This window comes from Erythrolamprus reginae, chromosome 2, assembly GCF_031021105.1.
Source record: "Erythrolamprus reginae isolate rEryReg1 chromosome 2, rEryReg1.hap1, whole genome shotgun sequence".
Taxonomy (NCBI): Eukaryota; Metazoa; Chordata; class Lepidosauria; order Squamata; family Dipsadidae; genus Erythrolamprus; species Erythrolamprus reginae.
This window is the reverse complement of record NC_091951.1, coordinates 45,283,595-45,401,880: the sequence shown is the minus strand read 5'-3', so window position 1 is coordinate 45,401,880 and position 118,286 is coordinate 45,283,595. Positions and strand designations below refer to the sequence as shown.

At 44.0% G+C, this 118,286-nt stretch overlaps 2 protein-coding genes and 1 long non-coding RNA gene across 9 annotated transcripts in view; 1 reads left to right on the top strand and 2 right to left on the bottom strand.

Annotated features, from left to right (window-relative positions):
* Positions 1-662: 662 nt before the first annotated feature.
* USP19 (ubiquitin specific peptidase 19) lies at positions 663-55,252 on the bottom strand. 5 transcript variants are annotated; one of them, XM_070738064.1, is made up of 26 exons: positions 55,199-55,252; positions 49,220-49,496; positions 40,849-40,977; positions 38,492-38,625; positions 37,883-38,254; positions 34,539-34,794; positions 33,753-33,909; positions 33,552-33,623; positions 31,286-31,401; positions 30,622-30,836; positions 27,916-28,114; positions 27,644-27,777; positions 26,211-26,369; positions 25,994-26,104; positions 25,545-25,655; positions 22,814-22,915; positions 21,017-21,157; positions 19,989-20,107; positions 19,716-19,853; positions 19,130-19,554; positions 17,880-17,990; positions 15,696-15,912; positions 10,797-10,949; positions 10,158-10,321; positions 7,858-8,042; positions 663-1,720 (listed from the first exon to the last, which is right to left on the bottom strand). In XM_070738064.1, exons 2-26 carry the CDS (start codon positions 49,359-49,361, stop codon positions 1,601-1,603), a joined length of 4,182 nt encoding a protein of 1,393 aa, XP_070594165.1. In that variant the 5' UTR covers positions 49,362-49,496; positions 55,199-55,252; the 3' UTR covers positions 663-1,600. The 5 variants fall into 5 exon arrangements, with proteins under 5 accessions (XP_070594165.1, XP_070594164.1, XP_070594166.1 ...); XM_070738063.1 differs by lacking the exon at positions 55,199-55,252 and adding an exon at positions 49,987-50,069; XM_070738065.1 differs by lacking the exon at positions 55,199-55,252 and adding an exon at positions 49,987-50,069 and having other exon boundaries at positions 30,622-30,830.
* A 400-nt stretch (positions 55,253-55,652) lies between these two features.
* On the top strand, positions 55,653-56,973 carry LOC139158405 (uncharacterized). The gene is made up of 2 exons (XR_011557686.1): positions 55,653-55,782; positions 56,011-56,973. It is a non-coding gene; the product is annotated as an uncharacterized lncRNA (long non-coding RNA).
* Positions 56,974-74,554: 17,581 nt separating this feature from the next.
* Positions 74,555-118,286, bottom strand: part of LAMB2 (laminin subunit beta 2) — a 116,722-nt gene continuing 72,990 nt past the window's right edge. For 2 of the 3 annotated variants that reach the window (XM_070738059.1, XM_070738060.1), the window contains 12 exons: positions 117,201-117,418; positions 113,481-113,577; positions 111,453-111,825; positions 105,739-105,923; positions 99,355-99,596; positions 95,426-95,629; positions 95,067-95,211; positions 91,305-91,512; positions 86,986-87,127; positions 80,290-80,466; positions 77,867-78,026; positions 74,555-75,163 (listed from right to left, as the gene is read on the bottom strand). In XM_070738059.1, the coding sequence (XP_070594160.1) occupies positions 75,027-75,163; positions 77,867-78,026; positions 80,290-80,466; positions 86,986-87,127; positions 91,305-91,512; positions 95,067-95,211; positions 95,426-95,629; positions 99,355-99,596; positions 105,739-105,923; positions 111,453-111,825; positions 113,481-113,577; positions 117,201-117,418 (2,288 nt within the window). In that variant the 3' untranslated portion in view covers positions 74,555-75,026. Of the gene's footprint in view, positions 75,164-77,866; positions 78,027-80,289; positions 80,467-86,985; positions 87,128-91,304; positions 91,539-95,066; positions 95,212-95,425; positions 95,630-99,354; positions 99,597-105,738; positions 105,924-111,452; positions 111,826-113,480; positions 113,578-117,200; positions 117,419-118,286 lie in introns of all 3 variants that reach the window. The other variant, XR_011557922.1, reaches the window with a different exon arrangement.

The window sequence follows — 118,286 nt, the reverse complement described above, 5'->3', positions numbered from 1 at the left end:
GATGACCTGCAAGGTCCCTTCCACCTTTGTTAATCCATTAAATTGGGGGTGTCCAACATAGCTGGCTGTAGAATTCTGGGAGTTGAAATCCCCAGGTCTTAAAAGCTGCCAAGATTGGACACCACTGAATTAAATCTTACAGCCTAATACAATGTGTGTTGAGGTTTAAAGCTGGGTTTAGATTCCATGTTATAATACAGAGAAAGGTATACCTTTACTACTGTAAACAGGCAACATATTACTGATTATATTTATGTCCTGGCCATTCAACCAAAAGTAGCAAGCAATAGGAATCTTCTTACAGTAAATTCCTACAGCAACCATTGAGATAGTCTTAGTTGTGTCACAAATGGGTTTTATGGCTGAAGATGATACATTTTAGACTTCAAGCCGCTCCTATACTAGTCCACCCCTTTTAACTACTGCAATTGCTTCCTTTTCAGAGCTGTAAATACAAAAAGAGGAACAAACCGTGTAGCAAAAACACATTCAGTTTGTAACAAGGAAGAACAAGGATATCCTTGATTTATATCAAACTTACCAAAAAGATAGAGCGAAAGTTTTAACTCTGATTGTAATTAATTTTACCCTGGTAACCTGGCTGGTAATCTATGCCAGAGTGGCATGGCAGCAGACATAATGCACACAAAAACAGAAACAAGCAGCATTAAGTAGAATTTAATGACTCAGGACCCAAGACAAACACCAACTTTATACAAACGGAGAGCAAGACAAAGGTTTCCTAGGAAAAGGCCCCGGACAGCCTCATTTGGTTACAGCAATTCTGAGGGTAGGTTTAAAAACAGAAGGGAGCCAAATATTTAAATAGGGATAGTGCTGGCAGTGGCTTTTCAACCCAAGGGGACTGCGAGCGATTAAAAATAATAATAATAATAATAGTTAAGAATGACTGAAGATAGCTGAATAGTCGAAGGGGGGGGGCAACCACACAGCTCCGTAGCCTTTGTGAAGGACGAGAGGGGAATAGCAGGGGCCGGCCACCAGCCTCCTTCTCCCTGACAAGATGACACAATGCTGGTGAAGGGACCGAGAGAAAGAGGGAGCTCTGCTTCTCCTCCCACGAGCCGATTCTGCCGCCAAGACGGTGGCTGCTGAGGAAGGGGAGATCCGGGAGAGCAGAGGAACAGGCAGCAAGGGCGTGGAGGCAGGCACCGTGGTATGGCAAAGTGGGAGAAGGCCTCTTAGGGGCAGAGGCCCATGTGCCCGTTCCCCCCTTGGCTTACAGCAGGGCAGGCTGGGATGAACCTAACCGGAGCTCAGAGGGAAGGGGTAGGGTAGGGGGGAAAAGGACAGGAGCTTCGGGGATTGCACTGGGGGCTCATAAAATTTCCCCCCCTGCATGCTGGCACAGAGCAGCTTCGGGCAGGGGACACAAAAGGGGCCTTTCCACCCGGCAGGAGAGGAGGAGGCATGGGGGTGGAGCAGAAAGTGCTTGTGTGCTCAAGAAAAAGGTCACAGCTGCTCCTCCTCCTCCTCCTTCCCACTGCAGGGGTGCGCCAGGGAGCGGTGTGGGGAGGGGAAGCCACGAAACCAAGCCTTCGTTATGTACACTGCCCTCCTCCGGCACACCATGCTTTTTTTAGTCAATTTCCTCCATGTTGCTGTAGGATGGTGCGGGGTGCTCTGCTACCCCTTCTGGTGCCAGGGCGGGAGCAACGTCAGTGGTCAGGCTGGGTCCAAAGGAGGGAGAGCTAATGCCCTGCAAATAGAACAAAGGGTTAGACAGAAACGATAAAACTGCCGAGGATCCACAAAAAAGTTATTTATTTCCCATTCTCTCCTCCCCCCCATTCCCACCACCACCTCACTTCCCACAGAGGGATTCAAACAAAAAAAAAACCATTTTGTTCCATTAAAGTATCCAAAGCCCCAAAGTATAGATTTATGTATCGAGCTAAGATAGGCTTTTATGAAAACAAAATGTGGTAGAAATAGTTATAGTCTCGGAAGATGGGCGATGTCCCAGAACAAGGACCGGACTATGACTGTGAAGTTTGTCTTTGAAATATAGTTTAATTTCAGTTTGTATTACATACAGTATTTCCACACACACACAGGCGCACCCACAGCCTTACTAATAAAGTTTCTTCTGTATAACTCCTGCATAATCACTTATTGATCTAGGGTTGTCTCATCTACTGTGTCCAATTTGGAAAACTCTAAGCCAATGATGGCGAACCTTTTTTTCCTCGGGTGCTGAAAGAGCGTGCACACAAACGATCGTGCATGTGCCAGTGCCCACACTCATAATGCGAAAACAGCTTCCCCGCCCCCCAGAGGCCCTCTGGAGGCCAGAAACAGCCTGTTTTCCAACTTCTGGTGGGCCCAGTAGGCTCGTGTTTACCCTCCCAGGCTCCAAAGGCTTCCCTGGAGCCGGGGGAGGATAAAAACGCCCTCCTCTATCCCCCTGGAGGCTCAAACCCAAAATGCCCTCCCAAAATGCCCTCCCAGAGCCAAAAATCAGCTGCCCGGGACACACCTGCATGCTGGAGCTGAGCCAGGACAACAGCTCGGGTGCCAGCAGATATGCCTCTGCATGCCACCTGTGGCACCTGTGCCATAGGTTCGCCATCACTACTCTAAGTCAAAGTAACTTAATTCTACACCCAAAAACAAAAAAAAACCCAAAGTGAGGCAATCTGTATTATTCAAATTACGGAAGCTCTCATGCTGAAGATGTCCCGAGGGTGCTTTTTTCAAGAGGCAACTGGACTTTCTAAACCAGAAAAAAATTGCCTCTTGGAAAAAAGCATCATTGAGACGACCATGACCTGGATGACTGAGAATCTCCATAGATATTATGCTGAAGATATTCTACTAGAAGAGAAGGGCAAATATTGACAATAAAATCCAACAAGCCACTCTGCTTTACATTTTTTCACCCCCTACATTTAAAAGCATTTTTATAGTTCTTAAATCAATAAAGGCCAAACCAAGCCTGGTTGTTTAAGTTAAAACAAGAGAACCAACTTGGGGTCAACAGTCACATTCCATTATGTGGGCAGGGCAACTACTTGAATTTACAAGGGGAGTGTCCACATATTCTGCTCCCCCTTTTCTTCTCTCTCCAATTTCTCTCCCTCTTATTCATCTAGGGCAGGACTGATGGCTCATTCTTGTTAGGCATTCTGCATCCAAATTCCTCCCCATTTGCTTTCTGAGACATCACCTGCATGTAATTAATAAGGTGTGCAATGCTAGTGATTTGAGATACATAGACACACACACATACTTGGGAGGCCTTGGGGGAGCAAATGCAATCCCTACAGAGGGTAATTTTGCAGTTAAATCCGTAGCATTGCAAAACTTACTAACTCCTTAAGGCAGTTGCAATTTTTAAAAAAAAACCATGGGAAAAAGACTCAATTTTTTTGCTTTCAAATCTAAAGCACTATCCAGCCGCTGGGAATTAGTCTGCTACAGACTAACCCTTTTTGTTTTAAATCAACACTGAATTTCATAGTAGCACAAAATAAATTCTGAGCTGCCACCAAACCCTGGAACACAGTTCTCTCCTAGGGCTGACTCTTATTTCTATAGCTTTTGCTTTGCGGCAGCTTATTCTTTTTTTTCGCCAGCACCAATGCAACTTTAGATACCAAAAATATGCACAGGACCAACGGGACTGGAAGAAATCTGTTACTTTTAGGAAAGTGACTGTGGAATGGAAAAGCAGTTGATAGTGAAAGAAAGAGAATCAACAGTGAGTTTAAAATACCTTGATTTTTATTAAATACAATAAATAAATACAGTATTTTTCCTCTGCACAATGCTAACTTTTCGTTCATCAAGCCAGTAGTTTAGGGGGCTTCCCTTCTCCAAAATCGAAAGGCTCCCACCAGATCTATGTACTGGCCAGAGTTAGTGTCTGTTCATTCCTTGGGACACAGCGAGAATAACCGGCCACCAGGAACAGTTAACCTGAAATCTTTCCTCTTTTCCCAAAGAATCTGAAAAGGTTCTCTGAAACTACTACTAGGAAGAATCTATAAATATGTTAAGAATTAGATTGCATATGAATAATAATATTAATATTTATTTATTTATTTGAACTTATATGCCGCCCAACTCCCAAAGGACTCTGGGCGGTTATTAAAAATAATGAAATGGTAAACAAAGAATTTTACTCATTCCACGTTTATGAGCTCTCAACTCTGACTCCTGGCTAAAGCCGAGGCCCTAGATTCACCGGTTCTCAAACTTGGCAACTTTTAAGACTTGTGGATTTCAACTCCCAGAATTCTGGGAATTAAATTCCACAAGTCTTAAAGTTGCCAAGTTTGAAGACCTCTGTCCTAGATCAAGCTATTTGAGCCGGTAGTCTGAAGGCACAAGAGACGTTTTATATCCCAGACTGCACGGCCAGATTAAAATACTACAGGGTCAATCAACAGTAATGCCCTACTTTTATTTCTACTTTATGCATGTACAGAAATAAGCACGCAAGCATCCACAAAAATATGTACAGAAGCAAAATGCAAGATAAGGAAGGAGGAATAAAACAGTGTTCTTTTACACTCATATCTAAATACAGTTGCATAGCTAGATCAGTATCTAATATGCTTTTTTAAAAAAGCAGGGGAGGCTGAACTCTCTGGTTACATCAAGGTAAAGAAATGTAACCCACCAATGTTAAGAAAAGTCAGACAATACATTCTCCCTCCCCCAATAAAGGAAAAGATGGTCATTAAAAATCTTTGACTTCCTTCAAACAAGGGGCCAATGATAAATTGAGGAAATTATCAGTCTTGCAATAACTCTCTCAGGGGATGTTGGTGTCAGCCAAATTAGGGGAATTCTATCAAGACAGATGGCAGTCAGGTCAATCTTACAACCACATCATTATGGACGAAATATCTGTGGATCTGCAGATTCTGTTGAGCTACAGTCATTTGCTAGCCCTTGATTCCTATGAGGTCGTTTTCAAGAGCTATTTAGGAAAGATTTATTCCAGAGAAATGCCACCTATCTAGATGCTGAGATGAGAACTTCCTGTGACTGTAAATCCACGTAACCAATCAATTGGAGACAAAGGGCACTGGGCTTGGCGCCTTCCACACCGGACTGACATTAGGGCTTCATTTTGTGCTACTTGGCATCCTAGCCGCTTTGCTACAAAGATGCGCTAGAGGACAACACTGCGGTCAGCTGGCTGCCATCCTCCAGGCGCCTTGCTACTGCCGCTACCTCCAGCGGGTCTGATAGATGAGCGGGTAGAAGACATTGAGGAAGAGTGCCACAATGGCCGCCATGGTGCCCAGGACAAAGTATCGGACATGGCCTTCATCAGGACACTCTGAGCTGAGTTTTCTGGTCCTTTGGCCGCAAGACCTCCAAGGGCTCCTCATCAGCCTTCTGGCAGCATCCTCTTCGGCCCCCAGTTCCTGCCAGAGCAGAGAAGCCTGCGATGTGGAAACCTGCGTCAGCACTTGAGGAGAACATAATGGCAAACCCCTCAATCACCCACGCTTCGCCCTGCTTCTTTTATCTAATCTATACAGCTGCCCATCTCGCTTTGCACATGCCTATCCCGGAGAGCCTGCCTTTCACGCTGCCAGTTTTCTGAAACAGCCTATGGATTTCCTCTGTGTGATTACAATTCTAGCAAGTAGGCCATGCTGGGAGTACAAGGACCTCCTTGGGACAGAGTGAATAGCACAAGCCACAGGAAGGTGGAGGAAAAACCTATCAGAGTCAGGCATCCATGCTGGCTGGCTTGGTGGAAATCTTCCCAAGTCTGCCGGCTTATTCCATTCAATAAACACACAGGCACCAAGTAATCACTGTTCATGCTTTCTTCTACGGACAAAGGACATTCAGTTGGCCAACCAGTCACACTGAGTGAGAACAGCCAGTCACAGACAAGCTCTTGCTGGTGAGAACACGAGGACCTGAAGATAAACGAGTAACCCCCAAGTGTGTGCGGGTGAGAATTTTTTAAAGGATGAGAAGCCTAATCAACAGTCCAACTCTGGTAAGTGAAAAATCATAAAGACCAGGCTGAGATGATAAGTAACTATAGCAATCTCATTTTCTCTTTAATTGAAACAGATGCACAGGAGAAGTTAGTCACAGGAGGGTAACCAGTCATTGACCGTATTTTCATGTGCAGGACGATCCGCTCAGGGCAGTCAGCCAATCACATCGATTTTCTACTCATATTTAAAGCCAAAGCATCCCTACCATCTTTCCTCATTTAGTCCCCTGGGTTCTGTGGACGGGCGCTGCTTCTTCCCGAGTTCTCAAGTTTTAAAGCTTGTTCTGGGAAGGAAATGCTGGAACTGGTGTAAGGGCCGGCTGCGACTGACCACAGATATAGGGTTTCTAGAAGACTAAGCAGACGCCAAGCTCAAAATACTACAGCAAACTGTAGGAGGTTCGGAAAGGGCCAGGCTAATGCAGGCTGTCTTTCATACCCTGCAATGAAGGCCAGCTTAACCTTCCACCTTGGAAGCCATCCCAGGCTGGATGCCACTAGACACGAGGGCAGCAGAACCCCAGGGCAACATTTGAGAGAAGCCCAGTCCCTCCATGTTAGGAGATGGGAATAAGGGGGAAAGAGAAAGGAGAGGAATCTACCCTGTTTCCCCCAAAATAAGACATTCCCCTGATAATAAGCCCAATCGGGCTTTTGAGTGCATGGCAATAAGGCCAAGCCCTTATTTCTGGGTTCAGACAAATATAAGTCAGGGTCTTATTTTGGGGGAAACACAGTAACTGAAGAACTGTGTAAGAAATTTATTTGTTTATATTCTGCCTTTATTATTATTATAAATAACTCAAGGTGATAAAGGTACAGTACAGTGGTACCTCATCTTACGAACGCCTCTTCTAACGAACTTTTCAAGATACGAACCCGGTGTTTAAGATTTTTTTGCCTCTTCTTCCGAACTATTTTCACCTTACGAACCCAAGCCACTGCTGCTGGGATGAAGGGGTTTCTTCCCCCCCCCCTTTTTTGAAGAAAGAAAAGGGAGGGGCGGCTTGGAGGGGGAAAAGACTCCATTTAAATAACTAGGAGAACAGCGTGTTTGCAGGCACTGAAAGGGTGTCTTTTGAAGAAAGAAAAGGGAGGGGCGCCCCCCTTGCCTTTCTTCCTTCCCACTCACCCTTTAGCCTAGCCTTGCTTCTTCCACCCGCCCCCTTTAGCTGCTCCTCCCTGCCCTCTGTTCGCCTCCCTTCTAAAGTTTGGGATTTTCCTGAAGGATTTGCAGGCATCATTTGCTTTTACATTGATTCCTATGGGAAACATTGTTTCATCTTACGAACTTTTCACCTTACGAACCTCCTCCTGGAACCAATTAAGTTCGTATCATGAGGTACCACTGTATTCCTCTTCTATTTTCCCCACAACAACCCTGTGAGGTAAATTGAGCTGGAAGAGACTGTCTGGCTCAGTCACCAAGCCTGTTTTCATCCCTCAGACTATGCTGGCTGCTTGAATTCTGTTGCACTGCACGGTCCCCCAAAATTTACTATTATCTCTTGAAGTACTTTCCCACAAAGAAAATATCTTTTACCACAATCGCCCTAAACTAAACTCTCCAATTCTGAGTCGGTGTATCCCTTCTGGCTTCTGAGAAGAAAGCATCTCTTCACTCACCCGACCCCATTCCAACAGACACACCCTTGCTCATTTTTGCAGCATTTTTCCTGCCATCTTATACACTTGTTTTTCTCCAGGGTTTCACTGGGATATACCAGAGGACAAAGAGCACCCGCAGCACTTCACTCTCGTGACCACAGCTGCGGGTATCTCCTCAATCGCCAACAATGAGAAAAAAAAATGATTAGTTCAGTCTAGTCTTCCCAAGGTGGACTGACAGAAGTCCTCACCTGACTGGCTGCTGCTTCTGCAGAGGGGGCCAAGTCCGCCCGAGGGTCTGAGGGATGAGGGGGTCCTCGAGGGGGTCTATCTACAGGAGAATTCCGTCGGCGGTAGAAGAGCACGTAAGCGTATCGGGTCACGACTTGGCTTTCATCCACTGTAGTCACGGTGCTGTCATCAAAGAGCCGCCAACCTGAATGAAAGGAGGCGAGGGATAAGCATGGAGTCTTTCAACGCACAAGGCCGCCTCGTGAAAAGGCCTACTACTTCTGTTCCTGCCATCCATCGCACATCTTCAAAAATTATACCTCTCTTTTAGCCTGTAGACTCAAATTTAATCTGCGCCTTAAAAAGTATTTTGATACCGTAGTTCTGTCTTGACATCAGAACCGCATTCACGAGTGCTGCTTTCGAGTCTTTGGTGAGGGGCGGCATACAAATCTAATAAATTATTATTATTATTATTATTATTATTATTATTATTATTATTATGTCAGCGGTGGCATACTGGAGGAAGGCGTGTTGATCAGCAACACTGTTAAAAGGAGATGCTATTCTCACCGATCCTTCTCTTAAAATGTATTCAGTGCAGGAAGAAATATTTAATGATGCTAAATTCTACTCTCTTTTCTGACTGTGATAAATAAACTAAGCATCAGGAGGACAACGTTGCTAATAGGAAAAAAAAAAGGAGAGAGATAGTAGCAACTCAGGGAATGACAATTATAACCTTTCAACTATTCCTCCTTTGATCCACTTTGCCAGCTTCTCCGCTGACCAGAAGATGCTAGAACTCTCTCCTGTTTCTCTAAGAGCAAGGAGGCTAAGTAACCAGATACCAGACTCTGAGCAAATTATACATGAAACAACAATAGTCCTGCTTAGACCTTTTCCATCACATAATCCTCTTTTTGGGGGGAGGGCAGAGGTGGGGGAGAGAAACATCAGTATCAATATCCTACTAAGCACGTGCAATAATTAATCAGCTTTCTACCCTCCAGCTTCCTAATCCCCAAATGTGGAAGGAACTTTTATTGCATGTGACCTGCAGGGGCAGAGGAATTAAAAGCAGCCATTCTGAACTACTGTCCAATTCCTTATTACTTTGGAGCTGGGCTGTTCTTGGATACTTCAAGTTGATCCATCACTGTGCCAAACTTGTTCCAATAAGGACAGAGGGCCGTTTCTTTCTCCTTTAAAGGTGAACAAAGCAGTCAAAACAACACCAGAACGCGGTGTTTCTTTTTTATAATGGTGAAAGGTATCTTTGAATGGACTAAATACCGCAAGTAAGCATTCTTCTCATTTCTGGCCTTGCCTAATTCTGAATAATGAGATATTGGCAGAATCCACTGCATTTGTGACAAGTTATCCATTGTTTTTTATACTCTCTTTGTTCTCTGCCAAGGAATTTTTTTGTTAAGTGAGAACACTCCCAAAGGTTCACAGAGGAAAATTCAATATCCCTCCTCTGGAAAACAGCTATGGGTTGGCAATGGATGCCAGAGAACTTCTTCAACTGGAACTGAGGTCATTCTAAATTAATCTCTAAGGTTGCCTGATCTTAACCTTTCTGTTTGCCTGACAATATGACAACAGAATAGAATTAACAAATATGCCTGGGACTGATTCTTTGGGCAGGCTGAGAGCACCTAATAGTGCCTCAGAGATTAATAGAATAGAATAGAATTTTATTGGCCAAGTGTGATTGGACACACGAGGAATATGTCTTGGTGCATATGCTCTCAGCATACATAAAAGAAAAAGATACATTTGTCAAGAATCATGTGGTACAATACTTAAGCAATGAAGAAACATTCAATATTAATAAAAATCTTAGGATACAAGCAACAAGTTTCAGTCATACAGTCCTAAGTGGGAGGAAAAGGATGATAGGAATGATGAGAAAAACTAGTAGAATAGTAGTGCAGATTTAGTAAAAAAATTACAATCCCAATTACACCACTGACATGTGGTACAACCCTATCTTGTTGAATTCTGCAGATAGGTCCATTAGATTAGGAGGAATGACTGAATTAAAATTTAGACCTGCCCTGTGCCATCTGTGGGGAGTGAGATCTGCTGGGACTTGCATCTATTGTACACAATTCTTGTCGAACAACAACAACAAAAAGATCTGGGAATAGAAAAGGAGGAATTCTCCCTCCTTTAACTGGATGTGTAATCTTAAAAATCATATGAGGTTGATCCTAGGTTTCCACGAAACCTCTAGGAGGAAACGAAAAATCCCTCCTCTAGATGGCTCACCAGTTGAAGATGAGTGGAGCTAAAGCCTTCCCCTACTCACCTACGTCACTGCGTTGGCTGTTCTTGTCACTAGGCAGGCGGGCATAGGCTGTGTAGTGCCCACCAATCATGCCCCCGTAGTGATTGATTACTGCATACAGATCATACATGGGCAACTGCTGCTCATCTTTCTGGCCAATGCAGAACTTGCTCAGGTCCAAGCTCCTAAGGATAGAATGGAGCAAGTTAGACAATTGCATACTTCGCACCTAATTCCATTCCTATCTCCCCCCCTTTGCTTTATGAAAACCTCCCCATTTAATTTCCAGAGATGGAAAAATCAAGTGGCTGGTGATGAAGGGAAAACTAACTCAGCTCATTTGTTTCGAAGTGAGGAGATGAATTCAAAACAGTAGAGAAACTGCTGTTACAAATACATGTATGCATCCTTCAAAATGGTGTTGTAACAGCACCCAACTTCCAATAACAGAAACATCAAAAGTCCAGAACGAAGGGGGAAGAGTTCACCGAAAGATTGACCATCTCTTTATGTGTTAGATTAACTGGTGCTGAATTTATGACAAAGCCCATGTAGTGTAACCTATCCTTTGGTACTCAGAATGGTCCTATCTAAAGAACTGCTTGGGTCTCCACGATGCTAAAGAGATGAATAAAGCGACACACCTTGCCATAACCTCACCTGACTGGGAAATCCACCATGTCGTTGATCTTGTCTCTCCAAATAAAGCTGCGGAAGGAAAAGCGCTTGAGCTGTATGATAAGGATGTTGGGCAGACGCCACAGCATCAGCTGCTTGGATGCCTCACGGTGCTGCTTACACTTAGGGCAGTACCTACAGAAAACGGAGCAGGTAGAAAGAAAAAGAAGGTTCCTCAGTATTCCCTGCTGTTATTGTCAAGCTAAAGAGTTCTGGTATTCTTACTGAAGGAAACCAGTGCAATGGCCCTAGGAATAGGCACCTCAAGAAAAAAATGCCTAGCACTAGAGAGCTTTCTAAAAAAAAATTCTTTGTTTCTTGGTTCTGTTTGTAATGCTTACTATTGGTTTCTGATAACTGTTTTGTTCTTAACTGTTATAGAAACATAGAAGACTGACGGCAGAAAAAGACCTCAAGGTCCATCTAGTCTGCCCTTAAACTGTTTCCTGTATTTTATCTTACAATGGATACATGTTTATCCCAGGCATGTTTAAATTCAGTTACTGTGGATTTACCAACCACGTCTGCTAGAAGTTTGTTCCAAGGATCTACTACTCTTTCAGTGAAATAATATTTTTTCACGTTGCTTTTGATCTTTCCCCCAACTAACTTCAGATTGTGTCCCCTTGTTCTTGTGTTCACTTTCCTATTAAAAACACTTCCCTCCTGAACCTTATTTAACCCTTTGACATATTTAAATGTGTCGATCATGTCCCCCCTTTAAATATGTTAAAGGGTTATAAATAAGGTTATATTTTATTTATTTATTTTTTAAAGTTAGTCAAGCATCTATGAGAAAACTATTATGAGTATGAACATAACATATAAACAGGTAAAGTATATGCATTCTTAGTATGAATAATAGGAAACAGTAGGACAAGGACGGTAGGCACGCTGGTGAGCTTATGCATGTCCCCTTACAGACCTCTTAGGATTATAAATGTAATAAATGTTATAAATGTAAGAATGTGCTATATTGATAGTGAATTCTATATTTTAGAATTTTATATATTTTTATATATATTTTTATATGTCTTCTGGCGGGCCCCAGGGGAAGAGCCTTCTCTGTGGCGGCCCCGGCCCTCTGGAATCAACTCCTCCCGGAGATTAGAACTGCTCCCACCCTGCTCGTCTTCCGTAAACTACTTAAGACCCATCTATACCGCCAGGCATGGGGGATTTGAGACACCTTTCCCCCAAGCTTATTATAATTTATGTTTGGTATGTATGTGCTGTTTGGTTTTTAATTGATAGGGTTTTTTAGTTTTTTCTTAATATTAGATTTGTGCCTGTACAATATTGTTTTATCGCTTGTTGTGAGCCGCCCCGAGTCTTCGGAGAGGGGCGGCATACAAATCTAATAAATTATTATTATTAATTATTATTATTATATCGCAAATATCTTAAGTGATGGTCAAGCAAATGCTAGTACTGCAAAGAGTGCTGGGAGTGAGTATCCTGCAGTCAAATAGGTTGTCTCTTTTGTGCAGCCCAAGGGGTTTAGAAGATGCTTAAGGTTCATCCATTTCATCCCTTAAAATTCAGAACCCAGACCAAAACAGGTCCTGCAATGCAGTCCTTGACACGTCACACTAAGCCTGACGCCTCTCTCAAGCTGGCAGAAGTTGTGCTCTCCCTGTTGCTAAAGCTAATAATAAAATTTCTGAACTCAAAGATGATCACAACAGGCACAATTAAGTATAAGAAGCTAATTTAGTAACCAATGACAAAAACTTAACTTAATTGAAAAAAAACCCCATCCATGTCCCATCATTTAGTGAAGAACATGATGCGCCTAGGTAATTTATCCTTGACAGCTGGGTAGGTCTGAGTGACAATCCCAATAATTACACTATTTAGCAGAGCTTCCCATCTTGTTAATGCTCTCCTGCAATGCCTGGGGGAGACAGATCATAAGCTTGTCAATCCTTTTGGCAAATTGGGTTTGCATCAAGCATAGAAACATAAGAAAGCTAGGCTGGGTATGGAAAGCACAGTGTCTGGTGGCTCTCCTAGATTATTTGCCAGTTAGTGCTGTGGAAAGATGCTAGCTTCACTTCATGGTCTGGGGAATGCCATAGGTTCCCTTTGGTCCTCTATGTTCCTTAATGTCAACATAAATTTCTGGGGAATGTCGTCTGAAGGCTTGGGCTAAGGTGTCCTCAGTATGCAGATGACAGATGGCTCATTAATACTTCAGAACCCTGAAAAATGACTCCTGAGAATATTTTGGCCTGGATGAAGAAAAGCAGAAATTTAATTGTGGCGGCTGAAGGAGAAAAGACCCTCTAGGTGGAGTAAATAGACATTCCAGCTTGGAGTCAGTTCAGGGGAGGAAACATCTGAGGTCCAACCCTTAGATCTGTATTTGCTTGTTTTCAAGGGAAGGTGAGCAGTCTGATGACATTCTTGTAATATAGGCAATCAGCAATAAAGTAAAGTATCTACTTGGTCCTGTTCATGGATTAATTCTCGCTGTTTGCACCTGACGTTAATGCAGACTAAATTGTAATGCAGAAGGAATCTCTGAAACTGAATGGAAGCTTTCTACTGGTTTTGGATGGGTCTCTCCACCAGGCAACGCCTCCTCCCGCCTCCCCATCTTTGGTCTGCAGCAAGCTGCCTGTCCAAGTACAGATGGTGGCAATAGCTTTGAGCGTCTCTCATGACAGACTTTCTTTCAATCAACTCAAAGTGCTGAACTTTTAAAAGCATTATACATGTGGAAACAAATGGACACCCTGCTTCCACAAACAAAGTTTGGCAAGACCTTCTGACCTCCCAGAGTGTCTCTGAGAGTACAGGACGGAGCTTATTTTAAGGGGTGGCTTCCTTCCCAATAGAGAGCTAAGTATAGATCTTATTTATTTCAATCATGAGTTTGAATATCTTTTGTCCAATTTGCTCTTGAGCTGGTTAGACTTAATACTATCTTTTGTGATTAAGCAGATTTTACTGCATTAAGCTATTCTTCCATTGTCAGGGTTTTGTAAAACATAAATATAGTATTAATGTGCCAAGTTTTATATCACCTACCGTAGTTCTTTATCATGTATAAACTGTCTACGGCCCTATGGGAATTTTAAAAAATTATAGAAATATGTTTATAATTTCAAAGTGTTTTGACATCTTTTATAAAGCCTGTCAAACACTTTGAAATACAACAAAAACAATTTGTCCAAATGTCTAATTTATTAAATGAATCTGGTGACCTATAAATACTGTGAAATAAACAAAGTATATCTTGCCTCTCTCTTTATGCAACACTCGAGAAGAATTATAGCAATTACAAATGCAAATTGGAAAACAAAATTAAAAAGTACTCAAAAGTCAAGGCAAAATTAGAACTAATTTTAACATCCAAACAATTCAGCTAATAACCAAATGCTTGACATAAGATATTAGTTTTTGCCATTTTCCTAAAGAATGCTGCTTGCACAGAGGGGGCCTGGGACACCAAGTGGAAAGTGCACCCCACAGACTGGTGGATGTGTAAAAAAGCTATATTTTGTTTTCTATTCAAACACATAAACTGATTCAGAGGATTTTAAATAATATACTATTTAAGGGTCTTTCTTTTGGGATTAATAGACAGTCAGGAAAGTCATGAAACTTTATTTTTGAATGTGATAACTGCACAGTAAGATTATTTGTAGGCCCAAAGATGGAAAGACTTGATATAGAATGGGGCTGGATTAGGAGACCTCCAAGGTCCCTTCCAACTCTTGTTATTCCATTATGCCCAAGGTGACTGTAGCGATCACTAAGTCTAATCGGTATAGGAACTGTTACATCGGTGTTACTAGTAAACTGGGAAACGCATGCTACTCATCAGAGCCATCATACATTGATCCAGGGAGCTGAGAATCAAGAAGGACTTTCAAAGGGCAAACCTGTTCTTTTTGAGAGGAAAACCCCATCTAAAACAAGCTTCACTTCGATCCTAAATCCCACTTTGTCATCTAAGAAACGTTCCGGGATGCAGAGTGCTTCCTTGGAATTAGATGTTAAATCAAGGTTAATTAAAACTGGGACAAACCACAGCACAGGGGGACAGGATACAATCTTAAAGACCAGAATTTAGATTTATTTATTTTGCTACCAATCAATTTCGGAAGTACAGTTTTGAAGCCTAAACCGTAATCCCTGTTGTGGTTAGCTCTGGCCCTGCTCCTGCCCCAAGGATTGTGGATGTGGGGGAGACATCCACATGCTGCAGGCCTGTGGATGCCCCCCGGTGGAATCTGCTGATGAAGGCTCCTCTGACCAAGAAGACATGAGTGACAGGGAGGAGGAGAGTGGGGCAGACAGCTCAGAAAGAGATCAATTATCTAGCTCCTCCTTGGATTCGGAACAAGAGTTAATGATACAGCCACGCATGCGGAGAGCGATGCATAGGCAACAACAACTGAGAGATTATTATCAAAGAAAATGAGGCCACCTGTGGTTGGGTGGGGCTGTGGTAATTAGTGAGGCTGCTATAAATAGCAGCCTGTGGGTTTGGCCATTGTGGAGGATTATCTGATCATTGTGTTTCATGACTGCTTTGCTGACTTAGACCTTTGTGTGCTGATTTTTCTCCACTTTGAAACTAACCCAGAGCAAAGCGTGTTTCACTTTGTGAAAGAAGGACTGTGAATTGCTTCACAGCTGCAAGCTAAGTATCTCAGAACTGATAAGGGACTTGTACAAATTACCAGTTTGTTTGGAGACGAGTGCCCTTTGCTATACAAAAAGAGGGCTTTGTTTATTTGCATTTTCGGTATAAAGAACATTGTTTTGAATTTTCAAACGTGTGTGTGTCTGTAATTGTATCTGTGCCTTTTTGGGAGGATTCTACCAGAGAGCTTGACAGAACAATCCCTCAAATCTCTTCCTTACCAGGCCTCCTCAGGGGCTAACACCTCTGGCTTGGTGAAGAGATTGAGACACTGTTCCAGCGTGAAGTGTCCTGCCCTGGCTGCTTCACTGGCAGAGCCTGGATCCTCGACACATTCCAGCTCCTTAGACTCGACCAATACAAACTCCTTCATCCTTTCATTATTTTTCCACACCAGGGCCAGAGAACAGTCATCGGTCAGGTCCAGGGGGGCATCTCCTACAAAGCAGAAAAGATTAGAGGTGCTGTTGCTCATTCCTCCATGCGCCTAAGAGGGAGTTCCTGGTTTTTTTGCTCACACAAATCAGAGAAAGGCACATTTTGGTTATATTTTTAACACGACTTGCAAGCCTTAATATGCTGATAGGGAAGATGCTGGCTCTCCAGGCTAGTGGATGGGATAGGTATTGTGCCACTAAGGGGAGAGCAAAACAGTTATCTAAAATCCATTGTCTATTTCTGCAACTTTGGAACAACAACAAAAAAAAACCCTTGCAGGCTGAAGAGAAGGGGGAGTAAGGAGAAAGTTGGAAATTCTGACTCTCAGCATTGTGCTTTCCTGCCTAAGACTTGTGCTGTTTTGAGATGTATATACAGTAATACCTCATGATACGAACTTAATTGGTGCAAGGAGGAGGTTCGTAAGACGAAAGGTTCGTAAGACGAAACATTGTTTCCCATAGGAAACAATGTAAAGTCAATTAATCCGTGCAACCAAAAACCCCCCCGCAAAAAAAACGGCTTTCGACGACTGCTGGGAAGCTGCGCGGCTGTTTTAAAAGGTGACAGCCGGCCTGGGGGGCTTCCCAGCACCCCCCGAACCCGGGTTCCGGGTTCGGGAGGGTGCTGGGAAGCCCCCCAGGCCGGCTGCGACCTTTTAAAACAGCCGCGCCGCTTCCCAGCTGTCTCCGAACGCCGAACGCGGAAGTTCGGCTTTGCCGTTCGGCTTCAGGAGACAGATGGGAAGCGGCGCGGCTCTTTTAAAAGGTCGCAGCCGGCCTGGGAGGCTTCCCAGCACCCCCCGAACCCCAAACCCGGGTTCGGGGGGATGATGGCAAGCCCCCCAGGCCGGCTGCGACCTTTTAAAACAGCCGCGCCGCTTCCCAGCTGTCTCCTGAAGCCGAACGGCAAAGCCGAACTTCCGCGTTCGGCTTCGGGAGACAGCTGGGAAGCGGCACGGTCATTTTAAAAGGTCACAGCCGGCCTGGGGGGCTTCCCAGCACCCCCCCGAACCCCGAACTTGTGCCAAACTTCCAGGTTCGGGGTGGTGCTGGGAAGCCCCCCAGGCCGGCTGTGACCTTTTAAAACAAACGCGCCGCTTCCCAGCTGTCTCCCGAAGCCGAACGCCAAAGCCGAACTTCCGCGTTCGGCTTCGGGAGACAGCTGGGAAGCGGCGCGGCTGTTTTAAAAGGTCACAACCGGCCTGGGGGGCTTCCCAGCAACCTCCCGAACCGAACCTGGGGTTCAGAAAAATTTTGCCTCTTCTTACAAACGTTTTTCGAGTTACGAACCGACGTTCGGGAGGCTTCTGGGAAGCCCCGCCGCCCGGCTGTCACCTTTTAAAACAGCCGCGCGGCTTCCCAGCAGTCTCCGAACGCCAGTTCGTAACTCGAAAAAAGTTCGTAAGAAGAGGCAAAAATTTTCTGAACCCCGGGTTCGTATCACGAGTTGTTCGTAAGACGAGGGGTTCGTATCTTGAGGTATCACTGTATTACGTGCCTGATATTGGACAGATATGTCAAAATTCTATCAGTGAGAATATTTAGGATTGCCAGTATTTGCTACATTTATGTGACAGCTGATGAACAGCAATACTGAAGGATGAAGAGTAAGGAGTTACATGAGCAGTATTACCAGCAGTTTTCAGTATTTTATATTGCATTATAACTCACAAGACCAAATTATATATGCTTGCTTGCATTAATTATACATGCCACCTCTTTGCTGTAGAGCTCCATAGCATCAGCATGGGAGCTATAAAGTCCTTGGAGTGAGCATCCATTCACCCATCATCCTCCCTCCCTCATTTACTTTCCAATGTCTCAATGGCACCATCCCTCGGCTCAAGCGACCAGATGCAGCTGTTAACAACCTATCCCTGAATCTGTGAGGTTCTATCTGACATGTCCCAGTCACACATTCATGCTGTCGTTTGTCTTTGGAAACATTTTAATCGGAATTCTCACCTTTATCCTCTAGTTTCTGCTCCTTGCTGGTTGCATCAATCTTATTGATGTAAAACTGAGTAAATTGAGAACTCAGCCCTTCAGCTGGGTGCTGATAACCGGGAATGGCAGCTATAGGGAGAGGGAGGGAGGGAGAGTCAGTGACACAGCATAGCTAGCCAGCTTTTCTTTTTCCTGATCAAAACTCAAATCCCCTTCTTGCAACCTGAGAAGCAGATAGGTAGAAAACAGCCCTGTTCAGCATGCCTCAGCCATGAGGAACCCCACAAAGTGTTCAATGGCCCTGCCTCAGAATCATGATTCCTTGTCATCCATGCCGAGTATTCAGGCCCTCACTCCCACCCCTCACCCGAGGGTATATGGAACAAATTGTTATCCTGATCCTGACTCTACAGGTCATACTTCAAAAGGCGCTCTGAGTCTTCGGGGAGGGGCGGCATACAAATCTAAATAATAATAATAATAATAATAATAATAATAATAATAATAATAATAATAATAATAATAATAATAATTATTATTATTATTATTATTATTATTATTATTATTTTTAAAAAGATGACAAAAGAACCAAAGGAAATGCAACGATACAACTAGATGATGATACCAATTTCACCTTTGGTTCCTAGACAGAGCTAAAAGTACAGGAGTCACACACATGCTGATCTCTTACTACCTCCACAGAGATACATAAAGAAGGAATACAAGGAAAAGCTGGATCAGAATTGCACTGAAGAAACTGTCAGGATTCCCTCGGAATGCAAATTTCAAGCAAAGGAAACCAGGCTTAAATGAGACTCTAGAAAAAGTGCAGAGAAGAGCGACAAAGATGATTAGGGGATTGGAGGCTAAAACATATGAAGAACGGTGGCAGGAACTGGGTATGTCTAGTTTAATGAAGGATCAGGGGAGACATAATAGCAATCTTCCAATATCTCAGAAGTTGCCACAAAGAAGAGGGAATCAGCCTATTCTCCAAAGCACCTGAGGGTAGAACAAGAAGCAATGGGTGGAAACTAAACAAGGAGAGAAGCAACCTAGAACTAAGGAGAAATTTCCTGACAGTCAGAATGGTTGATCAGTGGAACAGCTTGCCTCCAGAAGTTGTGAATGGTCCAACACTGGAAGTTTTTAAGCAGATGTTGGATAACCATCTGTCTGAAGTAGTGTAGGGTTTCCTGCCTAAGCAGGGAGTTGGACTAGAAGACCTCCAAGGTCCCTTCTAACTCTGTTGTTGTTGTTATCATTACCTTCTGGCCTGGCCACTCTTTCATATGGTAGCTCCCGTTCCTGACAGCTCTCAAGCTGTGACTCCGCAGAGGATTCGGAGAAACCTGAATCTAAGCTTAGGCCTGAGCTTCTCCCCGTGGGGACCTTGCTTCTGACTGTGCTGGCATCCCCTAATTCAGGCTGCAGCTCAGGGGCGGGGAGAGACGGCTGGGGCTCCTGCAAGAGGTGTGGGGCCCTTGCTCCGTCCCCAGATTCCATGGCGCTAGTTTCAACAGTCGTGGAGGAGCCGGCAGTAGCAGCAGCAGCAGCAGCAGCAGACCCAACTGTAGCGCAGCTACTACTCCTGACCGGAGGCTCTTGTTTTTCTGAAGACAGAAGAGGCAGGCCTTGCTCGGACGGCATCCTACCCACCTGGAAAGGTGGTTGGAACACACTGACTGAGTACCTGAGAAGGAGCAGGAGAACAGCTGATCAGAATGCAGTCTCACAACACCTCCTCTCTTCTCCTCCTTCCCCACCCCCCAGGAGACTAGCCCAACCCAAGCCTACAAATGAGCAGGACAAGCACCAATGACCAAGAATACTGCCGGCACCCAGATATTTTACCTTGCGTAGCCTTCCAAAAGCTGAGCTAATCGTGCATAGGTGAGGCGGGACTCGGGTATGCTGATAAGAAAGGGGAAGCCGATATTCTCGGGGCGGCACAAGGTTTTGTGGGTGGACCAGTGCGTTCTCTGACACACTCTGAAAACAAAGACACAACAAGTCTTCCATGGAGAAACCCACAACTCTCTTCCCACCCCTACGCCCAGCCCGGCAGTCGAGAAGAAAAAGGGGTCCCTCTTGGGCTTTGAGAGAGGGAGCCAGAGGGTAACTCACACATTGCAGTAGCCGACCCGATAGCACCGAGTGCAGCGCTTCAACTTCTCTTCGTCCGACTGCTGCTTCTTCTGACAGGCGGCACATTTGGTGATGGGAACGCTGGGCACCTGAGGGCGCTAAGAAAAGACGGCCCACGCGGTAAGTCAAAGCGGCAATGATCTCAGAGGGAAACACAGGCAGCCCTCCCGTGATCGTCCAGCACACTTATGATGGCGCTGAATGAAGGGGCTTGTGAACAAAATGCAGGGACTCGGCAACCGGTTTGCGGATGACCAGTTGGGGCATCTCATGGTCACTTGACGCCCTGCCAACGTCCCACAAGCAAAGGCCAACAGGGAAGGCAGCAAGGAAAGTGGCAAATCCCCTGGGAAACTCTCTCCTGCCTTTCTTTGCTCCTTTGCAACACACCCTCCTTGCCTCCGTTGCTCACCTGCATCCCTGCAGCCTCCTTCCCCAGCCCTTCCTGTGCTCACACACACATGCACGAGTGTGCTCTCCTTCCTAGGTTACCCTGTGCTTGCACACAACCACAGCCCCAAGTCCTCTTTTCCCCAACTTCTCCATGTCCTCACGCATCCCACAGCCTCCTTCCGAAGCTTTCTATACTTGAGCACAGACAGGCATCCACCAATGTCCTCTTTCCCTGGCTTTCACACATGCTACAATGCAGCATCTTCTTTTCCCAACACACATGTAGCCTAGGCTGGATTTCCCTAAACCCCGCCCCCCCACGTGCTCCTTATGTAGTCTCCCCCACCTCCCCCACCTGTCATGTCTTGGGTTACCTTGATAACTGGGACTATTGGGCGGCCGAGTGGAGTGCTTTGTGACTGCACTGCTTAGCAATGGCAATCCAGAGCCTCAATTCCAGCCATACCTCAAGGACTACCTGCACAAGCTTTGCAGAAAGGGATCGGCCATGATCTCAACCCTCTTATGTGCTTGAAGAGGCCTTTTCTTCTGCTGGTTGTAAAACGGCAAGCTCCCCTGCCCTTCCTGACTTACATTCTACTTGGGCCACTCACTTGTTGAACCTGCAGCTCCACCACCCGCTCCTTAGCCAGCTCTGGAGAGAGCACCTCAAAGCACAGCAGAAGGTCGGCGGGAGAGACGGAATCCAATGACTGGGAAGGCAGGAACATGCGGTGGAAGTGGTTCTTGATCACCTGATCAAAGAGAAGGGAATTGGAACCATGCCTCTGGGAGCATCCTTCATGCCCCCAAATCCCATTTTCACCAGTTTGCCTGAAAACATGACCACACAAGAGGTGGTGTGGGTAATGCCATAGACAATTGCAACGAAGACTCCTTAAAAGTTGTAAACAACTCAGTCATTCAGACAGTAAGATTATAAATTTGATTAAATAAGTAAGGAAGAAAAGTGGAAGTATAAAAACAGCCACTATAGAAACATAGAAACATAGAAGTCTGACAGCAGAAAAAGACCTCATGGTCCATCTAGTCTGCCCTTATACTATTTTCTGTATTTTATCTTAGGATGGATTATTATCATTAAAAACTGTGATTGCTCTAAACCAGTGTATCCCAACCTTGGCCACTTGAAGATATTTGGACTTCAACTCCCAGAATTCCCCAGCCAGCATTCGCTGGCTGGGGAATTCTGGGAGTTGAAGTCCAGATATCTTCAAGTGGCCAAGGTTGGGAAACACTGCTCTAAACAAATATATGTCTGACCTGCCCAGGAACTGCTTAACTGGCCATTCCCAAGTACAGCTAAATAAACACTTTTGCTAATCTGACTCTCTATCTTATACAGTTGGTGTAGCAACAGGATTCGGCTCAGATTGCTATTTGCCCTCCATCACGGGTATTACTTCCCATCCCCACTCTTGGTCTTCTATTTTTTTTCCTTTTCTGGGCTGGTCTTCGTGCCGTACCTGCTGAGCATGTTAAGTCCTACGTTAGTAGGAGGTTGGCTAGCAATGCAAAGTCTGTGGGTGAATATACAGTCTCATCAGGGTTATATAGATGCCTGCAGGAGTCTTGCTCTTGGTTCCAATAAATGGATGTTCATAGGGAACACTGCTGTGGGGAAGGCTTGGGTTGGCCCAGAATTCCACAGTACCACAAGCACTTTTATTCCCGGAGGATGAGAACATCACCTGATGTGCCTTCCACAATGTATTATCTGCTCTGTTTTTCAGATATTGCCCCTTCTTGTAATTGCCCCTTCTTGTAAGATTTCACAATGTAAGAGGATGAATTTAGCATTAATATGCAATACTGTGCTTGTGACAATGGTTAGGAAGTGAAGAAAAACCAGTAGATATGGTAGGCAGAGTCTGCTTGCTGTTTAGTAAAGGGAAAAGGGAGGCAATTCCTATTCAGATCTTTTCTCAAGAACCGATTCTAGAATATCCATCTACGACATTTTAAAAGTTTGTTTTTCCTATACAGACATCTGCCCCTTCAAATGAGGGGCACACTCCTAGTCCTAGCCTTTAAATATTGCCATCTGAGGGGAGCTAGGAAGCCATATGCTTCTATGGCAGCCCCTGTCCTATGGAACCCTCTGCCCCTTGATATTCAATAGGATTCCATCCTTTCTTTTAGCCTTCCTGAAGGTTTTAAAGAACTGGCACACACACACGCCCCCCAAACGTAAGGAGAAAATTAGATAGCTGCACATTAGAACTTTGACTTGGTGCCAAGCTTCTGTTGTAAACATGTTTTAATTGGCTTGGTGGTACAGTTTTAATATGATTTTAAACATGTTCTAATCTTTGACTGGGAGGTGCCCAGAGTTGGTGGCAAAACAAACAGCTATATACAGGCTTTAAATAAATAAATCTGTAAATCACCTCAGCCAAGCGCAGGTTTCCAGAATTCACTCGCACACTATGGGATACGGATTCTAGCACTTCCATGGCAGTAGAATTATCCTTGCTGATGCTCACCAAGAACTATTGGGAGAAAGCATATATTAGGCAGATCAGTATATGCAGCCATGCCAGAGATTCCCCCAATTCCACCACCCACACCTTATTTTTCAAAGCAGTAATTTTATTATCACCATGACCCTTAATCTGTTTCTTCACTGCCATTTGATTCACCTCTGACAGCTACCATTCCAAGGAACAAAAAGTCAACTCTGGGTCTTCTGGTAGCAAAGCTGAGTGGCTTTTATAGCACGACACAGCTCATTCTTCCTTTCCATGTTATTAAACTGTCTTATAGGGAATACAGCACAGAAGGAAAGAGACATGATATAGGAAGAACTGGGGCTGCATCTTAGCCTGTGTTAGGATTCTGTCCATAACTGTTGGATTGGCAATATATTGGCTGCAAGTGTTGCAGATTGCCACAAGAGAGAGCCAGAGTTTATAGCTTATTTATCTGAGTTACCTTCTCTGTTTCTCTCTGTCTGGCTACTCACTGTTAGGTTAGCTCTGTAATCTCTCTGTATTGTAGTTATGTATATCAGTTAAAATGTATTTAGGCTTGATATTTTTGTTTGCTAATTATGAGAAAAACAACTGGTAAGAAAGACTATGTACTTGGTAATATTTGGATTGTTATTCTTACTTATGTGTGACTGTAGACTGTTTATAGGAATATGTTATTTCTCAAATAAACTTTAATTCAAGTTAGTATCTGTGAGTGGCTGAGTAGTTATTCACAACTAATCTCAATCTAAATGTTTGTGTACGCATAACCTTGGTAAACAAGGATTACTCTGCTCATACATCAACAGCCTGCCTGCTACACCTACTTTCCTTTTTTATCCCCTAGCAATAACAGTAACAGGTAGATGAGAATTCAGTTTTGCATTGTAGTGTCACTTCATTAGCTCTCTGACTATAATCATGGTGCCAATGGCAGACTTTGGCTGAAGTTTCTCTTCACCAACACATCCTTCACCTAAATTTTTATTTCTTTGCAGCTCATGTTGGTCTCCAGGTAGTTATTGAGGACTCAACTTTCTGCACAACTAATGTTGTGCCTACTTTTGCTGTAGTTGTGTTCATGCAACACACTGTCTGTTTGTTACTTCCTTTAAACTTCTTCCTCAATTGTTTTTATTTTAATTTATTAATTTTACAAAACTTAATCAAAGAGCAAATAAAAAGGGGAGGAAAGAAAAAAATAGAAAGGCTATTCAGAAGCATCATATTTTGGGGCAAAATGTAAAAATGATTATAATACAATTAAATTTAAACTAGTATTAAAGACCAATATAAAAAGTAGGTTAATATACAATAATTAATAACTAGACAATATTACTCTTAGTTATAAACTGAGATCCAAACATAACAATTTCTGCCTAATCTGGAAAATATGGCAAGTTTTAATAAAGTATTCAAATTATGTATTAAAATTTTATTGGGGAAAAACACACTTTGGCTGTCACTTATAAGATTGTAATACAAAAATAGTTTTTACAATTTATTAAATTCTTCATCAGATTTTTTAATATATGAAATGTTATGACATAATTCTCTCATACCATAATTAGTTATTCCTTTCTGGAAGAGTTTGTTCATAATTTCCAATGAGAAACATAAAGAATCCCATTAGTATGCTCAAATCTAGTTTTATTTGTAGGAACATAAGGTTTATTAATATTTTATAAGAAAGTAGCAGGCTGGAACGCAAAAGCCATCTTGAATATGCATTTTTTTCCATTATAAGTTGTTTTTCAATATTTTTGAGCTTCACAATATGAAAAAACCTATCTTATTTGATTATTTAACTACCCAATTTCACAATCAATACCCAGGTAGAACATCCTTGGCAGAACATCTTGCACCAATTTCCTCCAAGCGTAACATTAATCATAAATATGACTTTTTTCTTACCACAGATATTCTTATTTTGCACTTCAATTCTCTAGAGGCAGAGTCATGTCAAAGTTGCCTGTTTTCCTATTGACTTCTGACTTAATTTTTGAGGAGTTAAGCACTTAATTAGGTTTGACAGAAACAGATCTGGGGAAAATATCCCTGTATCAAAGAAACTCTTTTTTATTTACCGTTAATTTCCCTACCACTGCATCCTTGCTTTCTAGGTCACTGGGATATATTTAGTTTAAATGTATAGAACTACCATTACTAAATGTGTGCAATGGCTCAGAGCCTTAGATTCTGAGTTTGTCAGTTGGAAAATTGATAGCCCAGGTTCGAGGCCCGAGTGCTGTGTAAAGGGATGAGCTCCCATTACTTGCCCCAGCTCCTGCCCACCTAGCAGTTTGAAAGCATGCACAAGCGAGTAGATAAATAGGTACACTTTGATGAGAAGGTAATGATGATGAGTCTCAGCATATAGTCATGAGGGTTCACAGATAATACTGGCTCCCTCGGCTAAGAAACAGAGATGAGCACTGCCTCCTAGAGTGGGACATGACTGGACAGAGAAAACCTTTACCATTACTAAATCTAATTCTTTACCACTACTAAATCTAATTGGACTTTGCTATTGAAAAAACTCCCTGGACATTTCAGAAATAAAGGATACCCTGAATATCAACACTAATCCAAAGTTGAAGCATAACACATAAAAAGATATTCATCTTTGTTTTTTTCCCCCTCTCACCTTAACAGGTTTATTGTGAGGTTCCTTTGCAAAGTAGTAGACCGTCAGCACTTTCTGCTTCTGGGGTAGTGGGACTGGCAAATACAGGAAGGGATCAAAAGTGATGGATACCTGCAGCAATAACAAAATAAGCAATAAAAGCCTTTATTGGGCATAAAATAACCTACATAGGAAGCACTAGCTAATCTCACAGGAACAGTTATTCTGGGCTTAAAGGACACTATTGAGAAGAAGGAAACAATTTAGCAAAAGTGATAACAAGAACAAAGCAGCAGAGACCTCGCCTACCAGACAACAGCATGGGAAAGGAAAACAAAGGCCAAGATTATGCAGGATTGCTATAAAATCAGCCCGGTTATTAACTGCATGAGCAGAACCTACCCCTGCTCCTCCCACAGTGACTAGTGGAAAATACATCCAAATAACACTCAGGTAGGCGTGAATCATACCTTAGAGCACACAGGGCACACCAGCTTGGATTTGAACTGGCCTTGGAACAGGTCGACAATGAAAGAGTCATTCCTCATTTTGTGCCGCTGCCAAGCCTCTTCTGCAACAACCTAGCAGTGAATATCATAAAAGCCAGGATGAGAAACTATCTTGCCAGCTCAGAACCTTCTGTGCTCTCTCTAAGCACAACGCAGTAATAACGCAACAGGCATTCACCTCATCTGGCCGTCCATCTGAGTCTACTGTTTCTGTGTAGGGTTTGTTCTGGATCCGATTCAGATCCTCATGGAGTCCATCCAGCAGAAAAGCCATGAATTCCTGGGCATCATGCTGGGCATAGCCTGTAAACTGGCTGGCCTTGCTGGCTACAATTGCCTGCAGGAAGAATAGGATTCAGAAAACAACCAACTCTTTGTATGGGATTTGCCAGCAGGATCATATCATCCTTCTCTTCCCTAAAGTGGCTAAATCAGAAGACCATGGGAGGAACTTAATGAATGGTAACAAAGGTGGAACAATTAGGGTTTCCGGTGGATCAAATGGTAATTGGAAGCCACATTTATTTATTTATTTTATTTATTTATTTATTATTTAGATTTGTATGCCGCCCCTCTCCGCAGACTCGGGGCGGCTCACAACAGAATAAAACAATTCATAACAAATCTAAATTGTAGTTTAAAATATTTAATTTGATTCCTCCAATCACTTTTTTGCAGTTCCTGGAATCCACACCCTCCCAACTTGCCTCAGGACACTAAAATTCATCTGCAGAACACAAACACATGAAAGCCCAAAATGGGTATCTGAATGACATATATGGAAAAGGTGAACACCAAATTTCAACTAGGCTTAATGCATCTATTGGTTAACAACCCATTATTATAAAGGCTACAGCAAGTGGGAAAAAAATAGAAGTACTTTGGGAGTTAAGTCAAGTGAACTCATTACTTGAAGTATCAAGATTTTGCAACTTCTCAGGGGTTCATCCTTGTCATTTCCCCCACCCAAGCACTTTGTATATGGTCAGTGACACTTCTGTCAGGAAAGCTTCATAAATGGATCCACTTGGAAGAGCAGATTTTGGGCAAGTCTTTCCTTCTGAACCCTCCCTTTAAGACAGAGGTCTTCAAACTTGGCAACTTTGAGACTTGTGGGCAGCATGGCTGGCTAGAGAATTTTGGAAGTCCACAAGTCTTAAAGTTGCCAAGTTTGAAGACCTCTGCTTTAAGTGGTCTGCATGTTGCTAACAGATAGGGGAGAACAGAAATTAAAGCAAGGGGGAGTGGATTTAAACTGTTTTTGTTCCCAGATTTTATTTATTTATTAAATTTATTTATTAAACATATTTATAGGCCGCCCAACTCCCAAAGGACTCTGGGCGGCTTCCAGCCAATACAAATAATTTCTAAAATAGTAAAAACAGATTCTAAAACAATAAAAACATTCATTAATAACCCCAATTAAAACACACATACTCAAACTAACATTCCTCACTCAACTGAATAAAGTTTCACTTTAAAAGTCTTGGAATAAAGTTTAACTCAAGGTATCCAGACCTGCCTTAAGCTTCCTGTTACATCCCAGAAGGCAAAATAAATGGAATTAGGGAATACCATACAACCGATGCGTGCTTCCATGGCAGGCCTTACCTTCAGCTTGGAAGGCTGGAAGGCATGGTGGTTGCCTTTCCAGAGTGCCCGCAACAGCACCGCGAAGCCAATGGCCAGGCGCCCCCCTGTTCCCAGCGGGTTACTGTAATTAATTTCAGACTCAAAGGAGCGATCTAGGAGGCACATACAAGAGAAAGGGGTGAGCATCGGGGCACTTTCTCAAGGTCACCATCCTGAAAGATAAAAGATGAAGACTAACCAGAATATATACAGGTACCCCCCCTCCCTCCCTAACTTGAAATGTGTCTTACCATGAAAGTAGTCCCGCAACTCTCGAGTATTGGAGAGAGACTGGATAACACTGTTCATAAAGCAGGTGTTACCCAGGTTCACTAGTCCTGTAAACCCTGGCAGACACACCTTCTTGTCCTCCTCTTCCTCCTCCTCTTCCACACTCTCATTGCTGACAGGGCTGTGGGTCATTGGGGGGACCATACAGGTTGGCTTAGGCTGGTGGGGGGGGAAATGGCTTTTAGCAGTCAAGGAAATAGGGTTCAACTTTTTGCCAAGTTCATTTCTAGTATTCTTGGCTTCTATCAATGCCATGCTTCTTCACCCAAGATGCTCCTTCACCCAAGTATAATGGGCCAAGCCCTCTTAGCCCATGAAAAACTAATTCACAACAGGTAATGTGTAAATGTTGTTGGTCACTGACATACAACAGGAGTGATATTTGCATACAAAGAAAACGGTTGCATCTGTCCAAGCGCTGAAGTTGGGGATAACAAGAAGATGCCTCTCATTATTTTGCTTTTTAAGAGCCCAAATGCAAGGCGAGATGGAACCAGTGTTGTTATTTTGCATATATTCTAGATCAGGGGTCCCCAAACTTTTTACACAGGGGGCCAGTTCACTGTCCCTCAGACTGTTGGAGGGCCGGAGTATAAAAAAAACTATGAACAAATCCCTATGCACACTGCACATACCTTATTTTAATGTAAAAAACAAAATGGGAACGTACTATTTGGGGGGGGAAAGAAGTCTGAGATTCATATATGTTTATGTTTTGTTTTTAATTTTCTTTTGTTAACATCTGATTGGTTATACAAGGTTTTCTTGGTTTATAGAAAAATATAGAAAAATATTTATAGAAAAATATATAAAGAAAGAAGAAAGCACTTTGGCATAATGGTTAAGTTAGAAATATAATTGGTGTTGTACTTTTAGAAGGAACATTAAGGAGGGAATTTAATTAAAAGAAAAGTATGTACCTGGATCACAACATTAGAAAAAAAAACTTTTGCAACTTTTTTGATGATTGATATTAGTTACTGACAAAATACTGCATTTTATTCAGGGAAAATTAGATGGTACATTGTATTGTTTGAATGTATGTTGAGAGAAATTTTTAAAAAAATTTACACCGCCCCCCCAAAAAAGTCCTTCCTTCCTCCACCCCTCAATTCATTTCATTCTTCCTTCCTTCCTTGTTCCCTCCATTTCTTCTTCTTTCCCTCCCTCCCTCCTTCCCACTTCTCTTCCCTCTCCCTTTTTTTCCTTCTGTCTCATTTGTTTTGTTTCCCTCTCCCTCGTTCTTTCCCTCCATCATTTTCTCATTTTTCTCTTTCTCTCTCTCACATTCCCTCCCCCTCTCACTTGTTTTCTCTCCCTCTCTCTCATGCTTTCCTTCTCTCTCTCTCCTTTTCTTCTCTCTTCCTTCCTCTCTTCTTTTTTTTTCTGCCCTGCAACGCGCCGCGAGCCAGTCGGCTGCAAGCAGAAGCTCCAAGACAGTGGCACCAACGTCGGGTCGCAGTACATTGCTGGCGCTGCGCTGGGCATGGGCACGGAGTGGCACTGGCCCACTGGCTGGGCCGGGACAGAGGTGCCAGCCCCATGCCCAGCGCAGCGCCAGCAATGTGCGGCGTCCTGCAACACATCAAGCTGCCGCCGGCGCCAGTGCCTTGCAGCCAACCGCCCCACCGCCACCCCACGCAACTGCTCAGTGCCCTCCCGCTCGACCCACGTTTGGCTGCGCCACCTTCGCGGCTTGCCCTGCTGCCCCGCGCCCGCCAGAGCTGCCCGGTGCAGACTAAGTGCGGGGCAGAGTAGGCGGCGGCGGTGGCTTCAGGCCCGCCCCCAAACTGAGCTTCCTTTGGCTTTCTTCGAGGCAAAACTGCAAAGCTCACCTGCCGCCTCGAAGGAAGCCAAAGGAAGCTCAGCTCAACGAGGACCGGCTGTTGGTCTCTTGAAGCTGCAGCCGCCGCCGCCCACCAAGGAGATCCCTTCGCCCGAACAGAGGCGGCGGCGGCGAGCTCAAGGAACCAAGAACCGGTCTTTCTCCGCGCTGAATTGTTGCAGCTTCTGAGGTCGCATCCGCCTCCAGGCGAAGGGATCTCCTCGGTGGGCAGCCTCGGTCCGAAAAGGACCGGCTGTTGGCCCCTTGGCGGAGGCAGAGGCGGCCTCAGAGGCTGCAACAATTGCCTCTGAGGTCTGCAGCTGAGCGTCTGGAGGAGGAGGAGGCGGAAAGCCAGGGGGCGGGGAGGAAAGCAATTGGCCAATTTCTTTCTCAGAGGAACTGTTGCTGCTCTGCCATAGGGTGCTTTCCTCCCCGCCCTCCTGGCTTTCCTCTTCCTTGCCGCCGCCAGACGCTCGGCAGCAGAGTGGAGATGACATTCGGAACTTAGTATATTATAGATGGTAAAATCTCGTACGCTGCCACGGGCCGGGTAAATGACCTCAGCGGGCCGCATCCGGCCCGCGGGCCGTAGTTTGGGGACCGCTGTTCTAGATCCCTTCATCCAGAATGAAGATCATAAGATGGTATTGTCCCAACCCACTAAAGTAAAGCACTTCTACCAACACCACAATCTTTTGCAATAGTTTCACTCACAATTCCAATTATTTGTTTTTCCTGTTTCTGCAAGATGCTGGCCATATAAACGAATCCCTATATTTTCTCCCATTCTCCCCCAATAATTGTGAACTAAGACAGCCCAGTACTCCTCAGAAGTTCTCACCGAGGGTACGAGTGGCTCCTGTTTCACAGGCAGGTGGTCTGATACGGTCTGAGCTGCTACGCTATCCAGGCCGCTGTCTTCTGCTCGTGGCTTCTCCTTCTCAACTGCTCGGGCTTCTTCTTTAGTGGACAGAGAGTGCTGGTTACTCCCAGGTTGGCTTTTATCTAGAGGGGTAGGGCCGGTTGGCATGGCAACCTTTGCACCACCCACTGCACCTTAAAAAGGGGGAAAAGTGGGCTTGTGGTTAGCAGCAGAAACAATCAAGGGTAATTAAGCTTCAGCAATATGAAGTGCCACTGAACCAATCCTTTTCCACAGTAAAATGCATGCCAAACAGAATGGGGGCAAGAACATGTTCTAAGATTGAACCAAGAAAAATCTCTGCAGACTCTGAAGTATTATTATTATTATTATTATTATTATTATTATTGTTATTATTATTATTATTTATTAAATTTATATGCCGCCCCACTCCGAAACCTGAATTATCCAGGTTTCTTTCTCAGGCCCCATCTATAATCTCACCAAACAATGGAAATAAACCAATATAGTTCTTCTCTGTTACTCCTGGTCTTAATATCCTCAGGCTTAAAGGTATCTCACTCCCCATCGATACATACAAGGAATCCCTACAAGGTGAATTTTTAAAAATCCAGGCACAGACCTCGTGTGGCAGGAGCCTCCAGGCCCCCCCAACGCTGGCTGTGTCGTTTCTTCAAACAAATGTTAATCCGGGCTGTAGTGAAATTATATGTACACTGATCTGGTTCTATAAGGTTCCTGCAAGGCAATTCAACCGGGGAAGCAATAAGAACATCAGACACAATTAAACAGGACAAAGAACTTACATCTGCCCTGGCTGGGCAATAAATCTAATAAATAAATAAATACAGTGATATCTCATCTTACAAACGCCTCGTCATACAAACTTTTCGAGATACAAACCTGGGGTTTAAGATTTTTTTGCCTCTTCTTACAAACTATTTTCACCTTACAAACCCACTGCCGCTGCTGGGATGCCCCGCCTCCGGACTTCCGTTGCCAGCAAAGCACCCGTTTTTGTGCTGCTGGGATTCCCCTGAGGCTCCCCTCCATGGGAAACGCCACCTCTGCACTTCCATGTTTTTGTGATGCTGCAGGGGAATACCAGCAGGGGAATACCAGTAGCGCAAAAACGAGCGCTTCGCTGGCAATGGAAGTCTAGAGGTGGGGTTTCCCAGCAAGGGGAGCCTCAGTGAAATTGCAGCATTGCAAAAACACAGAGGTCCAGAGGTGGGGTTTCGAGGACTTCGGTGTTTTTTCAATGCTGCGATTTCACTGATGCTCCCTTCGCTGGGAAACCCCACCTTCGGATTTCCGTTGCCAGCGAAGTGCTCATTTTTGCGATGCTGGGATTCCCCTGCAGCATCACAAAAACACGGAGGTCCGGAGGTGGGGGTTCCTATGGAGGGGAACCTCAGGGGAATCCCAGCAGCGCAAAAACGGGCGCTTCGGCTGGCAAAAGGGGTGAATTTTGGGCTTGCACGCATTAATCGCTTTTCCATTGATTCCTATGGGAAATTGTTTCATCTTACAAACTTTTTCACCTTAAGAACCTCATCCCAGAACCAATTAAGTTTGTAAGACAAGGTATCACTGTACACTTCTGCATTATGGAAAAAAAGGATCTATGTATTGCTGTAGTTATTTCTTTATATAGATGAGAATCAACATGTTCAACAGGAATAGATGTTAGAGGTCTCTGGGCTGTGTACAATAATACACTTTCAAGCAACTGAGTTTAGATTTTTTAAAATTATCTTTATTAAATTCTAAGACAAAAAGAGAAAAACTACCAAGAACTAATATTGACGAAAAATATTAGCAGACGAAAAGAGGTGTAATAAAATAAACAATAAATAAAAATATTAAAAAATGATAATTACAGTGATACCTCGTCTTACAAACGCCTTGTCATACAAACTTTTCAAGATACAAACCCGGGGTTTAAGATTTTTTTGCCTCTTCTTACAAACTATTTTCACCTTACAAACCCATTGCTGCCTCTGGGATGCCCCGCCTCCAGACTTCCGTTGCCAGCGAAGCACCCATTTTTGTGCTGCTGGGATTCCCCTGAGGCTCCCCTCTATGGGAAACCCCACCTCGAGACTTCCGTGTTTTTGTAATGCTGCAGGGGAATCCCAGCAGCGCAAAAACAGGTGCTTCGGCTGGCAGGTGGCAATGGAAGTCCGGAGGTGGGGTTTCCCATGGAGGGGAGCCTCAGGGGAATCCCAGCAGCGCAAAAACGGGCGCTTCGGCTGGCAAAAGGGGTAAACTTTGGGCTTGCACACATTAATCACTTTTCCATTGATTCCTATGGAAAACATTGTTTCGTCTTACAAACTTTTCATCTTAAGAACCTTGTCCCGGAACCAATTAAGTTTGTAAGACAAGGTATCACTGTACTTCTGACTTGTTTTACAGCAAATGTAAATAAAATTTAGATTGAACTCTTAATTTATGGTTACAACACATCCATTTTAAATAATCTACTAATATTAGTAATAGTCAAAACTATGTATCATTCTTCCACTTTGGGCAAAAAGTCCACAAAGAGCTTCTAGTTAGCATTAAGGTTAATTGCTGCCTTTTCTCTAAGCAAACCTGTCAATTTTGCTATCTCAGATTGTTGATCTGAGTTTAATCTATCACAGTTTAGATTCATAATATTGCTTCCCGAAGAGTCAGAACAATAAAAATCACACTTGGGTGAATCAATAGGTCTTAGCTGGGTTAGTATAATCAAAAGCTGATACTTGTGTCACAGAATGGAGAAGGCAACAATTTATGAAGCAGCATCAGCCAGAATATATTATGATGGTCCCTAGAATATATTTGCAAAAGCAAATACTGTAACAAATAATCAAGCAGAAATAATTTAAATTTGATACCTGAGTTTCACCTGCCACCTGAATACTGAATGAACGCTGCAGCCTTGGTGAAGTCGAAGAAAGTTGGCATCACTGCAAAAAGTAGCATAAATTATGCATTTTGAATCTTTTCCCATTCAGTAACAATTCCAGTTAATCTCTGGCTACAGTAAGGAAAGGGGGGGGGGGGGGGGGGGAGTCTGTCATCAGTAATTGCTATACCTTGTTTGGAACAAGAGTGTAAAATCTTGCTCCCGAAAGTGTACACTGGACATCTCCTTGTGGATCTCCTTTACATAAACGTGCACCACCATAGAGTCGTTTCCTTTCTCATAGGAGTCATTCTTCACAAATGTTAGATTCACAATAGGCTCCGGTTCTAGCAAGAAAAAGATAAAGCAATCATGACAATAGGACTATCTTTAAAGAGAAATTTCCAGAGAAATCATCTTGTGATTCAAATTTACATGTGTGCTTGTCTCTGTGGATAAGTTGTAGAAGAAAGAAGTGGTTAAACTACTGGCCAGGTTTGGAAAACACTGAGCTAGAGTGTCTCAATTGAAAGCTATATTCTACATAAATTATACTAAACATTATAACATAATTCTGGTAGGCATGTCCCCAAGAAGTATGCAAAGCAATGAACCAAACTCTTCCCTACTTCCAGATCAGCCAATTGTTAAGCCTGCAAATTAGCAACATAGTGCCTGCAGATGATGACATATCCACTAGACCAGTGTTTCCCAATCTTGGCCACTTGAAGATATTTGGACTTCAACTCCCAGAATTCTAGGAGTTGAAGTCCAAATATCTTCAAGTGGCCAAGGTTGGGAAACACTGCTCTATAATTCCCATTTAACAGCTAACTATTATTCCTGTTTTCCAGAATACGTATTTACTTAGTTATCTGGGCACAGGACTGACATCCATTTAATCCCCTCAGTTTAAATCAAGTTGGGCTCCCATCGTGTACCTACACAAACATTCAGGATCTCACTCTTTACTCACCAATACTAACAGCCTCTAATGCGTCACTGTCCTGGGACCAGTCTCTCTTCTCAGGATCTCTGGGTTGCAGAGAGGAGGGGAGGTCCTCCCTGAAGGCAGAGTCAGGGTCTAGTCCCTGAGAAGCTTCAGGGGAGCTGTCTGGTTGAGGGAGTCTCTTCTCTGGAGAGGGCCCATGCTGACTGGGCAAGGCATCTTGAGGGGCCACAGGATGCTGCATTTCCATGCACACCGATTCCTTCTCCTGACTGTCAATCTGCTAATGTAGGGAGAAAACCACAATCAGAGGTGAAAATAGGATAGAACATTTAAACTGAAATATATCAACAGATTCTGACATCGATTTATATTGACTGGTTCCTAATATGATTTGATTGATTATTTGTACCCGGACTATCATTAATGTTGTACCTTATGATTCCTGACAAACTTATCTTTTCTTTTATGTACACTGAGATTATGTGCACCAAGACGAATGCCTTGTGTGTCTAATCACACTTGGCCAATAAATTCTACTCTACTCTACATACTCTACAATCTACTTATATGGAATTAAAGTCAGGCTACAAGAATGGTGGAAGGTCTTAAGCATAAAACGTATCAGGAAAGACTTAATGAACTCAATCTGTATAGTCTGGAGGACAGAAGGAAAAGGGGGGACATGATCGAAACATTTAAATATGTTAAAGGCTTAAATAAGGTTCAGGAGGGAAGTGTTTTTAATAGGAAAGTGAACACAAGAACAAGGGGACACAATCTGAAGTTAGTTGGGGGAAAGATCAAAAGCAACGTGAGAAAATATTATTTCACTGAAAGAGTAGTAGATCCTTGGAACAAACTTCCAGCAGACGTGGTTGGTAAATCCACAGTAACTGAATTTGAACATGCCTGGGATAAAAATACAGGAAATAGTATAAGGGCAGACTAGATGGACCATGAGGTCTTTTTCTGCCGTCAGTCTTCTATGTTTCTACATATGATTCATTAGAAAATATTGTTAATACCAGTAAGCAGAAAATTGATCTCACTCCTAACTGCCCTCAGCCACTGTTTCTCCAATAAATACCTCAACTTGTATCTTCAAATTTTCTGCTAATTGTCATTATCTTTGACCTTCTTATGAACTACCTTATTTTTAACCATGGTTTCGGGGATTAGTCCTCTTTTACTCATAAGAGTTTGCTCCATTAGGAAAATAATTTCTGACGAGCAAAAAAATGATAGAATCAAAGGAAAGGTTGTGTGTTCTAAAGTAACTTTCTCTGCCTTATATTCAGATTCATGGGCAAATTATTTATCATCAGTTTGCTTTTCTGTGGGGTTTGGGACTGGCTAGGACCATGAGAGCAGTAATTCTGTTAACATGTCTCTCTAGTCAATGACTATATGGCACCATTTCCCTAAAGCAGTGTTGTTAAAACTGTGGCACATGTGCCATAGGTGGCATGCGGAGCATATCTGAGAGCACGACAAGCTTTGTTCTATGTCAGCTACAGCATGGATGCGTGCACTGGCCAGCTGATTTTCGGCCTTCTTTTCAGCTGTTTTCACTCCTCCCAAGCTTCTGGAAAGCCTCATAAAGCCTGGGGACAGCGAAAAAAATGGAATACTTACTAAACCTACAAACCAGCATCTCACAAAGGATTTAGGTTGTTATTATTGCTTAACTTTGAGAGCAGAAATACTATTGGTAACTAGAGAAAACCAGCCTAAGTGGAAGTTCACTTGTGTGCTTCACTCACAGCCTCCTTTTCGCTGTCAGAAGTCTTCAGGAACTTCTTTGGCTTTGGACAGTTGCAGCCAGGTCTCTCAAATCTCGGCCCATTTCTTCTGCAGCCGGCAAGGCTTTCCTGAAGGCCTCTGCAAGCGATAAGAGCTCCCGATCAATCCAAATCTCTGTTATTGGCTGGAGAGGCCTTTAAGAAGGACCTTTAGGAAAGGCCCCTGCAGCTGATAACAGAGCTCCAGATCGATCAGAGCTCTGTTATCAGCTACAGTAAGCCTTCCAGGCTGCAGAAGAAATGGCCTGAGATGTGCGAGGCCCGGTTGCAACTGCCCTCATCACCTCGAGGTTCGACTACTGTAATGCTCTCTACATGGGGCTACCTTTGAAAAGTGTTCGGAAACTTCAGATCGTGCAGAATGCAGCTGCGAGAGCAGTCATGGGCTTACCCAGGTATGCCCATGTTTCACCATCACTCCGCAGTCTGCATTGGCTGCCGATCAGTTTCCAGTCACAATTCAAAGTGTTGCTTATGACCTTTAAAGCCCTTCATGGCATCGGACCAGAATATCTCCGAGACCGCCTTCTGCCGCACGAATCCCAGCGACCGATTAGGTCCCACAGAGTGGGCCTCCTCCGGGTCCCGTCAACTAAACAATGTCGGTTGGCGGGCCCCAGGGGGAGAGCCTTCTCTGTGGCGGCACCGGCTCTCTGGAACCAACTCCTCCCGGAGATCAGAACTGCCCCTACTCTTCCTGCCTTCCGTAAACTCCTCAAAACCCACCTTTGCCGTCAGGCATGGGGAAATTAAACATCTCCCCCTGGGCACGTTTAATTTATACATGGTATGCTTGTGTGTGTGTCTGTTAGTATATGGGGTTTTTTAAATCTTTAAATATTTTAATTAATTGGATTGTTTATTATTTGTTTTCACTTGTTGTGAGCCGCCCCGAGTCTTTGGAGAGGGGCGGCATACAAATCAAAATAATAAAATAATAAAAATAAAATAAATAGTAGGGCAGCTCCACTTCTGTTTCATTTCCGAATTTCCAATTGGCCCGTTGGGAAATTTTTCAACACCCACAGGCTTCAGGAGGCTTTCCTGAACCCTGGGGAGAGCGAAAAACAACCCAACGGGCTTACAGTAAGCTTCAGGGAGTCCTGTGCGCATGCACTGGGGAAGGAGGGAGTGCAGAAGGTTGTGCACATGCGTGTGGGGGCAGCAGGTGTGTGTGTGTGTGCGCGCATGCATGGGGGATAGAAAAGGTGGATAGAGAAATCTGAAATTCTCTTCAAGATCAACTAGAAAATCTGGCCTACAGTCATTTCCAGTCTATGTTCTCTCAATATAAAAAAGAAGTCTCGTTGGCAGAAGGGCTATGAAAGTTACCAATAGTATTTCTGCTCTCAAAGTTAAGCAATAATAACAACCTAAATCCTTTGTGAGATGCTGGTTTGTAGGTTTAGTAAATATTCCATTTTTTTCCTTGTTAGAGGAAACCTCTGTTTCCTCTGACAGCAGGCACTCTCAGAGTCTCTTTTTGATGTATGGGAAAGGTCAAGGATAAACTTTTGATCTTGACCCCGAGTCAAAAATCAGCACAACTCACCCCTTGTTTCTTACCTTTAGGTCCAACTGGGCAGCTTCCTCAGCAACTCGGTCAATCCTTTGATAGTCAGCTATTCCAGATAGCCCAGGGTTCTCCATGCTTCTGCTGTTCCTTTCCTCCTCAGACAAACTGGCTTTGACATATGCTGCCTTGGTACCAGGTCCAGTTGGCAGTCTTGGGTTGATAAGATTCCTTCCTCCCACAGTGTCATTTTTCCCCAAAATTCGTTTTGGGTTAGGAGAGTCTCGTTTGCTTCTGATTAGTTCCACAGTACTATCAAGTTGGGGTTCTTCAGATGTTTCCCCAGCACAAAGGACCTTCTCTTTGCCATTCTCCTTACACGCAATCCTCTTTGGATGTTCTCTTGAACCATCTTTGTGGCGTTTCTTGGGGCAGGGGGAAAACAGAAATATATGGAATAAGCAATATACTTATAAGAGACATATAAACAACAGCTAATCAGAGAACAACTATAAAGACCACTGAACCTGAAAGCAAGTGATAGATCTCCAGAGCAATCCTACAGGGAGAAGATCGCCCAGGGATGACTTGACCCAATCTTGCTAGAGTTCAAGGTCTTCAGGAAAGGATGAAGAAAATATCAGAAATGGAACAAAGCTTACCGAAAGTGAAGTCCAGTTGTGCAATGGGATCTTTTTTGGCAGCACCAACTGTAAGATATTGCCTTTCTTGAACAGGATTTTGGTGCAGGAACTTTCTATCTCCTCATAGAATTCACAGCTCCACTGACGGCCATCTGAAGGAGGAGACAGGGCTTAAGATTCTTCTTTGATGGTTGAATAAGGAACATGTACCACAGCACTGCACCACTGCAGGGCAAGGTAGCACTTGACCTGATAAGATGCTGCATGGAATCTCACTTATTCTGAAATAAATAGGAAGGTGCCTTGCTCTCCTCGTAAAATACAATTCTCCATTGGGTCATTCTCCATTGGGTCATTTTGCATTAGAAAGGAACCTCTGCTATATGCTATTTATAAATTTATAAATATTTATTTGTAAGTAAATACTATTTATTTATATTGCAAGGGAATGAAGAGTTAACTGGAACTTCTGAAGGACAGTAACAATTGAGCCAAATAAATTTTGTTCCTTGAATATTGACAAATTGTTGCTTTCTGTGTGCTGAAGATATGCTAATCACAAAAATATTGAGCACTCTGAAGGCTTGTTTTTGGGCCTCAACATCATACCATTTTAATGTATGAAAATCTAAGCATCACAAGAGCCTGCTAAAGTGCTAGATTACATAAAGAAGCTGTATTTTGTTCTTCAAATCATGTACGATCCTAATTATTTTCTAGACTGCCTGATGATTATTATATATTTTTCCAGAGACTTTAGATGTTTGATCTTTATTTGCTATCATGTATTTAAAAATAATAATAACATAATTTTTTTAAAGGATTCAGCTATGAAACAGCAGCTAAAAAGACTAAAATACTTTGTTATGTCTTCTAATTTTAATTTTAAAGATGCTTAAGAATAACGTGGGATACAACAAAGCCTTAATTTCTTATCACTCCAGTTTTTCTGCACCAACGTTTCTTTTAAAAAAATATTGAGGTTTTCTTCTTTATCAAGCTGAGGGTTGTATTGTCTTTTGAAACATGAGGAAAAATAAAAGGAAATAAAAGGGGCAAGGATAAAAACAGCATTTAAAGTAAATTACAGTTAATATGCTGTGAGCCGCCCTGAGTTCTCGGAGAGGGGCGGCATACAAATCCAATAAAATAAAATAAATAAATAAATATAAACACTATAACATACTTCAAACACATTATACAAAGACCAAGCTTTCTGGAGAAATGTATAATTATGGGAAAGGTGAAAAGACAAATAATAATAATAATAATTTATTAGATTTGTATGCCGCCCCTCTCCGAAGACTCGGGGCGAGGATGACCACAAATATCCACAAATACAGAGATTTAATAATAGTAGTGATGTGTGCATTATTAGGAGGTCTGGGGAATCAGATCCTTCTGGAGGAAATCGATCCATCAGGTTGCTAAAAATCAATAGCGACCTGATGGCATATAATCAATCAACTCATATGAATAATTTCCATTTCCTTCTTCTATCACATTAAAAGTCACAAGTTGGCTGCAACTGCAGGTTTCAGAGAGCAGATGGAGCCCAAGGGCTTCAGGTTATATGCTGCTGTTCTAGTCAGCTATCAATATCCCTGGCACATATACAGTGGTACTTTGGTACTCATCCTTAATTGGTTCCAGGAGGCGATATAAGTACCAAAAATGATGAATACCAAACACATTTTTCCCATGGGGAATAACATGGCGAATCACAGCTTACACCAACAAGTTCTAGCTTGTGTGTTGAGTACCAAACAATGAGTACTGGGACAAAATGTTTATGTCAAAATGTGCTGGGTATCAAATTCGAGGACTTCCCAGACTGATCAAGGTACCACTGCAGTATGCAACAATGATTCTAGGGACTCTCAATCCACTTTACACAGAACTTTGTGTGATAAAGAATATTGTTCAGAAAAGTTGTAAATGCTGTTTCACAACTGCTTATTTTCTGTGACAATATATTTCCTGCTGGCTTTTTCATAACTCATTAGTATCTAAACTTTAGACATACATTGCAGGGAAGAGCTAGGTAATAGCCTCGCTATCTCTGGGAGACTTGGGAGTCCCAAGTACTTTGCATGATCCCCACAAAAAGTGCATTAAGTCTACGGAGAGGGGCGGCATACAAATCCAATAAATAATAATAATAATAATAATAATAATAATAATAATAATAATAATAATAATAAAGCTGCTCTCCCATTTTGCCTTCTTCAGAAAAGACTTATTTATTTATTTAGTTCTGCTTGTAGACAAAAACTGAATTTAAAAAGTTATTTCTTAAAAAAGGAGAAACTCTTTCTTCTTTTCAAGCTAATTAAGAACGCTACGAATAAAAAAGGAAAGTCTGTATTAATTACCAGGTAACTTGATGGCACAATTGGTGTCTGTGAAAGATGAATCCACTTCTTCCACTTTTGGGTTCTTGCTGCCCAAATTCAGTTTCACAATAACTTCATCAGCATTCTGCTTCCATTCCAGCTGCAGGTCTAGGAAACAGACAAAGTCAATCTCTCACCTGAGAGTGATCAAGGTAACAGCTAACTTCCCCAAATAGGAAAAATGGAACATGAAACAGACTCTAGTTAGTTAGTAACATGGTACACAAGGTGCATTTTGATCAATAATTAAATATTGCCACACAAAATGTTACAATGGAAATTACATAAATCATCACAAGAAAAAAGTAAAAGCTTTTTCTATGTTCAATAACAGTACATTAAACCATTTATTGGAATTATTGCAATTAAATGGTCAAGCGACACTTGTGAATCTTTGCAGCCCTCTCACAGAAAAGCTAAAATCTTATCAGATGTCTTTAGAAAATCACTTTCCTAATTTTATCTCATAGTTGATTGGCTACTGGTCATGGGCATGCCTTTAGGTGGCTTTTCGAGGAATCATGGCAATGGCAGCAAGTACTACCTCCTTTGTGCCAGAGCACATGATAGGTTTCTAGTCATGTTGACTCTTCCTTTCCAGTCTCCAATGCCCTCCTAACTGGGAGGGGCTGCTAGAGATCAACACCATAAAGCTGGGATCCCCAACCGCCGGTCCGCAGACCAGTACTAGGGCACGAGGCATGTTACACCAGTCTGCAGAGTTGGCTGCCCAGGAAAACGGCGCGTTTGAAAAGCGCACGTTCAAAATGTGCGCCGCTTTCCCGGGCTACCTGCTTTGCTGGCTGGAGAAGCAAGCGATCCGGGACTGTGTGGTTTTGCGCCGCGACAGCGACAACAACAATGCCGTGGCGGCCTTCAAGCGCGGTCCTTTGTGGCACCCCACCACCCGTTCCTGCAGGTAGAGGTTGGGCGTGCTACCGGGAGGCGGAGGTGGTGCGGGGCCGTGCGCCGTGGACGCCAGGGAGGGCGAAGGGGTGGACGTGGCTGCTGCCTCTTAGCTGGAGAGCCGGACGGGGCTGCTCATCTAGGGGGCCGCGGACCGGCAAGCTGTCCTCCGCGCGCTCTCTCTGTTGCCGGCGTGGTGTACAAGAGAGAGAGAGAAGAAAGGAGGGGGGAGAGAGAAAGAAAGCAAGAGAGTGAGACAGTGTGAGAAAGAAAGCAAGAGAGAGAGAGAGAAAAGGAGAGGAAGAGAGAGAAGAAAAGAGGAGAGGGAGAGAGAAGAAGAGAGAGAAAGCAAGAGAGTGAGAAAGAGTGAGAAAGAGAGAGCAAGAGGGGAGAGAGAGAAAGAAAGAGATAGCAAGAGAGAGAGAAAGAGAGAAAAAGAGTGTGAGAGAAAGAAAACAGAGAGAGAGAGAGAGAGAGAGAGAGAGAAATGAAAGCAAAAATGGAGAAAAAAGAAAAATGAGAAATATTTATTTATTTATATTTTTTTGAATTCTGTGCCGCCCAGTCCCAAAGGGACTGCCGCTCAGACACTATACTTTTCCGCCTACACTGGGCCATAGAAAAAATGTCCTGCTGAAATTGGTCCCTGGTGGAAAAAAGGTTGGGGACCACTGCCATAAAGGACTGTGGGGGGTTATAGAAATCATGTACGTGAAACACTTTGAACACTAAATATTTACATAGCCATTGGCTCAAATCAGGGGAATATGGAATCTGTCAAGAAAGTCTAGCATCCTGATTCAATCACACACCAGCTTTGATACAGAAAAAGACACGAGATCCCCTCAATTATGTCCCATGGGAAATAATGCACCGGTGGATTCATCTGCCCTTGCCTTTAGCTGGTCTTAGAGCATGCTTTCCACAGCTCATGGGAATCAGTAATAGGCACATCCCCACCTTAATCAAGCAGGAACAAAGCCGTATGTTTATGATTACAGATCCCCATTTCTTTTCCATGCATCTTTTAGAGCTTGCCAGGCTGTTAATCTTCCAGAGATTGTTAGAGAGTTAATCCTCATGGCAGGGAAATAAGACATTAAGAAACACATGAAAACAAAGTAGGCGGCTTGAGCTTCATTGAGATGTGCATTCTTCTGACTTACCGTCCACAGATTCCCTGTGCCAATAAGGCTCTACCAGATTCAGGCTAGCAAAAGTCTCTGATGATCAAACAAATACAGAGGTGTGCTGTTTTGCTACCAACCATGTGAACAAACGATTTTTCTAACTTTGAAGCAGGGCATTTGTACATTACAATTTACACTTTAACAAGAATTTCTTATCAGTCCCAGGGATACAGGTAGTCCTTGACTTACGACTGATCAAGCTATCTAGGGTTGGTTTTGAAATTCCGAGAGTCACCTGCCTCATTGTCATGCATTTGCGGCTGATGCAGTGTCCTGCAGTCATGTGACCATGTTTTATAGTAATTTTGCTGAAAATCAGAAGTTATTTCTGGTTTTTGGCAAAACCACAGCACAGCAAACAATGAGTTCACCATCACATTCCTTTAATGACTGCTGCAAAAAAGGTTGCAAAACTTACAACAGTCATGGCACATGGCTGGAATGGCTAGACTCCGTTGCAGTCATATGTCAAGGACTAGCTGTATGGTTAATGGGGAGCAACAATGCCAAGAGTTTTAATCCAACCTTGCGTGGAAGGCCACATCTGCCTTAAGGAATTTTCACGTTTGCTGGTTATCTGATCTATGGCAACAATGTTAGATAGAATAGAATAGAATAGAATTCTTTACTGGCCAAGTGAGATTGGACACACAAGGAATTTGTCTTTGGTGCGTGTGCTCTCAGTGTACATAAAAGAAAAGATACATTTGTACATGTCACATTATAAAATCAACAACTTAGCGAAATAATTTAACCTCGCCTCCCTCTTAATCACTGCCCAGTTATAACACATGCACGAAAAGTGTATGCAACATGATAGAAAGGGACGCTTTGAAACATGTCTCTCTGGGTGGCTGAGGCAAGCATTATGGAGATCATAGGGCAGGCTTCTTTGGCAGGACTGTAGTCTCTACCAGTAACTCCTGCCTCCTCTGCAATTATTCCACCATCCTGCTAAAAGCTGCAGTTTCATAAAGAGCGCAGGCAGTACAGAGTGAATAGAATCACTCACCTGTTTCTTTTATCACATAGCTGTGAAGGAAGGCCACAAAGAGCAAAGAGGATGGCAGTATATTTAGTCTACCTAGCATACTCTTCCATACTTGCAATGTTTCTAAATAATAACATTCTATCCATGAAAGTAAAGCTTTCTTCCTCACAATGGTTGTGCCAATTTAACAGCAATCAAACTTTCATTTTAAAGCATTTATCAAGTCTACAAGTATAAAATTAAGCTTAAAAAGTTACATTTTCCACCACGGTCTGTATTTCTCTGCATCTTTCTCCAAATTCCAGATCCAATTCCTCAGCAACACCCACTATCCATTCTAAACATACCCTTTTTGTCTATTTGGGAATATCAATAACATTTTTGCCAAGGCCACAGTGATGGTTTGTATTTGCTTTACTAAGACTTATTTGTTAATCATTATTACTGAATAAATTACAATTAGCTGGTTTTATAAATTATAGCAGGGCTACCAAACTGCTGGCCCATGGGCTGGATGCGCTGGCCACACCCATGCCTGGTTTAGCAAAGGGGGGAAAGTAATGATGATATGACAATAAGAGTCTGCATTATGGGGAAGAAACAAAAATACACTATGGCTTAAGTGTGTGCCACTCAAGTCTTTCATTTATACAGCTGCAATCACTAAAATATTATTTTTTCTCTCACCAGCTTTCATCTCACTGTTCTTATCATAATTTGTTATCTGCTCTATATTGCCAGGATTAAAATCAATTTCTCCTTTAGCGGCAGAAGGGAAGCAGCGTTTTAAGTTGCAGATTCTAAAGTAAATCTGCAATCTTATCTCATGGACTTTCTCTGCACTGGCTTTACTAGATTAACTAGATAATACTGACACAGAGGAAACATTTCTGAATTCATTTTCCATACTGTAAATGCCTATCTATAACTCTATGCCTCTCCTCACTGACCTCCTTTCCAAACTAAAAATCTCCATCTGCCGTAAAATTTCTTTTATGCAGAAAAAAGTATTGTTAAAATCTACCGAGCTAAAGCAAACTAACCCTTGTGGCTAAATGTCCACCCATTCATTCATAACAAGAACCAAGAGCCTGTGGAGCAGAGGATCCTCTATACTGTATTTGCGGCATGTTTTCTGACTGTTCGTATTCTACCAGGAAGTGAGATCCATTAGATGACACTTATTTTGATGCAAAATTAAACAAAAAACAAAAAAAACCCTGCTTAATATCTGCTAACCGTATCTCTGTTTCTTACCTAAAATTGCTCTAAATTGTGCATGTATGGAGCATCCAATGCCTTTCTTGGCAGACTTCCTGATCACCTGCTTTTGTTTTGAAAAATGAAATTCTTTAATTAAAATGAATTAACTGTGACGCTAACACGCTGTGACGCTAACTCAAGTGAAAAGGTATATTTCCGATAATGTTTTGTGCCCTTTAAAACATTCTTATGAAATGGTGGTATGGTTTATTTGAAAGTGGATCCCTCTCTGACCACTGCCCCAAACAAAATGCAAAAATAAAGCAAGATGAATTGGTTTGTGTTTGTAGGGGGAACAGCCTCACCAGCCTGTTTGTAAATCTTTCTTTCAAATTAACTTTCATAGAAAAGAGGGGACTTGTCGCGGTGGTGGTTGTTGTGACAAATACAGCATCCTCTAGCACCCTCCCTCTGTTTTTACATTTAAACATACAATTTCACACAACATAAGATTAGCTATTCTTTCACACATTTTTTACACTTTTATCCTAACATAGATGCCCTCCAGATACGCAGGCTTTAATTTCCAGAATTCTCAGTACTAATTATAACTAGGTTGGAAAGTCTGTCTTAAGTGGTACTTTTTAACAGTGATTCAGTGTGATTTCCCGTTTGTTCCAGTGTGTGCTGCACATTGACAATGATGTGACCAATGTAGTGATTCTTGATCAATCAATTCACGGTGATGCCATGGTATATATTATCTTCATGTCATACAGCTTCACTTTTTGGAGAAAAGGAAACAACATGCTTGGATTTTCCCTAACAACTGTGGCTGCTTCAGACTCAGTGCTAAGTCAAGATATATATTTTTACCAGTTTGTTAAGAAAACGGTCCGATTTGCACATGTGAAGTCATAATAGATGGCTCATAAACAACCCTAAGATAAAACGCACAAATTCTATTGCAACTTTATTTTATAAATGTGCAAAATTAATAGTGATATCTGAGGAATGAAAGCTATTCTTTCCAGCCCTAATCACTAGGCACTCTTGTATTTTCTGAGCCACTGGATCTATATGATCAATACCAGCAAAGAAGCCCTCCCTCCCGCCCTCCCTTTCTTTTTGGCCACCCATCTCATGCAATATGACTCTGGGCAGCATATAAAACAACCATTTTTTTGGGAAACAGTCAAAAGTACACCAAAAGCCATTATACAAAGTAAAGGCAGAGCATCAGATTATAAATAATAAAGCTATCTAATCAAATTACTATTCCCGTGCAATCCCCAAGACTATCGACACAATCAAGTTTTAAGGGATTTCCGGAAACCTGATAGATGGAACTAATATATCACCTTAGGGGAGATACGGTATTCCACAGGGCTATGCCACGGCAGAAGAGTCTCATCTGCTGGGTCCTGCCAGATGTAACTCCTTCATAGACAAGCCCTACAACACATCTGTTCTGCTGAATCTGATGGGGTGGCCAGGCATAACCAGAAGAAGTGGTTCCTCAAATAACCTGTCCCCATGTCATGAAGGGCTTGTTTACAAGTCAAAACCGGAACCCTGAATTGATCCAGAAGTAAACTAGTGACCCATGCAGCTTGCAAAGCAGAGATGTAACATGTGCTGCATTTTACGGAAATTTCTGAATTCTTTTCAACGGCAACCTCATGTAGGGACTATCATAGTAGTCCATCCAGGACGTGATCAGAGTATGAGTTACCGTAAGTAGAGCTTCCTGATCCATAAATGGGTGCAACTACCACATGCTCTTTGAGGGGAGTCATGAGTGCAGGAGGACCCCCACTCCCCAAGATGCACAACAGGTTTGTCTGGGGCAGTGCAACTCCATCCACTACCAAGACGGCAGAATCCCAGAACCTTAACCCCAAAACACAGAGGCACTTAGTCTTGCCAGGGTTCAGATACATCCTGTTGTTCCTTCACTGCAGGAACGTGGATAAGATATCAACAGCAACCCAAAGATACTTTTTCAAAAGGAAACTGGACTTTTTCTTGAAGACGTTTCACTTCTCATTTTTGGGTGAGAAGCAAAACGCCTTCAAGGAAAAAAACAGTTGCCTTTTGAAAAGTACCTCTGGGACAACCTGGACGACTGAGAATCTCCATAAACATCAACAGCAATGCTTAATTTGCGAAGAGCAGATGTATAACTGGATTTCATCATCATACTGATGATACCTCAGCTCCTAGAGATGCATGAGCTTACCCGGAGGTTTTAAGTAGATTATGAGTAGGAGAGGCGAAAGCATCAAACCCCACCCAGCAGAGTGTCTTCCCCAATCACCACTATCACCAACCCCAGAGAAAGAAGTACCAGCACAATAATAATCTCCATTCCTGGATCCCATTCAGGATATCATGGTTATATATATCAAAGGCGATATAGAAGTCAAAGTCGAGAGTTAAGGTAGTAAGATAGCAAAAGTGTAAATAGTTGACAATATAGATAAAGCAATAATGATGTGTGTACAGTCTGCTTTTCGAACTATTAGAAATGTAAACTTTCTTTCTTTTCTTTCACTTTTTTCTTTCTTTTTTCTTTCTCCCCCTTTCCTTTCTCTTCTCCTTTCCTCTATTTCTTTCCTTTCTTCTCTTTCCTCTACCCTACCCTTTTTTCCCTCTTTACTTGTGTGTTTGCATTTTTCAAAATGTTTTCTGAATTGTACTGTTGTTTTATATGTCAATAAAAAATTAAAAAAAGAGATTACAGATTAACAGATTTGGAAGAGACCCTGTAGGTCTACACACACACTCACACACGCTCAAGCAGGAAACCCTACAGCATTTCTGACAAGTGGCAGTCCAATCTCTTCTTGAAAGTCTCAAGTGATGAAGTTCCCACAATTTCCGAAGGCAACTTATGTCCCATTGTTTCATTGTTCTCAATGTCAGAAAGTTCCTTCTTATTACTAGGTTGAATCTCTCCTTGATCATTTCCCATGCATTATTCCTTGTCTGGTCTTCAGGTGCCTTCGAAAATAGCTTGACCTCCTCCTCTTTGTGGCAGTCCCTCAAATATCAAAACATTGCTATCATGTCTTCCCTGATTCCTCTTTTCGCTAGACTATCCATGCCCACTTCCTGCAACCGCTCTTCATATGTTTTAGTCTACGTTCCCTTGATCATCCTGGTTGCTCTCCCCTGCATTTTTTCCAGAGTCTCAATATCTTCTTTATAGTGTGGGGACCAAAACTGGATGTAATACTCCAGGGGCGGTGTAACTAAAGCTTTATAGAGTGGTATTAGTACCTCACTTGATCTTGATTGTATCCCGCTGTTAATGCAATTTAGGATTACATTGGCTTTTTTGGCTGCCGCTGCAGACTCCTTGTTCATGTTTATCTGGTTGTCCACTAGGACTCCAAGATTCCTCTCACATTCACTGCTATTGAGTCTGGTTTCTTAAAGCAAGGCCTCCTCAAGAGGCAAAGAAACAAGTCTCCTATCCAAGGAATTCACCACCGCTAGAAACCACTCGCATGATATTCTCTGGACAGTTTTAATTAGTCATCCCCCTCTGAAGCCCCTCAGGATCCATCAGTGCTAAGGACAGACTGCCCCCCCCCCAAAGGTGTGTAATGGTGCTGGAGAACTTGAGGGTAATTAAGGTAGATCTGACCATCACAAAGGGAGATAGTAAGAGTTCCCCCAATTCCAAATCATATTGGTCAGGAAGCGAGATCATAGCTGTGATGGGCTCTTGATGACCTGCGAAGCCCATGATTATAATGGCAGTCATGAAGCCTTAAGCTGCCTACGACCACAACACCAAAGAAGGCAAATTAAAGTCCATAGAGGTTTAGAAAACTAGCAACAATCTTAACTGATTCCAAGAGGCCAACTTAATGAACAGGGTCTCCCATCCCGCAACCTGTGGAGCAGTCCTTAAAGTCTTAATAGACTCTAGCCTGAAACTCAGCTGGTCACATTTCAGAAAGGGCCAGTCCCTCCCTTCCAGCCAGGTCTGGGTAATACATGCCATTAAATTTATAAATGCAGTGATACCTATAGCTTAAATCTTTACCTTTCTTTGAGTCACTGCCAGCTGGTTTCTCGCCTTCCTTACTTTCCTGATTGGCCCGATCCTTTTGTCTCTTCTTATTAGTTGCGTCATCTACTCCCCGAGCTGTTCTCCTCTGACCAGGACCACTGGCACTGCTGGACATTTTCAGCCGTTTGGAGGAGACAAACAGCCCACCGGGGTCGGTGACAGACTCTGGGTCAGGGGTGCGACGTTTTCTTCCCGAGCCAGCTATCTTGGCGATTCTTTGTGGTCAATCTTTCTGGCAAGGAACAAATGCCTGGAGACATATGGAAGGATTATTAGATTAGTATGGAAAGTTTAAAAAAGGGGAAAACCCTGAGCTAGTAGAAGCTATACTGAGTTTCTTTTTTTAAAAAAAGACAACATAACCAGTGGATCAAACCCCTGGTCCATCTAATCCAGCAGTGGCCGGGTAAAAGCCACCCATTTCCTAGAAAACGGCCTTCAGAGGCAGTTCCTCTGCCATCAAAACTAGTAGCCACTGATCTCCATGAATTTGTGAAACCTTTTTTTAAAAAAAAAAAATCACCCAAGCTGGCCATCAGCAGCACATCTCATGGTAAGAAAATTCCAAAATATGCTAGGTGCTGTCTTAGAAAAAAATTCCTTTTGGCTCCTCTAATTATTCCAGATAAACTTTCATTGGAGACCTCTGGTTCTAATGTTTAGGGCAGAGGAGAAATAGCTGATCCTTGTTGGTTTTATTCACACCGTGCACAATCTCAGCTACGTCCTTTCTTATTCACCTTATTCTAGTCTAAAAATCCTCAAATGCCGTGACCTTTCTTCACAGGTAAGCTGTACCTGTCCCTTGATCATCTTAGTTGCCCTGCAAAAGAATAGTACTTTATGATGAGAATTTTATTTGACAGAGTAGGAGTACAGCCCCCACAAAAGCAGTCAACACAGAAAATCATCTTAAGAGAGAATGCAACAGAACAAATGGGTGCCTCAGCCGTCATCTGATCTCTTTCCATTATAGTATTAAACTCAGAGCAGCTGAATGCAAACTAGTTGGACACTGCTGCTATGAATGGGAGCAGAAGTTCACTAAAATATACATATATACACACACACATCACAAAAAGTCCTTGATGTCTATTTACAGCAATCCCCTACTATTTTATACACACACACACTGTAATAGAATGTATTTAATATGTCAGCTGCACCTTAAATATATACATTAGTTTGGGATTGAACCACATCAGAAATATCTCTGTAACGGTACCCACAGAATCTCAGCTTGCTAAAGCAGGCAATGCAGGCATTTTGCTGAGCTCCAAGCAGACACTTGTCTAGCCCCATTTCTTGTCAGCATAGTGCAGGTATTCCTTTAGATCAGTGGGTCTCAACCTTCCTAATGCCGCAACGCTTTAATACAGTTCCTCATGTTGTGGTAACCCCAACCATAAAATAAAAAAAATTATTAGGAAACTCAGGGGTGGGTTCTAATTTATCTCGCTGCTGGTTTGCTGCCTCCTGCACTGTGTGGCCACGCCTCATGGGCACACATGTGCTTTGTGCAGGTACACATGCGCAGTGCCATTTTTTTAAAAAAAAAAATGCCAAAAAGAAGCCAAAAACAAGATGGTGAGACATTTGCAGTATCGGAAATTCAGCTTCTGCGCATGCTCAGAAGTTCCCATGGTACAGATTTTTTTTTTTTGCAGTAGTCTATTTTCATGTGGGTGGACCCGCCTGTAGATGGATAGAGGAGCAATGTCTCAGTTCCTAAGATCATTGAAAATATATGGTGGTCTTTGGCGACACCTGTGAAAGGGTCGTTTGACCCCCAAAGGGGTTGCGACTCACAGGTTGAGAATCGCTACTTTAGACCATGGGTCCCCAACCTCTTGGATTTCAGGGACCACTAAATTCATAATTTTAAATGCCGCAGGTCACTCATATGATCTGCCTAAGCACTGGTTGGGTGGGCGTGGCTAGATGGTCATGTGACTGGGTGGTCATGGCCAACTTGATGTCACTCACATGGAGAGGCACCTCGCCGACCTCCCAACCACTGCTCGCCTGCCTGCCCAGGCTCCTTAGGGCCCGAATATGAAGCAGATGGAACTAAGCAGCCATCACAAGAAAGAGCTGGCAAAATAGCAGCTGAGTTAAAATTGGATCTGACCGAAAAGGAGGCAGAGCAGAAGCACCTCACTGAGGACTATGAACATAGGCTTTCCAAGCAGAATGAAGACTTGCAGGCAGGAATGCAAGGCCAATGTGTTAGCAGGCTGAGATGCTCAGCCAGTTCCAGGCTATGATGCCACTGAAGCAAGGTCCTTTGGCTCTTTGGCACCAGTTCCACTTCCCTCTAGGCCTTTGCCCAAAGTCCTGCACCAGGAAGCTGAAGCAGACCCCAAGTTAGAATTTCTGCCCCCCTTCTGACCCACACAAAAAGACCCCAAAGGAGGAGACTCTATGCAGCAACACAAATGTTCATTTCACATATCCAGCCCAGGGGCTGCAGTTTGAGGACCTCTCATTTAGTGCAATATAAAAAATGCAAATAATTTTTCTGTGGACCACCAAAACTTTCTCACGAACCATCAGTGGTTCAGAGACCACCAGTTGGTGACCGCTGCCTGCTTTAGACAGCACAGGAATCTATTTGTCAAATGTCACTTTCACTTTCAATCTTCAATATTTGTTCAGAACAAAAGAAAAAAAACAGGTTGCTATGTGATGAACCTAAAATCATCTATTTTATTTTCCAGATTTATATTCTGCTAATGAGCCCTCAAAGGTTATTTCCCTCCAATTTTTGCTTTATTTATGCATAATGAACAAAGAAAAAGGAAATGCCATTCAAATTCACATAATACTTCTCAAGAACCAGAAGAAACAAATTATGAATTTCCTACATGAATAGGGGCTGATTTCTGAGTTGTTTCCAAGCTCCCTTAATGTAACTGACTAGTTGTCCCTATCAGTTAAATGGACAATGATAATTTCTGAAGTATGGCACATGCAATCCCAAACTAAGCAAGAAGAAATAATGCACTGGCATTTCCATTTAGTGGGATGTTGTGGTTAACATGTCCAAACCATACTCAAGGAGTGTGCAACTAAAGACTAATAAAATGTTTAAGGGAACAGCTACAACACAGGATGCAGAAAATTTACCTTTGCCTGAACAAAAGGCAGCACTACCAGCAGAAGACCTGGGGACAACCCATGCTATTTCCAAGAAATGGAAGATACAGTAACTAATCAATATTCAAGGGAACCAACAACAGACATCTGGTTTTTAATTTCAAATATTGATCCAATACATACATGCAAGCTTAACATTCAGGTCTAAATGATGTCTTCCCTGCATGTTAGAACAAAACTTCCAAAACTGCCAGCCAATGTTTTTTATAGCCTATGACCTAACTAAATGTTAGAAAACAAAACATATTGACTTGTGATATCATTTTTGCAAATTAAAGCAGAAAAAACTGTTAACACTTATGTAACAGGGAACACCCATTTTATTTTCAAAATACATTTTCACTTTTCATTTTCCATCTTTGAAAACATGATTTAGGCAATAGGAAAAGTCTGCAGAGAGGGGTGGCATACAAATCTAATAAATAAATAAATAAACAAATAGATAAATGATTATGTTTCCATATATCAATCTATAAAATCTACATTATGATATGCCATTAGAATTCAGGAAATGTTTATGTAACAAAGTATAGCCAGATCACTTTCTCCAATAAGTCGAGTTGATTACTTAGAAAGAAGCAAAACAGAAATCTAATTAAATCATACATTTTTTCCTATGCTTCAGAAAGTAAATGACAAGATTTGAGGATTTAAAAAAAAAAAGATAAGACAGGCTATAGGAAGAAATCATTTGTTGTATTTTAACATAAGATGATAAGTTACTAAAACTATTTATACATACTTGTGTTAAAGAGGGAAGCTATTCCTTTACATATTTTTTCTTTACATTTTTTGTTTTCTTTCTTTCTCTACTTGCACTTTTTGTCTTTACCTTTCATTCTTTTTTTTTCAAATTAGTGTCAGTTGCAATTTTTAGCGCAATTGCAATAAAGGAAGAAGAACATATTTGAGAGTGAAGCGCAATAGCCTTAATAAAAAAGGTTGAATATGCCTCACATTAAAACCCTTATCTTTATAGAACACAGTACTGGACATTATGCCACCTCGAAGAAGGACTAAAATTTCAGAATAACTCCATCCCCCTCTTTTGGTAGCCCTAAATTTAAAAAAAAAACCTTTCAGAAGTATAAGTCTGAAATCTACAAGATTTAACTTGCAAAAAAAAGTTTTGTCAAAACTTGGTGTGGAAAGTCTCCTGGGTATCCGACCTCTTCCTTTCACCAACATGAGGCAAAGGAAGGTACCCAAAGCGGATCTCCCCATGTACTTCCGTATCTTGACTACCTGACTCTGTGGTTTTTTCCCCAAATCCCAAAAACTTCAGACTGCCTACAGTCGACCTCTCCCCATTCCTAAGGGCGGTGCATAAGTGCACCATTCTGCCTACAGTCCTTGTCCTATTACCTAATTTACTTGTACCTATTTTGCATATGTTTACCGTATGTTTATACCTATACCTCCTGGGAAACCCTGGCACAAGATCCACCAACATGGCACATGCTGATCCACAAGACATCTGAGGCCAGAAGAACAACCATAGCAGAAAAGAAGCGAGCACTCTGCAAAGCCAGAGCTGCAAAATGCTGCAACAATGGTGCTCAACACGTCTGCCCAATGTGGCAGAACATTTTGTGCCCGTATAGGCCTCACTAGCCACCTGCGGACACATCACGGACACAGCCCACAACCCATTAGATGTCAAGGTCCTCTTCAAACACGATAGATGAACACCACTCACCTATACCTGCTATCTTGTACATATTTGACAAAATAAATAAAATAAATAAAAATATCCGGGGATGGGAGTTGGACTCCCATGCTCTATTCTAGACATCATCCCTCCCCCCCCCATTACCATCTGATATGCCTACCAACGGGGCTCCCCTACCCCTTGGCTCCAGAGCAGGGGTGGTGCAGTGGTTAAGAGTTAACAGGCTACTTCCGCTAACTGTTAGCTGTAGTTCATCAGTTCAAATCTCACCACCTGCTCAAGGTTGACTCAGCCTTCCATCCTTCCGAGGTGGTTAAAATGGGGACCCAGATTGTTGGGGGTGATAGTCTGATTCTGTAAAACCGCTTAGAGAGGGCTGTAAAAAAATCCACCATGAATCGGTATATACGTCTAAATGCTATGGCATTGGTAATGACTCGTAGAGGCTTTGATACCCTCAAAACAAACCGGGAGCGCTACTCGTTTTCGTCCCAAGCCCTCCTCCTCCTCAGCATGTCAGGGTTGTGAAGGAAGAAAGGAAGGAAAAGGAAGGAGGAAGGAAGAAAAGAAAGAAAGACTGCCGAGCCGGTTCCTTTTTTGGGGGGCCGGGATGCGTTTAACATTTTTTAAAAATAACGCTTTCCCCTTAAAACTGAGGCGTTTATATCGTAACGGCGGAGCGCGCGTATATCGGGGGGGGGGGGGGGGGAGCGCTTTTAACACATAACAAGGACGCGGAGTCGCCTCCGGCCATTTGGCGCCGGGGTCCACGAGGACATACAAGCAGGAGGCGGCGACCGACGGACGGACGGACGGACGGACGGGAGAGGAAGGCGGCTTACCAGGCCACCAGCCGCGCGAGGGAGGCTGAGGCGCCTCTTATGAAGTGACAACCGGCAAAGCCAATGCGGGAGAAAAAGGGCTCCTTCCCCCTCTCCCTCCTCCCTCACAGAAGCCCCACAGCCGGCGCCCCTCGTCCCCATAGAAACACCTCCCGGTTTAAAGGCCCCTCTCGGTGGACTCCCAGGCCCCGCCCTCCGCCTCTCATTCCCGAGTGTCCTCCCCCCCCCAATCCTTCGCAGGAGCTCTTTCCCCCCTCCCCTCCCCTCAAGTTCACTCACCGGCCCCCTCCCCCTGCAGGCCCCCGGCGACTCGGCCGCCGCCGCCACCCCCCCTCCTGCGGTTGGTTTGGTCGGCTTTGGGTTGGTTTCGAAAACGAAGTTCCAAAACGGGCAAAGGCGCAGGAGGAGCCAGGCCCGCGCCCCGTGACGTGTTTCCGGAAACCGGTAACGCTGCGAAAAACCACGTGATGCGGAGGGATGGGGGGAGGCTAGCTACCATGGCGCGCGGAGAAACAGCCTCCTCCTCCTCCTCCTCCCTGTCCCCCCCCCCCCTCAGTCGAGTAAAGGATCACGTGGGCCCGGGAATTGTGCTCGAGCTCGGCGCAGAAGAGGAGGAGCGAAGGAAGGGGGGGTGTAAAAGAACGCCTCCGCCTTCGTGATGTCATAGTGGGCTCCCATGGCAACTGTTGTTAGGCGAGGGTTCGTAACACAAAGCCTTCATTGGCCTCCTGGTCCTGTGCTGCTTTTGCAACAGGGTCCGACCCGATAGCGTAATAAAAATGCGGGAGTGAGATTCGGCTACCGATTTTCTGTTTTCACGTTATTAGACAGACGGAGGCCGCTATTCTTTCTTCTTCCTTTTTGCAAGTATTTGTTTTTAAATTAAAGATTACAATGTTTAATTAAAATAAAACATTAAATAAACATTAAATAAAACAAACAAACAAATTATTGATTAGATAAATTCAATAATTAAATTTATTTAATTAATTAAATAAGCGCACCATCGTGCCTACGGTTCCTGTCTTACTATCCAATTGTTCAAATTTACCTATACCTACTTGCTTTTTTTAATACCATACCTATTATAGATGATACAACAGTGATCAAACTCATTCGAAACAATGATGAATCCGCATACAGACGGGAAGTTGAACAACTATCCTTGTGGTGTGACCAGAACAATCTAGAACTGAACACACTCAAAACCGTAGAAATGGTGGTAAGCCCTTCCACCCTTCCACCTCTCACAATACTAGACAACACAGTATCAACAATAGAGACCTTCAAATTCCTAGGTTCTATCATATCTCAAGACCTAAAATGGTCACTTAACATCAAAAAAGCACAACAAAGAATGTTCTTTCTGCACCAGCTCAGGAAGCTCAAACTGCCCAAGGAGCTGCTGATACAGTTCTACAGAGGAATCATTGAGTCTGTCATCTGCACCTCTATAGCTGCCTGGTTTGGTGCTGCAACCCAACAGGGCCGACACAGACTTCAGAGGACAATCAGAACTGCAGAAAAAGCAATTGCTGCCAACCTGCCTTCCATGGAGGACCTGTATACTGCACGAGTCAAAAAGAGGGTGGGGAAAATATTTACTGACCCCTCGCATCCTGGACATAAACTGTTTCAACTCCTACCCTCAAAATGTCGCTACAGAGCACTGCACACCAAGACAACTAGACACAAGAACAGGTTTTCCCCGAACGCCATCACTCTACTAAACAAATAATTCCCTCAACACTGTCAAGACTTTTTACTAAATCTGCACTTCAATTTCTACTAGTTTTTTCTCATCATTCCTCTCATCCTTTTCCTCCCACTTAGGACTGTATGACTGTAACTTGTTGCTTGTATCCTAAAATTTTTATTAATATTGATTGTTTCTTCATTGCTTTTTTGACCCCTATGACAATCATTAAGTGTTGTACCACATGATTCTTGACAAATGTATCTTTTTCTTTTATGTACGCTGAGAGCATATGCACCAAGACAAATTCCTTGTGTGTCCAATCCCACTTGGCCAATAAAATTCTATTCTATTCTATTCTATTCTATTCTATTCTATCTTGTACACGTTTGATAAATAAATAAATAAAAATTACAATTTAAGGGACGTGTGTAAGCACCCCACTGTGCCTACTATCCCTGTCCTACTGTCCTATTGCCCTCTTTTATTGTTACTTTTTTTACTTATGTTTATACAAGCTACTACTATCCTATGCGTGTTTGACATATAAATAAATAAAACAATATTAAAAAGCAAATACAAACTAAAAGCCCACGGAGAGAGGCGGTATATAAGTCCAATTAATTAAAAAAAAAGAAAAGAAACATATATCCTTAAACATATATAAATATATATCCATCCTAAGATAAAATACAGGAAATAATATAAGGGGAGACTAAATGGACCATGAGGCCTTTACAATCATCGTCGCTGTAACAGCTAAAAACAATTTTAGTAACTTTTTGCTTCCTCTTAAATGACAACAGATGATCTTCCCATATCCCATCTTTTATCTATAAACAAATCCATAAAGCATTTCAATTCTGGTATCATCTACAGGCCATTAAAGGTTAACAGAAATAACAGGCAACAATAACAGATTTGGAAGGAACCTTGGAGGTCATCTAATCCAACCCTCTGCTTACGCAGGAGACCTAAACTAGGGATTTGAACTGCTAAACTGCTGACCTTTCTGATCGACAAGCTCAGTGCCTTAGTCACTGAGCAAGTAAACCAACCTTATATTCCTACCTTTTGTTTCTAATGCTATTTATCTTCAGTACATTCAAATAATGTAATAGAAATGTCAGCCAATATTTTTATAGACAGGTCAAGTCGCTAGAATGTAAATGGAGAGCAAATCTCACTCCCTACCAATAGTAATGATATTTGGTTTAGTTAATGAAACATTTATTTTATTTGTTTATTTATTCATTTGTCCAATACACAAATACATAGGAAGAAAAATAGACATGTAGTAATATATATATATAAGGGTAAAGTGAACTTAGAGGAGAGGATATATGAAAGAAAGAAAATATGTATGATAAGTGAGAGAAAGGAAAGACAATTGGACATGGGACGAAAGGCACACCAGTGCACTTATGTACGCCCTTACTGGCCTCTTAAGAACCTGGAGAGGTCAATCGTGGAGAGTCTAAGGGAGAAATGTTGGGGGTTAGGGGTTGACACAATTGAGTCCGGCAATGAGTTCCACGCTTCGATAACTCGATTGTTGAAATCATATTTTTTACAGTCAAGTTTGGAGCGGTTCGTATTAAGTTTGAATCTGTTGCATGCTCTTGTATTGTTGCAGTTGAAGCTGAAGTAGTCATTGACCGGTAGGACGTTGCAGCATATGATCTTGTGGGCAATACTCAAATCGTGTTTTAGGTGCCGTAGTTCTAGGCTTTCTAGGCCCAGGATTGTTAGATCTGCAAGAAAACATCCAAGCTCAGGGAGCACCAATAATCCCTCAAAGTAATATAACTTTTGTCCATTCACATAAGATTCTTCAAAGTTTTAATGTCTCTTTTATTCATTTATTTTATTTATTTGGTTGGATTTCTATGCCGCCCTTCTCCGCAGAGTCAGGGTGGCTTACAAAAAATAAGAATAAAATACAATACAAAATATAATAGGAGAAACCCAACCTAAAACAAATATTAAAACCTCAAAGATATAAAAAAAAGCAAGCTTCTTTTGTAAGGCCAATACGGAAAAATTATCCAAGTCATTCTCTTGGTGTATTGTTTGTATGTCCCTTTTCTATGTGCAGAGTAATTTTTAAAAGTCATATCATTCTTGTAGACTGTGGTATTTAAATCCAGCTTCAACTCAGGCTCTCTCTTAACATTTTTCCACTTCCATAATATCTTTTGACATGCCCCCATCAGCCAGACATTTATCGACTGTTTGAATAATCCCATCAACCTTTGTGGGGGCCAATACTCACCTGATCTGGATGAGTAAAACATATATAATTTTATAGTAGGATGATGGCATCAAATACAATATGGTGAAGTCTATTTTTTTTTTACTACTGGTTCTGTGGGCGTGGCTTGGTGGGCATGGATTGGTGGGTTTGGCAGGGGAAGGATACTGCAAAATCTCCATTCCCACCCTACTCTGGGGCCAGTCAGAGGTGGTATTTGCCAGTTCTCCAAACTAATCAAAATTTCAGCTACTGGTTCTCTAGTAATTGCCAGATCTAAGCATCTCATGGGCTGGATCCGGCCCCCGGGCCTTGAGTTTGACACTCCTGATCTAAGATGAAACAATTCAAACCAACCAAAGTGGATTAACATGGCTCATATTTCTGGCCTAATCAGAAACAGTCACACAAATTTCCAACTGCCATATATAAAATGCCAGCAAAGTCCCTTGTATCAGAGCACCGACTGCGTCACTCAACTTGATCATGAAACATTTGCAGGAAGAAAATCAAGCTCAATAAACAGCAGGATCCCAACACTTGAGTCCTGTGTCCAGTTCTGGATGGCGCTCTTTAAGGAGTCAGAGAAATTGGAACAGGATCAGAGAAAGGCAACAAGATGATCCTGGGATTAGAAAGTAAATCCCATGAAAAGAGTTAAAAGGAGGTTGTTAACATTTAGCCTTGGGAAAAAGACAACTGAGTGGGGGACACAATTGCATTCTTCAAAATAATGGAAAATAATGTCACAAAGAAGGTTGCTACGATCCGTTTCTTCATTGTAGAGTGCAGGATATATAGAATAAAGGATTTCCTGATTGAATGCTAGGAAAACAAATATCTTATAAGAGTAGTAGCAATTACTCAAGGTAGTGGCGAGGGGGCTCCCTTACATCTGATGCTTTTAGTAGGAAGCTGTGCAGCCATCTGTCAGGGACACTGTGATTTAGATTCAACCTGATAAGAGGTTGAACTCTGGCTTAAGTGCCCTCTTCTAACCCTGTGATTCTGTTAGTATGTGCTTAACTGAAGGCTTGGACGAGCCTTTAATGTACTAGATAGCTTAACACTCAGTATAAGTCCCAGGTCCCCATGAAGCTCCTGTTTATTTAGATTTCTCTTTTAATTATGATACAAAGGGCAATCCCCCATGTTCCAATAAGTGCAGATATATGTAAACTTTTTGAATCAAAGATTATGGTGCCTGCCTGCCTATTATGTATGTATGTATGTATGTATGTATGTATGTATGTATGTATGTAAGTATGTATGTATGTATGTATGTATGTATGTATGTATGTATATGCCTATCTATCTATCTATCTATCTATCTATCTATCTATCTATCTATCTATCTATCTATCTATCATCTATCTAACTATCTATCTCTATCTATCTATCTATCTATCTATCTATCTATCTATCTATCTATCTATCTATCTATCTATCTATCTAACTTTTTGAATCAAAGATTATGGTGCCTGCCTGCCTATTATGTATGTGTGTGTATGTATGTATGTATGTATGTATGTATGTATGTATGTATGTATGTATGTATGTGCCTGTCTATCTATCTATCTATCTATCTATCTATCTATCTATCTATCTATCTATCTATCTATCTATCTATCTATCTATCATCTATCTATCTATCATCTATCTATCTATCTATCATCTATCTATCTATCTATCTATCATCTATCTATCTATCTATCATCTATCTATATCTATCTATCATCTATCTATCTATCTATCTATCTATCTATCTATCATCTATCTATCTATCTATCTATCATCTATCTATCTATCATCTATCTATCTATCTATCTATCATCTATCTATCATCTATCTATCTATCTATCATCTATCTATCTATCTATCTATCTATCTATCTATCATCTATTTATCTATCTATCTATCTATCTATCTATCTATCTATCTATCTATCATCTATCTATCTATCATCTATCTATCTATCTATCTATCATCTATTTATCTATCTATCTATCTATCATCTATCTATCTATCTATCTATCTATCTATCTATCTATCTATCATCTATCTATCTATCATCTATCTATCTATCTATCTATCTATCATCTATCTATCTATCTATCATCTATCTATCTATCTATCTATCTATCTATCTATCATCTATCTATCTATCATCTATCTATCTATCATCTATCTATCTATCATCTATCTATCTATCTATCTATCTATCATCTATCTATCTATCTATCTATCTATCTATCATCTATCTATCTATCATCTATCTATATCATCTATCTATCTATCTATCTATCTATCTATCTATCATCTATCTATCATCTATCTATCTATCTATCTATCATCTATCTATCTATCTATCATCTATCTATCTATCATCTATCTATCTATCTATCTATCTATCTATCTATCTATCATCTATCTATCTATCTATCTATCTATCATCTATCTATCTATCAATCATCTATCTATCATCTATCTATCTATCTATCTATCATCTATCTATCTATCTATCATCTATCTATCTATCTATCTATCTATCATCTATCTATCTATCATCTAACTATCTATCTATCTATCATCTATCTATCTATCTATCTATCATCTATCTATCTATCTATCATCTATCTATCTATCTATCTATCTATCTATCTATCTATCTATCATCTATCTATCAATCATCTATCTATCTATCTATCTATCTATCTATCTATCTATCTATCTATCATCTATCTATCTATCTATCATCTATCTATCTATCATCTATCTATCTATCATCTATCTATCTATCTATCTATCTATCATCTATCTATCTATCTATCATCTATCTATCTATCATCTATCTATCTATCATCTATCTATCTATCTATCTATCATCTATCTATCTATCTATCATCTATCTATCTATCATCTATCTATCTATCTATCTATCTATCTATCATCTATCTATCTATCTATCTATCTATCATCTATCTATCTATCATCTATCTATCTATCTATCTATCTATCTATCATCTATCTATCTATCATCTATCTATCTATCTATCATCTATCTATCTATCTATCTATCTATCATCTATCTATCAATCATCTATCTATCTATCTATCTATCTATCTATCTATCTATCTATCTATCTATCTATCTATCTATCTACCGTCTGTCCATCCATCCATCCATCCATCCAAACACCACTTCTGTCTGGCCCCAGGGTGGGGAGAGAATAGAGATTTTGTAATATCTTTTCTCCAGGAGTGGGGAAGGAATGGGGATTTTGCAGTATACTTTCCCTGTCATGCCCACAGAACCGGTAGTAAAAAAAAAAAAGAGGATTTTACCACTAGTTCAGTCCTGAATCACTCAGCCAAATATCAGACTTAACCTTGTTCTATTTGCATCATTGCCTCACACACTACCACTGTGCCTCTTATATGAGAAAGCTGCCTGCCCCTTCTTTAGATAAAGAAGCGAAAAACAAGAACCAAAAGTTATTTTCACTTCTCCTTTTGTTTCACAGACATCATTTTGTGTCATCTAGATATTTTCTAATCATCCACAAGGGATTTGCATTTAGTGATGGAACTCTTGGAATCTATGTATTATTTCCTATCATTGTGTAACTTAGGGATTTATTTATTTATTTATTCATTCATTCATTCATTCATTCATTCGATTCGATTTGATTTGATTTGAATGCTGCCCCTCTCCGAAGACTCGGGGCGGCTCACAACAATAAAGAAGACAATGTAAACAAATCTAATATTAAAAATAATCTAAAAAACCCCAATTTAAGAGACCAATCATACAAACAAGCATACCATGTATAAATTCTATAAGCCTAGGGGGAAGGGAAAAATTTCAGTTCCCCCATGCCTGACGACAGAGGTGGGTTTTAAGGAGCTTGTGAAAGGCAAGGAGGGTGGGGGCAACTCTGATATCTGGGGGGAGCTGGTTCCAGAGGGTCGGGGCCGCCACAGAGAAGGCTCTTCTCCTGGGTCCCACCGAATGACATTGTTTAGTCGACGGGACCCGGAGAAGGCCAACTCTGTGGGACCTAACCGGTCGCTGGGATTCGTGTGGCAGAAGGCGGTCCCGGAGATATTCTGGAGATTATTTCTGACACAAGGCTTTTAAGCGTCCCCTGCATTGATCCATGAAATCTGAATCTATTGAACATGCTGGGATGTTTTAGGACAATGTACAATAAATTACTAGACTAAAGGGCCTGCAGCAAAAAATGAGAAATGCAGATTTACTAGAAAAAGAAGCTCCGGGCACGAATCTTTAAAAGGATTTCTGATAAACAGCATTCTATGGTAAAAAATAAAAACACAACCCTGGAGTCAAATGAAATTCTACCCCTCTATTTGCTTTTAAGGTGTGGTTTTCAGCAATGGCTTCGCATGTAACACGTGCTTTTTAACTATGGTTTGATGAACCAATTCACGTTTATAGAATACCTTCAGCCATAACTAATGATTTACAAACCCCAGAGCTTGGGTTTACTCAGAACAGCTGAACCAAAATTCAACTGCATTATGACCTGAGCCCCAACACATGGGTGTGGCTGTTTTTGTTATTGGTGTTGTGGGTGTCTACAGGCTATGTTAAGCAAAGCCAAGACAATGGCTGTATCACTGTAATGAAACACACACAAAAACAGACAGGGTTTTAGAACACCCCATACTAGAGTTGGAAGGGCAGGAGACCCTACACTCATCTGGACAAATGGCTGTCCAAGCTTTCCTTAAAAGCTTCCAGCGTTGGAGCACCCACAACTTCTGAAGGCAAGCCATTCCACTGATTGATTGTTCTCAATATCAGGGAATTCCTCCTTAATTCTAGATTGGATTCCTCTTTGATAATTTTCCATCTATTGCTTCTTGTCTTCATCCTCGGATGCTTTGGAGCAGTGTTTCCCAACCTTGGCAACTTGAAGATATTTGGACTTCAACTCCCAGAATTCCCCAGCCAGCGAATGCTGGCTGCGGAATTCTGGGAGTTGAAGTCCAAATATCATCAAGTTGCCAAGGTTGGGAAACACTGCTTTGGAGAATAGGTTGTGATAGCCTCTCAGATATAGGGAGACTGCTATTATGCCACCCAAACTCCTTCACTTTGTTAGACCATCACAGTTCTTGTAACCATTCGTCATTGAGTTCATCATGTTTTAGCCTCTAGTCCCCTTCGTTGCTCTTCTTTGCACTTTAGAAAAAGTTTTAACATCTTTTTTATTAAGTATGACCAGAATTGGACGCAATCAGAGGAAGTATTCACTTACTTTCCCTAACGGTTTGCAAATGTGAGAGCATGTGTACCGCCTTCTATGCATACTCTTTGCTTGTGCATGCAGCTTACCCAAACGCATGTGGCTTCAAAATGTGCCTAAATAGGGCGGCATAGTCCTGGGGCAGGGGCAGGTCGCTACTACCAGTTCACCCAAATTGGTCCGAACTGCCAGAATACCCCATCTGGACATTATTATTATTATTATTATTATTATTATTATTATTATTATTATTATTATTTATTGGATTTGTATGCTGCCCCTCTCTGTAGACTCGGGGCGGCTAACTAACAACGATAAAAAACAACATGTAACAATCCAATTAATAAAACAACTAAAAACCCTTATTATAAAACCAAACATACACACAAACATACCATGCATAACTTGTAATGGCCTAGGGGGAAGGAATATGTTAACTCCCCCATGCCTGGCGGCATAAGTGAGTCTTGAGTAGTTTACGAAAGACAGGGAGGGTGGGGGCAGTTCTAATCTCCGGGGGGAGTTGGTTCCAGAGGGTCGGGGCCGCCACAGAGAAGGCTCTTCCCCTGGGGCCTGCCAAACGACATTGTTTAGTTGACGGGACCCAGAGAAGGCCAACTCTGTGGGACCTTATCGGTCGCTGGGATTCATATACAGTGTTCCCCCGAGTTTCGCGGTCTCGATCATTGCGAAACGCTATATTGTGATTTTTCAACCCGGAAGTAAAAACACCATCTGCGCATGCGTGCCCTTTTTTCTATGGCCACGCATGTGTAGATGGCGCCGGGTGCAGGACTCATCTGGGAAGCGGCGGGGCTGTTTTAAAAGGTGGCAGCTGGACTGGGGGGCTTCCTAGCCCCTCCCGAGCCCTGGTTGGGGGCTCGGGGGGGGGGGGCTAGGAAGCCCCCCAGTCCGGGTGCCGCCTTTTAAAACAGCCCCACCGCTTCCCAAATGAGTCCTGCAGCCAAACGCGGAAGTTCGCCTTTGGCGTTTGGCTGCAGGAGTCATTTGGGAAGCGGCGGGGCTGTTTTAAAAGGCGGCACCCGGACTGGGGGGCTTCGTAGCCCCCCCGAGCCCGGGTTGGGGGCTGGGGGGGGGCTAGGAAGCCCCCCAGTCCGGCTGCCGCCTTTTAAAACAGCCGCGCCGCTTCACAGATCTTTGCCTGGGCGGCGGGAAGACCCAGGGAAGGCCGCCCAACAGCTGATCTGCTCCGCAACGCGGCAGCAGCGAGGAGCCGAAGATGGGGTTTCCCCGTTGCCTGGGCAACGGGGAAACCCCATCTTTGGCTCCTCGCTGCTGCCGCGCTGCGGAGCAGATCAGCTGTTGGGCGGCCGAAGGAACCTTCCCCGGTCTTCCCCGCCGCCCACACGCAAACTCCACCATCTGCGCATGTGCGGCCATGGAAAAAGGGGCGCGCATGCGCAGATGGTGTTTTTACTTCCACATCACTACATCCCGAAATATCGATTATTGCGAGGGGTCTTGGAACGGAACCCTCGCGATAATCGGGGGATCACTGTATTCCAAGTGTGTTCTTACAAAAGCAATTTGATTTAAATGTCAGTTAACATCTTGACTTTTTGGATACTCTGTAGATACCCGTGATCTCTAGTCACAGACATGGCCATACCATGTTTAAAGACCCAGCTGAATCTGGAAGCAAAGCACTTCCTCTTTTTTCCTGCATAGGTACCGTATTTTCAGAGTATAAGACACACCTTAGTATTGGGGAAGGAAAATAGGGGGGGAAAATCTGCCTACCAGGTATTCATCTGGTCAGCTTAGTCTGGTCAGCTTCAGCACATTATTTTATCCCCTGGTCAGGGCTGAAAAAAACCTTATTTGGAGCGAGTAGCAATTTTAAAAAGCCTGCAAAGACTTAAGGGTGGGAAAAAAAATTCTTCGGAGGGAGTAGCAATGAAAGCCTGCAAGAACCAGGAAGATAATTAGCACCTCGTTAGGGCTGGAAAAGAAAGTTTTGAAAAGCTGCATACAGAATATAAGAGGCACCCAAATTTTCAGCCCCTTTTAGTAGGGAAAAGGTGCATGATATACTCCGAAAAATATGTTGCACTGACTTCATTCTGGTATGAAGAAAGAACCGTTGTACCTACCTGAACGGTCTTCTCGATGCTCTGGAAGGAGAGTCCAGGATGGGTTAACCCTCAATCTTATTGGTTGAGACTGAGTTATAAATTAACATGTTAATTAGGCACCGCCCCTTGCCTGCCCCCAAGGGTTCAGTTTTAAAAAACGAAGTCATTAATATACAACACAATTTTATTGAACCCTTATGAACATAACTATTAGACAAAAAACACAACCCAAATCCCTTGAATCAAACGATTACTTGGGTGGGTCTGGACTCTCCTTCCAGAGCATCGAGAAGACCGTTCAGGTAGGTACAACGGTTCTTCTCCACTGCTTCTGGAAGGAGAGTCCAGGATGGGATATGCCCCAGTTCTAGTCCAAGGGTGGGAGAGTGCAGATTCAGGGATTAACAGTAGAACAAACCGTCTGCAAAACTCTTCTCCCAAAGGAAGCCTCAGCTGAGGCATACGTGTCCAGTTTGTAATGCCGGATGAATGTAGAAGGCGCAGACCACGTTGCTGCCCGGCAAATATCCTCAGCCGAAGCCTGGGTCCTCCAGGCTGCTGAAGTGGCTGCACTGCGAGTGGAATGAGCAGTGATCCCCTGAGGCAGAGTCTGAGTGGTGGTTTCGTAGGCTTCAGCAATACACTCACGAATCCAGCGACTGATTGACTTGGGAGAAACCCCAAGCCCTGATTTAGTCTGTGAAAAAGAAATAAACATCCTTTCGGACCGCCTAAATGGCTCTGTCCGTCGAATATAAATTTTAACGGCTCTCCTGACATCCAGTTTGTGCCACCTGAGTTCTAACGGATGATTCCCACCAGCACAAAAATCAGGCAACACTATCTCCTGCTTCCTGTGGAATAAAGAGTTAATCTTGGGCAGGAACGCGGGATCTAACCGTAGGACTAGCCTGTCAGGATAAAATATACAAAGATCAGAACGTACAGAGAGCGCAGAGATGTCTGAAACCCTCCTAGCCGATGTCACAGCCACCAGGAAGGCTGTCTTAATCGTTAAGAACCTAAGTGGTATGGACCTCAATGGCTCGAACGGTGGCCCAGTCAATGCATTTAACACTAACGACAGGTCCCACGATGGAAAACGATGGATTGTGGGAGGATGAATGTTTGCAGCGCCTTTAAGGAAGTCCTTGACCCAAGGATGGAAAGATAAGGATCTCTGCTCCCCCGTTCTAATGATTGTGGACAAAGCTGCAACTTGCCTCCGGAGGGTATTGGGGGCTAATCCCCGATCCAGACCCGCCTGGAGGAACCCCAATACCTGCAACACCGAAGCCGCCTCCGTGTCAGTACTGTTCTCCCGACAGAACTTGCAGAAGGCTGACCAGGTGGCTTGGTATATTCTCGAAGTGGATGGTCGTCGAGCTGCCTGTATCGTTGAGATGATGTCATCAGGTAAATGATGTCCCCTCAACCTGTTCCGCTCAATCTCCAGACGGTCAGTTGAAACCACTGGGGTTCCGGATGATTGACCGATCCCTGGCTGAGGGATATCTCTCTGTCCGGGATCCTCCACGGTGGGGATGTTGAAAGAGACACTAGATCCGAAAACCACGGTCTGCGTGGCCAGTACGGAGCGACCAGAATCACCTCTGCCCTCTCCCGCAAAATCTTGTCCACCACCTTCGGTAGAATCTTCGTCGGCGGGTAGGCGTAGAGGAGACCCTGCGGCCAGCGGGAAGTGAGAGCATCTACTCCCTCCGCCCTGGGCGAAGGGAAACGGGTGTAAAATCTGGGGAGCTGCGCATTGGTGTGAGTCGCGAACATGTCCACCAGAGGCGTACCGAAGATCTCCGTGATTCTTTGGAACAATCGCGAATCCAGTTTCCATTCTGTCGGGTCGAGAGTGGTTCTGCTCAGCCAATCGGCCTGAGTATTGTCGACCCCCGCGATGTGCTCCGCTGATAATGATGCCAGATTCCTCTCGGCCCAGGTGAAAAGGGCCGAGGCTTCCTGCATGAGACGTCGCGACCTCGTACCCCCCTGATGGTTGAGGTAGGCCTTGGTCGCGATGTTGTCCGTCAAGACCAGAACATGTTTGTTTTGAAGAAAAGGAGCAAAGTGCTGGAGAGCCAGGAAGACTGCCCTGAGCTCCAGAAAGTTTATGTTTACCGGGTTGAGGTCCTCCTTGGACCAGAGGCCTTGTGCGCACTGTTGGCCAATATGCGCTCCCCAACCCGAGAGACTGGCGTCTGTAGTTAAGGTGACTAGATCGTGCGTGCTGAATGATAGTCCACGGCACAAGGCTGGGGAGACCCACCACGCTAGAGAGACCTTCACCTCCTTTGGAAGACGAACCCGCATGGTGGAATGGCTGGTCCGAACCTTCTGGGCTGGCAGTAGAAACCATTGAAGGCTCCGAATGTGGTGTCTGGCCCACGGAATTACCCCGATGCAAGAGACCAAGGTCCCCAGCACCTTGGACAAAAAGGCCAGAGATGACCGTTTGTCTCTCCGGACGGATGAGATGAGAGACCTTATGTTCCTCCTTCTCTCCGGGGAGAGGTACACCATGCACGAAGTCGTGTCGATGATGGAGCCCAGATGTAGGAGCGTGGTAGATGGAATCAGCTGGCTCTTGGGCACATTGATGGTAAAGCCGTGCTCCGTCAAGGTCCTCATCGTCAGTGCGAGATCTTGTTGAGCCTGGGCACGTGATTTGGACAATACCACGATGTCGTCCAAATAGGCCATTAGACGCACCGATTGTGCGCGCAGGCTCGCCGTGAGGACGTCCAGCAGCTTGGTGAATGTGCGGGGCGCTGAAGAAAGGCCGAATGGCATGGCCTTGTATTGGTAGTGTACGCCCTCGACACAGAAACGTAGGAACCGTCGATGAGGAGGATAAATCGGTACATGTAGGTACGCCTCCTTCAGGTCCAGTGATGTTAAAAAGTCCTGGAGGCGTATTGCCGACAGGATGGTCTGCAACGAATGCATCCTGAATTTCCTGTACAGAATGTACAGGTTTAGTTGTTTCAAATTCAGGATCAAACGGCAACCTCCCGATGATTTTGGTACAGTAAAGATCATTGAGTAGAAACCGGTTCTCCAGTCGTTCTGCGGTACCGGCTCTATGGCCTGTATACGCAAAAGGTGTGTTATCTCTTGAAACAACTCCTGTCTCTTGGCAGGGTCCCGAGGTGTTGGGCACTGGATGAAACGGTTGGGTGGGGGCTGAAGAAACTCTAGTCTGAGGCCTCGCGACACCGTGGCTATAGCCCATTTGTCCGAGGAGGTGGCTCGCCAGAATGAGCTGTAAAGGCGGAGCTTCCCTCCTAATGGTTGGCCGTCTTGGAAGTCATTTGGGGCGTTTGAAGCCCCTCTGGCTAGTGCCTCTAAATGGGCGTCTAGCCTGCTGATATCCTCTGGTTCTGTCTTGGAACCCTGAGCGGTCATTTCGAAAGGAGGAGGGCTGGTTGAATCGGCCCTGCGAGTATGGCCGCTGGTTGTTGCCTGATCCAGAGGAGTTGTCCCAACGAAAGGACTGGCGCCTGTTGTACGGTGTAGTTCGCCTGTCCTGCCGCCTGTTGGACCTGGGGAGGACCTTCCTCTTATCCTTATCTTCAATAAGGACTTTATCCAGCACCTCCCCGAAGAGGTCAGCGCCGCGGAAAGGGGAGGAGGCCAGGCGCCACTTGGATTTGGTGTCAGCCTGCCAGTTCCTTAGCCACAACAGGCGTCTGGATGAAAGCGTTGTGGCCATCCCTCTCGCTGAAAACTTGGCAGCGTGGAGCGTAGCATCAGCCGAAAACTCCGCTGCGGCTAGCAGTTTACTCAAGTCCTGCCGCAGCCTACCATCTTCCGGTCCCAGTTTTGACATCATTTCTTCAATCCATGCTATGGAAGCCCTATTGAAGAAGGAAGCAGCGGCCGCTGCTCTAAAGCCCCATCCAGACATGGCATGCGATTTCCGGAGCAGGATCTCCGCTTTCCTGTCCTCGGGTTTCAAATTATCCCCGGACTCAGCAGGAACCATGGCATTAGACACCAGGTTTACCACTGGGTGGTCAATTGGTGGAAATTGGAGCAGATTCTCCAGCTCTTCATCACAGGTATAGAATTTGCGTTCCAATGCTGAAGGGCCTTGAGCTGCCGCTGGCTGCTGCCATGGTCTTTTGGCGTTCTGTATGAATATATCTGGTGCCGGGATATGGTCTGTTTCAGGTTTGGGTTCTGTCAGTAGGATAGTTGACCTTGGTGTTTCAGCGGCTTTTGCAGGACCGGGGAGATCCACCGCTAGCTTTGCCTTGTGTAATAAAGTCCTGAACAAGGCAGGCTTAAAGAGACCAGCCACTGAAGGTGGCTCAGGAGTTGTCTCATCATCTGACAAGTCGTAATCCTTGTCGCTGTCCTCCTGTAATGTTCCCTCTGAGAACTCCAAACCTGAAAGGGGCGGTGCAGACCACAAATTCCGGCTTGGTTGATGGGGCTGTTGGCTGCATTGTTGCACCCCCGATGCTACTCCTTGTGAGTATACATTGGTAATCATCTCCTGCAGGGCAGGAGATAAATTCTGCCAGGTGTCACTCTGATTTCTAAGTCCCGCAGCTGTGGGGGTGAATGAGGCAGATGGGCCTACAGTTGCTTGGGGAGAAAAACCCCATAAAGGCCTTGTGGAGGTGGCAGACCCCGGTCTGCTTACAGGCAGTTGGGCCTGCTGGTTGGGCTGGCGATCTGGAGACCAATCCCTGCCTGCTAATAATTCCCCTTGGGCCATGGAACGTGGAGACAAGACCCCTGGTAGTAGTTGGCCCGAGGATGGCCCTGCAGGTAGGGAGGGGGCCTGGAACACAGTCTCCAACCTCTGCTCCAGTGCTTGGATCCTTCTTTCAGCCTCTCTGAGAGCTGAGGAGGAAGTTCCCTGTGACTTGGGCTTGGCTTTCCCCTTATCCTTGGCCTTGGGAACGGTTGCCGAGCAGGCCACCTTCTCAGCCCCTGTATCAGATTGCTCCATGATACTCACAGATCTTTAATGTCACAGATCTTTAATGGCAACAGATTTCGCTGACTCGTGCGACAGAGCTTTGTATGCAAGTTACCACCGAGGCTCGAACAAACCACAAAATGGCTCCCTCGGTCTCTGCCAGGAGCTCCGCCCACTCGGGTGACTCCTTCGCGCCTATACAGGCGATTAGTAGGAGGAAGTGGGGGTTTTTCCCGCCGAAACGCCACCCAAAATGGCGGGCGCGACCGACCTGACGCTCAAAATGGCGATCCAAGATGGCGGCCGCAAGTGCCGAGGGCGGTAATCTGCCATCGCCCCTCGGCTTAGTATGGCTATCAGGACACCTGAGGCTCCCGAGCCCGCATCCTGTCAGCCGCCGCGGCAGTAGGAATTCCCCTAATACACGGGGAGCCGCTTCTCGGGGCTTATTGACAGGATGCCCCGCGCGCTTGCGCCTGTGCGAGCTGCCTCTGAAAAAACCGCCGTCCATATGGCTCCCTTAGCGCTCTCGCGCGTCTCGTTGAAGGGCAGCCTCGGCATTCAAAAGGCGGTCGCCGCGGCAGCATTCCGAGCCGCCAAACAGATGATCGGCGCGTTCCGCTCTCCTGAGCGGCGCGCTGCAGCGGCAAGCTTTTGACGGGTCCATCCGGCTCCTTATCAGGCAGCCTTGTTTCCGTCAGCCTCCCAGTGGGGGGGGGCGGACCCCCCCACCTTCGGCTGCAGCCAGGTCTGACCGCTGAGGTCAGTGACCTAGGGCTGAATCCCCCTTCCGAAACGGTACCCTCTGAGGGAAGAGGTTCCATAGGGGCCAATGATGGGGGTGGTGCCCGCGGAGGGCAGCGACCCCGTCCTTGTAAACAGCATCTGAAAAACAGTAAGAAAAACAGAAAAAAACATGTTATATCAAACATTTATTAAATATTAAACATTTATACTATAAAAAACCTTAGCAAGTAAAACTCATATGTCTCATTCCAATGACTGAGTTTTAAAAACTGAACCCTTGGGGGCAGGCAAGGGGCGGTGCCTAATTAACATGTTAATTTATAACTCAGTCTCAACCAATAAGATTGAGGGTTAACCCATCCTGGACTCTCCTTCCAGAAGCAGTGGAGAATGGATCTGCCCTTACAGAAAAATATGAAGACGCATTCCCTCCCCCCACAAGTATGTTTACAAAATGATTTTCCAAAATGCAAAATTAAAATAAATCTTGGAGGCAAATTCTCTCAGTGATCATTAGCCAGGGTGGCTTTATACAGTCTTCATCTTTAGGAATAACATGCTCGTGGATTAGTGGTGGGTTGCTGCTGGTTCAGATTGGTTTGCCTGAACTGGTGGCGGGAATTTGCCTCCACTCGCCAAACTGGCAGCGATGGCCAGCTGGCCACGCTCCCCTGAACCGGTCCTCCAATCTTCATTCCTTGAAAGTGGCTGACAAAGAACCCTTTGCAGGTGCACAGTGGCTTCTGTGCATACGCAGAGGGTTATTTCCCCAACGTGATGTACTTCCAAACGTGATGCGAACTGGTAGGGAAGGTAAGTGAAACCCATCCCTGCCCTGTATGTCAGTTGCTTGTTGCTTCATGACTATTTTTGGGTAGGCTTCTCGGAAATTAATCTGATCTAGTTCAGCTTTTATAAGGATGGTTCTTCTGCCGCAGAAGCTGTAATTGCTTTCCTATTGCTGTTGCCTAGCTTCTGCCCTCTGGGACTATTTCCAATTTTGGATAATGGCCACCTTTGACATTTCAGTGGTAACATCTCTGCAATATCCTGCATCCTGTACTATCGGAACCAGCTTTTCTCACCCTCGGCGACTTTTTAAGATGCGTGGACTTCAACTCCTAGAATTCCTCACCCAGAATTCTGGCTGGGAAATTCTGGGAATTGAAGTCCACACATCTTTAAAAGTTTCTAAGGTTGAGAAACACTGGTCTAAACTAATAGTGTCAGCATTTTCTAGCTTTTAGTTTCTTTGGGGAGAATTGAAACTTGCTTTAAAACAGGGCTTCTCTATTATTTTCTGTTACGACCCCCTACCACCACCTGGGAAGAAGTAAACATTTTGGGCCCCCCCCCCAAACTCTCCACCGGGACAATTGTTTGCAATATTTGGCACATTTTCGCTGAAAAAAACTCAAGCAGCTTATCAGCATGATTGAGGTGTAATGTGTTTAAGTGACACCTTAATTTATGTGACTTCATGCTGTCCCCTGCCAACATTTTTAAACGTAATAAACATACCGGTCTTTCCTTGTCTCCCATCGTTAGTCACAATGAAGCCAAGCACTACATACACTTCGTCATATTTCCTCGTCTTAGCTTTCAGGAGACTTACATTTGTCTCATTATCTCCATCTCTCTCGTCCTTTCTTTTCATCCCTGTTAAATATTTTTCTATGGTGTCTCTTAAGGGTTTTTTATCTGCACTTCATATCTCCTGCTCTGTGCTGTGTGCTATTTTTTGGTGCAAAAACCCCCTACTCCCTGTTGTGGTTGGCTCTGGCCCAGCTCCTGCCCCAAAGAATGGGGAGGTGGATGCAGGGGAAAATTCAACATGTCACAGGCCTGTGTTATTGCAGACAGAGTCAGTTCAGAGTTTAGTTTCCTCGGATGAAGAAGGTGGGAGTGACTCGGCAGAGGAAGGCTTGGCACACAGCCCAGGCAGTCAATCTCCCTTATCTTCCATTGATTCAGATGATGATGTTTTGGACCCACGCAAGCGCGGAATTATGCGTAGAAGAGACCAAGTAAGAACATGTTACAGGAAATAAGGGAGTCCACCTGTGTTTGGGTGGGGCTCCAGTAATTAGGGCTGCTGCTATAAATAGCAGCATGTGGTTTTGGCCGTTGTGGAAGAATATCTGATCAGAGTTCGTCAGGAATCTTGTGTTGCTGGAGTTTGTTGCTTTTTCATGCCTTTGAAACCAAAGCAGAGCAACGTGTGTGTGTGTCTCACTTCATTGGAAGAAGAAGGGGTGTGAAGTTTCTTCACAGCTGCTAGCTAAGTACTTAATGACTGCTTAAGGGAAATTGTACAGACTACCCGGTTGTTTTGGGATGAGTGCTCTTTGCAATGCAAAAAGAGTGCTTTGCTTCTTTTGAATTTTGTGATAAAGAACATTGTTTTGAATTTTCAAACGTGTGTGTGTCTGAAATTTGTACCCTTGAATTTTCGGGAGGCTCCTACCAGAGAGCCCGGCAGAACATGTAGCAAAAAAAAAGCACATTCCCTGGGGTCACGTTCCCCTTCTAGCATCGCTCCGCGCGCCCCCCCCCCCAGCAGGGGCCACCCCACTATTTGAGAAGCACTGCTTTAAACAGACAAAGGGACAAGGTAATGTTGCAAAAAGCACTGCCGCTTTGGGTCTTTATTTTCCCACAAATGTAAGCTACTCCAGTTGGGGCAGATCATGGGAAACATACAAGCCAGTGTAATGACCTCATCTGATCCATTCTTAGACCATCCTCCTCTGTTTTTTGCCTGCGTGTTTTGAAAGGAGAGTCCTACATTACCATGTGTGAAACGTTGAAAATAAAAACAGTATAACAAAACCAGGAAAGCTTTAAGTGCTGCCAGACGGTCGTTTGCCAGGCAGGATGTTAGCAGGCTCACAAGTCATGGGGCAGTGTTGTGTTTGTGATACAATAGAGGTTGTGTTCAGGGTGATGCTGATATATCAAGAGAGGCTGAGAAAAAATGGCCGTAAGAATCAGTGTTCTGGGTAGGAGCTGGGCCACGCTAAGCCGAAAAGCATTGCTGCTTTAAGCACACGGACAGGGATAGTAAGCAGGAACACATGATGGGCAAAATCATTGGCAAGTGTTGTAGATTTGGATTTGCTCATTGATGTCTTTTAAGATGCTTCTCATCTTGGTTTCCAGCCCATCCAGCTCGACTGCCTTCTTTTGTAGCAGCTTCTCATTTTCTTCATAGGTTTCTTCCAGCTCTGAGTAAGGAAGGAGGGGAAAAAGGGTTTTAAGATTGAGAAATTCAAACAGCAGCTTCAAATGTCAACCAACAAATGCTTTGTCTTACACGTTGGCAAAAAGAATCAGAACAGTAAATACAAGCTTGGAGGACATGATCTTGGAAACGACCCTCACTCTGTCAAGAACCTTGAAGTTCTCATATCAACCACAACAACACAAGAGCACACAACAGATTTAAACTTAATATTAACCGCTCCAAACTTGACTGTAAAAAATATGACTTCAGTAACCGAGTTGTCGAAGCGTGGAACTCATTACCAGACACCATAGTGTCATCCCCAAACCCCCAACACTTTACCCTTAGATTATCTACGGTTGACCTATCCAGATTCCTAAGAGGTCAGTAAGGGGAGAGTACAAGTGCACTAGAGTGCCTTCCGTCCCCTGTCCTATTGCTCTCCTATATCTCCTATACCTTTCTTCTATTCCTATATATCTTCTTCTATTCTTTCATTGATATGTTTTATTACTATATCTTCTTTTCTATTATTTCTTAGATATATTTTACTATGAGTATCTCCTCTATAATCTTCATCATGTATTTTACTATGTGTATATAGATATATACCAACTAAAACCCTCATTGTGTATTGGACAAAATAAATAAATAAATAAAATAAATAAATAAAAAATCTAATGACCTAAGTGCCAGAGCCCACTTTAACAACATTGCCAGAAAGGCACGAAGAGTTATTAATAGAATCTTGCGTAGTTTCTTCTCTGACAATATTAAGCTGCTAGCCAAAACATTTGCTAGACCAGTTCTCGAATACAGCTCACCTGTATGGAACCCGCACTGCATTTCAGACAAATGGAGAGAGACCAAAAATACTTCACACAAAGAGTCCTCCACTCCTCTGCTCACAGCAGAATAGCTTATTTTACCAGACTTGAAATTTTGGGCTTAGATAGTTTAGAGCTACATCGCCTTCATTATGATCTAAATGTAGTTCATAAAATTATCTACCACAATGGCCTGCTTGTCAATTGTTGTGATTCCGTCTGAGGCCCCTCAGGGAACGGCTGATCCTCTGCCGGCTTCCTGCTCAGAGGGGAAGGATGAGGAACAGGAGGTTCAGGCAGACGGGGAGGAGGAATCTCAGGCTGAGGGAGAGGGAGGACAGCCAGAGTCCCCCGAGAGGGAGCTCTCCCCAGCAAGCAGCCTGGATTCCTTAGATGAAAATGCACAAGCAATCATCGATCTCCGGCAGAGAAGAGCAACACAACGAAGGGGACAATTAGCCAGGTACTTTCAGCACTACAGAGGCAACAGCTGGGTTTGGGTGTGGTGCTCTCTGGAAAGGCTGAAAAGGCAGACCCACCCTTCCTGGCTTGTGGAGTATTATCTTTGGGAGTCCTGGGACCTGGCTGTGATCTTTGGCGTCTTGGAATTCTGGTTTGTGACTTTGAATACTGAAACCTTGGGGGGGAAAGGTGTGGGTCTTATTCTCTACAGTGGTGTGTGTGCCAGCAAGAAGTCTGCTGTATTGTCTGGCCGTCAGGACTTTGCTGTGAAGCCTCATAGCCTGCCTGTTGGGAAGAACAGGTTTTTCTCTGTGTTTATTTTTCAAACTATAAAGTGCCTTTGCTTTTACCAGCGTGTCTGGCTGCTTTTTCCAGTTGGTGTTGAAGTCTGGGGGCACCCAGACAGAACATCAATGAATACTTCAGCTTCAACTGCAACAATACATGAGCACACAATAGATTCAAACTCAATGTAAACCGCTCCAAACTCGACTGCAAAAAATACGGCTTCAGCAACAGTGATGAATGCCTGGAATGCACTACCCGACTATATCGTTTATTCCTCAAACCCCAAAAACTTTAATCTTAGACTGTCTACTGTCGACCTCACCCCATTCCTAAGCGGTCTTTAAGGGGCATGCATAAGTGCACCATTGTGCCTACCATCCCTGCCTTACTGTCCTATTGTCCAAATTTACCTACACCTACTTTGCTTATGATTATGTTTATACCAACACCTGCTATCCTGTACATGTTTTGGACCAGCAAACAAACAAGCAAATAAATAGTATACAGAATAATCTTCACGCGTGGCCCATTCTTAACTCTGACTTTAATATAAATAACTACGTTGACTTAGTCTGAAAATCCAGGCAGGAAGCCTGCAGTGGTCACTGCCTCTGGCTGAGAAACAGATAGAATTAGAACAGAGCTGGAAGGGACCTTGGAGGTCTTCTAGTCCATTCCCTTGCTCAAGCAGGAGAGCCTATATCTTTTTAGACAAGCAGCGGTCCATTCTCTTCTTAAAAACCTCCACAATGAAGCATCCACAACATTCGAAGGCAAGCTGTTCCACTGGTTAAATGTCCCCACTTTTAGAAGTTTCTTCTCAATTGTAGTTTAAAAGCCAAGTTGACTTACAACTACAATTGTAAATTTTTATTGCTTAGCAAGGCTGATGTTAAGTGAGCCATGATCCATTTGAACACCTTTCTGGCCACGCAGTTGTTAAAAATGATTCCTGCAGTCATTAAGCGAATTCAGTTTCCCTTACTTACTTTGCTTGTCAGAAGGTGTGGCTAGGGAGTCTCCAATGGTGATCGCATGACCGAGGGACACACTACCAATGTAAATCTGCATTGTGTATGCTCTCTCTCTCACACACAAACACACACACACTTGTCTTAGGCACTCACTGCTCAGCCGCCGTAGCTTTTCGTGAGCATCACGCAGAAGTCCTTTGGCCTCGTCTCGCAGGTGCTCTGCTTTCTTTCGGGCGCCCACTACATGCTGGGCTTTTCGTTCCACTAACTCCTGCATGGTGCGATATCGGTCACCCAGAGGTCCTTCCAGCACCTGAGATTCAGCAGGAAACATCAGCAGGCAGTGTAAATTATTATTATTATTATTATTATTATTATTATTATTATTATTATTATTATTATTAATTAGATTTGTATGCCGCCCCTCTCCGTAAATAGTCTTTGACATATGAATATATTTAAGCCTAGCAATTACGGTTGTAGAATGGGCCATCACATAACCAGGCCCATTTTTACAACCTGGTCTTTCAGCAAACGCAGAGGTCATAAAGCAAATGCTCCAGCGATTCAGCAAATATTGTGGTGGCTAGATTGCTATGTGAATCTATTGTCTGCTATGGTTTTTGGCGAAAAACTGAGGAGATTATACCCTGTTTTCCCCAAATAAGACCTGGTAATAAGCCCAATCGGGCTTCTGAGTGCATGGCAATCAGGCCAAGCGCTTATTTCAGCATTAAAAAATATATAAGGGTTTTATTTTGGGGGAAACACAGTAGAGAGAGAGAAATGATAGATAGATAGGTAGGTAGGTAGGTAGATAGATAGATAGATGATAGAAATAATAGATAAGATAGATGGCTAGATAGATAGATTAGATAAGATAGGTAGGTAGGTAGATAGGTAGATAGATAGATAGATAGATAGATAGATAGATAGATAGATGATAGAGATGATAGATAGATTATAGAGATGATAGATAAGATAGATGGCTAGATAGATAGATTAGATAAGATAGATGGGTAGGTAGGTAGGTAGATAGGTAGATAGGTAGATAGATAGATAGATGATAGATGATAGAGATGATAGATTATAGAGATGATAGATAAGATAGATGGCTAGATAGATAGATTAGATAAGATAGGTAGGTAGGTAGATAGATAGGTAGATAGATAGATAGATGATAGAGATGATAGATAGATTATAGAGATGATAGATAAGATAGATGGCTAGATAGATAGATTAGATAAGATAGACAGGTAGGTAGGTAGGTAGATAGATAGATTATAGAGATGATAGATGGCTAGATAGATAGATACCCTATTTCTCCCAAAATAAGACAACCTCTGATAATAAGACCAATTGGGCTTTTGAGTCCATGGCAATAAGGCCAAGTGCTTATTTCAGGATTCAAACAAATATAAGTCAGGGACATATTTTGGGGGAAAACACGGTAGTGAGTGATGATCCTGCCTCCTGGGCCTTGGTTTTTTTTTTAAGGGCTTTCCAAATTAATGATTTCATATAAATAAGATGCTGCATAGGAGATGGTTGAACAGTGTTTCTCAACCATGGACACTTGGAAGTGTGTGGACTTCAACTCCCAGAATTCCCCAAAAGCATCCCCCAGGCGGTGAAAGTCCCCCTTGCACATTTTAAAGCCACAGCTGGGCGCTGCGGGCCTGTCTCCCTTTCTGTCGTCCCATCCTCCCGGAACCCATTTCTACCCCACCAGTCCTCATGATAGCGAGGCTGGCATCAGTCGCGGCTGGGTCGGGCCAATGTCTCAGGACGAAGAGCAGGTTGCGCATCTCCTCAAGTGACCGAGGGATGCCACCAATGGGTTGGAAGATGCTCCAGCATGAATGAAGGGCTGGAGAATCAGCCCCAGCCGCTACTCCATCCCCTGCCATTGCCCTTACCTTCTCAGGCTAGGCAAGGAGTGACTGGAAGGGGAGGGTGAGGGGCAAGGCCAGGCAGTGATAGGATCACCCAACAGGAAGCCTCAATAGATAGCCCAAAGAACTGTATGTGGCTCTGGAGCTGCAGGTTGCAGACCCCTGTCCTAATCAAAGGAACCAGGAGAGTTCCTAAGTATCATTTTTAACCAGAAATGTCTTTCTTTCTTTCTTTCTTTCTTTCTTTCTTTCTTTCTTTCTTTCTTTCTTTCTTTCTTTCTTTCTTGCTTTCTTGCTTTCTATCATCTATCTATCTATCTATCTATCTATCTATCTATCTATCTATCTATCTATCTATCTATCTATCTATCTATCTATTTATTGGATTTGTATGCCGCCCCTCTCCGTGGACTCGGGGCGGCTAACAACAGTGACAAAAACAGAATGTAAAAATCCAATACTATAATATCTAAAAACCCTTGTTATAAAACCAATCATACATACAAACATACCAATTTGGATTATTTGTTGTGAGTTACCTGATCTATGTGAAAAGAGTGCAAATATTTTAGAATTAAATGTAACCAGTTAAGACTCCCAACAGGCGTTGGACCCCTCGATCGAGCAAAGAAAGAATATTTAAAATCTCAAGCCGTTGTTCATTTTGGCCACTTTGCCCACCTGTTCAGCTTCCTCAGCTCGGTTCTTGGCAGCACTGGCTGTCTCTTCTGCTCGGGTGGCTGCCAAAATGTTGCTGGCTCGCTTCATTTTGAGAACGTCCACCTCCCGGTCAAGATGGCCCACCCGTTTCTTGGCTGCAGCCAACTCAACCTCAGCATTTGCAGTCTTCCTGTTAATCTGGTGGAAAAAGACAAGACAAGAGGGGAAACAAGAGACACATGCGTGGAGGCCCACATTGTGGAAGCATCAGCATGTCCATTGAGGGCTGGTTTCCAATCCTGAGAGAGTCCTTGGTTCACCAATGAGCTCCAGGAGATGAAGCGGCAGAAGTGATACCTGTTTTGACCTGGGCTTCCTTTCATCCACAGTCTGCAAGGCTTGGAAAACTGTCTTTCAGAAGAATATTTATCACCCACTTGGAACGGTGTCAGAGAACTAGTTTCCCAATGCAGGGCAAGGCAAAACTAGGCACAGAGTCAGAAACAGAACTTTCCACTCTTGACCAAATGAACTAACTGCTTCCTGCAAAAGCCCAAGTCCCGTTCGCTCCTCTTTTATTTCCTATGGGAAAAGCCCATAGAAACATAGAAGACTGACAGCAGAAAAAGACCTCATGGTCCATCTAGTCTGCCCTTATACTATTTCCTGTATTTTATCTTAGGATGGATATATGTTTATCCCAGGCATGTTTAGATTCAGTTCCTGTGGATTTACCAACCACATCTACTGGAGGTTTGTTCCAAGGATCTACTACTCTTTCAGTAAAATAATATTTTCTCATGTTGCCTTTGATCTTTCCCCCAACTAACTTCAGATTGTGTCCCCTTGTTCTTGTGTTCACTTTCCTATTAAAAACACTTCCCTCCTGGACCTTATTTAACCCTTTAACATATTTAAATGTTTCAATCATGTTCCCCCTTTTCCTTCTGAACCTCCAGACTATACAGATTGAGTTCATTAAGTCTTTCCTGATACGTTTTATGCTTAAGACCTTCCACCATTCTTGTAGCCCGTCTTTGGACCCGTTCAAGTTTGTCAATATCTTTTTATAGGTGAGGTCTCCAGAACTGAACACAGTATTCCAAATGTGGTCTCACCAGCACTCTCTTCCTGCTTGTTATACCTCTAGCTATGCAGCCAAGCATCCTACTTGCTTTCCCTACCGCCTGACTGCACTGTTCACCCATTTTGAGACATCATCTCCAAGGTGTGGCCCTACTCCCAAGTCGACCCTTCCTTCTTAGTTGTTCTTGTCTTCTGGCAGCTCTGTGCATGCACACACTGGGAACAGACTCCAGCTGTTCTTCTGTCTCACTGATGTCTGACTCCGGAGGCAGCTGATAACTGCCAGACGGACTTTGGCCTCCTCTCTGCCTCGGATACAGAGCCCTTGTCCGAGCCTTCCCCAGACTGAAGGATTGGCCCATGTTCCTCCCCAACCTCCTCACTGTCTGAATCTGCTGCCACTGTCTGAATCTGCTGCAGGCCACAATGGCACCCAGATACAAGAATTGAATACAGCGAAACCTAGATACAAGCTGCCTATGGTGACAAGGGAGGCGAAGGGTTTGTACTTCACCTTATTATGCATGTGTGCATTTGGCCAGTAGCCTCGATTGGGGGAAGGGGAACAATTCCTTCTTGGGGAGAAATGAGCACCCGCTAGGTGGCCTTTGTGTCCGCATGCGTGCCAGAAACCGGAAGATTAAGTGGCTAGTGCACCTGCGTGCACCGGGAACAGGAAGATAATCTTCCCAGCACACAAATGCACAGGGGGCAGCTGCTCTTCCGGTTTCTGGTGCTCCCACAAGCATAAAGACCAGCTGGTCGGCACGCCGGAACCCAAAATAGCAACAGGTGGCAGCTCGCATGCTTGGAGAGATGGCTCTGCATGCCACATCTGGCACATGTGCTATAGGTTCACCATCATGGGGTTAAAGCAAGTATTGGAAGGTAGTAACATGATAATAATAATAATAATAATAATAATAATAATAATAATAATAATTTATTAGATTTGTATGCCGCCCTTCTCCGAAGATTCGGGGCGGCTCACAACAGTAATAAAAACAGTATAACAATGGAACAAATCTAAAAATAAAATATATAAAAACCTCAACAATTAAAAACCATACAGCACATACACATGAAATATAATAAGTCTGGGGGAGATGTCTTAGTTCCCCCATGCCTGGCGATATAGGTGGGTCTTAAGTAACTTGTGAAAGACAAGGAGGGTGGGGGCTGTTCTAATCTCCGGGGGAAGTTGATTCCAGAGGGCCGGGGCCGCCACAGAGAAGGCTCTTCCCCTGGGGCCCGCCAAGCGACATTGTTTGGCCGACGGGACCCAGAGAAGGCCAACTCTGTGGGACCTTATCGGCTGCTGGGATTCGTGTGGTAGAAGGCGGTTCCGGAGGTATTCTGGTCCAATGCCATGTAGGGCTTTAAAGGTCATTACCATGATAGTCTGCGCATACCAGTTAACCAAGCATGGAAATTCACAAATCACTACATCTTAACTTGCCTTGCAGGAAATTATTGGCACCTCGCCACTCACGAGTCACAACATCAAAGTACTACAGCTAGAAAGAACTACACAAGCATATTTAGTGTTGCTCCACAGATTAAAGACAAATTAATATTAAATGGCTGTCAGGATATGCTCTCGGTTTCAGGAGTTTGGAAGCTTGATTGGTTGCCCTCAGGCTTTGAAGCACTTAAAAAAAATAAAATTCCAGTGTTGCCAGGGTTGCACTGCCAAAAATCTGATGGTAAAACGCTGAGTGACAAGTTTGATGGTGAAGTGCTGAACAACAGTGGTGCAATTCCATGTCAATTTTCATTGGGGAATAAAAAGACTTGGATATGCAAAATCACAACATAGAAACACTAAAGGATGCCCGTCAGCACCACCATTAATGGTTGTGGCAGATGTTTGCTGTAACCCCAAAAGGAGTAATACCACTAGGCATACTTTATCTGACACATGTAGTGCAACATGTACTGCTCAAAAAAATAAAGGGAACTCTCAAATAACACATCATAGATGTGAATGAATGAAATATTTTTTTTTATTTTTTTATAAAAAAAATTAATTTTATTTAAATACACATAATACACAGAACAACACAAAGACATTTGAAAAACAAAACAAAATTTGGACGAAAATACAGTGTATCCTATAGAAAAAACTGTTCCAACATTCTATTATAGCTCTATTATTTTATTTTTATTTTATTTTTTACTTATTTTATTTATTGTTAGAGTTGAAAGGGACCATGCAGGTCATCAAGTTCAACCCCCTGCCTGAGCACGAATCGTAGAGCAGTGTTTTTCAACCAGTGTGCCGTGGCACACTAGTGTGCCGTGAGACATGGTCAGGTGTGCCGTAGGGAAATTAAACATGGTTCCCGAAACTACGGCCCGCGTGCCGGATATGGCCATCCAAACATAAACATTCCCCTCACAATCCCTCCAGCTATCAGCGACAGGAAGAGTGGAGGCACAGGGAACGCTCACTGACCAATCACCTTCTAGGATTCATCCCAACCACTAGCAATGAACCAATAGCAGGCCGCTTCTCATTCACACCCAGGAAGGTCCCCGCTCGGGCTGTCACGCACTTGTCATTGTGTGGCCGCGGTGAGTAGTTGAAGCTGCTACTCCTCCCCATGGTCCCGATTTCTAAGTGAGTATAAATACACTTAGAAACTATATTATTAACTATATGTATAATATGTACTGTGTTAGAGTGTCATTTTGTGTAATTTTGGTTGGTGGTGTGCCCCAGGATTTTGTTAAATGTACAAAATGTGCCGCGGCTCAAAAAAGGTTGAAAATCACTGTCCTAGAGCACCTATATATACCTATATATATCAGTTATGTACACCAGTTTTGAAAATATACCCATTTTAAGTCATAAGAGTCAACTTATGAATGAAATATTCTCATTGACTACTTCGTTCTGTACAAAGTTGAATGTGCACAACTGCATGTGAAATTGATTGCCAATCAGTGTTGCTTCCTTAAGTGGACACTTTGATTTCACAGAAGTTTGATTTACTTGGAGTTATACTGTGTTGTTTAATTGTTCCCTTTATTTTTTGTTTGAGCAGTGTACATTCGGACATGTTATTTTCTTTGGCCTGATAAAAATAGAAACATAGAAACATAGAAGTCTGACGGCAGAAAAAGACCTCATGGTCCATCTAGTCTGCCCTTATACTATTTTCTGTATTTTATCTTAGGATGGATATATGTTTATCCCAGGCATGTTTAAATTCAGTTACTGTGGATTTATCTACCACATCTGCTGGAAGTTTGTTCCAAGGATCTACTACTCTTTCAGTAAAATAATATTTTCTCATGTTGCTTTTGATCTTTCCCCCAACTAACTTCAGATTGTGTCCCCTTGTTCTTGTGTTCACTTTCCTATTAAAAACACTTCCCTCCTGGACCTTATTTAACCCTTTAATATATTTAAATGTTTCGATCATGTCCCCCCTTTTCCTTCTGTCCTCCAGACTATACAGATTGAGTTCATTAAGTCTTTCCTGATACGTTTTATGCTTAAGACCTTCCACCATTCTTGTAGCCCGTCTTTGGACCCGTTCAATTTTGTCAATATCTTTTTGTAGGTGAGGTCTCCAGAACTGAACACAGTATTCCAAATGTGGTCTCACCATCATTCTATATAGTGGGATCATAATCTCCCTCTTCCTGCTTGTTATACCTCTAGCTATGCAGCCAAGCATCCTACTTGCTTTCCCTACCGCCTGACTGCACTGTTCACCCATTTTGAGACTGTCAGAAATCACTACCCCTAAATCCTTTTCTTTTGAAGTATTTGCCAACACTGAACTGCCAATACAATACTCAGATTGAGGATTCCTTTTCCCCAAGTGCATTATTTTACATTTGGAAACATTAAACTGCAGTTTCCATTGCTTAGACCATTTATCTAGTAACGCTAAATCATTTACCATATTACAGACGCCTCCAGGAATATCAACCCTATTGCACACTTTAGAGTCATCGGCAAATAGGCAAACCTTCCCTACCAAACCTTCCCCTATGTCACTCACAAATATATTAAAAAGAATAGGACCCAGAACAGATCCTTGTGGCACACCGCTTGTAACCTGACTCTGCTCAGAATACTCGCCATTAACAATAACTCTCTGATGTCTATGCTTCAGCCAGCTGCAAATCCATTGAACTATCCAGGGATTAAGTCCAATCTTCACTAATTTATCTATCAGCTCTTTATGTGGAACCGTATCAAAGGCTTTGCTGAAGTCCAGGTAGGCAATATCCACGGCACCACCTTCATCCAACACCTTTGTGACATAGTCAAAGAAATCAATGAGATTAGTCTGACATGATTTGCCTTCAGTAAAGCCATGCTGATTTGGGTCTAATAAGTTATTGTTTTTTAGGTGCTGATTTATCCTCTTTTTGAGTAGAGTCTCCATCATTTTAACTACAACTGATGTCAAGCTAACTGGCCTGTAGTTACCAGCTTCTTCTCTACTGCCCTTCTTGTGAATAGGCACAACACTGGCCATTCTCCAATCCTCAGGAACTTCTCCTGTTAACAAGGATTGGTTAAACAAATCAGTCAGGGGGGTAGCAAGGACAGATCTGAGTTCTTTAAGAACTCTGGGGTGGATGCCATCTGGACCCATTGCCTTATTTATCTTTAATCGTTCAAGTTCTTCTAAGACATCGGCTTCTAAGATCACTGGAGCTGAATCCGTACAGCTGGAAGCAATGCTATATCCCTCTATAGTATTATTTTGTAAGGTGTCTTTTGAGAAAACTGAACAGAAGTAGCTATTGAAATGGTCAGCGATCTCCTTATTCCCATTAATGCATGTATTATTCCCGGTACTAAGCTTCGTGATGCCGCAGTTTTTCTTCTTCTTATCATTAATATATCTGAAGAAGGTTTTATCCCCCTTCTTTACAGATTTGGCAATTTCTTCCTCTTTTGAGGCTTTAGCAGCATATATTATCTGTTTCGCCTCCTTCTGTCTCATTTTATATACCTCCCTATCAGCTATACTTCCAGACTCTTTATACCTCCTATAGGCAGCCTTTTTTTCATTGACTATAGCCCTTACATCATTGCTAAACCATAGCGGTTTCTTCTTCCTTTTACCTTTAGTTATTTGTCTTACATACAGTCCAGTGGCTTTTAAGATGGCCTTTTTTAATACAGTCCACTGGATGCTCGCTCCTGCCATTTTATCCCTCCCCTTTAATTCATTATCTAAATATTCTCCCATTGCATTAAAATTTGTTTTTCTGAAATCCAATACTTTGGTTGCATTATAGGATTGCTCACAATGAGTTTTTACATCAAACCACAAACATAGATGGTCACTGCAACCTAAATTTTCTCCCACCTTGACATCTGAAACCCAATTCCCATTCGTAAAAACTAAATCTAGAATATTCTCCCCTCTAGTTGGTGTCTTAACCAGCTGTGCCAGAGCTGCTCCTGTAAAGGCCTCTACTATATTCTTACTTTTGCATGTAAGGGCACTGGGGATATTCCAGTCAACATCAGGCATGTTGAAATCACCCATAACCACAATATCTCCCTTTACTGCCATTTGGGTAATTTCATCCACCATCTTGTTGTCATATTCCTCGGATTGCCCTGGAGGCCAATTCATTATGGTGCCTTACCTCGTTAACAACTGTATTGGTGTGTTGAATATCATGGTCTGCAGAGTTGATGGCTTTTTCAGCAGCATTTTGAGCCTTTTTGGCGTCATCTAAGGCCCTTTTCACTGCTTCAGCTGCATTTTTAACACTCTCTGCTCGAGCGCTGGGGAGGAAAAATTCGGTGAGACTGAATAGAAGCCTAGAACTCATCAGCAACTTTGATGTGATAAGCATCAGTATCAATACAATCCCTGTCTGAGTTCAATCCACTTGATAATTATTAATAACTTACTAATATCATAACTCACAAATACTTCTCACTAACAAAAATAACAAACATGTTCAAACTAAGTCGTCACAATCCATATTCCTGCTAGTTTGCAGGTACTACCCCCCCTCTCTTTTTCTCTCTTTTCTTTCTTTCTCCTTGTTTCCTTCCCTCCTTCTTTTCTTTTCTATCCCACCTCCAACTACCTTTTCTTTCCATGTCACCCTTGGACTACTAAATACTACAGTTATAAGATTATCCAAATAAGAATATTGAATACAAAATAATTACATATAGACAATTATTTGGAATGTATATACAACAATATATATAAGCTACTGTATAAAAATATTGTTTGCCCCATCCCCCTCCTATTTCTCTTTTTGTATTCCCATCCCCCCTTCCCCCTTTTTAAAAATAACCTAATAAAGTATATTTTAATACAAGAATCAGTATCGAATGGGAGGTCGTAGTGGCCATTATCAGTGAATGAAATCTTCCCATTGCAGGTGATTTGCACAGGTAGACCTTGACTTGTGACTGTAATTGAGACTGTCATGGAATTACTACAAGTTATGCCGGTCTTTAGGTGGATCACCATGTGAGTATGCCTGATTTTACAACCTTTTTTTGTGGCAGTCGCTGAATGAATTGCCCCAGCTGTTAAGTGAATGCCAAGGTTATCATTAAGAGCTCTGGTGGCACAGTGATTAGACTGCAGTACTGCACACTACTTCTGTTGACTGCCAGCTGCCAGCTGTTCGTCATTTTGAATCTCACCGGCTCAAAATTGATTCAGCTTTCCATCCTTATGAGATTAGTAAAATGAGATTGTTGGGGCCAACATGCTGACTCTGTAAACTGCTTAGAGAGGACTGTAAAGCATAGGTCTCCAACCTTGGCCACTTTAGGAAGTGTGGACTTCAATTCCCAGAATTCCTCAGCCAGCATTACTGACTGAGGAATTCTGGGAATTGAAGTCCACACCTTATAAAGTAGTCAAGGTTGGAGACCTCTGCTGTAAAGCACTGTGAAGCAGATTCGATTAGATTAGATTTATTGGATTTATATGCCGCCCCTCTCCGCAGACTCGGGGCGGCTCACAACAATGGCAAAACAGTACATAGTGACAAATCTAATATTTACCAATCTAATTACAGTTTTAGGTTAAAAAATTCATAAAAGCAACCCCAATATATATAAAAAACAAGCACACAATCAATCATACACCAAAACAACATGGGCAAGGGGGAGATGTTTCAATTCTCCCATGCCTGACGGCAGAGGTGGGTTTTAAGGAGTTTCCGAAAGGCAAGGAGGGTGGGGGCAATCCTAATCTCAGGGGGGAGCTGGTTCCAGAGGGTTGGAGCCACCACAGAGAAGGCTCTTCCCCTGGGTCCCGCCAGACGACATTGTTTAGTTGACGGGACCCGGAGAAGGCTGACTCTGTGGGACCTAACCGGTCGCTGGGATTCGTGCGGCAGAAGGCGGTCCCGGAGATATTCTGGTCCGGTGCCATGAAGGGCTTTATAGGTCATAACCAACACTTTGAATTGTGACCGGAAACTGATCGGCAACCAATGCAGACTGCGGAGTGTTGGAGTAATATGGGCAGTATATAAATGCTATTGCTATTGAGTGAGCACAGCACTTGTTAAAGGAATATGCATTGTCTACAATGCGAGGTTTTTTTTGCCAGTAACTGTTGTGATTCAGCCTGAGGCTCCTAAGGGACCGGCTGGAGCTCTGCCGGATCCATGCCCAGAGGAGGAGGACAGTGACCAGGAGGGGGAGGACCAGGCAGACGGGGGAGAGGAACATCAGGAGGAGGAGGAGGGAGAGCAGCCTGAGACCCCGGGGGGGGGGCCTCTCCCCAGCTAGTAGCCTGGATTCATTGGATGACGATGCACAGGCTATAATAGACATGAGGCAGAGACGGGCAGCTCAAAGGGGCCAATTAGAAAGATATTTCCATCCCTGAATTGGCAACAGCTGGGTTTGGGTGTGGTTCTCCTCAGCAGGGTTGAAAAGGCAGGCCCGCCCTTACAGTCTTGTGGAGAGTTATCAACTGGGAGTCCTGTGACCTTGCTTCGATTCTTGGCGTCTCTGATCTTGGCTTGTGGCCTAGAAGCCTGGAAGACTTGGGGGAGGCGTGGGTTTTATTATCTCCAGAGTTGTGTTTGCCAGCAAGAATCCTGTTTTATTGCCTGGCCTTCGTGAAACCTCTGTGAAGCTTCATAGTGTTCCTGTCTGTAAGAACAGTTTTTGTTACCTGTGTTTGCTTTCAAGTATATAAACTGCCTTTGCTTTTTACCAGTGTGTCTGGATACTCTTTTTGGTTGGTGTTGGCGTCTGGGGGGACCCAGACAGAACAGTAACTAGAACAAAACATTGATTTTCAGAAAGTGAGAAGAGGGAGGGAGGGAGACAGGAAGGAGGGATAAATCACAGTCACATGATCAAGTGGACATAAATGTGAGCTGGTTTTCCAAGCACTCAAAGACATGGTCATGTGACTCTGTGGTGGTGGTGGTAGTTGAGGCCACTGGAACTTCAAATCTAAGTAGCCCTGAAGAGGTCCTGTGTAACTTTGTAAATGGTTGCTAAGAGACCAGTTGTAATCAATGACCACCTGTATCTCTGATCGTACAACACTCAGGATTTAAAGCGGAGAGTTAATTTGTCTGCTTGTGAATTTTCCAAGTGATATTGGAGCACACTTCAATTCAGTAGAAAGAAGAGGCCCACAGAAAAGACAGTTCCAATTTCCGGTAACATGTTCAGCTCCTATGCCAGTGATGGCGAACCTCTTTTCCCCCAGGTACCGAAACAGCGTGTGTGTGTCCTATATCGCATGTGTGAGTGTCCACATCCATAATTCAATGCCTGGGGAGGGCGAAAACAGCTTCTGAGCCCCCCCCCCCCCCCGAGGCCCTCTGGAGGCTGGAAATGGCCTGTTTCCCAACTTCTGTTGGGCCCAGTAGACTTGTGTTTCGCCCTCCCCAGGCTCCAAAGGCTTCCCTGGAGCCGTGGAAGGATAAAAACGCCCTCTCCCATCCCCTTGGAGGCTCTCTGGAAGCCAAAAACGCCCTCCCAGAGCCTCTGAGCCAAAAATCAGTTTGCCGGCACACACATGCACGTTGGAGCTGAGTTAGGGCAATGGCTTGCATGCCAGCAGATAGGGCTCCACGTGCCACCTGTGGCACCCTTGCCATAGGTTTGTCATCACTGTCCTATGCAATCACCCACCAGAAATTGATCAGAATCTGTTGTGGTTAGCTCTGGCCCAGCTCCTGCCCCAAGGAATGTGCAGGTGGATGTGGGGGAGACATCACATGCCGCAAGCCTGTTTTGCTTCCGATGGAATCTGCCGATGAAGCCTCCTCTGACCAAGGAAGCATGAGTGACAGGGAAGAGGGGAGTTTTGCAGACAGCCCAGGAGGAGATCAATCGTCTGTATCATCCTTGGATTCTGAACAAGAATTAATGACACATCCACGCATGCGTAGAGTGATGCATAGGAGACAACAACTAAAGGATTATTACAAGAGAAAATGAGGCCACCTGTGGTTGGGTGGGGCTCCAGTAATTAGGGCTGCTGCTATAAATAGCAGCATGTGGGTTTGGCCGTTGTGAAAGAGTATCTGATCGCAGTTCTTCAGGAATCGTTGCTGTTTTCTGGACTTTGTTTGTTGATTTTTCACGCCTTTGAAACCAAAGCAGAGCAACGTGTGTGTGTGTGTGTGTGTCTCACTTCATTGGAAGAAGAAGGGGTGTGAAGTTTCTTCAGAGCTGCTAGCTAAGTACTTAATGACTGCTTAAGGGAAATTGTACAGACTACCTGGTTGTTTTGGGACGAGTGCTCTTTGCAATACAAAAAGAGTGCTTAGTTTATTTTGACTTTTGTGATAAAGAACATTGTTTTGAATTTTCAAACGTGTGTGTGTCTGAAATTTGTACCCTTGAATTTTCGGGAGGCTCCTATCAGAGAGCCCGGCAGAACAGAATCCAGGGGAAAAGAGATTTGGCTCTGCTTTTCCTGAGCTCCCTCCGCTCCCCCTGCCATACTCACTTGGCCCGGCGTGCCTCCTGCAGTAGCTGCCCTGCGATGCGGACGTCGCCTGCGGTTTGGTCCAGGATGGCATCCACATTGGCCAGGCTGCTGACCCGCTCCTTGATCTCCTCGGCAAGATGGCGGATCTGCACGGGGGATGCCGGGATGGAGAGCTCCAGCACGCGGGAAGCCACCAGTGCAATGCTGTCGGGATCTGCCCCCTCGACTGTATGCAGGATGGATCCATTAGAGCTGTGGAAAAGTAAATGGCAGCCCCCTTCCTGGCTATCCACAGGGCTCCCTCTTAAAGGGGCCCCTGCCTTACGTCTGGGGAATTCCATCCCGATGCAAATGTTCTCCCAAATTCTCCCAAAAGTATACATTTTCTCACTGAGGTGTTTTTAAATTTAGGAGACAGTGGCAGGCACACAGATGTTGCACAGATGTGCCAAAGAGACAAGGCTTAGATCTCAATTTGCCACTTGCATATTTTCACCAGCACTGCCCCCTTCCCTGATACTTGTGTTCTGTTTTCATAAGTTTTTACTATTTTGGGCTGGGGCTCTCAAAAATTGAAAATGGCCTGAACTTGCCCTGATCTTCGAGAAGATCTGATTGCAAATGCCAGATTCAAAGAGGGAGTTGGTTGCTGCAGCTGCAGCACATGGAGGTAATTGATCTATATGCTTAGTTAACCATTAGAGCACCTGTAAATCAATATCTCTAGAGAGGCTGGGGAAGGCTGAACAGGCAAATGGTTTTTAGAAATTGGGAGAGCAAAAAGAGATTCCCAAGGAAGTAAAAAGTTAATTCAGGCAAGCCCAGAGAAAAGCATGGAGGAATTTGGGACACATTCAGGAATAATGACCTCTTTCTGTCTTTCTTTCTTTCTTTCTTTCTTTCTTTCTTTCTTTCTTTCTTTCTTTCTCTTTCTTTCCTTCCTCCCTCCCTCTCTCTTTTTCTTTCTCCCTTTCTTTCTTTCTTTCCTTCCTCCCTCCCCCCTCTCTTTTTCTTTCTCCCTTTTTTTCTCCCTTCCTTCCTTCCTTCCTCCCTCCCCTCCCTCCCTTCCATTCTTAAATCTTAACAGGTTGCATATTCGGGAGATGGGCAACATATGAATTTAATAGATTTAACAAATAAATAAATAAATGAATGAATGAATGAATGAATGAATGAATAAATAAATGAATAAATAAATAAATACATCTTCATGTACTTTCTTACTTCTAGTTTCCAGGGGTTGCCATTTTTGAAGCAAAGTGAGTTAGCGTATGAACATCCATGATCACATTTTGAATCCCAACGTTGCTTTTTTTTTTAAATGTTCCTGCCAAATTCAGAGATCTTATAATAAGTGTGATCTCAAGACATTCTGGCATCAAACACAGAAAGATTCCCTTGAGTTGAATTTGATTCCCAAAGTCATCACAATGGCTGTGTTTAGACAGGGTTCTGGGCAATACTTGTTTGTGTGTGTGTGTCCTGCTAATGTCTTCTTTGAAGTTGTTAATTCAAAATACCATTTCCCCTTAGTTAGTGTTGTGTCCAGAGGACAGTTAGGCCTTGTACCCGCCCCATATTCCTTGGGCAGGAAAATACTACAAGGTGATTGGTTGGCTCAGCCTGGCAGCCCGGGGTATATATAGCTGCCAGGCACGGCCATGTTTCGTTGTTGTCTTGTTTCCATTCTGTGAACCGTTACCTTTTGCTCTAATAAAAAGAACCGTTACTTACTCTAAGAGTCTGCAGTCCTGATTCTTGTAAGGATCTAACATCTGGCGACGAGGAAAGGTCACCACGAGAGATAAGGTAACCAGGGACTTCCCTCAGCCACCGCTGCTGCCTCGGGGACTTCAAAGTGTAAAATTAAACTCCTTCTCCACAATAACAACAACCCCATGTGGTAGGAGTGGACGTTCCTAGGGCTGAGGATAGATTTGAACCTGTGTCTGTCTCTCTGGTTCCAGGCCAGCACATTAACCAGACCGGCTCTCCCACTATCCTGCTCTTTTGTGGTGCTTTAACCACAACTGGGCCTGTTTAGGTTTCTGAAATCAGTCAAAGGTGGTTTAGCTGTTATGACTTATTTTACGGACTGCAAGATGCACCTTTTTCCTCCCTAAAAGAGGCTTAAAATTTGGGTATGTCTTATATTCAGAATGTAGCTTTGTTCTGAAGCTTTTGCTTTTCAGTCCTAACATGCTAAAGATCTTCCTGGCTCTTATCAGCTTGCAGGCTGTTGCTACTCTCTCCGAAGAATATTTTTCCAGCCCTAAGTCTTTGCAGGCTTTTTTTCATTGCTACTCCCTCTGAAGAAGGTTATTTCCATTCCAACGAGGAACTAACGATCTTCCCAGTGCTTACCAGCTTGCAGGCTTTTTTATTGTTACTCTCTCCCAATGTTTTTTAAGGCCCTAAGCAGGGGATAAAATAATGTGCTCAAGCTGACCAGACTAAGGATGGTCAGCCAGATGAATACCTGGTAGGAAGATTCGTTTCACCTCTTTTCCTCCCCCAAAATTAAGGTGCGTCTTATACTCCAAAAATACGGTTGGGCCAGGAATGATGTCAGAAAATTGAATGATATTGAAGGCATGAAGGCTGGCTTTTTTCTTCTTTTTACATCTTTCCATTTTATTTTATACTTATTAGTTTTTCTTCAATGTTTTCGACTATCCCTGGAATATTTTATACAACTTGTGTTGAAATTCGTAAAAGGTAGAATACCATATTTTTTGGAGTATAAGACGCACCTTTTCCCTCCCTAAAAGAGGCTGATAATTGGAGTGTGTCTTATACTCTGCATGTAGCTTTTCCCCCCCAGCCCTAACTAGCTGCTAACAATCTTCCCAGCTCTTACCTTGCAGGCTCTTTCGTTGTTTGTGCAAAGAATGTTTTCCAAGCCCTAAGTCTTTGCAGGGCTTGTTTCATTACTTTAACCTGCTCCAAATGTTTTTCTCCAGCCCTAACCAGGTGCTAACGATATTCCCAGCTCTTACCCCCTTGCAATCTCTTTCATTGTTACTCTCTGCGAAGAATGTTTTCCAAGCCCTACGTCTTTGCCGGGTTTTTTCCATTGCTCTACTTGCTCCGAATGTTTCTTTCCAGGTGCTAATGATGTTCACAGCTTGCAAGCTCTTTCATTGTTACTCTCTCCGAATAAAGATTTTTGAAAGCCCTAACCAGGGGATAAAATAATGTGCTGGCTAAGGACACTAGCCAGATGAATACCTGGTAAGCAGATTCTTTTTATTATTATTATTATTATTGATTATTGATTATTTATTGGATTTGTATGCTGCCCCTCTCCGCAGACTCGGGGCGGCTAACAACAATGATAAAAACAGCATGTAACAATCCAATTAATAAAACAACTAAAAACCCTTCTTTATAAAAACCAAACATACACACAAACATACCATGCATAACTTGTAATGGCCTAGGGGGAAGGAATATCTTAACTCCCCCATGCCTGGCGGCATAAATGAGTCTTGAGTAGTTTACGAAAGACAGGGAGGGTGGGGGCAGTTCTAATCTCCGGGGGGAGTTGGTTCCAGAGGGCCAGGGCCGCCACAGAGAAGGCTCTTCCCCTGGGGCCCGCCAAATGACATTGTTTAGTCGATGGGACCTTTTTCCTATTTCCCTCCCCCAAAACTAAGGTACGTCTTATACTTTGGTGCATCTTATAGTATATACTTTGGTGCATCTTATGCTATATACTTTTAATAAAACACAGCAAAAAGAGAAGAGAAAGGGAGATCTCACAGCTCTTGTACTTACGATTAAGGAATTCTTTGACTTGCTGGATAAGGTCTCGCAGCTCCTTGTTCGAGTGCTCCAGCCGAGCTTTGGTGGCATTGGCGTGATCCAAAGCTGTCTGTGCCCTCTGCTTTGCTTCAGTTGCACGGGCCTTGGCGTTGGAGACCTGCCACCCCCCCCCCGAAATAAATAAATAAAATCTGAGGCCCTGGCCAACCAGCAGGGGGCAGCAGATACACAGAGATGAGGAAGTTGCTGCAGCTCCCGAAAATGGAAGGAATCCCATTTGGGAATCATCTGACAGGGGTTATAAAAGGCACAGAACCGAGCTGTTCTCACGATCTTCCCTGCCCAGATGTCAACCGAGCAGCCATCCCTACCTGATGCAGCAGGCTTTCCACTTCAGAGACGGCGTTGTGCAGCTCCTCTTCGACATGACGGGCTCGGTCCAGTGCGTTGTCAGCTGTGGCCACTGCTCCATCGCAGTTGAGGCCTCCACAGTGACGCCTGCCGTCCTCGTCATAGCAACCGGCCCCTCCACAGGAATCGATGGCACAGGGAGCGTCTCCTTGGGCCCCACAGACCTAAGGGTGGGGGGCAGGGAGAGTTGCTGCTGAAGCTGCAGGGCCTTTCACTCTATTTCTCCCCCCCCCCATGCTTTTGACCACAGCTCCTCGGACTGTTCTTCCCCTCAGTTGACACCGGCAATTGCATAAACCTTTATTTGGACTCCATCCTGCACCCAAGAGGCTTATGGCACCCTAGAGACAAATAAATAAACTTTTGGGGAACACAGTTCCCTTGATTAGTTGCACCGGATTTACTGGTATTCATATTTATTCATAGAAACACACAGCTATTGCTGGGGAAGGGAGCAGAGAAAGAGAAAGGGAATAATGGAAGGAGAGGTGGGAAATAGTGGTAATTTTCTCCCAAGAGAAAAGCAGTTCTGGGTGACAGATACTCTTTGCGCTGATAAGCTAGTTAACCTGCCCGAACTTTTCTTTGTTTCATTTATGTTAAATCTTGTCGTGAGCTTCAACTTCGCTCCTGCCAAGCTCCCCGAAGCTGGCAAACCAAAGAAACAAGAACTACATGGATTTTAAAGCCAATTTGTGTTTAAAAAAAATAAATCTTGAAACTTATGACAGTAAATTCCCAGGTAAACTTACAATTATTTAATTAAGGCAAGGAAACAATTCCTTCCCAAAGCAGCTCACACCCATATGGTGGATTTATTTCAACTACACTGATATCAAGAGGTCCAAATTCTCTGATGGCGCCAGCACTGTTGCCCCATTTTTTAAATATATATTTAATATTTTTATTGATTTTTTAAAATAATATGAACACACACACACAACATAAAATAGGTGCTCTGTGAGTAATGCCCACCACCAGACAAGCATTCACCCACCACCACCAAATTGGGGGTATTTCTTGTATACACCATTTTAACTCAAGAGCAAAATATCTGTTTACATATTATAGAGTGATTCCAATTTATTCCTTGTAGCTCGGTCTCGGATTCTACTCGCCATATATCGTCTTACCTTGTCCCATCGCCCCATCAGTTGTTGCAAGTCAGTTTCATTCACCGAATTCATCCTTTTATCCATAATCTCAAATTGAATATGGTCCACCAAGGGGCGAGTACAAGTGCACTAGAGTGCCTTCCGTCCCCTGTCCTATTGCTCTCCTATATCTCCTATACCTTTCTTCTATTCCTATATCTCTTCTTCTACTCTTTCATTGATATGTTCTATTCCTATATCTTCTTTTCTATTCTTTCTTAGATATATTTTACCATGAGTATCTCCTCTATAACCTTCATCATGTATTTTACTATGTGTATATAGATATATACCCACTAAAACCCTCATTTGTGTATTGGACAAAATAAATAAATAAAATAAAAATAAATAAAATAAATAAATAAATAAATGTGCCGGTACCAATTTTGCATTGTCCATTTTGTTGCATTCTTCCAACCCAAGACTGTTATTGCCTGAGCGCTTTCTATCGCTGTTGCCCAATTTTGCAAAGGCAGTTTAATGTAATGGTGAAGGCAGGGGCGGGCGGCTGCCCAGACCGGGAGGGTGGGGGAAGAGAAATGCAGTGGGGTGGCGAAAATGGAGCACCACCCCACAGCACCCAATTTGCACTGAAAGATTTTGAAAGAAAATGCAGGGTGTCCTGCATAGGCCACGCCCACAGTGTGGTACTAAACATTTTGGTAGCCCTTCATTGGGTGAAGGTGTTGCCCTAGAAACCAGGAAACAGTGAGTTCTAGTCCCATCTTATGCATGAAAGCCAGCTGGGTAACTTTGGGTCAATCATCAGGAGACAAGAGAGTTCTAGTCCCGCCTTAGGCAGGAAAGCCAGTTCAGTGACGTTAGGCCAGTGATGGTGAACCTTTTTTGGTTCGAGTGCCAAAGCATGTGTGTGTGTGTGTGTTTGTGTGTGCTAGCTTGCCCACACCCCTTCCTCCCCCCCCCCCACATGTGCACCCCAGCACTGCCCCAGCACAATCCCCCCAGTGGTCCCACTGAAGTTCAGAAAATGAACTTGTGGTTTGCCCGTTGGGCTGTTTTTCGCACTCCGGGGCTTCAGGAAGCTTCCCTGAACTCTCTGGAGTGCAAAAAACAGCACAATGGGCAAACCGGAAGTCCATTTTTCCAACCTTCCCGTTAGATGGTTTTTTGCATTCTGGGACTTCAGGGAAGCTTCTGGTTCGGGTGAACCAGTCCAAACCAGGAGAAAGCTTCCCTGAAGCATCCAAAGGGCGAAACGGCTGAAAATCAGCTAGGCAGGGCATGCATACGTGCTGGAGCTGACATACGGCAATGCCTCGCGTGCCCTCCGATATGGCTCCACGTGCCACCTGTGGCACGCGTGTTATAGGTCCACCATCACTGCTTTAGGGCAATCATCAGGAGACAGAAAGTTCCAGTACTGCCTTAGGTACTGTGACCAGTTAGGTCCCACAGAGTTGGCCTTCTCCGGGTCCCGTAAACTAAAGAATGTCGTTTGGCAGGACCCAGGGGAAGAACCTTCTCTGTGGCGGCCCCGGCCCTCTGGAACCAACTCCCCTGAGAGATTAATATTGCCCCCACCCGCCTTGCCTTTCGTAAGCTTCTTAAAACCCACCTCTTCCGCCAGGCATGGGGGAACTGAGATATTCTTTCCCCCTAGGCCTTTACAATTTTATGCATGGTATGTTTGTATGTATATTTGGTTTTATAATAAGGGTTTTTTAGTTGTTTTAGTATTGGATTGTTACATGCTGTTTTTATTATTGTTGTTAGACGCCCCGAGTCTGCGGAGAGGGACGGCTTACAAATCCAATAAATAATACTAATAATAATGAAAACTAGTTTGATGATTTTAGGCCAATCACCAGGAAAGGGTGAGTTCTAATCCTGCTCTAGGCGCATGAAAACAAGACGGATGACTTTGGGCTGGTGACTCTCTCTCTCAGCCCAACCCACCTCATAGAGTTGTGGGGGAAATAGCAGGAGGAAGGAATACAGTGGTACCTCTACCTACAAACGCCTCTACTTACAAACTTTTCTAGATAAGAACCGGGTGTTGAAGATTTTTTTGCCTCTTCTCAAGAACCATTTTCCACTTACAAACCTGAGCCTCCGAAACTATAACCGGAAAAGGCGGGGAGAAGCCTCCGTGGGGCCTCTCTAGGAATCTCTTGGGAGGAAACAGGGCTGGAAAAGGCAGGGAGAAGTCTCCATGGGGCCTCTCTAGAATCTCCTGGGAGGAAACAGGGCTGGAAAAGGCGGGAAGAGGTCTCCATGGCGCCTCTCTAGGAATCTCCTGGGAAGAAACAGGGCTGAAAAAGGCGGGGAGAAGCCTCCGTGGGGCCTCTCTAGGAATCTCCTGGGAGGAAACAGGGCTGGAAAAGGCAGGGAGAAGCCTCTCTGTGGCCTCTCTAGGAATCTCCTGGGAGGAAACAGGGCTGGAAAAGGCAGGGAGAAGTCTCCATGGGGCCTCTCTAGGAATCTCCTGGGAGGAAACAGGGCCTCCACCCTCCCTGTGGTTTCCCCAATCGCACACATTATTTGCTTTTACATTGATTCCTATGGGAAAAATTGTTTCTTCTTACAAACTTTTCTATGTAAGAACCTGGTTACAGAACTAATTAAGTTCATAAGTAGAGGTACCACTGTATTAGGCATGCTTAGCAAACCTTGAATTACTTATAAAGTAATGAAGATGAGGTAAAATAACTAACACAAAACATTTCCAAGTTGTCTTAACAGACTTGAAACACCCTGTCCCCATGCTCCCTCACCTTCTCATTGATCAGATCCAGGCTCAGCCCTCGGGTGCGCGTCGAGAGGTCCACCAGCCCTCGGCGGTTGGCGGCATTCTGCCGATTGAAAGCTTCCCTACGGGACGTCATCAGGTGTTCTGTGCGACGCCTGAAAGCAGCTGATTGGCTGACGGGGCTGGGCACAGCCAAGGTCGAGGCATTAGCCTGGTGCTCTGCTTCGCGTGACTGCACAAAGGACTGGTGGATGCTGTCGTAGGCCCCTGCCAGGTGAGGAATTATTCAAAATAAGCATCCCAGGGATCTCTCCTGGGCAGTAAAACCTCTTCCACTAGATTCTAGACTCCTAGAACCATCAATGTTTTTCCTAAACTCCCCAACTGGGGGAAAGAGATGATACAGAACATGATTTGTTCCCACAGCACAGTGTCGAGGTTCCAAGTGACACCCCCACAACTAAATAAGACCACATCTAGAGTACTGCATCCAGTTTTGGTCACCACACTACAAAAAAGACATTGAAACTCTGGAGAAAGGGCAGAAGAGAGCAACCAGAATGATTAGGGAACTGGAAACTAAAACATACGAAGAGCAGTTGCAGGAACTCGGCATAGTCAGTCTTGTTGTATCCTGAAATGGCTACCTTGTAACTCTGTAAATAGTTTGTTCCTCTTTCCAGCGCTGTCTGAGCCCAAGCAGGAAGTCGCTCCTGATTGGCTCAGACGCAGCCGGCTCTAGCTTTGGCAGGAACCGCAAAAGTATAAAAGAAGCGGTTTCTCCAGGCAGAGTCAGTCGGTACTCGCTGAATTGTCACTTTACCTTGCTGAGCTGTCACTTGTTCTCTGAGCTGAATAAAAGTACCGATTGCTCAAAACCCTGTCTCTGGGTCTACTTCACTGGCGACGAACGAACGGAAGAACTTCACGTGCAACATGGACAAAATCCAGATCGGCCAGGCTCCGGAACTCTTCGATCCCGAGAAAATGACATGGGACGAGTACATGGCCACCTTCGAGATCTTCCTCGAGGCGGCGGGAATGCAGGACGCCGGAGCCGATCGCAGACGGGCTATTTTTCTCAACTACTGCGGCGCAGAGATCCGTAGACTCGCCCAAACTCTCACCGAACCAGAACAAGCAAGAACCACAGCGTGGGACATACTTCAACAGAAACTAGCGAGCCATTTCAAACCAACCAGACCAGCCATGGTTTACCGGCATCAATTCCACATGATGGCTCAGAGAGAAACCGAGTCGATCAGCCAATTTACAACGCGGCTTCGAACGGTACTTGCTCAATGCAAGTTTAAAGACCCGGAAGCTCGCCTCACCGACGCCTTGGTTTTCGGCATGAAGAGCAACACAGTGAGAAATAAACTCCTCACCGAAGAAGAGCCGACTCTACAAACCGTAATTAAATTAGCGCAGACCGCGGAAGCAGCCGACGCAGCGGCAAGAGAATTAAAAGAGCACGGAAGGCGAGAAATCATTGCCAAAATCGACGCCGAGTCTCCCAGCGCCGTGGGAACAGACGACCTCAGCCAGCCAACTAGCAACGGGGACAACTGCCTCCTCCTGCAAGACCAGCCGAGACACCCTAGAGCTACTCACCCAGCCCCCTGCGCGGGCTGCCGGGGAAATCACCAGCGCCATCGATGCCCCTTCCGAGACGCTACTTGCCGCCGTTGCAACCGGAGAGGCCACATCGCCATCGCATGCAGGGCAACGGCACCAGAAGAAACTTTTGCCACACAACAATACCAGCGACCTCAAAACCAGCCCCCCCAATCGCGAGAAAGGAGACCGTTCCGCAACTCGGGTCAAAGGAACTACTCAACCGCTAACCGCGACTACAATAGAGGTAACTCTCAATTTTCCGTGAATAACACGGCAACCAAAAAGGGGGCTAAAATTGTTATCTCATTGTTACTAAATAACCAGCCTTGCTCAATGGAGCTGGATACGGGCTCGAGATATACCATCATGCCCTGGGAAAAATTTAAACTATATATGCCTAATGTGTCTAAGGCTGACCTAACTCAAACCTCTTTGGTGATCAGAGACTTCCAAGGGGGGGTAATCTCGGTCCTGGGAACAGCAAATGTACCTATTGCATTTAAGAATGTTAAATGTACCCTTCCCATGCTTATTGTGACGGGGGCCAAACACTCCCTGCTGGGTCTAGCGTGGATGGAACCGTTGGGGATCGAAATTTCGGGTGTGTGTAATGTAAACTGTGATAATATGCCTAACTTTGTGAAAGAGTTCCCTGAAGTGTTCAGCCCCACCTTGGGATTGTATAAGGGACCCCCTATATCTTTCTCTATTGACCCCAAGGTCCCACCGGTTAGACTGAAACCTCGCAGGGTCCCCCTTCCGCTTCTCCCCAAGCTAGACATGCAGCTGGACAAACTCATTAGTCAAGGTATTTTGGTCCCTGTGGAACAGGGGCCATGGGAAACTCCCATAGTGACACCCCTGAAGCCAGATGGCTCTTTAAGAGTTTGCGCTGATTACAAATCAACCCTGAATAAGGCACTCCAACACCACCCCTACCCCATCCCGGTTGTGCAACAACTCTTACACTCCCTGGGGGAGGGAAAAAGGTTCGCAAAGATCGACCTGGCGCAGGCTTACCAGCAACTTCCGGTCGATGAACAAACAGCAAACGCTCAAACGATTGTAACGCACAGGGGGGCTTTCAAATGCACGAGGTTACAGTTTGGGGTAAGCATAGCCCCAGGAATATTCCAGAGCATCATGGAACGCCTATTGTCAGGGGTAAATGGGGCAATTCCATATTTTGATGACATCTTAATTGCAGGGGAAAACCAGGAACAAGTGAACAAAAGAATAAGGGAAGTACTTAAGAGGCTACAGGACAAAGGGTTACGAATCAAGCCTGATAAATGTGTCTGGGGAACTAACAGTATTGAATTCCTTGGGTATAAAATAGATAAAGAAGGTATCCACCCCACAACAGAGAAGCTGAGAGCAATTAGAGAAGCCCCAGAGCCACGAGATAAGAATGAGTTGCAGGCATTTTTGGGCCTCCTTAATTTTTATTCCGTTTTTTTAAAGCAGAAGGCAACAGTAGCAGAGCCTCTCCATCGTTTACTCCAGAAGGAAGCCCGCTGGACATGGGGGAAAACTGAACGTGAAGCTTTTTCTCAAATAAAAAATTTATTAACTTCGAAAAGTGTAGTAGTCCAATATAGTGCTTCACTACCCATTAGGCTCACCTGCGACGCTTCGCCGTACGGCATAGGAGGAGTCTTAGCTCACGTTCTACCTAATAAGACAGAGGCCCCAATAGCATTTTTTTCAAGAACCATGACCAGCACAGAGAGGAATTATAGCCAGTTAGACAAGGAGGCTCTAGCATTAGTGGCAGGGGTGAAGAAGTTTCACAATTACATTTTTGGAAGAAGCTTTGAGCTAGTCACTGACCACAAACCCCTACTAGGCCTGCTAGCCCCCAACAAGCCCACTCCACCTTTTATGTCTCCAAGACTAATCAGATGGGCTCTTTTCCTCTCAGGGTATCAGTATGAGCTCACCCACAAGGGGGGGAAGGAAATCAATCATGCAGACGGCCTCAGCAGATGCCCCATAGCAGACTTAGTGGAAGACCCTGTTCCTTCCACAGATGTGCTAATGATAGAACTCGAGGAAAACCCACTAACCACAGCAAAAGAGGTAGCTGCACACACGCAGCAAGATCAAATCCTTAAACAAGTGGTGAACTGTGTTCTAAAGGGATGGCAAAATGATATTGTTAAACCTGAATTGTGTGATTTTAAAAACAAAAGGCTTGAATTATTGTATGTAAAAGGTTGTTTGCTGTGGGGGGATAGAGTGATCATCCCCAAACGCCTAAGGGAAAAGGTACTCAAAATGTTACACGTGGGCCATCCTGGGATTGTCAGGATGAAGAGCCTAGCAAGGGGGCATTTATGGTGGCCAGGGCTAGATGCTGATATTGAAAGTTGGGTTTCAAAGTGTGACCCGTGCCAAGAGTCAAGGCCCAGTCCCCCCAAAACAACTCCGGCTGAGTGGGAACAGCCTGCTGGTCCTTGGTCTAGGATCCACATTGATTTTGCTGGCCCAGTGGGGTCTCAGTATTTTTTAATAGTGGTTGATGCCTTCTCCAAATGGTTGGAAATAATAGCAATGAACAACATAACCACAAGTGCCACTATCAAGGTATTGAGCAGACTGTTTGCATCCCATGGTTGCCCTGATCTCTTAGTGTCTGACAATGGGCCACAGCTAACAGCCAGGCAATTCGAATTATTCCTAGATGGCCTAGGGGTCAGGCATGCCCTCATCTCGCCTTACTCGCCCTGGGCTAACGGGTTGGCAGAACGTTACGTACGGGTGGCAAAGGAAGCATTGCACAGGTCAGGCCCTGGGCATGTGCAACAAAACTTGGACCAATTCTTACTAACCCAGCACATTACCCCTAACTCGCACACACATGTAAGCCCTGCAGAGTTATTGATGGGAAGGAAGTTGAGGTCACCATTAGACAGGTTAAATCCAAGGTTCTGTGTTAATAATAACCAAATGTGTATGAAACCAGAAAGAGAAATGTATTTGGGACAAAATGTATATGTAAAATGTTTTGATGGAAATGTAAACTGGATGAAGGGAATTATTGTTAAGCAAAACGCACCCAAGACTTATGTTGTTAAACTAGAGGATGGTCGTTTGTGGAAACGACACATAGACCACATTCGGAAACGAGCTGAAAATCAATTGCCACAACCCGCTGACATGGACTCTCCCCCTTCAACAGACTTTAGTACATTGCCCGAACTAAGAAACACGCAAAGAGACTTATCGGGCCAGGGGGAACCATCCAGCGACGCCGAGCCATCCTCGTCCTCCGAAGCCTTCGTTGGGCCTGCCAGGCCAAGTCCGCCGCACCGGGAGAACAGCGGCGAGCCATCCTCCACAGTCAGTGGCGAAGGAGAAATTGAACTGCGCAGGTCAGCGCGAGAGCCTCGGAGGCCTCACCGATTGGACGACTTCGTCACATGGCTGTCTTGATGGATGAGTCCAACTATGAGGGGAGGGGTGTTGTATCCTGAAATGGCTACCTTGTAACTCTGTAAATAGTTTGTTCCTCTTTCCAGCGCTGTCTGAGCCCAAGCAGGAAGTCGCTCCTGATTGGCTCAGACGCGGCCGGCTCTAGCTTTGGCGGGAACCGCAAAAGTATAAAAGAAGCGGTTTCTCCAGGCAGAGTCAGTCGGTACTCGCTGAATTGTCACTTTACCTTGCTGAGCTGTCACTTGTTCTCTGAGCTGAATAAAAGTACCGATTGCTCAAAACCCTGTCTCTGGGTCTACTTCAAGTCTAGCAAAGAGAAGGACCAGGGGAGACATGACAGCAGTCTTCCAATACTTGAGGGGCTGTCACAGAGAGGAGGGGGTCAGGCTGTTTTCCAAGGCGCCAGAAGGCCAAACAAGGAATAATGGGTGGAAAATGACCAAATAATGGATGGAAACTGACCAAGCAAACTGACTTATTTCAACCTGGAAATAAGAAGGAACTTTCTGATGGGAAGAGCGATCAACCAGTGGAAAAGCTTGCTTGTGGGGGTTAGAAACATAGAAACATAGAAGATTGGCGGCAGAAAAAGACCTCATGGTCCATCTAGTCTGCCCTTATACTATTTCCTGTATTTTATCTTACAATGGATATATGTTTATCCCAGGGATGTTTAAATTCAGTTACTGTGGATTTACCAACCACATCTGCTGGAAGTTTGTTTTTGGGGGGAGCTCCAACACTTGAGTCCAAAAGGAAATTGCACTGCCATTTGTCCAAAATTGTGTAGGGACCCCTGCTTCCTGCATGTCCGCAGAAGCCAAATCTCATTCCGACGTGCGCGCATGCCCACAAGTCACTCGGAGCTGCGCACCCATCTGCACCAGTAGCGGAGGTAAGTTGCAACCCCCACCTGGTCCCCATTGTCTCTAACCCTAACCTTTTGCAACCTTTAGACCAGCAAAGTCAATGGGGAATCCAGATTCACTCAACGACAGTGTAACTAATTTACAACTGCACTGATTTCCTTAAGAAATGAAGGAAGAACAGCCGTAAAATGGGGCAAAACTCCCCACTTGACAAACTTCTCACTTAGCAACATAAATGTTGGGCTCAATTGTGGTCGTAAGTCAAGGACTACCATGCTTCCCCCAAAATAGAGATGCTCTCTTATATTTTTTTAAAACCCTGAAATAAGCACTTGGCCTTATTCTATGCACTCAAAAGCCCGACTGGGCTTATTATCAGGGGATGTCTTATTTTGGGGGAAACAGGGTCCCCATATAGGCAAAGGATTTGTAGCTGTGGATTGCTTTGTTTCCTAGATGGAACAATGTCAGCAAACACTTACCCAACACATTGGTGTTTATGAGAATATTAAGCTGGCGTTTCAGGTCCGCTAGGCTAAAGTTGAGGCTCCGAACGCCACGCTCCAGGGTGCCCAGCGCGTGGTTGGCATTAAAATTCTTGTCCTGGGTGGCTGTCAGCAATCCCTCCAGCTGGGTCAGTGTTTCTGTTATATCAGCTATGTCCTGCCTGAGCAGAGCAAGAGAGAGACATGAAATACCTCCCCCAGACTTGTCAATCCAATGTGATGCCTTTTATTTAGGGCAAGGATTAGCAACTTTAAACACTCAGAGAAACTTCGGGAACTTCAGATCGTGCAGAATGCAGCTGCGAAAGCAATCATGGGCTTTTCCAAATATGCCCATGTCACACCAACACTCCGCAGTCTGCATTGGTTGCCGATCAGTTTCCGGTCACAATTCAAAGTGTTGGTTATGACCTATAAAGCCCTTCATGGCACCGGACCAGAGTATCTACAAGACCGCCTTCTGCTGCACGAATCCCAGCGACCAGTTAGGTCCCACAGAGTGGGTCTTCTCCGGGTCCCGTCGACTAAACAATGCCGCTTGGCGGGACCCAGGGGAAGAGCCTTCTCTGTGGCGGCCCTGGCCCTCTGGAACCAACTCCCCCCAGAGATTAGAATTGCCCCCACCCTCCTTGCCTTTCGTAAGCTAGTTAAAACCCACCTCTGCCGCCAGGCATGGGGGAACTGAGATACTCTTTCCCCCTAGGCCTTTACAATTTTATGCATGGTATGTCTGTACGTATATTTGGTTTTATAATAATGGGTTTTTAATTGTTTTTAGTATTGGATTATTATTATATGGTGTTTTATTATTGCTGTTAGCAGCCCCGAGTATCCGGAGAGGGGCAGCATACAAATCCAATAAATAAATAAATAAATAAATAAATGAATGAATGAATGAATAGATAGATAAATAGATAAATAGATAAATACATAAATAAATAAACGAAAGAAAGAAAGAAAGAAAGAAAGAAAGAAAGAAAGAAAGAGCCTCAAAGGTTCTAAAGGGGAACCCCTGTTCAATTCTGGAGTCTATTTCCCCATCAGTCTCTCCTCCTAGCGCTGCATCCTTTTTCCTCTGCCGACTGAAAGTTGTTCCCCCCACTAAAGACCCTCCTCCTAGTGCAGCATCTTGTTTCCTCTACCTTTCCCAACCGAAAGCCCCGTCAATTGTGGAGCCGACCAGCCACAGGGAGCTGCAGCTGAGGAAAGAACCACATGCGGCTCCAGAGCTGTGGATTGCTGACCTCTGCTTTAGGGACTACTTTAAGATGTGTGGACTTCAACTCCCAGAATTCCCCAGCCAGCCAAGGCTGTCTGCGGGATTATGGGAGTTGAAGTCCATACCAGTGATGGGCTTCTATGGGCATGGTCAGGTACGCAGAACCGGTAGAAAATTTTTAGTCAGGTATGCAGAACCGGTAGAAAAAAAAAAATTGATTTCCCCCCCTTTTTTTCCCCTTCTGGACTTTGGGTATGTTTTTCCTATCGCAGTAAATGAGGTTGAATGTGCATAATTTTAGAAGAGCTCTGTGTGTGTGTGTATACATACACATACAGTTTATATAGTAGATAATGTATATTTTTATGTGCCTGTGTGTAATATGTATGTACACATATGACATATATAAATAGAATTAAGTAGTATATTTTGGATGTTCAGTAATAGCAAATAGATGGTGTTGTATCCTATGTAAATAGTTGGTTCCATGAGAAACGCTGTCTGAGCTGGAAACAGGAAGTCGCGCCTGATTGGCTCAGACGCGGGCTGCTCTCTTTTGGCGGGAGCCGCAAATGTATAAAAAGAGCGGTTTCTCTCCAGGTAGAGCAGACGTGTTCCGCTGATTGTCACTTCCCTTTTTAAGAGCTGAATAAAGGAACCGTCTTTACTTAGCCTTGTCTCTGGACTTTTCAGATGGGGAAATTGTATCTCTTTGAGGCGAGGCCAGGCCAGGCCCCCTAACCCAAACCTTTGACATGAGTGATGTCAAGTTAGCCACCTTTAAGCCAGTCACATGACATTTAAGCCACCCCCCGGTCACATGATCATCAAGCCACTCCCACCTGGTCACATAGCTGGCAAGCCACACCCACAAAATAGGCCATGCCCACAGTGTAGTAGTAAAAATTTTTGCAGCCCTTCACTGATCCACACATCTTAAAGTCGCCAAGTTTGAGAGACGTTGTAGAGAGACGAGAGTTCAATGACAAAAAGCAACTGCTTAATATCCGGAAATTCCTCGGATCCGTGTTACTCTTGGAGGAGCTACTGTCAGCAGAAATATGATTTTGCTGGGTAGATGATTTAAAGCAGTTTTCTATAGTCAATATTGCTATAGAGGGAAACTAATAATCAAGCCCCGATGGAGAGAGATACATTTTCTAATGGTTATTTAGAACATCTAATCCAGAGGTCTTCATACTTGGCAACTTTAAGACTTGTGGACTTCAATTCCCAGAATTCTGGGATTTTAAGTCCACAAGTCTTAAAATTGCCAAGTTTGGGAACCTTTGATCTAATCCCTGGAGCGTCTCCCTGAAGATGGAGATTTGAGGGGTTTTTAAATCAGGCTAGGCTAAGAACACCTGGAAAGAAATTCAATCATTAATTAAAAAGTAATTATTAGGATTTGTCTTGTTTTAAGAAAACTTTGGTGAGCAATAGTAAAAGAAATGTGCAAGTGTATTCATATACAGTGATACCTCGTCTTACAAACGCCTCGTCATACAAACTTTTCGAGATACAAACCCAGGGTTTAAGAGTTTTTTGCCTCTTCTTACAAACTATTTTCACCTTACAAACCCACCGCCGCCGCTGGGATGCACCACCTCCGGACTCCCGTTGCCAGCGAAGCACCTGTTTTTGTGCTGCTGGGATTCCCCTGAGGATCCCCTCCATGAGAAACACCACCTCTGGACTTCCATGTTTTTGTGATGCTGCAGGGGAATCCCAGCAGGGGAATCCCAGCAGTGCAAAAACGGACACTTTGCTGGCAATGGAAGTCCGGAGGTGGGGTTTCCCGGCGAGGGGAGCCTCAGTGAAATCGCAGCATCGCAAAAATACAGAGGTCTGAAAGTGGGGTTTCGAGGACTTCGGTGTTTTTGCAATGCTGCGATTTCACTGATGATCCCTTCATTGGGAAACCCCACCTCCAGACTTCCATTGCCAGCAAAGTGCTCGTTTTTGCGCTGCTGGGATTCCCGTGCTGGGATTCCCCTGCAGCATCACAAAAACACAGAAGTCCAGAGGCGGGGTTTCCTATGGAAGGGAACCTCAGGGGAATCCCAGCAGCACAAAAACGGGCACTTCGGCTGGCAAAAGGGGTGAATTTTGGGCTTGCACGCATTAATCGCGTTTCCATTGATTCCTATGGGAAACATTGTTTCGTCTTACAAACTTTTCACCTTAAGAACCTCATCCCGGAACCAATTAAGTTTGTAAGACAAGGTATCACTGTATTACCATATTTATAATGGCACAATTTGGTCCCAGGATGTGTTGTGAACTCAGGTGTTCTTCACAGTTTATGGTTTAGCAGGAGGTGTGAACTCTGTTAATTGTGATTTATCCAATTAATTGTCTTTAATGACTTAATTAATTTTTCCAATTTGTTGCTTTTTGAGTTAAGTATTTCATTCTGCAGAAACTTGCTTGGGGTGCAATTATTCTTTTTTGATATAAAATAAGGTGACTTCATTTTAAATGTGTACATTAATTTGTTGCATCAGGTATATTGTGTGACCGGTCTTGAATAGGTTTTTAAAATTCTATGGCAAGTTGGCCGGGGAAGTCCTTTGCAAAAAACTGGATATTTTTGGTTTCAGTAGAGACTTCTAGTTTACAAAACATGCACTCAGGACGATGAATCGTGCCTAATCCCTGTTCTTTCACTCCTGCCTGTTCCAATTTTGGTGTCAGTTCACACAATGTATTGGTACTGCTTTATAAATTCTTAGAAAGACCACACCTCGAATACCGCATTCAGTTTTGGTCACCACATTTCAAAAAATTCCACCAAAATTCCAAAAATGTTGGGAAAAGTGCAAAAAAACCCACCCAACTAAGGTGATTAAAGGCCTGGAGACTAAAACATATGAGGAATGGTTGTAAGATTTGGGCTTGGATAGTCTCCAGACAAAGAAGGACTAGGGGGGACATGATAACAGTATTATCATGTACAAATCGATGATGAAAACACATTTGGAGTATTGTGTACAGTTCTGGTCACGGCACCTCAAGGATATATTGGAACTGGAAACGGTGCAAAAAAGAGCAACAAGAATGATAAAGGAAAGCACCTCCCTTATGAAACCAGGTTGCAACACCTTGGTCTCTTTAGCTTGAAAGACGGCGTTTAAGGGGTGACTTGATCAAAGTGTATAAAATCATGCATGGGATAGAAAAAGTGGATAGAGAAAAAATTCTTTTCCCTATCACACAATACTAGGGCGAGGGGGCGTTCCCTACAGCTCATAGGTAAGAAAGAGAGGACATATAAAGGGAAATACAGTGATACCTTGTCTTATGAACTCCGGGAGGAGGTTCATAAGGGTATAAAGTTCGTAAGGCGAAACAATGTTTCCCATAGGAATCAATGGAAAACCTATTAATGCGTGCAAGCCCAAAATTTACCCCTTTTTCAAGCCAAAGCACCCATTTTTGCACTGGTGGGATTTCCCTGAAGCTCCCCTCCATTGGAGACCCCACCTCCGGACTTCTGCGTTTTTGCGATGCTGTAGGGAAATCCCAGGAGGGGAATTGCAAAAACGCGGAAGTCAGGAGGTGGGGTTTCCCATGCAGGGGAGCCTCAGGGGAATCCCAGGATCGCAAAAACAGGCGCTCCACTGGCAAAGGAAGTCTACTACTCTTTCAGTAAAATAATATGCTGTGACAGCTGTCAGCCTGGATACTTCAAGGCAGGATGAGACAGATTCATGGATGCCAAGTGTATTGATGGTTGTTGAAACGGATGTCCATGTGCCGCCTCTATGTAGGTTGAGGCAGGCAGGGTTCCCTTGGGTCCCATTTGTTGGGGGTCAAGGGAAAGGGAGGGTCTTGCCTTCTCTTTCTGCTCAAGATCCCCATGGACAATTGGTGGGCCACTGTGTGACACAAAATACTGGACTGGATGGGCTTTGGCCCGATTCAGCATAGTTCTTCTTATGTTCTTAAATATTCCAGTATTTGAGAGGCTGCCACACAGAAGAGGGGGGTCAAGTTATTTTCCAAAGTACCAGGGGGCAGGACAAGAAACAATGGATGGAAGCTAATCAAGGTGAGAAGCAACCTGGAATTGTGGAGAAACTTCCTAACAGATTTAGATTAATTAGATTAGTTATTTATATTAATTGGATTTCAGATGTCTTATTATATATTGTTTTTTTAATATGTTGTGAGCCACCCCAAGTCCACGGAGTGGGGCGGCATACAAGTCCAATGAATAAATGAAATAAAATAAAATAAATAACAGTGAGGACAATTAACCAGTGGAACAACTTGCCGCCAGAAGTTTTGGGCGCTCCATCACTGGAGGTTTTAAATAAGAGATTGGACATTCACTTGTCTGAAATGATATAGGATCTCCTGCTGGAGCAGGAGGATGGACTAGAAGACCTCCAAGGTCCCTTCCAGCTCTACTCTGATTCTGATTCAGTTTAGCGGACGTTGGGGGCTGGGCTGCCTTTTGACTTACCGCACATCATCCATATTATGCAAGAGATGAGCGATGGCAGTGGAGGTGGCATTGCGAGCGCTGACCACAGCCTGGATGGCACTCAGCTTGTCCTGCAGCCGACGGAAGGGGCCCTCGAAAGCGCCAGCCAGCCCCGTTTGGTGGAGCTGTTGAGCCCGCTGCATCAGGCTGCGGGTGTGGGCAGCCAGGTCTTGCACAATGCGATCCCAGTCTCCAAAACACTGGTGGCAGGGCTGGCAGGCGGGGAAATCACCAGCAAAACCACGGGAGCACTGGTCGCAGCGCACGCCGGACACCCCCGGGCGGCAGGAGCAGTGCCCAGTAGTACGGTGACACTGCGGCTTCTCAATCCCGCGTGGATCACAGTCGCAGGCTGCCAAAAAGACACAAGAAGCTTAGCTTGTTGGGGGCAATATGTTGACTTCTATGCAATGCCCCTTAGCAAATTAAGTTCAGAAGGACTGCGTCTTTACAGAAATATCGTATTTTTCAGAGTACAGTATAAGACTTTTTTATTTTAAAACCTATTATTCTTTTTCATCTTCTTGAGCTTAATTATAGGTATATGTCATTTATCTAGTGCTGCCTCCTTATCTAATTTCTTCATCTTGGTTATCCAAATAATTTCTATCTTAGAATAGAATACAATTTTTATTGGCCAAGTGTGATTGGACACACAAGGAATTTGTCTTGGTGCATATGCTCTTAGCGTACATAAAATAAAATATACATTTGTCAAGAATCATATGGTACAACACTTAATGATTGTCATAGGGGTCAAATAAGCAACGAAGAAGCAATATTAATAAAAATCTTAGGATATACGCAACAAGTTACAGTCATACAGTCAACATGGGAGGAAATGGGTGAAAGGAATGATGAGAAAAACTAGTAGAATAGAAGTGCAGATTTAGTAGAAAGTCTTCTATCCACTGTTGACCTCACCCAATTCCTCATTAAGCAGTTTGTTTGCTTAACCAATTGTGGGAAAGGTCATAAAATAGTGCGCAAGTCACTTACGGTAACTTTCTTGCTTAGCCATGGAAAGGAAAACTTACAATCGTGGTCGTAAATTGAGGACTACTTGTATGCTTCTGTTCAATCTATTCCAGTCCATAGTAAAAGCTCTACTTTCTCAGGATGGGTGCCCTTATTTCAGGTAGGATTGTTTTAAAAGGAGGACCGCCGTTTCATAATTTGATCCGCTTGACTTCTTTGCATGCTTTCAAGCATATAATTGCACACTCAGCTGTCACAATCTCTATGGAGGACTCGTTTACCTTATTCCAACTCTTTCTTCATTTTTTTGGAATAAATAAACCAACATTATGCTAAAAGTGCCTCTTTTCAATGATGAAACTTTGGGTTGTTGTTTTTTTAAAAATGAATTTAAATAAGTATTTTAAGACTCTATTACAGGGGTCCCCAACCACCAGGCCGCGGACCAGTACCGGGCCGCGGGGCATGTTGCACCGGTCCGTGGAGTCAGCAGCTGCCGGCCCTCATGCCGCCACTCCCTCCTTCCAGCGCTTCGCCTCCCGCTGGGCAAGAGGCCTCGGGAGGCAGGTTCTGCCGGCCACAGGACGATGGATGGGACAGAGGGGCGGGAAGGACTGATAGGCTCAAGCCTCTTTTGGCTTCTGCTGCGGGGCGCTTTTGCGTTTTTGGCTGGGGGGAGGCAGGAGGGCCAGCCTGACCCCCTCTCTCTAGCGCTTAGCTCCCGCTGGGCAAGAGGGCTTGGGAGGCAGGTTCTGCCGGCCACAGGACGATGGCGGGAAAGAGGGGCGGGGAGGACCAGCACCCCCATGCTTAATCCCGCCCCCAACCACACCCCTTTCCGCCCCCACTAGGCCATAGAAAAATTGTCTTGCTGAAACTGGTCCCTGGTGGAAAAAACGTTGGGGACCACTGCTCTATTAGATTGAAGACATTTACTTTGCTTTTAAAAGCAACCCAGCTATCCCCCTCACCCACCCCCAAAAATAGATTTAAATTTTGCAGCCTGTCATATCTTGCTTTCTGTCTTACCTCTGCATTGCTGACCCGGCTGACCCCAATGGTTCTCCTGGCACTCTGAACAGGTGCGGCCTCCGAATCCTGGCCGGCACTGGCATTGCCCTGTGAACTACAAAGACAGGTGTTATTAGAGGACCCGAGGCTGCAAAGAAGGGCAGAGGTAGAAATACAACATGAGGCATAGGAGAGAGGCAGGAGAAAGTGGCAGCAGCAATAACAATAACTACCGTATTTTTCGCTCTATAAGACGCACCTGCTGATAAGACGCACCTAGATTTTAGAGGAGGAAAATAGAAAAAAAATATGGGAGAAGAGAGGCAGCCTCCACGCTTTCCTTTCGGAGGAAGAGCTAAGTGGTCAAAGACGTTCCGCCCCCCTCCCAGCTTCCAAGCCGCATTCGCCTTCCTCCGCCGCCGCCAGCCGGAGCGAGCTGCTGGGCTGCGCGTGGCGGGAGAAGCCCGGACAACGCCGGAGCGCTGGGCAGCACTACCGCCGCCGCCGCCGCCACGGGGAGAGGCGGGCATGTGAGATGGCGGCATTGGGCTTGGTGGAAAGTCCGGGGGCAGCTCCAGCGACTCCCCTCCCGTGGCTGCTGTTGAGGCGGCAGTGAGAAGCCCGGACAACGCCGGAGCGCTGGGCAGCACTACCGCCGCCGCCGCGGGGAGAGGCGGGCATGTGGGCTGGCGGCATTGGGCTTGTGGAAAGTCCGGGGGCAGCTCCAGCGACTCCCCTCCCGTGGCTGCTGTTGAGGCAGCAGCGGCGTCCGCCTCCGGCGCGCGGCTCTCTCTCCATTCTTCTCTTTCCCCCTCTCGGGCTCCGAATGCGGCGGCGGGAAGAGGAAACGAGGCGCAAGGCAGCGCGTCTGCAGGAACGGGTGGTGGGGCGCCGTTGTTGTCCTCACGGCGCAAAGCCACACAGTCCCGGATCGCTTGCTTCCCCGGCCAGCAAGCCGGCTGCCTGGGAAAGCAGCGCTCTGGCGTTGTCCGGGCTTCTCACTGCCGCCTCAACAGCAGCCACGGGAGGGGAGTCGCTGGAGCTGCCCCCGGACTTTCCACCAAGCCCAATGCCGCCAGCTCACATGCCTGGCTCTCCCCGCGGCGGCAGCGGTAGTGCTGCCCAGCGCTCCGGCGTTGTCCAGGCTTCTCCCGCCACACGCAGCCCAGCAGCTCGCTCCGGCTGGCGGCAGCGGAGGAAGGCGAATGCGGCTTGGAAGCTGGCTGCTGGGAAGCCCCCCCCCCACCGTCACCTTTTAAAACAGCCCCCGGGCTGTTTTAAAAGGTGGCAGCCGGGCGGCAGCGGTTTTTTGCGGGGTTTTTTTTTTTGTTGCACGGATTAATTGACTTTACATTGTTTCCTATGGGAAACAATGTTTCGTCATACGAGCTTTTCGACGTACGAGCCTCCTTCCGGCACCAATTAAATTCGTAAGTCGGGGTTCTACTGTATATCGCTGCCCCCCTCTGCTCCAGCGCCTCCCCCCCCTCCCTGCCTGCATCTTCGCTCCATAAGACGGGGCTGATTTTTCATCCTACTTTGGGAGGAAAAAAACTGCGTCTTATGGAGCGAAAAATACGGTATGTTCAAGTTGTCCAAGTTGCCCAATAAGTGTTAAGAACTTTATAGATTTAAATAGATACATATCTGGTGTCAACTCTTTCCTTTTCTTCTAAATGGATGTATGAGACATCGATATATGTTAAAATTAGACTGGCTTTCTTAAAATCTCCTTATTTTGATTTATTCAACTCTTTCTCTTATTTATTTATAATCTAAAATATTAGATATAAGGGAATGAGCTACTGAGAATACTTCTAGTTCATAATTCCAATACAGATCTACCGTACACCCGCCCACCTTTTCCTTTCTTTTATTCTTCTCTTCTTTCTTTCTTTTTCCTTCTTTTTCTTCCTGCCTGTCTGTATGTTTGTCGGCTTGTTTGTTTCTGTTTACTGTTAAATGCATATTGTCTAGACCATAATTTGACGTATAATTATTGTTTTTAATCTCCCAATTACCCAATTCCCTTATTTTTCTTTCTCCTTGTATCTCGACAAATCTATAGTGTTAATTGTAATTAAATGTATTTATCTTTGTAAATAAAAAATTATTTTAAAACAACAACAACAATAACTATGTTAATAATACCGGCGAGATTAATATAGTGCCGCGTTTCCCCGAAAATAAGACATCCTCAAGGTTGACTCAGCCTTCCATCTTTCCAAGGTGGGTAAAATGAGGACCCAGATTGTTGGGGGGAATGTGCTCACTCTCTGTAAACCCCTTGGAGAGGGATGCAAAGCACTGGAAAGCGGTATATAAGTCTAAATGCTAAATGCTATCAGCCAGTTTGGGACAACGTGGCTTTCTTACTCAAAACTATTTAAATTCTATGGGGGGGGGGAGGGGGAGAATTTGCTGTCAGAAGGATGTAAAAGGTGACCTTGGGACACAGCAACGGTCATCGGTATGAACCAGTAGCCAGGCATCTGAATTCTGATCACATGATCTTGGGGATGCTTCAAAGGTCGTAACTGTGAAAAACAGTCACAAGTTGCTTTTTTCAATGCGGATGTAACTTTGAACGGTCACTAAATGAATTGTTGTAAGTCAAGGACTACCTGTATTGCTTCATAATACTTATAGCCCTCTTCAAGTGGTCTACAGAGTCAGCCTATTGCCCCCAGCTATCTGGGTGCTCATTTTACCGATCTTGGAAATACGGAAATCCAAGTCAACCTTGAACAACTGGAGTGAGCAGTGAGTTATCCTGCAGTACTGCATTCTAAACCACTGCACCATAATAATAATAATAATAATAATAATAATAATTATTATTATTATTATTATTATTTATTAGATTTGTATGCCGCCACTCTCTGAGGATTCATCCCACTCATGGCTCCGTCCCACTTATTTATTTATTGTATTTATTGTATTTATATGCCGCTCACTCCAAACGGACTCTGAGCGGCTAACCATCGGAATAAATACAACAACAATAAAAACAGTTAAAATCTAATAATAAAAATCAATAATATAAAAACCATACATACTTGCAATCAGCCTAATTCCAGGCCTGCCAGGAAACCCAGGTCTTAATGGCTTTCCAGAAGAGCGGTAGGGTGGAGATCGTGCGAATCTCTGGAGGTAGTTGGTTCCAAAGGACCGGAGCCGCCACAGAGAAGGCTCTTCCCCAAGGTCCCACCAGGCAACATCGTTTGGCGACGGGACCTGGAGAAGGCCAACTCTGTGGGCCCTTACTGGCCATAGCGAGGTATGAGGGAGGAGGTGGTTCTGTAAATAGTCTGGCCCTGAGCCATTTAGGGCTTTAAAGATGATAACCAACACCTTGAATTGCGTTTGGAGATTGACTGGCAACTAATGAAGCGTGCGTAAAGTAGGAGTAATACAGGCGTACCGTGGTACGCCCGTTATTGCATGTGCTGCTGCATTCTGAACCAGCTGAAGTTTTCGAATGCTCTTCAAGGGCAGCCCCACGTAGAGTGCATTGCAATAGTCAAGTCAACTTTTTATCCTGTTATCAAGCCTATGAGATACAGCTGAATTAAACTCTCTCCCCCTTCTCCCAGCCTATCAGTTAAGGAGCTTCCTGCAACCCAGAGTCTTCAAGGTAGTGCCCACACTGTTCTTCTACACTGGAAGCTCTCCAGCTTTCCGCACAACATTGACCAAGATGTCTACTACGCCTGTCTACACAGAGCTCGGACTGACCTGATTACAAGTGGGGCTCAGTGAGTAATAGGAGTGACAATCACAGGGTTGGCAGCCTTGCCCGCTGGTTAAGTTCCAGAAGTTGGGGGCACAACGGTCGCAGTTCTGTCCTTGGACATTGGGTAGGCATTGGCACTGCCCACTGTACCGATCACATTGGCACTGGTCCTGTGAGGAGCATTTGTTCTGCATGGTGCCCAGATAGTTACAAGAGCAACCTGCAGGGAGAGAGAAAGAAACCTATGATATTCAGCCCACTTCTTTGAAGGAAAAAGGATGCCGCTATTTGTAACCCAAACCATCTTTACAGAAAGCTAAATAAATATGTCAATTAAAAAGAAAATTAAATAAATATGTAAATAAATATAAATATGTCACAGGGCACCATAAGCCAAACCTTTTTAATAAGACTAAAAGATTTAATAATCTTTTAGATTTAATAATCTTTTAGTGAATGCTTTAGTAAGATTTGAAGTACCGTCTTTTTCCCAGTGATATCAACCCATCCAACCCACTAGAGTGAGGAAGCAGGGAATGCTATGGGTCTCCTCTCCTAAGGAGGTCCATCTATCAGGACCCAGAAGGGCCTTCTTCATGGTGGCTCCCTCCCTTCCTGTGGAACATCATCTGGATAGAGATAAGATTGACCTCCACTGTGACTCTCTTTTGACATGGTTGTGCCAATGGGCCTGGGGACCCAGAGTGAGATGGAGCCAATCAAATGGCTCATCTGATTCACATTGCCAAGGGGAGCGGGGGGAGTATTGCTTTTTGTATTGGGGTTCATCCTCTTACACCATCTGGAGTCACTGCGAGTGAGTTGAGAAGCCCAATGACTTTTCTAAAATGAAAATAATAAAATAGTAAGTAAAATAAAATAATAAATAAAATAAAATAATAAAAAAGTAAAATAAAATAAAATAAAATAATAAAATAATGGAATAAAATAATAAAACAAAACAAAATAAAAAATAATAAAATAAAACAAAACAAAAATAAAATAAAATAATAATAAAATTATATAATAAATAAAATAATAAAAATAAAAATTAAACAAAACAAAATACAGTGTTCCCTCGATTTTCG

Bases quoted from the DNA above. Each gene is read 5' to 3' on its own strand.
- USP19 (XM_070738061.1), bottom strand. From the start codon at position 49,361: ATGTCCAGCAGTGCCAGTGGTCCTGGTCAGAGGAGAACAGCTCGGGGA. The intron at 28,115-30,621 runs GTGAGAACTTCT...CCCCCCCACCAG, and splicing joins AGGAGCCACTCGTACCCTCG to CCTAAGCCAACCTGTATGGT. The intron at 10,950-15,695 runs GTAAGGAAGAGA...CGTTTTCTGTAG, and splicing joins TTAGCCCCTGAGGAGGCCTG to GTACTGCCCTAAGTGTAAGC.